Below are 138,417 nucleotides of genomic sequence, written 5' to 3'. Positions count from 1 at the left end.
TCTTGCTCATTATGGATTGCTTCAGCACATGCAGGTCCACAAGCCATTTCCTGCTCGAGACAGGGACCTTTGCCGTTTTCATGCCGATGATTATGTTGCATTCCTTCGAAGCATAACCCCTGAAACACAGCAGGATCATTTGAGGCAACTCAAACGCTTTAATGTTGGTGAAGATTGTCCTGTCTTTGATGGCCTCTACTCTTTCTGTCAAACTTATGCTGGAGGTTCAGTTGGTGGTGCCGTCAAGTTAAATCATGATCAATGTGATATTGCTGTCAACTGGGCTGGTGGCTTGCATCATGCCAAGAAGTGTGAGGCTTCTGGATTTTGCTATGTTAATGATATAGTCCTTGCAATTTTAGAACTTCTTAAGCAGCACGAGGTTTGTGTAACATTTGATTTCCTTTTGGTTTCTTTTTTTTTTGTCCTGCTTGATAAATATATTGTTTTTGTTGAAATTTCTGCATGTTTTACACTCCAATATCTTTAGGATTTCAGGCGAACTAGAAACAGAAAATAATGAGGGGTCAGAGCTCAAATTTGTAGGCTATATATATGGTTTTGATCCTTATTTAAGCCATATTTTTCTGTTAGATCCTCCTGGAGACTGTCACAATTCTAAATTTAGTCTGACACAATCCCCTTAAAGGTTCTCTAAAAAACCTACTGCTCACCTTGTGAAGATTTAGTTGTAAACTCCCAATATCAGGGGCCCTGTGCCTATTATAAGCCAACATACTCACTGTCTTTTACCCCACTAACATAATTCAAAAATTCTTCCACATATTTCACATATTAATCTATTGGAACTGTTGTTAATTGTGGTTACATTCTAGGAGGAAGATTCCTGAAATATACATATAATCTGCCTGTAATGTCACCCTTACTGCATCTAAATTCTAAATACAAGTTTGATCACACCAATTTTAATCCCTAAAAAAGACATCCCCCTCCCTTTATAATTTAAAGACACATATCGGAAAAAAAGAAAAAAAAGTGCATGTTATTAATGTTTTTTTCCCTTCTCAATCTTAAGCCCTAAATATGTGTGTCAACAATTTTGTGGCAAAAAGATTGGCAATAAAATGAAAATTCCCTTTAGTCAGCTAAAACCATAATTGTTGATGTTTCCTTCCTTAGTAATTGAAGAATTGAATATTAAAAATATTTCGTACAAGTCAATCTGGGAGAAACATTATTATGCCAATTAAAAATCCTACCATTTACACCCGTCTAGTTTTAAAATCCTACAATTATGTATTTCTTTCTATTTTGGCCTACATTATATCAAACTTGATAAGATGAATTGGGAATTGTCTTCTAAAATATTCAAGAAGGAAAATTCAGTTATGCGCATAAACTATAGAAAGCAGTACAATTCAATCTCCTGTGAGTTCTGGTACTGGTTATAAACAGTAGAAAACAAAATATTGGGATTTGGCAAATGGAATTATTTCAGGAAGTAGGATTATTTGTGCTCAGAAATTTTCAGGGAAGATAAACTGCACGTTCTGTGCAGAAACTGTAGAGAGAAGTATAATACAAGCTCCTGTAAATTCTGGTTGTAAAAACTTCTCGAATTTTTGTGCATAATCTTTTGTCTGATCTGGTTTTCAAATGCTAATGTTGCATTTATTGCAGCGTGTTCTATATGTGGACATTGATATCCACCATGGAGATGGTGTGGAGGAGGCTTTCTACACTACTGACAGAGTCATGACTGTTTCTTTTCATAAATTTGGTGATTATTTTCCTGGGACTGGGGATGTACGTGATATTGGATATGGAAAAGGAAAATACTACTCTCTTAATGTTCCACTTGATGATGGCATTGATGATGAGAGTTATCATTTCTTGTTCAAACCAATAATTGGCAAAGTAATGGAAGTGTTTCGGCCTGGTGCTGTAGTTCTCCAGTGCGGTGCAGATTCTTTATCGGGAGACCGATTGGGATGTTTCAATCTTTCAATTAGGGGTCATGCAGAGTGTGTCAGATATATGAGATCGTTCAATGTGCCCCTTTTGCTACTAGGTGGTGGTGGCTACACCATTCGAAATGTTGCTCGTTGTTGGTGCTATGAGGTAGAATGCTGTTTTAAATAATAAAACTTTTATTTATTTAATGCAACATCATTAAATATAAGGTTGCATGGTCCAAAGGGTTACACTATCTGAGTAAAGGTGCTGCAACTTACTAGTTTGGTTATTGTCTTGAAATACCAATATTTTGTCCATATTTCATATTTTAATTATAAAAAATGCTAAACATCAAAGTTGTTGAGTTATAGTACTAGTCTTGAGGTATAAAATGTAAATTAAGATATCCTAAAGTGTCTTAGTATTCAACGCAACTTGCCCTGTAGTCATTGTTTCTCATTTCTCAGTTTTTCGTCATGTTTCTTTTGTTATGTATGATTTGAATCATTCTTCTTCTATACAGACTTCCATCCAAATTTGTAAAATAGTATGTGTTATATGTTAAGGCAGACAGGAGTTGCTCTTGGAATAGAAGTTGATGACAAAATGCCACAGCATGAATATTATGAATATTTTGGTCCAGATTATACCCTTCATGTTGCCCCAAGTAACATGGAAAACAAGAATTCCCGTCATTTACTTGAAGAAATTAGATCTAAGCTACTTGAGAATCTTTCTAAGCTGCAGCATGCTCCCAGTGTCCAATTTCAGGAAAGACCTCCAGATTCTGATCTTGGTGAGGTAAACTTCTACTGCCACTTCACTGTACTGTGTTTTCTCTACCTATCATTATTTCAAATGTGCTTGTTTTCAATTAAAACAATAAGAAAATCTTTTAACAGTAATGTTATTAATGGTGGATGGCAGCAAGTCATAAATTCACTGTAAAAATATGGCAGATGGCATTGTAGATAATGGCAAAAGCATGGTGGCTCCAGACAAATATATCTATATACAAAAAAGTACTGAAAAACTGAAAAATATAATAAATAAAGAAAAACTAATAAAATAGTTGAAGAAACATGAACTAGAAGCATATAAAATTTACCAAATGTATCCCAATTCACAAATTTAAGGGATAATGTCATAAGTATCATAGCATAAGTACACTAACAGAATTTTTATGCCTCATTTTTTTTGTTTGTATATAAAAAACAAAACTTATGAAAAATAAAACAAGGGAAGACAGTATGACGTGCATTGAACTTATTTGTCTAAAAAAAAATTGTATATAAAAGACAGATCTTATTTGACAGATTTTTTTTACAAAAAAGTATCTGAATTGTTTTGTTAAAAGAAAGAGTATGATTCGAAAAGAACAAAAAAGGGATAAAGAGGGTGAAAGAGCTGCAAGTGCATAGTTATTGTACCATTAAGTACTGAATTACTGCAACCTAACTATCTAAACACAACAAATTAATAAGACAAAATAAAGAGAAAATAGAAAAGACGAAATAATTTTAAAAATGGATAAATTCATCTTCTAACAAACTCAAAGTGATTAGTTTCACCACAAATTAGAATTGATAAGCTTAAAGAGAATAGACCTTATATTAATTTGTAATTTATCTTTAAGGGAAATTACTCTACGGTAATTATTGTTCATTTTCATAATACAATAACACATTTATTTAAATTAATTTCTACTTTCATGATAATTATATATAATTAAACCTATTAAGTTATCATAGTGATTTGATAATTCCTCAAGAAACTTAAGACTACTTTCTTGTTCTAAAATCTTAGGTTCAAGTTTGGAATTTCTAATGTTAAGGTTCACCTTTCATTTCTTTCCTTAATATCTGAAATAATGTAAATAAGAGGCCCAACAAATTTACAAGCATTAAAAATACTAAGAATTGAATCAAGAAATAAAAATTAACAAAGGAGTATAAAAGGTTCATTATACCATCATCCATCTTAATTTGAGTTACTCTTAAACACTAGAATAAGAAAATTATTTAGTCATTGTTGAATTACAAACCAAGAAAATAATTGTATATATAATAGGAAGAATAAGAACAAGAGAGATGAGAGTAGAGAAGAGAAAGAATTTAAATCTGTCTTTCGAAGTACGTTTCTCTTGTACATCAAGTAGAGGTCCTTTTGGAATTTTCCCTCAAAGTTTCTGCCGTCACTTTAATCTTTTTGGTTTTCTCTATAATGATTTTTCTCTGATGTGTCTCCAAGAGTGTCTGAGTGACTATTTTGTACTCTCACTTTTCTATTTATAGTTAAGATGTTAAAATCCCTTTCAAACCATTTAAAACAGATATAGAACAAGCAGTCAGCGACCAAATTACTTGAACCACGGGTGTGGGAAGTTCCACTGGCTGGCTGTGAACTCTCTGGTACTGAAAACTTGAATCCTCGCCAGTGGAACTCTCTGGTCTTTAATAATGATTTCCTTTTTCATGGGCTTAGTCTTAATCCATGACGAAGGGCAAATCCCCTAGCAAGCACCCAATGGAGTCTTCTCAGAGCCCAGATTCCTCCCTTTTGAGCTGCTATTTGCTTTTTAATTTCTATCTAACCCCTCATCTACTTATAAAACATAAAATAAAATAGCCATCTGAACTAAATAAAGAAAATGCATGATTATGCAACATTTGGATATTGATTTATGCTCAAATAATATGCTAAATACACATACATCGAGAGGTGTGATTGAGAGCGAAGAGGAGCCCTTGTTGTCATGAGAATGGAAGAACCTAAATTGTGGCTCACACATCTTCATCTCTTTTATAACCTTCGTAAAAGTCACATTTTCTGCCATGATGCAGCTGTCATAAGTTACCACAAAATTCACCATGTTATATCTCTCTAATTTAGCCAGAATTTGCAGTACCATTCCTGATTCTTCCACCATGGCTGCCATTTTGATAACACTGGCAAGGAGCAAAAGAATCATAAGACTTAGGATTTTGTTCAAGAGGGACATGAGTTATTGTATTCAAATCCTTTGTCTAGTTTTCAACATTATCCGAAGGATTAACATTGATGTCTTGAAAGAAAGATGACCTTCCACCAGCCATTTTTGTTTTTCCATAATCTTACCTTTGCAGTTGAGTGTCTTAAAGCTTCCAAAATCATGTGCTGGAGGTTCCACTTGATCATTACCTGCTTACTTGGGTATCAACATTTGTTGTAACTTTTCAAGTTTTAAAGGGTTTCCTAGCTTGCATACAGATCCAGAATCCATCTCCTTCTGGCTTCTTTTGAGAATTAGAAGTAGCAGCATTCAAAAGAGTTATCAACAACTTAATGTTAAAAAACACAAACCAACTTCAACATGACTGCATTTTCCCAAATTCAGATTCTCAAAACCATTTGCTCCTTTTACTCCATTCCCCTTCTCGAAAGGCATCTCAATCCTAAGTTGTCTGACACAGCCACCTTACCACGGAAACCAGCCTCTCCTGTGACAGTCCAGGGCTCAAAGCTGCTCTCTTCTTGCACTCGCTCTCCATGAAAATTTCTATTGGCTCATCAAAATTGCTTTCTCCCATGATTCTGGTTTTAGGAAACATGGGTCTGATTGTACCCTTTGCCAATGTTGGAGGCTTTGTAGTTTGTCCAATATGGTCAAAAAATGAGATTATCCTAGTAGGACCCAAAACGGGCTACTTTTGTTTCTTGTTTACTTTCCGTGTTTGATTTGATCAGGATTAGGAATTTAGTACTACAAATAGGGGTTAGTGCATTGTATATCACATTATAATAAAATGTTGGGAAAGTGATCAATATATTGTTCATTATCTCTCCGGAGGATATGTTGCCTCAATTTGTGCATGTCATGGATGTTTTGACCATTGCTCCAGTCAGTCCCAGAACTCTGACAGCATATACAAAAACTAGCAAATTTGTTACTGTTTTCAATAAGGAAAATGCATCAATAGATAAGAAGGGGATAGAGAGGATATTTCCACAAATATCTCAACAACTCTAGAAACTAGGAAGATGAAAGATAAATTGTCAAAGCTAACAAATTTTAACATAATCCTTCACTTCTAGATTTTGACTTTCATCATCTTATTCAAATTCATTCCCAAATACACACAATTTTTCAGGCAGATGAAGATCATGATGATGGAGATGAGCGATGGGATCCAGATTCTGACATGGACATTAATATTGAACGGTATTATGCTTTATACTAAACTTATTTCTTATGATTAAATATTGTATGCTTATTTTCAATTTGTTGCATCATTTATTAGTGAGCTTCCCCCAAGCAAAGTAAAGAAGGAAATTGTTGAACCTCAGATCAATGATTTGGTATGTATTTCTCTTTGTTTTTGAATCATTTATTTTAAATTGAGTGATTTCTTAATAGTGGTAGAACAGATAATGTGTTGTCAGATATTACATATTAATCTACTTGCGTCAGCCATTTAAATGTTGCAACCACTATATTTACATATTAACAAATCAACAGTACCTCTGGATTTCTTAATGCACTTTTCAACAAAGAAATTAACCATTATTCCTGAACAAAATTTGTCTAACCTCACTATTGAAATAGATAATATTAAAACCTTAATTTTACAAAGCAATTTTGTTTATTTTTTAAGTTGTCCAATATGATGTATACAGCCTACTTTCTGTTAGAGAAAGGGAAAGGGGAAAACTTAGCCATTAGGGAGAGGTAAAACTTGAACATATGTACCTAAAATATTAATTATATGAGTATAGTCTAAAGACACAAAGTGCGGATGGTTCTAGCATCTAAGAGTCATACTTGGCTGCCGCTAGACAAATATTCACACTATTGGAAAAACTTGAAGCTTGATTGTGATAAAGTCTGGAGGAGTTGGGAAGATTTACAGTTCTGTTGAGGACTTCCAAAAGTGACCATGGTTTTTTTTATTGAATTTTGATGAAATCAACATGAATGTATTACGTTTACTCATCATACACTACTGTCCTAGAGTTGAGAAACACCTACAGAGAATAATGATCTTTGTCTAAAATTACCAAATACACACATAACTACCTCCTAGCCACTACTTACATCATATACTGGGATACATAACTGTTCTTCACACGGTAGTTAAAATTGGGAGTTGAATTTGGAAGGCTGATTCAAATTGCAGCAATAATCTTTCCTAGGTGAAATCAGAGTGAAATTGGGATTTCACACTGATTTCATGAAATACCAAGTTTGGATTTGGGTCTTGGCCCAGTTTCTTCATAGTCTGATGGGTATGACCCTATTTTGAATGACCCAGCTTATATTTCTATTCGAACCATAAGATGCGACCTCCTAAAACTAATCACACCTCATTTTCCTTGCTCGAACATGACAACATTGGTGACCGATGATGTGCAACCTGGTCTACGGTCACCCGAGACTGTCTTATGCACAATCTTCTGGTTGTTTCGTCTGCTCCCATCTTGCTCTGTTTTTCTTATCTTATCAGAGTCTGAAAATGGCTTCAAACTCGGGTGCCGGTCAAAGCTCAAGTGGTGGTTGCACTGGGTCTGTCCCAACTACAGCTGATAGCTCCACTGCCACTGGCTCTTCAAGTGTGCCTGCTATCCATTTACTAGGATGGTTCCAAATATTCCTAGTCCAGGGCTTGGAGAACAAACACCATTCACAATTACATTCGGCCTAGTTTATCCAGTATTTTCTGAAGGTCATCATCCCTGTTTAAATCATCCTTGTTTGCTTTGATTGAGCCTTGTTTCATTAAGAAATTAAATCATCGTCCTGCAGTTGAAGAGTTGCTAGGTTGTGGACTGAGTCATAGAGGTGCTGAAATTAGTATAGACACTTTTAGCCTTCTTCTATATCTTAAAGCAAGATTTGTAGGAACAGTAGTAGACCAGAAGAGAAGGTTCAATAGATTGCCAGTGCCATAGAATGGACGCCAATTGATAGTCACTCTTTCCTGATAATTTTTCCCGTTGAGTTTCAGAGAGGTGATTGTTGATGCTCTGGCAAAAGATGCCATGGGTATTAGAGAACTGATTAGAAGCACTGCACAAAGGTCAATCGCACAACAAATAGCTTCAAATAGCCTGGGGTTACCCTCCAGTTGGAAAAGCTAAAAACAGTATCAGCTTATTTATATTCCTAGGCGCAGTGTTCTTGTTCCTACTCATTTATAACATAAATTTACACAAATTCATACATGGAACTTGGTAAAATTTGTAATAACGGCTTAACATTCCAGGAGGACCAGAGAAGAACTGGGGAGCATTTGAGGGGCTCGGATACTGCAGTTGCTGAAACTTGCATGAAGGTGAATTTCGCAATTGCAACATAAAGCACAAATGCATAAACTTTTAGTATTACTGCATTTTATTGACAGTGTAATTACTATAAAATTGTCACTCAATTTGGTTCATGCAGGCTCTAGATATTTGTTCTCAGCAAGTTGATGAAGATAATGTGAAAGTTGAACAGAATACTATGAATGATTTGGCCAAAGACGGATCTGAAGTGTTAAACAAATAGGTTGTATAACTGATTGGTGAACAGTTAAATTAATTTTCCATTCTGCTGTCGCATTTCCCAATTGATTGAGATGTGCCTGCTGCTTGGTTCCATTTTACACTTGCAGCAGCATATTAGTAGTCTTAGGGAGCAAGTTTGCAAATTTAAATTGTTTTATCTGGTTTCTTTACCTGATTTACATCACATAGTTAGAGGACAGTAACTAGGTTATTTTGTGCACTTGAGCTGGGTTTATTTTTCCTGTACTGATCTTGTTAGTGTATATAGAGAAAGACCAACGCATCGAGTGTTTAAAATACAATAACTTTTGTTTAGTAAGGATAAAATTATAAGTTCAGAGAAAAAATGAAGGCTGAAATGTGAAAAAATAAGTTCATATGATTCTAATAATAATAATAATAAATTAAGTATTGTCAAACGCGTCACGAGAGTTGTAAGCGGATATGCCGCTTGTAATGAACCAGTTGGCAAATTAGTTATTGAAAATTTTTTATTTTGCTTTTAAAGTAAATTACACATCATCAAAATTTCCTAGATGGGAATACAGTAACGTATATAGAAAATGATTAAATAAAAAAGTTACGTCTATTTATCCTGCTATAAAATGACTGATTCATGACACTTTAAATCTAAACCAAAGTTCAATAATAATAAATGTTTAAATTCAATAAAATCTTTTATAATTTAACCTCATATAAGGGGAAACAATGAGTTAAAAGTCAAATACTTTCGTTATATTCTTTCTATTTTAAAATCTTACCTATTTTTAAAAAGTTTATTTTTAATTGAGGAAAATAATTTTTGGGAAATTGTTCTTCTATTTACGATTAATGTTATCAAAATAAGCATTATGGTTAAGGTATTAAAACCACCTTTTAACTTAAAACTAAAAAAAAAATATTTGAATACTAAAAAGGTGAGTATAATTTTTTTAAAAAATTAAATAATATAAATATAATACTTAAATAGCATCAATAAAACTCATTGGATTAAGAAATCCATTCACTTATAAATTAAGTACTTAAACAATCTGATTAACTATATTAAAGCTCAGAAATTAATTCTTTGATCAAATTTAAGTTAATTCAATACATCGTTCACTTGCATGGTACATATTTAATTCTCCTTTAATAAATTTTTATATTTGAGTTGAAATTTAGTCTCGATTTGTTGTAGATGTTTTTGTTTTAAATAAAATTATTTTTCAGAAAAAACTATTTATTGTATTAACAGAAACCTTAATTAAAACAAAAAACAAATTTTTTTTCATCATTCATTTCAAATATAGACGTGTTTACACATCATAATTATGTGTAAAAAACAATAACAATTGCCACTTTTAAATATTAATGGTTAGAAAATTTTAACTTTAAATTATTTGCTTAATTAACATTTGACACTCAAACATTAGGTTATCTTTAGTTATTTCATTACAACTTTTATAATTCCGTCAAACAAATTAAATAAAAATGCATCTCATATGCATGCACGGGCACTAATATAAATATTATTGAAATGTATAAAAAAATTGATTATATATTTTTTATTAAAACTTTTTCAAATTTTTTAATTAAAACTGAAGATACTAAGATTAAAATTAATAAATTTTGTAAATAAGTAAAATAATGTTTTTTTTTTCTATTTTATACATATACGTACAATTTTATCTATTTCAGATTAATATATATGTTTATAATTTTTGTATTTGCAAAATAGTATTTTTGAATTTATTAAAATTATTGCACTGGTGTTATTTACGTTAAAAATAATCATAAATATTAAATATAAAAAATTGAAAGATTGAAGAATATGGGAAAATTAAGAAAGACATAAATGGGCATAATAAATCATAATACAAATATCATACATTGATTTTTCTTGGTCTCATTTCATTTTATCGATTTTGTTGTCATTAGATCTCTAGTTAAGTTTAAATAAACTTTTTTTTTATTAAAATAAAGTATTGATTTTATAATTTTTATTTTTAATTATTTAAACCTAAATTCCATGCGTTTATGTCCAATCATAGAATGAAAAATAGTATGAAAATGTTCTCTCTCCTTTAAAATTATAGTTCCATAGGATATTATTGCAGCGCCCAGCCCAACACGCAATGGTTATTTACTTTTCATGATCGATCGTTGGATAAAAGCATGGAAAAACAAATGAATTTTTTTGATATATTTTTTACTAATTTTATGAAAACGGCATTGAAACGTAAAGTGAGTCGTCTGAATGATGATTCCTTGACGCCTAACTGATTCCGATCGGGGAGGGGGTGACGTGCAGAGCAGTGAGAGAGCAACAAAGACAGGTGTCCACTAGCGAGTCTCTGTTGCAAAAAAAACAGGGGGCTCAATTTCATTACATTACCTGCTTTACTTTTAGATCCGACGAATAGGATCGCTACCTGTGCTGTTTTCTATACGCCTTTCATTGTCTTAGTACTGCCCTATAGTACTAGTTTTTTATATTTTAAGAAAAAAAAAACAAAAAGGAAAGAAAGAAGGAAGGAGCTCACCTCTACATGTTGCAACGAGTGACCCATGTCCCTTTCTCCATCTGTGATACTTGAAACACACCATCCAAGCCAAGGTCATTTAACTAGGTATGAAAATGGAATTATGGATCTGTGATCCATCCTGTCCTGTCTGACCTGCCTCATCAATTTATTACACTTATGCTTAGGGTTAGGGGTCCTGATTTTGGTATTACAGTGGTTAAGCTGATCTATCTATTAAAATAATAATATGCGGCGACCTTATTTGCTTTTTCAGGCTGATTGATTTCGAGAGTAACTGAACAATGAGTGGAGCTGTTCTTGTGGCTGTTGCTGCTGCCATCGGTAACTTACTGCAAGGATGGGATAATGCGACTATTGCAGGTCTGTTTCCGTTATTTTACTCTTTTTTTTTTTTAGGATTTGATTTATTAATTTGTTTCTTCCATGTAGCGATTAATTAAAATTGGTTGATCTAGCTAATAACCTGATAATTCAACTGCGGTTATCGGTGTGTTTGCATGCAGGATCTATCTTGTACATTAAGAGGGAGTTTCAATTAGAGAGTGAACCCACAATTGAAGGTCTAATTGTGGCTATGTCACTTATTGGAGCCACCGTGGTTACTACTTGCTCCGGGTCCCTATCAGACTTGCTAGGCAGGCGTCCAATGTTGATTATCTCCTCTGTCCTTTATTTTGTTAGTTCTATTGTGATGCTTTGGTCTCCAAATGTTTATATCCTCCTCTTTGCTAGACTTTTAGATGGTTTGGGAATTGGTTTGGCAGTTACCTTGGTACCTCTTTACATATCTGAGACAGCTCCTCCCGAGATTAGGGGATTACTCAACACACTTCCACAGTTTACTGGTTCTGCTGGAATGTTTTTCTCCTACTGTATGGTGTTTGGGATGTCACTAATGAAGGCTCCAAGCTGGAGACTTATGTTGGGTGTTCTGTCAATCCCCTCTGTTATTTATTTTGCACTCGCACTATTTTTCTTGCCCGAGTCTCCAAGATGGCTTGTTAGTAAAGGCCGTATGCTTGAGGCCAAGAAGGTTTTGCAGCGCCTTCGTGGAAGGGAAGATGTTTCTGGTTAGTCACGTGTTTCTTTGTCACAATTTACTTGCTTTTCCTTCATTTTTTTATGCTTCACTACTTTGGATGTTCATATTAGATCTTAGCTGGTCAGGATGTGCTGGATAGTCAGTTATTCACTTATGGGTGATTATATTTGTATTTTATGAGCCTAACCCGTTCCAGTTGGTAAATTTGTTTTACTGTTCAGTTCTGATGGATAACAAAAATGACACTGGACGATAGATTGTTATCACAGTGTGATCTATCAGTGAATGAATTTTTCGTGTAAGAGCATGTTTGCATTAGATTAAAATTTCTTTTATTATAATTTCAACAAAGGAAATCACTTTTTGATTGTGAGCAAAATTTTGAAACTTATGTTTAAAAGCTAACAGTTTTTTTTTTTTAACTAACTTTTGTTTTCACATTTTATCCCTAACAATTTATTATTTTAATATATATAACCAACTGTTTCCAATAACCTCATTGCCTTCTTTGTAATTTTACTTAAAAGAGCAATTTTTTTAAATGATCCAACGGTATTATGCTTTATACAAAAATAACAATGTGATTTCAAATATTTAATGCATTCTTAAAGAGGGAATCATCTTTTTATTTTTTTTATTCTCATACAGATGCATGTAGTTGATTTTGATTTCTTTTGGCTTTTGACATTCCCAGAAACTTTAAATTGGTTGTTTTTAGTCTACTGCAATAATTACTATGTATATGCATAATTTTGATGATGATTGTCCTTGGGAATGGACAGGTGAGATGGCTTTACTGGTTGAGGGTCTTGGAGTTGGGGGTGACACAGCCATAGAAGAGTACATAATTGGTCCAGCCAATGAACTTGCTGATGAAGAGGATCCATCTAAAGAAAGAGATCAGATCAAGTTGTATGGGCCAGAACAAGGTCAGTCTTGGGTTGCTAGACCTGTCGCTGGACAAAGTTCTGTTGGCCTTGTATCACGGAAAGGAAGCTTGGTAAATCCGAGTGGTCTAGTGGACCCTCTAGTGACACTCTTTGGTAGTGTCCATGAGAAGCTCCCAGAAACAGGAAGCATGCGAAGCACCCTTTTTCCACACTTTGGAAGCATGTTTAGTGTTGGGGGAAATCAGCCTAGGAATGAAGATTGGGATGAAGAAAGCCTTGCCAGAGAGGGTGATGATTATGTATCTGATGCTGCTGCTGGTGATTCTGATGACAATTTGCAGAGTCCATTGATCTCACGTCAAACAACAAGTCTGGATAAGGACATACCTCCTGCCCATAGTAGCCTTTCAAGCATGAGACAAGGTAGTCTTTTGCATGGAAATGCGGGAGAACCTGCTGGTAGTACTGGGATTGGTGGTGGTTGGCAGCTAGCATGGAAATGGTCTGAAAGGGAAGGCCTAGATGGAAAGAAGGAAGGTGGTTTCAAGAGAATATATTTACACCAAGAGGGTGGTCCTGGGTCTATGCGTGGGTCGGTGGTTTCACTTCCTGGTGGAGAAATGCCAACAGATGGTGAGGTTGTACAGGCTGCTGCTCTGGTGAGTCAGCCAGCTCTTTATAACAAAGAACTTATGCATGAACAGCCAGTTGGACCAGCTATGATTCATCCATCCGAGACAGCTGCAAAAGGGCCAAGTTGGAGTGATCTTTTTGAACCTGGGGTGAAACATGCATTGGTTGTAGGGGTGGGAATTCAAATCCTGCAGCAGGTAATGATTTTTTAAACATCTGCTTTTTTCTTCCCCTTGTTCCCATCTGTTGCCGTGTTGTGCTTCAGTGCTTTGTTAGAAGTCTAATTGAGCTAGGGATTGTATTAGTTGTACTGTACTATAAAGTAACTGACCTAGATTAGTAGCAAAATTAGGCGATAGTGGTTTGTATCTAGTTCATGCAATTCATCTCAAACAGTCTCTTCTCGATTTTCCATAGCATCCATGCAGTTTATCTGAGTTTCAGCAAATGAGTTTATTTAGGCTTGCTGTGAAATTTTGAAGATAATTACTTTTTCAACTATTGGTTTATAGAGAAGTGAATTTTGAGAAAAAATAAAAATAAATTTGTGATGCATGGTATTTGAAAAGTTAATGGGGTGAAATTGTTTTAGTTGCTGTTAAATATAAAATCATTCATGTGCTTTCACCCAACAGCTTAAACAAGTCTTTTTTCAAATGTAAAATTAGTAGTGTGTGGAAGGGATTCAAGCCAACTTTCGTTGGATTTGAAAAATATCTTGAATCCTTTTTGGTAAGTGAAAAAAATTTACTTGATATTTTTATGAAACAATTATGCACATCAATATCCAGAATGAAATTGTGAATCCCAATTTAGATGAAATTGTTTTTTTGTTCACTACACTAGATTATTCCTACTATTATGTTTAGTTGATAGCATTGTAGGAATGTGACTAAATAGACAGTTCCTTTATAATACAACAAGAACAACTAGGCCTTGTCCCATTAGATGAAGTCAACTACATGGATCATATAGTGTTGTTGAGTTCGATCAAAACCAAATCCTCAGAAATATTATTGATCAATATATCATTTTAATAACTTCCTTCAAAGAGATCAAACATGTATATCTATATGAATTAATGGTATATGATATTAAATCCAACTTTTATGAAATTGTATAAAAAATTATCTGGGCATACTAGATTGTTATTGAATCCTGATTGAATTTCCTGTTTTTGATGGTGTAGAAAAGTAAATACCAATGAGATTGAAGATCTTTGTTCATTACCACAAAAAAGTCTTACTATTATATGTAATCAGTAACATTTCTATTTTATAAGAAGTTAACAAGAATCATTTGCATTGATGTTCTTGAATAACTTCTACTTTGTGGGTTTTGTTATTGGTAATGCAGAAAATATGTGTTAACACCAAGGCTGGGCCAATTTGTAAATTAAACCAAGCCTTGTTTTTTTAAATAATATGTGCTTTTTTTATTTGAAACTTATCTACTAGAAGGTGGAAGCACCATAGAGTGTCACAGGCTTGTGGTGTTCTATTATAAAAGAAAAAATTGCAAAAACAGAATTATTGATAAAAGTGTATCCGGCTTAGGAACAATTAACTCACTCAAGTGGCTGATTAAGTCAATAAATATTCATTAACCAATAATGCATGGCTCTTCTACTGGTGAAAAGTTATGATGGACTCTCATTTAACTCTGCATTGGATGCAGTTCTCTGGTATAAATGGGGTCCTCTACTATACACCTCAAATTCTTGAGCAGGCAGGTGTTGGTTATCTTCTTTCAAACCTGGGCCTTGGTTCTACTTCTTCATCATTTCTTATAAGTGCTGTGACAACCTTGTTGATGCTTCCTTGTATAGCTGTTGCAATGAGACTCATGGATATTTCTGGCAGAAGGTATTCTTCTCCCCCATACCATTTTATATCTACTTCTTACTCAAATAATAAGAAATATGTTTCATGAGGTGGATGTAGTTGGTGGGGGTTTTTCTTATGAAAGTATGATTTCTATTACATTTTTTCCTCTTTATTTGCTTTTCCAGAATCTTTCAGTTTAGGGCGCATATTTATGATAAGGTGGATTTGACCTTTTACTATTTGCTGTATCAAGTCTGTATGAGATGTTCATGGGATTTTTGCTTGTTCTCGTGCTGCTTTCTTTTCAATCCATTTTTTTTTACTTTCTCATGTCATGTATAAGGTACAATTTTTTACTTATTTCACTTTTGTCTAGGAGTTGTTTGATGAAATATCTTTTCTATGGCTATCTTGATCCATAAATAGTTATTCTTGTGTTCGGTTGCTTTAGTTTAGTGATTCTTGCTGTTATCAAAGCGTAATGTGGGGTTTTTATAGACTGACAATCTCATTCATGAGAGATTTTTGACATTGTTTTCTGTATAATTTGAGAGGCATCCGAAGATTCATGACTAGGTAAATGCGTGTGAACCATATGCACTTTATATTTGCTGAACTATTTGTTCTTTGTTTTGTGCTATCCGTACCCAGTAATGTGATTCCTAGTGTATTTCCCGAGTTCTTGTTTGTCTTCTTCCATTTGCAGTACTTCTTAGTGATATGCTCTGTTTTTTCCTTCCTGCAGAACTTTGCTGCTCAGTACAATCCCGGTCTTGATAATATCTCTTCTCATATTAGTCCTGGGGAGTCTTGTAGATTTGGGCAGCACAGCAAACGCATCAATCTCAACCATTAGTGTTATTGTCTATTTCTGTTTCTTTGTCATGGGATTTGGGCCGATTCCGAATATACTTTGTGCAGAGATCTTCCCCACTCGAGTTCGTGGTCTCTGTATCGCCATATGTGCTCTTACCTTTTGGATCTGTGATATCATTGTCACCTACACACTCCCCGTTATGCTTAATTCTGTAGGCCTCGCTGGTGTTTTTGGTATTTATGCAGTCGTGTGCTTCATAGCTTGGGTGTTTGTCTTTTTGAAAGTTCCAGAAACCAAGGGCATGCCACTGGAAGTGATCATTGAGTTCTTCTCTGTCGGAGCAAAACAGGTTGACGCTGCCAGGCATAACTGACTTAAGGATACGATAAATTGAAAGTTTTGACAGTACCTTCTAATTATTTTCAATCTACGGCTTTGTTTGAAAGTTTTTTCTCTTTTAATTTTTCCTTTTCTATTAATCTCTCTTTTCCGTGGGTTGAGATTGAGAAAAAAAGAAACACTGTTTCTGTAAAAAACGTTCACTTTTCTGGTTAATTTGTGGGACTTGATATGCTGCTTAGTTACCCTGCTATTCGAAGTCGAAATTGTTTATTGACCTGCTTTATTGATGGAATACATGACAAAGATGACTAGTGTTTGGTTTCAAGATTTGGGGATAGCTACAACAATCATTGTAGTAACAATTATACATGATAATCGTTGTCACTATCTACTCGAGTAGTATGTTGATGAATAACATAGAATATGAGTTAATATTAGATCATGTATGCACTATCTAAGTTTAGTTTTCGTGGTCTTGTATTCTCACTTGTGGTATGTTCTCTCCCTCTTCCCTTCCCCCCCTCCCCCTCTCTATATATAACTTATGATTTATATAAATTTATACACTAATATCACTTAATAATTTTTTTATAGAATATAAGATTGATCTTGTTAGTTTAATGTTATTTATCAAGTAAATTAACTAAAAAAGTGTAAGTGAATATTTTTAACGCATGATCTCAATATATATATATATATAATATGTTGGAAAGTTTTTTTGATGTGAGAAAAAAAAAGATTGACCATTAAGATAAAAAAAAATGTTATATTTAACAGGAAAAACTTTTTTACAGGAGTGAGAGGAGAAAATTTTACTTAAAAAAATTACACGATTTTTTAAAAATTTATATAATTTACATGTTTTAATTTTAATTATTTATAATAAGATTTCATAATCAATTTTTTTTGTTCACATAAAAAGAATCTTATTTCACCCATTGCCAGGGATTCAACCAGCTTGCTTTCCTGTCTTGGCTAGAATCCTTCCACTCTTTCTCCTACAGGCCACTCATGGAGTCTAGCTCTACCTATTATATATATGGGAAGTAGATGAAGCCATGTCCTTATTCGCCAACTACAGCAAACCTGTCTTAAGCATAGTGCCAGTAGGAAGAAGCCTGTACATGGGATTGGATCCGATGTTATGAACCACTGCCTTGCCTCATTCCATTGCTGTGCAGTGGCAGTACGCACCATTGCCGTTGTCCCCACAAAACAACTTCCCACCCAAAATAACACCAAGACCCTGTTATATTTGAGTTAGGAAGTTCGAATCAAATTATTTTTAAACTGCTAAATTATTAAAAAGAATTAATTTGATGGTTAAAAAATTAATTTAGATTTTTAAACGAATTGATGTTGCATTTTTATTTAATGTTATTTTCTAGCTAATTTTAGTATTATATTAATATTTTTAGTTTATTAATTGTAAAAAAAAGACACATCAAGTTAAATGAAAAATATATTTCATTAAACTAAAATTCAAGTTATGTATTCAAGTATGGACGTTAATGACTATTCTTCTTGAAAATACACCATGGGGACAAATATTATCGTTGTGCCCATTATCATTTTTATAATACAGTTCAATTCTGTATATAAAATAATTATTAATATTTTTTCTTCTAAAATATAAGAAATAAATACTATTTTTAAATACATTAATTTTTAGATTCTTTTTATATCTTTATTTATTGTGAATTTTGTGTTAACAAGTTACTCACTTTTTATTTATATAGATATCAATTAATACTATGAGTATTTTTGGAATAGAGTATAAATTTATGATATTTAACTATTTTTTAATAATCTTGATTAATTAGGTATTTGTCTTCGATAAATAAGATTGGCTATATCTACAACGCTAAATCCCTATATTTGCATTCAAAGCCTAAAACATACTTACCCACAATTTTTTAGATACTAATGTGATGCAAATAAATAAATTAATAATCGTAATTTTAATTTACCTTTCATTTTGTTTATCAATGGGTGCAAGAAAATTTGAGTGGAAAAATAAAAATAAAATTAAAAAATGAAAGGAGAAAAATGTAAAAAATGATTATGAGAAGAGAATAAAGAGGTCATAGAATAACTTTGAACTTTAAAATACTAGCATTTTTTTTTAGTTGTTGATAAAATAGAGTGATGCACTTACAGTTTTCTATTATTAAAGTATCAATATTTGAAAGATTAAAATTCATACGAGTAAAATAATAAAAATTAGTATCTAATAAATAAATTATAAAGAGCACAATCAAATCATAAACACTAATTATTTACTTTACAACAAGCATGCCTTTTAATGTAATAAAGAGAAGGAAAGTGCCTTATTTGCCAGTTTAGCACATGCCAACCATGTCTATGAATTTAAAAGAAATAAATCTTTATTGATTTATAATTTCGTATTTCGTAACGTATATCTTTTTTATGTTTTTTTTTTTTTTAATTATAACCCACTTGAAGTTTAGGTTAAAATGAACTGGTTTTTTTTCTTTACCTAATTCAACTACAATTTTAGATTTATTGATCATCGTTTTAATTGTAATTATGACTTATTCAACTCAAACTTTGGGAGAATAATGATACAAATAAAAAAATGCATGACAAATAAGAAAAATATGAAACGATAAAGTGCAATTTAACTCAAGTGTAGGAAATTGTACAAAATATATTTTATTTAAAGTTGGACTTGATTTTTCTTCACTTTCGTCAGAATTTTATTTTTGTATGCACAAAGAAACAAGGAGTATCCCCAGCCACGAACAGCCTCTCTCCCAAGGGGTTATCTCCGCCTAAAAGCGGGATCTTTTTCTCTTTATGGTGTTTTCTTTTGAGTTTTTTTCTTTCTTCTCCTTTCTCATTTCTTTTTTACTTTTGCTCTTCATTTTCATCTTTTTTTTCCCCATTACCATCCATTTAAACTTCATTATGATTTTCTTCTGTTACCTGAAGTCGGGCAACACTATCATCCTTTACCTCCAACGGCTAAGATTGTCTCTAGTGTTTTTAATGATCTTTTTGGCTACTCAACTGAAAAATAGTTATAATATTGGCACAGCCAGTTACACTATCATAGAGTAAAAGGAAGAAGAGATAGCACAAGATGAAAAAGTAAGAGAAGGAATTTGTCTAGCTAAGACTTTGCTCTTGCCATAACAAATAAGTCGAAAACATTTGGTTTATTTGAATCTATCGAGATTTTTATGTTTCTGTTTCTATGCTTTTTGAGGTTTCACGCCAATCGAATAGAACTAAATTATCTAATCAAATATAAAATGCTATTAATCGAAACGAATTAAATCTTATTTAATGTTGTATTTAAGTTGTTCCAAATCAAATCACTTTCTTTTTTTGTTCAAATCAAACTTTTTTTACATATCCAAATTAAACTTTAAATACTCTTACTTTTATGCATACCAGATTTTTAAAAAAGTTAAATTAAACCTTTAAAAGTGGATAGATAAGATGGGTTGAAGTCTTAAATTTAGAAAAGATGTTAGGCTCACACCGTTTCAAGTCTATCCTAGTTCAACTTATTTTCACCCCCTAAATAGTCACACGCCCATTCTTTCAGAACTAATTCCGCATAGAATTCCGATCAGGAATGATCACAAAGTACACATGAAATAACTTCGAAGTGAAAAACTACAATACCCTTAAAATTAGACCTTTTCCATCACTAGGACATGAATGAAGAATAAGAATATGAGACTCCCATGACCTTTCTAGGGCCCCACTAAGTCTGCACCATAAGACAATTTCAATCTCAACAAGATACATGGGATGATGGCCATAATTTTATCCCTTCTCATTTTCGTATGCATTTGTAACACTTACAGCGCAGACTATAGCCTGTTTTAAGCAGTGGATTTGACAATGGAAGTATCCACATTATCATGTCATTTTAGGCTCAATATCAATAACTCAGCAACTCTTCCATTGATGTCTGAAAACAAGAATATGTTTCTTCCTCATCCAGCATTTTCAATCTGAAGTAACTTCAAAGATTCTGGACCAACAAGGAATATACGCCGTGTATGATATCTGAAAACAACTACTCCTTTATAGGCTGTCCTGGGTACACCATCCTGGAAATGGACGAATGCAGCAAAATAATGTAGGATAAAATTAGATCTATACATGAAGAGAAAGGGTGAAGTTCATGTGATATGAGAAAATAGATGGGGTCTGTTAGGTACGGCTACATATAATCAACATGCATGTGCAGATGTATGTAACCAATAATATTTTCACCTGCAGGCCACACAATTTAAATGTGTTTCTCAATTGTGAGTTCAAGCTTTGATTCAGAACAATGCATTTACTATTTACCATTCTACCAAATTGACAAACCAAGCGAATGGAAAACTTTAAAGGCTTCCTTATATAAATGAACTGATCCATTTGTGATGGTTAACTGCCATAGCATTGCCTGACTTCTGATAAGGATCTCACAGCCGTCTAATACATAAAGACATGAGATTTTAACATAGTTTTTTGTTTCAAATTTCTTCCAGGACTCGGACTAGGATGGTTGCATTCTGAAACTAGTCCAATGTATACTCTTCCACGGTAGATTGATATTAGGCATTGAAACTTGGGACTCTCCATTGTGTATTATAATGCATAGTAAAGAACAAAAATAGTTGAATTACCTTCCACTCTTGAAATATACCAAATTGACGAGCAATGTTTTCAAAGTCTGACTGATCTTTATATTTAATGCGCACATCGCCATCTATGTTATATGCCTTTAGAACCATGTCAGCTCCATAGACAGGTTTAGCTTTCTTTACGATATTTGCAAAGTGCACAGAATATTTATCCTGGAAAAGAGCACACCAAAATTCACATGCTACTACAGCATTCTTGTACATGAATATTTAGCACAAACACAACACAGCATCTCACCTCCAGTAAATAGCTCAAGTCCATTGACTTCCAATCAACCTTCCAACAATCCAAGGTAATATAGCATCATTCTAATATAAGAAACATATTAAGACTATTTTTTCGTAAAACATGTATAGCTACCTGGACTTCATTCAGCTTGATTGGCTCTAGATATTGCTTAAAAAACTGTCCCAAACTAGAACCCTGCAAAAGTTCAAGACTATTTAAAATATGCATGAACAAAACCCATGTACAAGGATTCTAGAGAAAATGAGAAGTGAAACAGCTAAATAGAGAAACAATGATATCTGTTTTATCTTTTTATTTCTCTCTAAATCATTTTAAAGAATGGAAGGATAAGCTACACTAAGGACAATGCAATATTCTCCCAGAAAAATAAAACAGCAGAAAATACAAGAAATGACACTAAGGAGAATGGGCAGAAAAGCCACCAGAAACCTTTGACTAAACACCATTAAGAAGCTAGACAGATAGATATCAGAGCTTGATTCTTGTTAAAAGATCTAGATATACACCATAAAGAAGCAAAGATTCAACAAAATAAAATCTTATCCTGAAGGAAACATCATGAAGTTTAGTTATTGAATATGCAAATTGATAAACAACACTTGGGAAAAAAAACCTTAAAAGAAGGAGAATAAGAACTGAATATGGTTTTCCTCATCCTGAGTACAAGGTGATTATGCTAATATATAGGGAGACTAATCCAAATATTTACTGGCTATAATCTTCTTGCCATTATAACAGTTAAGAAAGGAGATAAAATTACGAGAAAATAAATCTGTTCAAACGAAAAACTAAAAATAATGAAGAAAGGAAAGGATATTATGTCCTCCAATAAAATTGTATTCTACACCGTGGATTACCCACGGAGGTATGCTGTCTGTAAAACAATTAATGCCTATTTTATTTGTATAAGAATAAAACTCAGTTTTTGAGGAAAAGCATGATTTAGTTGATAGCATCAATGGAGTTTTAAACCAAAAAAACATAAAAAAAACTCTGGGCAAATGACATTTGGCAATGGATTTTAATATGATCGATATCATATGACAAGCTCAGTATTCACTCAGCATGTGCAACTTTGCAAGTAAATATGAAGCGTATCATGCAGCACAAAATTATTATATTTTTTACTGGACCAATAAATATTCATTAAATTACAAGGTTCAGAAGATACAAGCTCAAAACTTTCTAAAGAATATAACTATGTAAAGAAGGTCAATCAAAATTACATTTAGCAAACTTACATGCTCGCCAAAATTATATGTTCTGCATACTTCTGGTCGGATAAACTGTCGTCCTTTGTGATTCTCTTTCAATCTCAACCAGTCATCCCAGTAAGTGAAATTTTGTCAAAGAAAAAATTATGTACATACATCATTTTACTGAGATTAAACAAGGGTGAGAAAGCCTATTAGAAAATTCACTGTGAAGGAAAGATTAACACTTGACATGACTCTTTTGTACAATTTATTGGCTTAACCAACTGCTCCAAATGGTTATTAGTACACCTTCATGATAAATATTTTTACCAAGAGTGCCTTATTTGGAAACTGTCCAATAAACGAATATGGCAGACAAACAAGATTAATTACTGAAATATTAAGGATATGCTTTTGGCCATTTTGGTGATAGCTCATCCCATGTAGATTTAGCCAGCATCCATCCTAGTCCAGGAAAGAAATCTGAGCGATAAAGTTCATCTGCAGATTAGATGAAACAAAATTGATCAGAATAGTAACATTGATCTTCCCAAACATCCTAATATTTTCAGGAACCAAAATTTCCTTATGAATGCATTACACCTAGCAATAGAGTGATCTCATGTTTAGAAACTCATTTCTTTGTATGTAAGATTACTGGATGGGTTGATAAAATCAAATAAATATGCATTGAAATTTTTGGAGATCCCAAATTATCTATAAATTTTGCCAGAGTAAAATTTATAAAGTCAAGGCAATCCTTGCCTTATAAGTTTACTTTTACGGTTGATTTACGCCTAAGCTCAAATTTAAGATGGTATCAAAACCTATATAAATCCAATTGTTAAGATTAATGTAAATAAATAGGGTAACTATATAATTACATGATTCTAAAACACTGTAGATCATGAATTTATTATGACTTATTATTATAAATGTTGGGTCAGAGTATCGAGGGAGTCTACATATTCAGGATTAGGTCACCACAAAACTTAAGGCAATAGGTTGTGAGACACCACCTCTTATATACTAGTCACAATCACTAATATTAGACAATATGAGACCTCTTTTACTTGACTCAACAATAAATGGTAGTTCCATTATATATTCTAAACACATGGATTCATTCTATGCTTTTTCGTTTCTCTCTTTCTCAACAAGACAATAAGAGTCTAATGAGACAGTATGCAACCCAACTCTGACTAACCCACCTTCATTGATGCTTTGACACGCCCTCACAGTGACACAACATTGTGCTGTTCCATCAACATTGTCATCTTGCATAGCGGCACATTCAATCGTTTCTCCATCCGCCGTTCATGTCAGCAACGTCACCACCATGTTTTCTCCTCAAATCTACAGTTGCTTTGCTCAATAATTGGTCCTTTGTCCCATGTTTGGCATTTTTTGTACAATTCACGACCTTCTTCTCTTTTCCACACTGCCCATGGCTGCTTTTCACCCCCCCCCCCTCCCCCTCCCAAGGCTAAACTTGTCATCTTTATCATGTCACGACTTCTCTCTTTATAAGCAATTGGATGATAAAAAATATGCTACACAGGCTTCTAATATTTGTCTTTGGCTTCTCAAACATAATTACAATAAGCATCTTACCACAAAGGTTGAAACTATTACTAAAGTTGATCATCCTTGTTAGAAGAAGATTGATGCCCAACTTGAATGCATACTTAAGGCCACACTTCATCCCTCTATTTAGCCTATTTCCCATGGCCACGAGACATTACATGTCTCATGGGCATAAGTTGAGTTCCTATATACCAATAACACTTAATGGCCTTATGGGTTTTGTCACAACCTTGTGACAACTATTGATGATTGCTTTCTTGATGACTCTATGACTATCTACCTAGGTTGTATCTTTGGTCTTTGCCATGATTTTAACGAAATCTTATCTCCTGTTGACAAAATTGGCAAGGAGCTAGAGCAATACTAGCAATTCTAGCCTTATATGATTTGCTTGAGACTTATTCTAATATTTGCAATCAGATCTTAGGATGTCTCACTGTTTCTACTATAGACACTATTTTGGTCCACCCTACTCCGTGTTCTAAATAAGACATCTTTGAGGTTGCTCCTCCTCTTGTGGACTCCTTTGCTTTGGTGTCTCACCAAGGTGAATGTACTCATTCTTGTAAACTAAGAAAATCTCATCTTAAGTGTAACCATGGTCATAAGCCTAGTCACATAATTGATCGTTATTATACACTTCATGGCTGCCCTCCTTGTGTGGCTAATGTTGTTCACATTACTTTGTAGGTCCTTTTTGACTCTGCTAGCTTGTTGCTTGCTCCTTAGACACAGTCTATTTCGTATGATAACTCTCTGAAGTGGTGTAAAACCTATAAGACTTCCAGTTCTACTATATTGATGGTGCAAATTGATAACTTTTCTGCTAACATCTCATTCTCCTCTGACTCCTTGGTTCTTGATTTTGGAGTCACCGATTACATTAGTAATAATAATTTTTTTTCTTTACTAATTCCTTTTATGATTCTTAATCCCCTACCATTATGGCTAATGGTTCACAAACATGACCTTAAAGTATTGAGACTGTATATTATTTTCCTTTCTATCTCTATTGATAATGCCTTTTATGTCCCTAAGTCCCCTTTTAATCTATTCTCTATTCATTGTCTTACCCGTGCATTATTTCATTTATAAAAAATTTTATTACTTCGCAGGACTATAGTCTGAGAAGGATGATTTTTGAATGAGTTCTAAGGTTTGTACCAACTATAACAATTCTCTCATATGGTTTAGTGGTGGACCTTCAACTCACAGTTCAAGCTCAATTAGATCTTTCCAATCTTGCCAACTTGAAGCAATTAGTGATAAGTCTCTTCAAGTTGTCTCTTCTTTATATTATAAGTCGTATTAATTAGATAAACATGTTTGTAGTTCATTTCCTAGTTGTGTCTATAGTTGAACTTCATTTCCCTTTTTTGTAGTTCATTCAAATGTCTAAGGTTCTAGTTGTGTCATTTCTATTTTAGGGTCAAAATACTATCACTTTCATCAATGATTTGTCACAATTTATTTGGCTTTATTTAATGAAAGGCCATTTTGAGTTATTTTCTATCTTTCAACCATTTTATGATAAAATAAAAACTCAACTTTTTGTTTCCATTCGTACTTTACAAGGTGATAATACCAAAGAATAATTGTTTTTCTCCTTTCGTAGTTTCATGGCTTCACACCAAATTCTTCATCAAACATCTTGTCCCCATGCCCCCTAGTGATGTGGGGTAGTTGAACTTTAAAATAAACATCTCTTTAAGATTGCTCGCACCCTCTTGCTTTACGCTTATGTTCTCCATTGTTTCTAGAATGATGCTATTAAGATATTCCACATTGATTAAGAATAGAGTCAGAATACTCCTTATAAGGAATAAAGCAGTCCTTCTCCTATGAGCTAACTTTTGAGAGTGAGTTAGGCTTAAGTTTCTGAACATACTATTAGAGCCTATCCAGTTTGAAGTTGAGCTACCCACAGATGTCCAGTCCTGTTGAGTCACCCGTGCAAATATCAAATCCCGCAAATTTCACATATCAGATATTCAGTCTTGAGCATGAAAGGGGTGTTAAGATTGTCTCCTTAGATCAATGGTTCCACCTATTTTGTTCACCTTAGTTTTGGGCTTAACAAACTCTTTGCTGGTTCCTACAAATATCACCCTATTATAGTTTTGAAATTATGTAAACAGCATCCTTTGTTGATGGCAAGATGGCATGACCCTTTTTTGATGGTATTGCACTGTATTTGCTAACATAGAGAGAGTATGTGGCAGTACTACAAGCCACCAAATCAACCTTTATCTATTTGCTAACATGGAGGGAGTATCTGGCAGTGCCACAAGCCACATAATCAACCTTTATCTTAGCAAAAGATTATGCAGGGTCTAATAATTACATCAATTTGAAATCCATAATGCTAAAGATTACTGAAATTGGAACTCATGAGATCAAAACCTTTTCAAAACTATAAGGATCCAAAATTACAATCTATTCAAAATAAAATAGTGTTAAAGAAAATAGTCAACATAAAATAATTACATCTTAACACACCCTCTCACGCACAGGACTGGACATCAAACAGTTTCAGACGGGTTCGGGCTAAAATTAAAAATCATTGCAACCCAATTATATAAAATTGTATGCCAATTTTGTCTGAATGAATTGTCGAGTTGATCTGGTATCAGGTTATGCAAATTTCGGGTTAAGCGAGTGGGTTGATTCGGGTTATAACAAAAATGTCTAGAAAACCCGTCTTCTTTGTTTTCGCCAGTTCCACTATTGAAAACTAAAACCATAACCATATCCACTGATGACAAACTCCAATAGTGATGTTAGAGCTGTCAAAACAGGCAGCCCAGCTCGATCTGACCCGGCCCGATACTGGTAGCGGGCTCAAATGGGTCGGGCTTAATTAGCCCAAGGTAAAAATGGGCTTATATTTTTACTGCCCAAGCCTTATCCTATGTGGGCTATGACCTTCTGTGGGCTGACCCGACAACTCAAATAATTATTTTATTTTTTTATTTTTGTAACGTCATTTTTTTTACTGTTTTTATAACAACAAATTATTATTTTTATTGCTATTTTTAGTGTTTGTAACATACCATATTAAGTTATTTTTGCAAAAACTTAATAGACCACTCATTTTTTATGTCTAATTTTTGTATTATACTATTTATTTGTTTTCTTTTTAAGTTGTAAAAATTCGCTGGTTTCTTTTTTTTTATTATTTTTGTAGCGGTGCAAAAGTATATAATTTAGACTTGTAATTTTAGAGTTTTGAAACTAAAATATATTCCCTTTCAAATTCTTTAAAACTCTGGGTTTAATCTCAATATATATATATACGGGCTACTTGGACCTGCATGGACCAACTCGGTTAAAGCCCTATCGGGTACCAGGCTTATTTGGACCGGACCAAAATAGCCCAAGGTAATTTTGAGCCTTATTTTTTAGAGCTCAAACCTGCCCATTTAACGGTTTTTTGGGCCCAATCCATCGGGTCATCCCATTTTTTCGACTCTAAGTGATGCCCATTTTGCCAGCATGTATAACACCAGCCCACCACTCAGAAGGAGTTAAAGTCATGAGTCAATGATTATGATTTTCTGAAGGAACTATGACACAATCAAAGAGAAAACACAGGAAGGTGAGACCGTGAAGATTAGGGTTCTAAGGAAGTTGAGTTCAGTTTGAAAAAGTAAATTTTGATGGAAGAAACATTGGAATCAAAGTGGAATAGAGTTAAGACCATAAACCAATCGAATGCAGATAGTGGTGGAAGCTAAGGAAAGTAGGTTCGGTTTACTGGGATTTGCTTGGATCAAAACAAAAAAGAGGAAACTGTTTTTTATGACCCAAATACCCTTGAACATTGATCTTAAGTACCTTAGACTAAACTACGAAGCTGTCCTTTTTTATATGGGAATCAGGGTGGCTTTAAATTATATATATAAGCCCATATGTGAATATTTCTCTCAGTTGAATTCGGGTACCAACAATTTCAAATTTTTACAACTGCAGTCAACCAAATTTTACTGAATAGCCAATAAAATATGTCTATCTAAAACCATCGGTATAAAACTTAATTTTATTACTTCTTCTATGGTTCGGCCTTATCAGTTATATACGAGTGTACTATTTTTGCTCACTCCTAGGACTGGATCTGGTATGTGAAATTTGCAAGACTAGATATTTGCAGGTGGCCCAACAAAATTATACATTTATGAGCAGCCCAACGTGAAACATCTTAACAAGTTTCAATGCTAAAACAATTAATTTCCATTACTGACGGAAGATTTGGAACAACTCTAAAATGATGAATAAAAGGTAATTCTTACTTGTAACTTCTACATACGCTTATGGCTCAATTATAATCGGATGGTGTTGAAAAATGATCCGATAATAATATATTCCATAGTATGGACAATAAATCATGACTAGAAATGTAGATATTCATCTATGTATGAGTGTGAATAAATTTTTTTAGAAAGAAAGATCAAAAGAAGGATGGATTAAGTGTCCTCCTTAAACAAAGCAATGGAAGAAAACAAGACTTCAGCCCAGTTGAGATTAACATATTGATAACTAATTATAGGAGACAGAAATAAGAAAGTAAAATGAATCAAACTTCTCCCATAAGTTAAAATTAACTTATGTTCCTCTATGACTTTAGAAACTCTTTCATTTTAACATCCTGAAAACATAGAGTGCATAAGTAAATTTTACCTTATGAGAAAGTTCTATTCATTTTACCACTTTATTTTCTTTTCTTGTAAGTACTTTCAAAATTTACTCAAATGAGCCTGGACAAACAATGACATAAAGCAAGAGTGATCTCAAGTCCTTCTGCCCATCTAACAAACAGACGTCCTCAAACAGACCATATATCGAAATTCAAATAGAGGTTCAAAAGGGAATTCTGAGCATCAAAAGTTATAATTTTGTGTTTGGAAATTCTTTTACTGGTGCTTTAAGACAATTTTCCGCATCAAAAGTCAAAGTTGTGTTGTTAACTTTTTTTCTACTAGTTCTTAGGGGATGCTTTTTGAAGCCCACAAAACTGGGCTATTGTACAGTTGCCAAACAACTTTACCCTGCTGTCATCAGCCAAACCTTCTAAAACTAATCAAAGGAGATTACACTCTGCAGTATGAAGTAAAAAAAACACCAAAAATCCTATTAAAAAATTATCTGTTGATGGAAAACATGAAATGAATGTGCTGAAGTTTTCAAATATGAATGTCACAAGTACCTGACTTGATAGACAAGTTCTATACAAGTTATCCATGAGAAGCACAAACGAGTACCAATAGATGTAACATGTTTCCAGGAGCACAATGAAACAGGGAATTGGAAAGGGAGAGCCAGAGAAGAAAAGGCATTCAAACAAAAAACTAGTCCCATCGATATTAACAAATTACAATTATTGTAAATGAATGAGTTGTCTCAACTCTACAATGCTATTTAATTCTAGATGATCTATCCATGTGTCCTACAGTGATATGAAAACCACATGGCCAGAATTTTAAAATCCAGTTTTCCACGAGTATTATAAATATAAAAGAAATGAGGCATTCAGACATAGAATTGAACAAACTTACATGGATCATGTACAAACTGCTTTTGTCCATTGTCATTCCATGAGGAAACAGCCATAATGGACCTAGAATAGATGAATTATAAACAGAGATCCTGTAGTCTTAAAACAAGTTTAGAAGATATAAATTGAGCATTCTGCTCTTGTTGAACACATACTTATCCTTGTCAAGGAGAGTCACAGCAGCTTCAAAATAATCAAAAAAATCAGGTGCTATCTCCATGTCATCTGAGATTGAATAAAGATGTTCTAGCAGCTTGCATATGTTTTTACCAATGATATAAGAGAAAGAATACATAATGTTGAAAATATATAGCCCATTTCACCTTCAAGGATGATTACTCGACTGAAGTTATGCTTGTAGAACAGTTGATCTAGAGCCCATTTATAATGACCTAATAAAGGCATCAAATGAATATTCTTTTTATATGGAGAAACAAGACACATGAAAACAATGAAGAAAATTCTTACTTGCAATTTTGTAGTAAGCAATTAATTCTCCTGGCTGTTCAGTTTGAACTGGTTCAAAATTCAAGTGCTGCATCAAACTATTATTATTAGTACAGAGAACCTGAAATCTTGTGTTGAGCAGAGTTTTGGTTCAACACTAACTAATGTGCTGAAACCAAAATGACACCCTTTAAGGCCTTATACGACCAAGATCCTCCAATTCTGTCAAAGGGGACTGGCATTCCTTCTAAAGTGGAGGAAGTAAATAGACTACTTCAGCAGCAGGATTAGTTTTTTATGGAATTGTGGGATAATCCATTGATTGAAGGCCCAAGATCATATGCAGGTGAAATCTAACAAACACAGAATGCCTCCTGAATTTCAGCTGGGTGACCTGGTTTATCTTATATTTTTCTTTACAAGTTCTCATTGGCCAAGAGAGTTAAACAGAAAATAAGTCCGCAGTGTTATGGTCCTTTGGAGGTGCTGGATAGGATTGATTTGGTTGCATACAGGTTGGAATTGCCAAGTGACAGTTGCATTTTCTCTGTTTTTCACACATTCATGCTCAACAATGCCATAGGAGCGTAAAAAACAAGCTAAGGCCCTTCCTCCCATGTTGACAGAAGACTATGAGTTACAGCTCCAACCTGAAGACGTGGAAGCAGTTTGAGTTTCCAGTTCTGGTTTGCAGGAGGTACTGGTGAATTGGCAGAACCTCCCTGACTTTGAGAACAGCTAGGAATTAGTCTCTAGTTTGCAGGAGGCTTTTCGTCGTCTCCAAGGGAAGACCAGGTGGAAGTTACAACAAGGTATTGATAGGAACAGACCTCCTATTAGGAGGGTTTATGAGAGAACATATAGGACAGCTTGTAAGGGGGATCACAGCCCTTAAGGGCCACCTTCATTGTACTATAACTATCAGAAAGTCAGTAAGGAGAGGCAGAGTTTAGCTAGTTGCAAGAAGAATAAATAGAGGATGATAAGGACTGTGGAAGTATATCCAAATTGTCGTTGGAGAACTTGGGAGTGAGCTGGGTCATTCAAATTACTCAGCAACCCATTGTAATCACTCTTGGCAATAAATTTATTTTTCCCTTCGACCTTGATACCATTTCTATCAACTATATCAGAGCTCCATCAAGGAGCTGTGGGTATCACAAGAGGGAGGGTTGATTCACTGGAAAGATTGATGGAGGCCCAGAGCAGTGGTCTATGCAAATCCTGGAATGGCGATTTGAAGCCCAAGACCAGAGATTTCAGCAATTAGAAGTGATGATGGAGATTACACTTCAAAAAGTTACTATAAAACATTACCAAGGGGAGGTTCATCACCACTCAACTTGCACAGGAGTGGAAGGAGGCGAATCTGGTAGGGACAAGTTGAGATGAATCAGCAGACAAATGGAGGAACTGGATGTGCCAATGTTCTCAAGGGAAGGCACTTATAGGTAGATTCAGAAGCTAGAAAGGTATTTTCAAATTAGAGGGCTCGTGCAAAAAGTCAAAAAGATAGGATGCAGGCTATAATGGTTGCACTGGAAGTAGACCTATCAATATGGGTTATAGCCCACAACCCACCTCATTTAGCACATAATATAACCCTGATTTTCTTAAGCCTTATATTTAGTGGGTTGACTTTGGCCATAAGCCCCAATATATACAAACATTGTAGGTTAAGATCAGGGTTTTTTGGAGTAATTAATATATGCTATTTTTTTAGTAAAAGATATGTACAAAAAAAGTTGTGATTTTTAATTTCTTACACATACACATAATAATAATAAATTTATGTATGAATGCAATATATATGATAACCCATGTTGGAAGTGGAACGCTTCTGTTTTTCCATTATCCAATTTGACTGAAGAAACGGAGTACTTGAGAAATTGTGCATCTTGGCTTGCACACAAATATCTAACTATATAGTTACATTACATTCAATCAAAGAGCAAATCAGTAATCATTATCTAATTTACCACAATCTTCAGAATTCTGGCAGACTGTCAATTTACACATGTTCTTAATATGCAAAACAAAAAGGTAATTGGCCTTGGAAAATAAGAGTGTATAAATATATTGCGCTGATTTTCAAAGTATAAAGTATATACCTGCATATATGATAACTGATCATAGCTCAAAGCCTTACTTTTAACATCTGGATTTGATCCATCCTGAATAAACATAAAGCACCACAATTAAATACTTATGTTCTATATGCATTTTCAAGAAACTGTCAACAAAAACTCATTCAATGCAAGCCAGACGCACAGACCGGATGTCAAAACATATAAAATACCTGAGATACAAATAAAGGATATCTTGTAGAAATGTGCCTTTGATATCTGAAAAAATAAATAGATCATGACTCAGTTGGACAAAATAATAGCTGATAACCAAGTATAAGAGATTAGAAAACAAAATATGTTGTAATATAATGCATACTTCAATACAGAATTAATAGTCCTCTCTAGGTAATCAGCACGATTACATGCCATGATCACAACAGCTGCCACTGGAACCTAAAACGTTCAGCACAGAGAATCTCATAATAAACTCTAGAAAGAGTTATAGAAAACTCAGCAGACTGCAAACTTTCATCTCAACCTGCACTTTATTGATCAGCCTCTGCAGGTCTTTTCCTGAAATGTTTATATATAGAATAGAATGGTAAATTCCTGAATATCTAATACACCAAAACTTCATTATTAGATTGTTCATAACAATTCTGACATGATGAACCACCAAATATTTTTGTATTGACAAGAACCTAACAATGTGCAGTGCATATGATGTATAAGATGCATAAGGCAGTCAGCATTCCACAGTTTATTGCAGATATGGAAAGTTTTTCTGATCATGAACATACAAATGAAGAGTTTAATGATGAGACTCTACAACGGCAAATGGCCACATATGTTGTGTAAAGAATGAATAGTCATATTGTTATGCAGCTGATTTATTTGTATACAGTTGCTCACCAAATCAACCCTACTGAAGAAGTCCCAAAAAGCTTATTCCAACCGTAAGTTACCTGCCCCACCAAGGGTTCACTATAAGTCTTATGTTTCAAGCAACAAGACCATGGTGGAATTTCCTTCAGTCATTAAAAGACTTTCCTGTGGTCCTTCACTTTCAGAACAAGGAGTGTTTTTTTTTTTTTTTTTTTTTTTGGGGGGGGGGGGGGGGTGGGGGGGGGTGTGTGGAGTACTGATAGATATAAACCCATGACAAGGTACTTTGGTAGTGTAAGTAGGGAATCTGTCCCTTTCAATGAAATAATGGAAATAATGGGGCAGTTAGTTTAACTTTAGAGGGGGAAGGTTTGAAGGGGTAGATTGCAAGTCCCTCTCACAGTAGATGTTGTATCCACTTCCCTGTTTATAATTTTCATATCAGTTTGTTGGATTTTTGGGGTTAAGTTCCATTTCTGCAATATTACTAGCTAGGGTTCTTACCACAAATGCAAGAAGAATATGATTCTTTTTTATTATTTTGGTCGTTGCATCACCTCCTCAACCCAAGGCTATTAACTAGCTGAAATGCCAAAAACAACTACTTATCAATTTAGGATGTATTTGGGTAAGGACCTTAATTAAATACTTATTAAACAAGAGCTTATCATATGAGAGCTTACTTGCAACTTTGACCCTAGAGCTTTTTGAAATAAACTAAAAGAGTTTATAGGAAGAACATAAGTTACTTCCATAAAAGCTTTTTCAAACACCACTGTAATCACATGCTATGTAGATAGAGAAATGAATACCCCCAACCACCAAAAAAGAGACCTTATTACAGGCTATAGCTTACTTTCAAGATCTTGTACAAGAGATTTCATTTGTCTGCATTCTTCATCTCGACGTTTCCTCTCTTCTAAAAGAATCCAAGACAACAACCCAAGTTAATTTAACAAAAATATTATATGCAATGTAGGAAAAATAAATAAATAAAACAAAATGACAACTGCTAACAAGCCTTGGCTCACCTATCCAACTATTAACATTATTAATGAAGGAAAACTTTTTTGTTTTGTTACATAGAGGGGCCAGAGGCCCAAAACAAGAAATAGAAATTACAATGAAAAACCCAAAGTAATAACTACCACAGCATCCTCAAAAACACTCCCTGAAAATCTCCAGGCATTGATACCAAATCTTAAGATCAGGCTGCTGATCACAATATTCAGATTAGCCATAAAAGGAGGCATTACCTGCTCTATAAAGAATCCAATCACCCTTCCTAGCTTCAAATACTATTATGTGAGATAACTTGTCCATGCAGAGGATAGAAATTATGGGGATCATGGATCATCTCAATAGACTCTTCTATTGGGCATGAAACTTTCATTTTGAGAATCATTCCAAAGAACCAATGTCAACATTGATTATGTATGTGCAAGAAACCTTCATGTTTTAAACATATCTTTTGTATCATAATTATTTATTTAAATAATATGATACATTTCACATTTAGTTATTTATTTAAATATAATAATGTCTTTAAAATAGTAACTATAACTTCGTATGAAATCAAATAAATGATTTGATTGTGAGATCTTACTTAAAGTTATTCATAAAATGCTTTGAGATAATACTTTGAGACTATGTAAGTGAATTGATCATGAAATCTTATGGATCATCATGAATATAAAATACCAAGTCTTTAGACAAGTACCCATAAAGAGTAATGATGTATTGAACTGACCCACTATAAAAATCTTACATAAATTGTCATATAAGTGTCATAAAGAGTTGTCAATATGATGTAATCAAGACCTGAAGCCACTATGATTCTTACATAAAGGGTTCCATATATTGAAACAATAATTTTCACAGATCTATTGAATGATTTATATACTATATTTATTTACAAGTCTAAATCAATCCCTAAAGTTTACGGATTAGGATCAAGTTACTACAGAAACTATACAGCAAAAATAAGTAAACTATACAACAAATCTTCAGTAAATCAGAATAATATCTCAACACTCCCCCTCTAGGTGTAGCACATATATCATATGCATCCAACTTGTTACAAATGTACATTACCAAGGACCTCATAAAGACTTAGTGAATTGTCTACAAGATAATCCTAAGAGCAAACAAAGGAAGTTTTAATGATGCCAGGGAGAATTTTTTCCCTCATGAAGTGACAATCAACCTTAATATGTTCTGTTTTCTCATGAACAATCGTATTAGAGGAGAGATACAAGGCTGATTGGTTATCACACACTAGTTCCATAGGAACAACCTTACAAAATTGCAACTCTTGAAGTAAATGTTTCAGCCATAAGAGCTCACATATGGCATGAGCCACGGTACGATACCTGGCCTTTGTACAAATTGTACTTGATCTAGCAACAATACTTGCCTCCAATAAACCTTCATCTCAAGTGGGCTATCCAGTAAACCTTTAAGGTAGTGTCCAAATTTCTGCAAGGAAGACACAAGAGATGGAGGCCCTTAGACTCCACCCTGAATGTCCTCCCTCGGACTTTGAACAACACTAGTAGAGGTTTAGTTTGATCAACATCAGCTCAGAACCCAGCAAATCGACTTATGGTTTGCTTCACAATATTCTTGCCAATCCGCATTTTACTCCCCACCCTATTCAAAGAAATTTTGGGTAATACTACTGCATCAGCAAGTTTAGGAATCCCAACCAAGCAACTACACTATCCAAGATTTTTTTAAGGAAGAAAAAAAAGGGACTCCCCTCCAGAATTGTCAGATAATGTTCATAGATCAGCCATGGGCCACTCATCAACTAATGAGCACAAATATTCAGGATTGTAGCCAAGATTTTAAAGTAGCCAAGATATTCATGCATTCAGAGATAAATGTAACGATGTAAGATGATATCCCACAATTAAATAAGAAAAAACAAACCTTCTAGGGCCACAATTCGTCCTTGCTGCAAGCTAATCTGATCAATCAGTGATCTCATTTGACTTGTACAATGGTTTTCAGATTCAATCTGTGAACAAGAATTTGCAATCATGTTGATGACCCACCACACACTAGTTATGGAAATATAGAATATAGCAGCGGAATTGAGTTACAGCTGCAGCGAGGCGATCGGCATATTCTGATTGGGTTGCGAAAAGCCTCATCTGAATATAGATGAACACGCCAGCTGCAACCAAGAGAAGGAACCGAAAATCACAGAAAACTTTTGCCATTTGCTTTTGCCCGAATACTGAATTGCTACGATACACTACAGCAGGTTTCTGAGATTCATTATGTAAGAGCAATTTCTATGCCTTGTGCTCAGCTACCTGCAAATCCTTCAGTCAACTCTATTGTCATTCAAGAAACGGCATTCCAGTTTCATATGCGTAAAATTATAGGCATATACGATTGTAGGATCCGGACGGCTCAGAGCTAGCCCCTCACCAACGACGACTCCATTGTTGATTAAGAACATCTTTTTTTATTGAAAAATATAATATAAATAGAAAATATATTTCATTACACTTTCTTAGAATTTTTATTTTATTTTAGTTTCTTAAATATTTACTCCTTAACATTTAAAATAAATAAATAAATTCAACTACAACAATGATTCACTAAATTACTCTTTAAAGTTAGTATTTTAATTAAATTAACTTCAAATTCTCTAAATCATCTAATTTAATAAGTCATTACTGTAAATTTAGACATGAATTTAACAATTATCAATAAATATACTAGAAACGTGATAGTTAATTTAGTTCAAAAATAATTAAAAATTATAATTTAATAATTATAAATAAATATTAAAAATATAATATTAATTAATTAATATTTTTAAAAATTTTACATAATAAAAAAATATAACTAATATTTCATTTAAAAATAATAGATAAATATAAAAAATATAAATTTACTAATAATTAGTAAATATATTGTGCATTGTACAGATTTATATGAATATATTATATATTGTTTATTTATTAATTTAATTTAAATATAATTAAAAATAATCATAATTTAAATATAAAAAAATTATTTATTAAGCATTTATCAAATAATTATTTTAATATAAAAAATTAAAAAAATTTATTTAATTTTTAAAATAAATTATATATATCAGCTAAATTTAATTTATAAATAATTCTAAATATTTTAAATTTTAATAATTATAAATTTAATTATTAATATATGTAGTACTAAGTTGATATAGTTAATTTTAAATATATAGATAGATTATTGAAATTATGAATTAAGTTGATAAATTGATTGAAAACAATGTATTAAAATAAATGTTAACACGTATCTATTTATACTAAAATTATTTAGAAGCCGAGTGTTATAGTTGTCTTTTAGCCATTAAAATTAAAATTTAATTTTTTCAATTTATAAATAAAATTTATTATAATTTGTATAGGTTTTCGTATTTGGCTTTTTTATTTAATTAATATATTTTAAAAATTATTTCTCTTATTAATATATATACCAACATCCTATTCCCTGATTTCATATCTTCTAAAGGTCAATTTAGTAAAAAAAAAAATTACTTGACACGTACGAAATTCAGGGTAACATAATAAAAAAAAAGTTTTAGACAAGAAAATAATTTTTAAAAATATTATTTAATTAATTTGTTCTTAAAAAATATCAAAAACATAAATAAGCTCAGCTATGAACGTGAAAACCCCAACATTAACCTTTATACGTACTCCTTTGAGGGAAAAAAAAAAAAAGACTCTTGCCATACACTTGCTAGTTTCGTTAAAATTTGGTTTTGTGGGAAAGAATAGACGGAAGTGTGGAAAGAAGAGTCGAACAGAAAAAGAAGAATGGAACAGAGGAAGGGCGATGATCCGATCTGATCGTAGAGTCCAAATGGCAAATAAAGGAATTAATGAAATGATGTAATGTAGTAACCAGTGATTATTATCATTTCAAACAAGATTGAAGATTCAATCAATCCCAATTGGCATGGAGACTTATCCTGGAATATCTCCACGCCCACTGCTACTTATGTTCTTCTTTTCGGTATGGATTTTTAGGGTTAACGCATTCCATCTCTGAAAATTTTTAATCCCTAATAATTAACTCTTTCAATTATGTGGCCAGGTTTTGTGTTATGGTGTAAATTCTTCGACAACCAAGTAGCAACTCCATTCTTATCGTCTTTGCTTTTCCTTTCTATTTCTCACCTTCTCCTCCCAAACCTGATTTCTTCTTTTCTACAGAGGATCTTGGCCCCTCCACGATTGCGACCAATGTCATCGTGCCAAGGTAGGTGTGTTCATCTCAGATGTTGATCATACAATATGTTGTTGTTCAACGGTTAACTTGCCCCATTTACTTGTCTTCCCGTATAGTTATTTTTACCGTGTTGCTATTGCTGTGCAAGCAGGAACAGGATATCTCTACAACTAGAAACCGCCATCGTCCCGATGAAAAGGTTTTACCAGGGATCATTATTTATTGGAAGAAAGAAAGTGTTTATTATATTTTTGTATCTACAATGTAATAAAACCAGCAATAATGTTTATATAGTTAGAAATGATTGTATGCAGGATATTGATATAATTGCAACATACAGTGATGCATCTGGCTATGTTCGACTGGCTAGGTTAAAGATGAGGGACTTATCTGATTCCTGGATTTGGGAAAACCCTAATAACGGAAACAATGAATATCAAAAGAGCTCCCAGGTACTTTAGTTTGATTTCATCTTTTTCTTCAGTTCAGGTGGTTGCTGTAATTTGGAAGGACTTAATGTCTAGCAGAAAACATAAACTACAACCACATACTTCGGTAGCATTTCTTGTTTTCATTTCCAGTGTGAGAAATCCTAGCTGAGCTGCCATTTTCACTCTGACCACTCACTGTCTGGTAATTTTCATGATCTGATAGACTGATACGGATACACTTACAGGAACTGATGGAATCATTTCAAATGGATTCAAGATTTTTGGACAATCCCAAGCATTCCTCAGATGAACATTATCCTCACAAAAGCAGAATTGAAACACCCCGTTCCTCATCAATGACTCCAGTGAAGATCAAGCGCAGGGTAGTAATCCAATTTTGCTTTTGAAACTCCACCAAACAAAAATGATAGAAACAGGGAGCCACTTTGTCTTACTAATATAATTTGTGTATGGTTTTTATAGTTTTTTAATCAGATATTATTATTTTACTTGTAATGTATCAAAAATTTTAATCCCATTTCTTCTATATATATTTTTTAATTTTTTTTTTACATCTTTCTGGTGTTTGGTTCCCTCAAAAATTTATCTTTGTGATTGGTCCCTTAGAAAAAAGGGCTAGCACCAACCTGGATAGAGAATAAGAGAGTGTTTGTCCCGTTGATCTGGGTTTTTTTAACAGTTTCCAATCCCTTAGGTAATGCGGCAAGAAAGAAAGCAAGCACGTGGAGCTGAACTTATTCTGCAAGACACAGAAACTGACAATCACTTTGTATCAGCAGCAATGGAACACTCTGAAGGATTTGATACGACTATCAAGGGAAAGTATAGTATATGGAGGAGAGAATATGAAAACCCAAATTCTGATTCAACTCTGAAACTCATGCGAGATCAAATAATAATGGCCAAAGCATATACCAACATTGCAAAATCTATGAACAAAACTATTCTTTACAAAGCTCTTGTCAAACACTCTAGAAATAGTCAACAAGCTATAGGAGAAGCCAGTTCTGATGCTGAGCTTCACCATGGGTATTTTTATTTTTCCTTCGTCTTCTTTCTGAGGCTTATTAGGTTCTTTCAATTTTCATGCAAAGTTTCTATTTACTGCTTTTGCTAGGGCACTTGATCAAGCAAAAGCTATGGGCCATGTTCTTTCTATAGCAAAGGACCAACTTTATGACTGCCTTTTGGTGGCAAGGAAGTTAAGGGTGATGCTTCAATCAACAGAAGATAGAGTGAATATACAGAAGAAAAGAAGTGCATTTTTGATTCAGCTGGCTGCAAAAACTGTGCCTAGACCATTGCACTGCCTTCCTCTGCAACTTGCCGCTGATTATTACCTGCAGAGCTATCATAAGAAAGAAAATCTTGACAAAGAAAAGATTGAAGATCCATCTCTTTACCACTATGCTATATTTTCTGATAATGTACTGGCTACATCTGTGGTCGTTAATTCTACTGTGCAGAATGCAAAGGAACCCAAGAAGCATGTATTCCATATAGTGACGGATAAATTGAATTTTGCAGCAATGAGAATGTGGTTTCTAATCAACCCTCCTTCTAAAGCAACCATTGAAGTTCAGAATATTGATGACTTCAAGTGGCTGAATTCCTCTTATTGTTCTGTTCTACGTCAACTAGAATCAGCAAGAATCAAGGAATATTACTTTAAAGCCAATCATCCTTCCTCCCTCTCTGTTGGTTCTGACAATCTAAAATATAGAAATCCTAAATATTTGTCAATGCTAAATCACTTAAGGTTCTACCTTCCTGAAGTTTATCCAAAATTAAACAGAATTTTGTTCTTGGATGATGACATTGTAGTGCAGAAAGATTTGACACCTCTTTGGTCAATTGATTTGAAAGGTATGGTGAATGGTGCTGTAGAGACATGCAAGGAGAGCTTCCATAGGTTTGATAAATACCTAAACTTTAGTAATCCACTGATTTCCAACAATTTCAGTCCTGAGGCTTGTGGCTGGGCATTTGGCATGAATATTTTTGACTTGAAGGAGTGGAAGAAACGAAACATCACTGGAATATATCATCGGTGGCAAGATATGGTAAATTTCACTAATCTTATTCCTCCTTTTATAGTTGTCCAGAGGTATCTTATTATTTTCAACTTTTCAGCTAAATATCATATTATGAAATTGGTTGCCTGAAGATTCTCCCAAGTGTGTTATAACTTAAGCACATGAAGGGAACTCAACCCAAAAAACTAGTCCATTAGGTAGGAGAACTTCAAGGCTTAAGTACCAGATTCAGCATCTTATTCTACTCAATATGGAAACTTGTAACATTGCAGCACCCTTTTAAGAGGAGCCTGTGTCCATGGTGGCTAGCCCTTTCCCCTTTGCTCCACTCACCTATGAGTATTCAGCACATTGTGCCTTAATCTAGCCTATTAGAACAACAAATGTTATGACTTAAGCATATGAAGGGAGCCCAACTCAAAAGATTAGTCCATTAGGTGGGAGAACTTTAAGGCTTAAGTACCACATTGAGCATCTTATTCTACTCAGTGTGCAACTCATAACAGTGTGCATCATCCCAATGTTTATTTTATTGTTCAGGTCTCAATTTCTAATACCAGAAAACCATGTCTTGCAGTTTTGTGCGTGTGTAGTTTCTTCTTATCAGATGTAGAATTATTTTTTTTTTCTCTGCAGAACGAGGATAGAACCCTCTGGAAGCTTGGAACCTTACCCCCTGGACTAATCACCTTTTATAATCTGACCTATCCGCTGGATCGAGGCTGGCACGTTTTGGGACTTGGCTATGACCCGGCTCTGAACCTAACAGAAATAGAGAGTGCCGCTGTCATTCACTACAACGGAAACTACAAGCCGTGGTTGAATCTTGCTGTTTCGAAATATAAATCATACTGGTCCCGATATGTTATGTTCGATAATCCATATCTTCGAGTTTGCAACCTTAGCGAATAGTGAATTTTGTAGACCTCACTTTTCCTCCGTCTCTGTTACTGTACTTTTTGAGAATGGTACCCCCATAATATAGTTGTCCTTCAAGAGAAACTCTAGTTTGGTGACATTTTGATCGACTAAAACGTCGAAATTGGTTTCTCTGGTCGATTTAATTGTTGACATTACAAAAAGAACTAAAATATTACTTTGGTCATTGGAAATAAAAATATTTTTGTCTTTCAAAAATGAAAACATTGACTACTGTAGTGAATTTTCAGTATTAAATTAATATTAAAAAAAGGATTAAATTGATTGTCCATCTCATATTTGGAAAATGAATATGATAATTTTATCCTAAATTTTTCAAGTACTAATGATATTTTACTCTTTACCAAAAATAAAATAAAATTGGCTTTGACCTTCCTATTTATCAATTTAGTCTCGTGCATTAATAAATAATTTAATTTAGTCTTGGAATTCTATAACTTTTTTTCCTTGATCAATTAAAAGATAAAGTTGACTAGTTAAAATTAATTTTTTTAAACTTTAAGAATTAAAATGATTAATAATAAATAAATATATATATATATATATATATATATATATATATGTTTTGTAATGTTAAAAATTGTATTGTTGAAGTGTTAAAAAGTAGCCTAGCCTGGAGAAGTTATCATGAAAATTCACTGCAGAAGAAATTATAGCAGAAAAAAATAAATAAATTAAGACTTAAATATATTTAACTACTTCTAAATATGATTTATTTTAAATTATTATTTATTAAATTTTTTTATTTTATTGTTTAATTAATTTTTATTTTATATTTGACATTAATTTTTATCAGTTAAATAATAACGTAACTCATAATTTACTTTAACTAATAAAAATTAACAATAAATATAAAATTGAAAAAAAATTAACTAAATATTAAAATAAAAAATTTAATAGATAATTTAAAATAAATCATATTTAGAAGTAATTAAAATATATTTAAACTATAAATTAAAGAACAAATTTTCTGTAAAAAGTTTTAAAAAAATAAATGAATTCTTTCATCTAAAACTTCGATTCCAATCCTTGTTTATAGCTTCTCAAATGAGACTCAAGCGGTTCTGTTCACGTTTTGGACCCATTAGGATCAATTAGCCTAATTTACAATTAATTTTCTCATAACAAAGTTAAATGGTAAGCTCTGTCTTTGTCTCTATTCTTAAATGTTTTAATCTAGATAAATAAGTATTTTTCTCATGTAATGAATTTGATAAAGGCTTTTATTCTAGATAAATATAAATATATTATAATTAAATATTAAATTTAAAAATCATATTTTATATCGTGTTATCGTGTACTTCATTACTCGAGCACAAGCAATCACGCAAGGGCTGAACATGGGTAAGGCTGGCATTCAACCTCTAAGGCTTATAGATCGTTTTCCGTACGCAAGGAAGGATCAAAGGATGTACTGCATCCTGCGGTAAGGACCCAATATTTCCATATATACAGAGAATGCAATTCCTGATGAACTGCAAGGATGGTCAGAAAGAAACAAGGGTAGCCTACAAAAAGCATAGGTGGCAATTAATCCCCGTTTTTTATTTTCATAAACATAGAGGTGTTAGACACTTTCTTAGTCAACCAGAACATTATAAAGCAATCAGCATAAACACTAGCCACAATAAACAATCAGAAAAATTTAACTGCCTGTGGAAATTTACTGCAGACGAAAGGGCAGGAAGATAATGTTGATGTCTTCAACTTGTCTGATTATTCGTCATGGTCTGCTGGCACTTTGAACTTCTTCACTGATTTTCCCAAAACATTTAAAACAGCAACACGCTGCAATTCTTTAGCTGTCATAATGGTGAACAACATGTTAGAGAAAAATCATCAGCTTCAAATTATGTGTAAGCGTTTGCCATTTTTTGCCAAAACTAAAAAACAATCAATTGCTGAGTATTTCTTGGATATGGATGCATGTGCAGATCGGGGCTGTAACCATGACAAAATGTAATTATACCATAAGCATGATATATGCAAATTGTACTGTGGAAGAATCAGATCCTGGTGCTATTTTATCTCCATCTCTCTCCATCCTTAATCACAGCAGTCCATTCCATTAAGATTGTAAAGCTTGTAAAGTCAAAGTGAAAACAAGCGTAGGCTATCTAATGGCTGGGAAATAAAAAAATACAAGTGTGTCTCAAATGCTGTATGACACTCCCGCAAAAAATTTTACACTCGGTATCCCTCCCGTGGATCAAAGCATGGTATAACACAATGAAGGAAGCTCAACTGTCTATCAAATTTTCATGTTTATTGCTTCGTGATGGTGGCTTTGCCACTCTTTCCCCTCCTCACTGCATCCAATAATGCAGACCATCAAAGTTATAGGCAAAGAGCCTTTTTGCAGTGAGGAGCAGAAATGAAGGTTGTACATCGAGCGGAAGGAGGAAGAAATGAGCAAGACACTGTGTCAAGAAGGAACATATATCCGAAAGTGCTATAGATTACAATCATGGCCCAAATTTGAACTCCTTTAGAGAAAGTTCAGTGTTGCGTTGGCTTAACCAGCCACGGCTCATGACATTCCCAACACCAACAGGGGAGCCGCCTACAGGGAATCTGGCATTGTACAAACTGGAAGGCAGAATCTGCATATGATCTCACAATATTCAATCCTAGATAGCGGCACAAGACGGCCAACCCCAAAAAAACCATTGCAGAATAAAAGACAGCAAGATGGCCGCTATTGTGAAGATTTGAAATACACCCAATATAGATTATTCTACACCTAAGTTGAAGGGGTTAATAGATGAAAATCAGAAAAGAACAAAGAAGAAAAACAGAAAACAGAGTGGTCTCTCACTGGAAAAAGGCTCTCTCACCAGAAAGTAGTCAGTTTGCCAGAGATAGAAGACAGCTGGAACTCGGCCAAAAATGATGACTTGCATCAGATTTGGGCCGGAAAATTGTCAGCCGCTGCAAAGTGCGTGGGACATTGTCAGAGATTGAGCACTAGGGTTCAACTTCAAGGCTGTTAAAGCAAGGTACAGAAAACTAGCAGTGTAAAAGAGGGCCGAAATCCCAAGCTTGCCCTCCATAAAAGCCTTCTAACATTTAGAAAGAGAGTGTAAATTTGGAAGTTTAGCCTTGCATAAGTTAGCAGCTGCGGTTTGTGCTGCTATTCCTGCTACGCAAAACCACAACACTATTTGCTTTGTGTCATCGCCAGGAGCTGCTCTGCCATGATAGCGCCACTATTGTGCACTATTAACTACTATGTATGATCCCTACCACAAGGGGTGTAAAACAGTGTTGTGACTAGTGGGTGTCCAGTGAAGGTGGGAGAATAGGTATTTCTCAGGCTGCAGAACACGGGTGGCTCAGTGGAGGGTTGGATGGGTTTGGACCTACGTTCAGACCAACAATGCCACATTTTGTTTTTCTAAGGGTTTATGTTTGTTTTCACTTTGATTTTTATAAGCTTTACAATCTTGATGAAATGGACAATTGTGATTTGAGGAGAGGGAGAGGATCCGATCCCACTGTTGAAGCTTGTCTTTTTTTTTTAATGCTACTAAGAAACAAAAACAAAAAATGAATAAGCAAAAAATTCAGTATATCAGTTCTGATGTTTCTCTAAAGCCTAAGCATAAAATATGGGCAGAAGTAAGATAGGGAGGGGGGAATAAATGACATCAAAATAATTTGAAAACTTAACTCTATTTAATTGAACTACCACAAGCACGATTGATAGTGAATTATCATAAGACTAATGCCTAATTACAAACCCCAAATCCAATATACATTGAGTAGGCATCAACTCTAATACCATGACTATAAAGAAAGAAACATGTGAAACAACAATTCCATTACCTTCCTCCAATGAAAGCTGAATTGATCTCCTCTCTAACTCAACAGCTTGTTTGCTAAGTTCAACCGAGGACAGGGATTGAAGCACTGCCAAAGGACAATATCAGCTGCATAAAAATATCAAGACCTTCATAGAAAAATATTTGAAGGATTATTTAATTGTTTCTGGACATACTTTGGATATAATCTTCTTGATCTGATTGGTCCAATTTCCTCAAAAACATCTGCATTTGTTGGTATCGTTCCTCCCAGTGCAAATTTTTTAATCCCTTTGGATTACCAATGGTAGTAGGGCCAGAAGAAGCTATCACATAACTGGACTCAACTTGTGCTAACTTTGTGGCAGACTTCCCAAGAGAAATAGAAACTGAAGGCTTTCCAGATGAGTTCATTGAAGAAGCTAGAGGAAAAGGTGAAAATGCAGGAAAACTAGAAACCTTTGGTTCCTTTATCTGAGGTGGTTCCCCTATCTGAGATTTTGGTTGAGCAGTCTGCTCTTCACAGCAAAGTTGCCTGGAATGTGGACAATAAGCATTAATACTTGGATTTTCAAAAGCAGTGCTCTTTCCCAATTCTGCTTCTGATTTTCTACGTACATACACAAGATGTCCATTAGCAGCATTACTGCTTGGAGATTGTTGGAGATGGTGATTCACTGGGTAGTCAGATGAGGGTCTCTTGGTGCCAGAAACTTTATTAGAATCAATACCAGGATCCTTATCCTTTAAAAATGAAGAGCTTCCAACAGCAGTTGGCACCACAATTTTATTATCATTCTGCACATCTCTCAATGCTGTCTTCTTCACAGCAACAGTCAGTTGTTTATCACGATTAGGCAAGTCCATTTTAAAATTGCTCAGACTATGCTCACAAAATTTAGAATCTATACCTTGTTGAATCATATCCAGCTGTCATGAAAAGCAAGGTATTAGGTTGCATGTAGTTGACAGAATAGTGGTCAAATTAAAAATTTTATAAAAAAAGTTGAAACCAAAGTTTCCTATAATTTATGCAAAGGAAACATGATGTTTCTGGAACAATTTTTCAAAGTAAACCACATGCTCTATAATTGACAAATGAGGATTCACACACCTTTTTTGGGTATTAATGTTCATGTATCAAGTTTAGAGATCATATAGATGAGTCAAGAATGGCTTAAGGTTTATGAAGTCACTATAACAACAATCAAACCTTATTTCATTAAATGAAGTCACAAAATGTCTAAATTTGATGATCACAAAAAGCAGTATAAATAGGGATGTAAGCATGATAACAAAGAGGCAGACAAAAGGAGGAAACCAATGAATATTGCAAATGGCGAAGGAAAAAATTTTCTAGGGAAAATTGCCAAAAAAGAGGATACATATCAAAGTTCCATATTTTGAAAAATTACAGCAAATGCAATTATGGACATCAGTCATTGTAAAGTACTTATCAAACTGAAAAGAAAGTTTTATCGTACTGCAATAAAATCGGTTATCCTATATATAGTAATGAACGTTAGACCTTAAAAGAATAACACAAAAAAATGGTGAGTGAGAGAAATGAAAATACTAAGATAAATGAGTGGTCATACAAACAAAATACAGGATAAGAAATTATTGTATACACAAGGATTTGGAGTAGCACCTATAGTGAAAAAAAAAAAAAAACCTAAAAATTATCTAAAGTGATTTGGTCATGAACAGAGAAGACCACTAAAGGCACTAGTGAGAAAAGTAGATGACATGACTTTTAATTTAGCAAAACAGGATAAAAGAAAATCCAAAAGAATCTTAAAATAAGTTATTAAAAGAAATCTATTAATAAATAATATTCCTGAGAATTTGGTTTTTGACCAAACTCAATGATGTCATGTGGTCTATTTAATCAATCTACTCTGTAAGATAAGGTTTCATTGATATTGGTCATGGTGAATGGTATGACTCTCATACTAGTTTGAAATTCACGGATTGGATGGAGAAGAGAAAAAGAAAAATAACTCAGCTAGATCTTTGAATAATTGTTATATAAATATTAAATATATATTCCTATTTATTCTAATAATATAGGTCTTACAAGGAATATTTCTTGGTTATTTTTACCTCATAGAGGAAAGGAAGCAGAATTAGCAATCAAACTTCTCCTGTTGTCACACTTTGACAAAATGGAGCAGGTGAATAAAGCATGGACACTTAATCTAGATTGCCAAATCTTATCATTTCATATGAATTAAATATTTCTGGGATAAAGTAGTCACTACATCCACCATATTTCTGTTTTTGTTTCCTACTAGATATATTTTCTGAAACTCCCTTCCCATTCTCAAAAACATGTATGCCTAGCATACCTGATGGGTAATGGTGTTATTCTCCTTATCTAGGTTGGCAGCTTCAGTCATCATATAAGACTGTCTTCACGTCTGCATATAGTAGTTACTTCTGACAATAACGAATTATTTGTTTGTACGATTCCCTTTAATATCTAAGTCTCCTCCTGATTCCTACAGGAGACAATTATTTTAGATTGTCAAAATCGACCTAATTCTACTGCAGAAAAAGTTCCTGTAAAGTAAAATTGTCTCTGAAGTGAGCAAGTATGGGTGTAAAGATTAGTATGCACTTTAATTTGAATGAAGGGTGGATACACCCTAACTTGCTCACTTTAGAGGACCCTTGTCTTTCAACTATATCTCTCTAGCTTGAAGCTTAGAGCAAGTGAGCGTAATTTTTCTGCATTTTAGGGACCATGTTCTTTTATCTTTAAAAGAAAAAGTGAACATATTAGCATATATTATGTATGTTGTCACTAGCAAACAAAAACTAAGAATTGTTGCTGTAAGTGCTGTAACAAAATCAATAGAACAGAACCACAGTAATTCAAAGAATAAGACCTTCATTACTTAGAAGCCTGCGCAACTAGATTTGTTTTGTTAATATTTATAGTTTTTTTTTTTTTTGTGTTGTGTGAAACTGATATTGTTTACACCCACAAATTTCTGTAAGTTTTTTTAATCTTTTTTTGAGTTGACAAATTTCTTTATAGTTGGCACCATGTTTCCTCTATCTGTGCATGTAATATCAATCTGTTTTAATGTAGGAGTTAATATCACTAAAGATCATATAATTGGTAGATTTGCATTTACTCTATTAAAACAATATCAATCATGAAAATTCCAAACACTTTTAAGGAGTATACATTTTAGTTTTAGATAAACAGCCTCCATAATAGAAATCCAGAAGTTCACTAATCATACAGCTTAAACAAGGAAACCAACCATGTGGAATAGGGAGATTGCCTCTGTAAACTATACAACTCCCTAAAGATTTAATGCTGGGTTTCTGTTTGGGACATTGCATATAAGATTACTATTTATGCCAACTGTAGTTTTTACTTAGGGTTCCTGTGCTATATTAAGTTAGTTTTTGGCTGTAACAGGAGGAATAAGATTTAATCATTATTTCTTTCTCTTTTAACTTGATGTTGACTGGTTTGGCTGTGGAAACCCTAGGCCTATATCCCAATAACAGATCCACCCAATCATTAGCAGGTAAGTATTGAGGCCGAACCATGAACCGAAGCTTAATCACGAAATCAAAATGTGTACAAGTTGGAGAGTTTCTCCCATCAGACACGTTTGCTATCAAATAAAGCAAGCGTTTGTAATCGTATCTAATGTAACTACTTGTTTCTATCCTAAGTATTAACTTGTATCTATCTCCATAGATGGAACAACGCGGCTTCTCTCAACGAGAGAAAACTCTTTTCAAATATTATCCTCGCAATCTCTAATCTATCACCAGACAACACAGTTAGCCAAAAGCAAACAGAGTTTTCGAAACAAAAAAAATGTTAACGAGAGCGAACCTGAGAAATAGAAGTCTTCTAGAACATGACGCCAGCGACGGTGGAAGTGACGGCGAGGATAAATGATTGAACAAAAGGAAGAGATTAGAACAAGTTGACCTCCGTCACTTCCTCTCACGCTACTTTTACTTATATTTATAGCCAAATCCTAAATTAACAAGTTTTGGTAGCAAAATTTTAAGTAAATAATAAATAAAAATTAGAATTTTAGTTTTAGCTACTCTTTCGTTAAGTATTAACATTGATCATTTACTATCCTTCTCAATTTGAAATTTTCTTCATTTTTATTTTCAGTTTAGTAGCTTCTATTAATCGAACACAAAGAAAAGAAAAACAAAACTTTTTAAAAAATAATATTCTATGATTAAACCAACAACAATAATAAATGTGACACTATCATACAGAATATCATGAATTAAAAGTCAGTTTTTACACTACAATTAAATAATAATAAACAATTTTTATAATGGCAATGTCATGCAAAATAAGGTAAATTAAAAATAACTTATTTTCATTATAACAATAATTACCTTTTCATAACAAACATTATTATTATAAGACACTTCAAATTAATTTTAAAGTGCTATTTGCTTTTCTGCTCCATAAATTTAATTTTTTATTATTTTATAAAATTTATTAATTATCAATAGCATAATTTTATTTTTAAACTAATTTAGAAGTCTGTATAATGATTAAATATTTTATTTTATCATAAATATAATTTAATTTATTAATTAAAAATAATATTTTTATAAATAATTGTATATATAATAAAACTGTTTTAAATAATATATTTTAAAAAAATTAACTTAATTTTTTTATTACGAATAATATGAAGTAAAATTATAAAAATTCAATAAAATTAAATAATTTAAAAATATTATTTATTTAAAATAATAATTTTATCATACAATGTCAAAAAAATTAAATTAAATATCAATAATTAATAATAATAATAATAATAATAATAATTTTAAAAAATAAGACTCTTAATATAAACTCTAAATTTATTTATAATAATAATAATTTTATTAAATAATTTTACCATATAATTTATTGTAAAATAATAATTTTATCGTGAAGTGTCAACAAAATTTCTTTAATTAAATGTCAATAATCAATACTTATAAAATTGTTTTAAGAGATAAAAATTTTAAAATTAGGTTTGAAATTTTTAAAATAATTAAAATAATATTTTATAAGTGTAAAAATAAATACACACAAAAAACTTAAGAATCTATATAAAATAATAAAAAAATTCAGAAATAATTTTAGTATCTAAAATTTAGAATGAAACTAATAAAAAATAAAATTATTGCAAGGAAAGAAAATACATTTCATATATTATTTTAAGTTAATTTTAATCTTAAAATACACATAACAAACTGTAAAGAAAATTAGTTTTATTAAATATTTTACTTCGCAAATAATAGATTTTTATTTATAATATAGAAATTGACTGAAAAAATAAAAACATAGAATTTGTCATAAATTTAGATAAAGTTTAGTTTAACAAAGAAACACAAAAAAAAAATCATTAAAGATTTATAATTTTAAATAAAATAAAATAAAATAGTAATATTAAAAATTGTTATCATTAGCCAGAATCATTTTCAACTTTTGAAAAAAAAAAAACTAGAATTCAAGATTTAAATAAATTTTATTTTTTCTAAACTTGCAACAAGAAGCTTGTTACTCATTAATAGGATTAAAGTTTATAGTAACTATTTTAAAAAATAGTTGTATCCTATTATCAAGAAAAGGAAAAAAAATTAAATAATATAATTTTGTTTTTAAAGTAGAAAAGTTCAAACTATTTTTTCTTTTTTTTTACTTACTTGACAATTGATAAGGAATGAAAAATGAGTGTAAATAATATATATATATATATATATATATATATATATATATATATATATATATTAATAACTAAGTGTCAAAAAGTTCAAAAACGTTGTGCGCCCAAATAAAATTCATGTATATATATAACTACTGTCAATGCATGCTTTGCCTTAAAACGAACTTTTTGGCATCCATTATAAATTAACCCTTTTTATAAAAAAAAAAAAAGAAAAAAAAAGAAAAGAGAAATTAAGATCATAACTAATAAATGAGTAAAAATGTTACTTATTTTTTTATAAATAAATTGACAATAATTGTTTATCAAAACATTTAAAACTTTTTAGTCTCAACATTATATTTTAAGTTTGTTTTTAATAAAATGTCAATTTAATGAAATAGAACTTTTTCAATTATTAAAGCGTCAAGTATAAAAGAGGGAAAAATTTATCCTTTTACATACCATTTTTTTTTGTAGGATTTCACAAAAATAACAAAATTTTCTCTTTCTTACTAGATCTTTCAATAACTGGATCGCAATGTTATTTTAATACCTAAATTAAGTGTTTGCATATAAATACAATAGTTTGTGTTATTATAAGGTGACAAATAAGTACAAGCACACCATAAGTCCATAATCATATATAAAATTTTCATTATCTTCTTTCTTGTACTCTCTCTCTCGCTTTTACTTTACTCTCACACAATTTCATCCTCTATTTTGAGATTGAAGTTCATTTAGTGTGAGTATTTATGCCTATTATTGCTCTTGTAATCAAAATTAGAATAACAAATTTCGCAATACACGTGGCCATGATTTTTGTAATATTTTTCAAATTGTTGCCTTGGATTAACATTAATAGAAAAAACATGTTAATATTTTTAGACTAATTTTCTACCTTAAAGATGTTAGGGAAGCTTTCATTATTTAAATATGTCAAATACATAGCTTAAAAAGATATAAAGAGATTGAATCTCGCAGTAGTAGAAAGAATAGGAGATTCTGATTAAGAATTTTATGACAGGATTCATAACCAATGTATTTGTTTACCGTTCCCTTCCCCTGCACATTATTTATCTTTTTCTAATTATAATAAAAATAATATATAAGTATGTTTTTATTCTTAAAATAGTTACACTTTTTTAATTTAGTTCTTATAAAAAAATTTGTTAAAATTTAATCTTTAATATTTTAAAACTATTAAAAAATAATCCCTCCTATCAATTAAATTATTTTAAGCAAAAATTTAATTTATTATTATTAAGTCATTATTATTTTTGATATTTTATTATTTAAATATCAATATTTAAAACAAAAAAAAACTACTTGAAAAATCCAAATTCAGTTTTCTTTTAAGATTTCCGTGATATCCAAATTTCTTCCCATCTCCACACCATCTTTTTCTCCGGAGGTCGAATGGGTGTACAAACAAAATAGAACGTAGATTAGTACCCACATGCACAAGAATACCCAGCATTCGCTTGCTAGCGTTGTTGTTCCCTTGGGCCACATTGGACCCAACTCTCACAAAGGCGATGTAGGAGTACTTCATGAACAAGCCTCTCAGCCACTTGCATCCCCCGGTGGGGGATGTTCTTCAACACTAATAAAAAATTATCAAATATACAAAAAGATTGTAAAAAAACTGTATAAAAAGGATTATAATAAACCCTTCAAAATTTAAAAATAAAAATAATATTTTCAAATAGTCGTTTATCAGTACTCCATCAAAGTTAGGGTATTAAGTCATGAAAAAATAATGCTTTAATGTTTCAAACGATCAAAACCTACATCCTCAAAGTAACAATCTTACAAGTACACGTAATTTTAGTTTCGAAGGTCAATCTCCAATAGACATCCAAAGCTCATATAGTAACAAAGCATCATAGTATGCAAGGAAAAAGAGGAAAAAATAGAATAAAGCCGCATCCTTAGCCTGCATATGCAAGAAAATCTGAATGACAAAAGGCTTCACCTACAAATTCATCCTAACCCGATTACTTGCTAGGAGAAAGTGTTTATGAAGAACTCCAAAATAAAACCTAAAAGATCCATAAAACATCCTCCAAGCTCGTACTATATCAACCTCTGCGAAAATTCCATGGCAAACTGCAATTAACTCAATGTCTTGTTTCTTAGAAGCAAGGATACCTGAACTTGCAAAACTCATTAAAATGTAAGGTAATGCTATTCAAAATTCCAACAAGTATAAAATAGAGCTCATTGGAAACTAACCAAAACTTTGATTTCAACTTCAAAAGAAGCGCCCATTCTTTATCCACTTCCATTACTGCTCAATAATTACAACACTTTTCCTGATTTGTCCTTCACTCTTCACCTATTTTTACTCATTCTATTAGCATATTGAACGGTGAAAGGTGTTTGAACATGTGTGTGTGAGAGAAAGAAAAGGGTTACTAAAATGTGTCTCTCAATCAAACGCTTCTTGAAGAGTAAATTGGAGTTCTTCTAAAATTTCACTTAAGACTGCAAACAGGCAAAAACGACGACGTAAGTGGGGGGAGAGAGAGAGAGAGAGAGAGAGAGGATATGGAAGTTAACCATCTTGGCTTTGGAGTGAGACTCTCTCGCTGGGAAGAAGTTAAACGCGTCTGAGAGGTAGTGAATTTGTTTGGCGTAGTGAACGTGACAATTTTTACCTTTCCAATATTAAATTTAAAAAATAATAAAATATTAAAAATAATTTAATAATAATAAATACCTAATCAGTTATTCAACTTATCATTTAACATATTTATGATACAAATAAATTTTTATCACTTTAAAAATGTTTAAGACTAGATTATGATAATTTATTAAAAAACTAATTCTAAATAATGCTATTTTTATTAAGATAAAAAATAAAATTTTAAAATAATAGTGTTAATAACATATACTTGGGTTAAAGAAACTTTTGCTATATAAATAAAAAGAAGACTAATAATAAAAAAAATTTGTTTAAAAAATATATATACATATTTGAAAAGATATTAAAAGATTAAGTTTCTTATATATAATATAAATAAATAAAAGAAAAAGTCACTCAAATGTGTAAATTGGTTGATGACTACACCGTTCCAAGTTATCGCTACTAAGCAGTAGACTTGATATGCACTTATACAATGAATTAATGACACCTGGTCTAACAAACTCTAAGGTTGCTTCAATGAAAGATAATGCTGTCATTAGTCTTTTTCAGATTAATTTTGATTGCCATGAATTCTCTTTTTTCTTGTCATAATGTGTAGGGAGTGAACAATTTCTTTAAAATTTATCATATTATAAAGGTATAAAAAAATAAAGTTATGCTACGTGAAAGTTATTAGTTAGACATGACAATTTCTATTTGATTATATCATTCCCTAAAAAGTCTCATCGTAACTTTTTTTTTACCTACAAGCTTTATCAATGAAAAGTACTTGAGAAACGTAACAAAACTTTTATTGTGTTATTAACTATGTAGAGACCCTTGTGGTAAATCTAATTTCCATTGCAATCTAATAAAAATAAATTTTCTTAAGAATCAAACTTACCAAATCGACCATAATAAATTCTAAAAACATTCAATTGATTTCATATTTTTCAGTATAAAAGGTAAAATAATATATTCTTGGAACTATTCTTAACAAAATGAATAGTGTAAAATTGATCCAAGCACTATAGTAGAAACACGTCAATATGTAATGAAATCACTATTTTTTATTTTATTAACTAATACTGATATAAAAGATGTATTTAGTCTAGTTTATAGCACTAATATTTTTTTAGATGGGATATTAAATATATCATATTTTACTTCTTAGTCAAGTTTTTTGAGTTTTAAGAATGATTTATATGAACTGTTAAAAAAATGAGAACATATTCATGAAAGAGTGAGAAATAATGTATGGAAATTATATTATTTAAAACCACTTTTTGTAATTTAAAAAAAAAATTATTACATGAATTTTTTTGTTTTATATTTTTCATTATTATATAAAAAATATTCAAATATAATTTTGAAGGGAGTCGAATTGGTGAGAAAGGAATATAATATATTACCGTTGGGTTGGGGTTGTGTTTGTGACACCGAAGGGGATCCAACGGCTAGTATTTAGTAGCCGTTAGTTTTAAACAATGAAGTGTGACGAGGCCAACCCGACATCTCCGTCTAAAATTTGCTTTTACATCATTCCTTTTTTATTTTCAGTGTTGGCTGTGCTGTCTGTCACTCATTCAGATTCAATTCTTCTTCTTCCTCCTCCTATTGCTGCCCCTATTCCTGCGTGAGTAAGCGACTGAACCTCTTCTTGATTTTTGTTGCTATTCTTTTTATGGATCTTGTTTTTTTTTTCTTTGTCCAATTTTTCTTATTTATTTATGGTTCAGCAAATGGAGGGCTCAAAGGAAAATCATGTGCTTCCGCTTCAGATTCCGCTCATAGCCTCCTCAAACGTTCAAGGTTAGCTAGTTATTCTTTTCGTTTTATGGAGGTTTTTGATTTGATTAATTTTCATTTTCTCTTTTCTTGAATTACAATACAAAGGCTGTTCAAGAATGGAGGGTGGTGTCACTGTCCATCACCGGCTGCCTCTCAGCAACATCAATCACAATATTATGGATTCTCTCGTCAACAAATTAGATCTTTCCCGGTATATTATGCTTCAATTTTAAATCAATCTCCTTATATTTAAGAATCATAGCAATATATTCATCAAGGTTCATTCAATTTTTATTTCTTTGATTCAGCAAGTGTTCGTCACACACCGTTGGCCACTACCCTCAAGTACTCTCTCATCATTTACCTTACTACAATTATTTTTACTCCCTTTTCTCTTGAAATAAACATCGAATGCTTACCTGTTTGCCCTATTATCCTAGGGAACTAGGAAACAGAATCTGTTAGCTCCTACCTCGAGTTACCCGTTGGATTGTGCTATCGTAAATATTCATGATTACGAGGATTCCAGTGACAATGCAATTCCAGTATTTGTGAAGCATACTGAAGCAATGCTTGACGAAATTGATAGGATAGTAAGTGTTTTAACTTGTCATTTTATCTACTCATGAATTACATATTCGGCATAACATCATTCATGATGTTTGTCAGGACGAAGTTGAAATGGAAGATGTGGAGGAACCTGTTATGGACATTGACGCCTGTGATAGGAATGATCCGCTTGCAGTTGTTGAGTACATAGATGATATCTACTCTTTCTACAAGAAAATTGAGGTAACATTTGAATTTGTAAAAGAAAAAATCAAACCCTGGAACGTCTAGGCTTAAGTGGATGCACCATCAACCAAGACCAAGCCATGATATGCCAATATTTAAAGCCTCTGCTTGTTAGTTCTTGTAACGAACAACCATCTTTTAATTTACACAAATTAGTTAGACTCTATCTTTTTTATTTTTGGACAGTCATAGATCGTAGGTTGCTTCCCCCCTAAATTCCTTTGTAGATCAGAACATTAAACGGGACAGAGCTTTAGGTTATGATTTTGTTAGTTTCCCTTTAGAATGCTCGTGGATCAGATGCGAAAATGTGAAAAGGGAGATATCGTTTGGGCTATGGTTTGATTGGTTAGTTAACTGATTGAAAAATCAGATGGAAGGATTTACAAGATTTTGACCCATCAGTTCTTTTGCAGAATTCTAGCTGCGTCTCTCCAAATTATATGACCTGTCAGTTTGACATTAACGAGAAGATGAGGGCCACTCTTGTTGACTGGCTTATTGAGGTACGTGATTTATCTCTCGGATCCATGTGAATGTGGCAAGTACATTTGAAGTTTGAGCTTCTCTAAACTTGGTCAAAGTGACTGCATCTAACAGGTTCACTACAAATTTGAGCTTTTGGAGGAGACATTGTTCCTTACTGTCAATCTCATAGACAGGTTCTTGGAGCGTCAGGCAGTGATCAGAAAGAAACTTCAGTTAGTTGGTGTAACAGCTATGCTAATAGCTTGCAAGTATGAGGAGGTCTCCGTCCCAACTGTTGAGGACTTCATTCTGATAACAGACAAGGCATATACAAGAAATGAAGTTTTAAATATGGTAAGGCAGTTATAAACATTATCATCCTTTCTTTCCTTCCCTCTAATTCTTTGTGTCAAATCAACGTGTGCCAATAGGAGAAATTAATGGTGAATACCTTACAATTCAAGTTGTCTGTGCCTACTCCATACGTGTTCATGAGAAGATTTCTTAAGGCAGCTCATTCTGACAAAAAGGTGAGTAATGTAGCACTGTTTTGCAAAGATTAACACTGAAGTAACTAACAAGGGTGAAAATGTACCAGCTGGAGCTCTTGTCCTTCTTCTTGATCGAACTATGCTTGGTGGAATGTAAAATGCTCGAGTTTTCACCATCTTTGCTAGCTGCTGCAGCCATATACACAGCTCAATGTAGTCTCTACCAGTTTAAGCAATGGACTAAGACCACTGAGTGGTATACTGATTACTCAGAAGAGCAGCTTATGTAAGTTGTTTTTGCTAGCCTTGTACCCTTGTTGAATTTTCTCTAGTCTGACGACATAAATAGTAATTATTATTCTGTGTGCTGTCAGAGAATGCTCGAGGCTGATGGTTATTTTCCATCGGAAAGCTGGATCCGGGAAACACACTGGCGTGTATAGGAAGTACAGTACTTGGAAGTATGGCTGTGCCGCAAAATTAGAACCAGCCCTGTTTCTACTGGACAGTTAAGGGAATGCACTGGACCTTTTAGTTTCTAATGTTTTTTTCCCAGATCGCTTTGGGTTGTTTTGAGAGTTTGCTTGTACTATAAGTTTGTTTTGAGAGTTTCAGTCTTAGCAACAGAAGTTGCAGCTTCAGGAGTGTGTCTTTCTTTGCACTCCAAGGTTGTATTGTATAGAATGCCTGTCACTCAATGCTAGTTTTTTCAGGATCGTATAAAACATTGTGGAATGAAAATGAGTACATAAATAAGTAAATAGTATTGCAAAGAATTACTTTAATTGATATCACAGAAAGATAAAATACTGGTTGGTACTTGAATTATTGATGTATGGTGTTTAATTGATCAGTAAATAGTCAAAACAGTCAAATTAATCACAGAAAGGTAAAATACTGGTTGGTTCTTGAATTATTGATGTATGGTGTTCAATTTAAATGATATTATGTTCCAAATAACCTAATTATAATATTATTGTGTATGAATATAAAAGCACATTTTTAAGACATTATGTTCAATCTAAATTTTCATAATTCACATTTCATAAATATATATCATTTATATTTACTTTTATAAATGATATTATGTTCCAGTTAGCTCGTGGTATAAGCAAATGGTCTACCTAAGATTTTTTTACCTATTATTTAATATTTGTATTTTTAATATTATTATTTAATCCTACTAAATATCTACAAAATAGGTATTCATTTTTGTATAATAGATCATTTGTGTAAATGTTCAAGGAATGTCCTCAAAATATGTCTCTATCGTACCCCCTGTTGCGCCAGAGTAGTGGGTCGTTGCTGATTTGCCTTCCTATTCAATTTTGGGTGACTCGTCTAGTCACTGTACGCTCGAGTCATGCCTTTTATTCTGATCACCTGAAATCTTGTCTCACAACAACAATCTCTTGATAACCCTCTCTCCTTCACTTCTTGACCAAAACCACCACTACCCTCTATTGTACCCAAAATCTTCTCCAATATGTGATAGGTGTGCAACTGCGTCAACTTAGTACACCCACTCTACTTGAAGCTCCAATTGTTGTTCAGTGACACTTCTGAAGGAGCTTCCATAAACATTTTGGGCCTTCTGTGTGAGTTCGCCAGCATTTGCATCATTTATTTGGCTAGCACTACAAGTCTTTGATGTGTTTCTTTTTGTGATCTGGATACAAATTTTGAGTTCGGTTCACTGTACATTCATTTTAATTGAGATTGTTATTTATAGATGGTAAATTGATATTGTAGACCCACAAGATGTAGAGGATGATGCCTCATTTGGTACGAGGTAGTTTGCTAATGGATTAATAAAGTAATATATACTATAGAACTTTATTACATTTCAGCTCAGCTCTCTAATAAAAATAATATTACGTTAAATAATATAAATTAATGGTGTTTTGATACACTGGTGTTCGTAAATGCCACTCTAATTCACAATTTTTAGCGTTCATAGACCCCCCAAAAAAAAAAAAAGTTCTACCGAGAGAATGAACAATTCTCTTAAGATAAGAAAGTCTAAGAACTTCCTACTTAATTGTTGATAATTACGTACATAACAATAATGACAATAAAAAATAATAATTTTCAAATGCGTGTTTGACATACACATTTCAAAGAAAATATGTACATATAATTTAGTGATTTTAAAGTCACTTTCTTATGACAAATCTGATCATCATTGTTGCATGTGACTAAGTATTTATATGAATACTTCCAATGTAGTCAATTTTTTGTCATTATACTAGTAATCAGCAAGAGAGGGAATACAAATCACATATTCTTAGGTTTGCACATTTGATACTCTTCCATAAAAGAAAAAACCTAATGAATGATTTAATTCTTGAGTTCATTCCATATTAGTCTAACCAAACTAGCTAATAATTATAATCTAATTAAAAATTTTAGTAAATTTATTCTTTGAGTGTGATTTAAAGTTCTTTTAATATTTTGTTTAACATAAAATTTGTTTAATATAAAAAATAATGAACAATATCTAGCAATACATCATTATTTTAAAGTATTAAAAATGTTATTAAACTAACATGATTTTTATACATGTAAGTACAAGATATGAAATGTGTTATTTTATAAAATTCAATATTATTTTTTGATATCTGAGCATACTTTCTTAAAATAAATATTTTCTGTTTGTTTTAACAAGTATAATCATATAATTTATAGTCTAACCCTATAAAAAAAAAGCTTTGTAGATATTACTCATATTATATAATAGAAACTAATTTCATTTATATCACTCACATTTTTTTATATAATTTATTATATGTCTAATTTTTAACTTTATAATCACTTTTGATGAGATAAAATTATAGAATTCATGAAAAAATTGTAGTGACTTCGGGTTAAATGATTTCATATACTACAATTACATTAAAAATTACTTAAGGCACTTATGCAATGATTCATGTTACAATCCCATAGTGGACAATTTAATACAACATTTTTCCTAATGTTTATCAATATAAGAACTTTATATCTCATTTTTTCATGATCAATCCATTCATGTACTAGTCTCAACATAATATTTTTTTTAATATTAATATTTGAGTAAGAATAGTTTAAAAATAACCCTTAGTAAGATTTTATGATCAAATTATTTAGTTGCTAAAGTAAAAAGTTATATTTAAAATTCTAAAGACATTATTATATTTTTAAAAATATATATAAATATGAATTGTCTCAATTTATTAAAAAAATAGTTATGATATATTAACGAATGTTCATAACATAAAGACTCTTAAAATATACACTAACATTAACAACTTTTAAATCTTGGAGAAAAATAAATAAAAGAGCTAGTTAAACAAATTTTATCAAGCCACAAAATACTAGGTGAACAAGAAAGAACAATAAATAACTACACATTAAAAACTAAAAGTATATTTTAGATTTAAAAGATTTAAAAAGAAAGCATATTTTATTCATTTTATCAATAATCGAGTCAGATTTGGTGTATAATAACAAATTTATTTTTTTATTAATTCCTCCATGTTGGATAAAAACCTTAAGAATAATTGAATTGAGAGTATTTATCTCATAGTAATTAACATTTAAGAAAAAAATTTGAAACATTTTTCTTCTCACAAAAATATCTAAAATCGTCATTCATTTACAAAACATAAAAGTCAGCTATAATGAATTATATATGAAGTGCTACAATGATAAATTTAAATTATATAGTCATTATTTATATTGTTATTAAACTTATAAGTAGAGATGGAAACAGGTCAAGTCGCCTGACAGGAGCTGTGGCCTGGCCTAATTTAGGCCTGCCTAACCTGAACTTTTTAATAAACAAATCAAGCTCAGACCTTTTTTAAAGCCTGTTTAAGTAAATAAGTCAGACCTGAGCTGTTTATAAAGTTTTTTAAGCCTGACAGGCCAGCCTGTATAAATAAATAAATAAATATATATATATATATATTATATAATTTAAAAATAGAGCTATCAAAATATATTTAAATAATAAAGTTATTTAATAATATATTTTTATATTCTTAATTCTGTTATTATTAAATTAATATATTATTTTATAATTTTATTTATTTATAATTATAATAAACAGAAATTATATTATATTAAAAATTAAAAATATTTATACATGATTACACTTTTTAAATAATAAATTTATTTAATAATAAATTATTATATTTAAACAATTTAAAAAATAGTTAAGTCTTTGAATAAGAATAAGACATAATCAAAACTAAATGAAATAAAATAATAAAATTATATTAACATATTTTTTATACTCTTAATTTTATTATTATTAATTTAATTATTTAATTATTATATTAATATATTATGTTATAATTCTTTTTATTTATAATAAATAGAGATTGCTTAAATCTGAATTATATTTTATTTGAAAGTAAAAATTTATAAAAAAAATGATAACAAAATAAAATAAAAAACTTATTATAATATATATATTAATATATATATATATATATATATATAATCAGACCATGTAACAAATAATATAAATAATATAATTATAAATAAATTATATAATAATATATATTTTTATAACTTGCACATGTTTTAATTAAATTATTAGTCAATTTATCAATTTATATGTAATTTATAAGTATGTGTTTTAATTTATTGTATCAGTAATATTTTCTATATTACATTAATATTATAGTGTATTTAATTTTACATTTATTTGTTAATTTAAAATAACAAATTAATGAGATAAATAAAATTAAATATTTTGTAATTATTTTTTAATTTAATAGTTGTTATTGTTTTCATTTTATACATATATAGTACATTAAGTTGAAATTTGTATATTAAGTTTTATCACATATTTTTTAATTAAGATAAAAATTTAGAAATATAAATTATTTTAATTTAAATATAAATTTTAATAATTCTTCCTATGCTCATATGTTATTTTTGTGTATCTATGAATTTTATAATATAAGTATTTATCATCTACAATTTTTATAATGACGATATTTATTTACTTTTTAAAATATAATAATTTTTTTAGCTGATTCAATAAATTTTATAAGTGTTATTTTTTGTAATTATTTTTTTAATTTAATAGTTATTATTATTGTCATTATATATATATATATATATATATGTTACAGTAAGTTTAAATTTTTTTTTAAAACATATAATTTTCTTTTAATTGATTCAACAAACTGTGTGAATGTTATTTTTTTTTATCAATTTTATGTATTTACTATAACTTTATTTGTTGAATATAAGATGTCTTTAAATAAATAAAATATGTTTCTAAAATAAAACTAAAATATTTATTATTTATATAATTTTAAAAAATAAATAAAAAAATATAAATATAAATTTTATTAATATAAAATATTTATAATTAATACTTAAATAATATTTTAAAAATTATTTATAAAATTATATAAATATTATTATAATTATTTAATAATTATTAAGAACATAGATAGAAATTAGAAAAATGTATAAACTAATCTAATAATAAAATATTTATATTTTTATTAATATTTTTTTTTTAACAAGCTTCGTTAACATGTTTCAGGACAGGTCAGGTCAGGCCACTTAAATAGGTCAAGTCAGGCCTAAAATAAAGCCTTTAACAGGTAACAGGTCAGGCTTAGGCCTAATAATTATGTTACAGGTCAGGCCTGTTTAGAATAAAGTCTGGCCTTACTTGGCCTGTTTCTATCCCTACTTATAAGTCCTTAATTTTATTCATGAATGTCATAATATAAACTAAAAGTATGTAAACAATTTTTAGAATTTTATTTGAATTATTAATACTTTAGGAATTTTTGGATAATTTTGTAAGTTAAATTGAACCTTGGATTATTCGAAAAGACTGAGAAGTCAATATGAGTAGCAGGAAAATCTAATATTTAACTTTCTCATTATTGTTTAGTAATACCCATTACCATTAACTCTAATTTTGACAATCCTAAACCCAAAGTAGGCAGGAATCAATGTTTAGGAACGTAACTTAAATCTTTTATAGTCAATGGGTGTAAGAGAAACTTGGGAAAAAAATATAAGAAAATAAGAAATGAAGGAAAAGAAGAGTTGTATAAACAACAGAGAAAGAAAAGGGAAATGGCTATGATAAACAACTTAAAATGTCGATGTTTCTTCCTTTTGAACATTTAGCTTTAACTCTTTAAGGTGCGAACAGGTAGCAACCACGATGGTGGTTTAAAATAAAAGATCTGGCAGCTTTAATATTACCGTACGTTTCTTCTGAAACAATGTAGAAGCCCTGCCGCCCCTGCGTGCGCAATTGGTATTGTATTCGTGTTTGCATACAACATCTGATTACACCGAAAACTAGCTGAGTTACATGATTAACTCCAACCTCGACCATAAAAAGTTCTTATCATATAATTGAGTTTTATAACAATTTAAGTTTTATCAATAAAGTTACAATATAAAAAAAAAAGAGATCCATAGTATTTTGCAGACAAATGGAAAATAGTATTCAAACCCAAAATGTTTTTTACATGTTATACATCATCACAATCTAACTGGCTCTAAGATGTATTTAACATATTTTACAAATTGCAGTCTTTGTGAATCCACAGTATTTTGCAGACAAATGGAAAATAGTATCCAAACTCAAAATGTTGTTTTCATCTTATACATCATCACAATCTAACTGGCCCTAAGATGTATTTTACATATTTTACAAATTGCAGTCTTTGTGAATCCTCATCCCAAGCCGTCATATAGTCATATCATATTCTACAATTGGCAGCTGGGCAGGAAGTAAAAGCAGAGAGGAAAAACAATAAATTAGAAAATTAGAATTTACCATGTCGAGTTCATATAAAGGCAATGTGCCAAACCAAATGCAAATCTAAATGGATTAATCCATATATCCATAAGAACAATGGCTGCAACGAAATAAAGCAGGAGCGGTCCAATAGCATGGACAGCTGGGCTAATCTGTTGAGCCAGGAAAAATGCATTACTTTCTACTTCTACCCCTCAAAATCCTAAACCAGCCTGCACAATGTTGAGTAATACAACGTGAAATGGATAGTTGGGTCAATGACCAACTTGATGTTAATTGGAAAGTAAACTAGCACATTGGGATTCTTTCGAAACTATTCACTCCAGAGGAGTTGCTTTTTTGCCACATGGGCATTGCTGCTGGTCCATGACATAAGAGTGCACCATGTCAGATTTATGCAAAACTATGGCAGAACAAACACTTAACGTATTCCAAGAATGGACCTTTCTACCTTTTTAATTGCATTTCAAATGGCAGGTCACTTTGTTTTAATGTATACAACAAAATCACAAAAAGCATCATCAGTGTGATAGAATATGAATTCTGAATGATAGAATGTGTATTGAATAGGCGCAGTCGAACAAAAGCACCCTAAATATTTGAGCTCTCAAGCGGCTCAATTGCGTATTCACAAAATAATACATGCTGTCCTTCCTATCTACCATAACCCTTATTTAAACTACTCCTAATAGAAAGATAAATATCATAACCGAAAGATAATAACAGAAATAAAAATAGAAATTAATAATAGAAAGCTAGTCTATTTTCTAACACCTTTCCTAAACTGTTGCCTTTTATAAACTTTTAAACCCTCTGAAAATTTGTCTCTAACAACACTCCCCTCTTGAGCAACCACCTTGTCCTCAAGGTGAAATGCTGGAAATGCTATCTGAATGTCTTCAGCAACCTCCCACGTGCTCTCATGATCTGGCAAGTTCTTCCACCTAATCAGCAGTTCCGTGTCTCCTTGGCCGTTGGTCCTTACTGCCTAGACTTCTTTGGGTTGTACTAGCAACTCCCAGTTTTCATTAAGACTGGGGGTAGGGGTTGGCTCCTTACTCCGGTTGCCACACATTTTTTTAGCAGAGAAATATGAAAAACAGGATGTATTCTTGTGTCTTCTGGTAGTTCTAGCTTGTAGGAAACCTCGCCAATTTTCTCCATCACCTTGTAGGAGCCGTAGTATCTAGGGCTGAACTTTTGATTGGTTTTGGTGGCTAGAGTCTTCATCCTGTAAGGCTGGATCTTTAAGTAAGCCATTTCTCCTACTTCAAGCTCCATTTCTCTCCTTTTCTTGTGCCCTATTCAGCTGCCACTTTAAATCTCTGAGGATGCGATCTCTTTCCGCTAGAGCCGAGTTAACCTCCTCCACTGCTGATGCACCAACCTCCCCTTGCATGATAGCCGGTGGGTCTCTACCATATAATGCCTTGAAGGGGGTAGTTCTTGTTGAGCTGTGATATGTGGTGTTAAACCACAACTTAGCCCAACTCAACCATCTAGCCCATTGCTTCAACTTAGTGCTGGAAAAACACCTCAAATAAGCCTCCAAGCACCTATTTGTTACTTCCGTTTGGCTATCTATTTGTGGATGGTATGCTGAACTGAACCTTAGTTTGATCCCTGCTGCCTTGAATAACTCCTTCCAAAAGGAGCTCATAAAGACTCTATCTCTATCTGAAATAATTTAGGCTGGGAATCCATGCAACTTCACCACCTCTTTGTTGAACAAATCAGCCACGTCTTTAGTTGTGTAGGGGCAAGCTAAGCAAATGAAGTGACTGTACTTAGTCAGCTGTCTACCACCACTAGGATAGTATCCTAGCCCTATGACTTCGGTAGTCCTCCAATGAAATCTATGGAAATATCGTCCCAAACTTGTTATGGAATCGGCAAGGGCTGCAAGAGTCTAGCCGGGCTTAAAGTCTGGTACTTATTCCGGTTGCAAGTATCATAAGCGGCCACATACTCTTGAATAGTCTTCCTCATTCCTTTCCAGCAAACCAAGCTTGCAATCCTCTTGTAGGTTCTGAAAAATCCTGAGTGGCCCCCTATGGCAAAATCATAAAACTGTTGGAGTAGTAGTGAAATCCGGGGAGAATGCTTAGGGAGTACTAGCTTTCCTTTATGGAAAAGCCTTCCATTTTTTAGCTCATAGTTGCTGGCTGAAGGCTCCCCTTGTATAATCTTTTGTATGATGTCTATTAGCTTCTCATCCCTTCTGATCTCTTCTTCTAACCCTGCCCATTCTTGGGAGGTAATCGTAGAAAGGGCCGCCAGCTAAAGCTTCTGGGAAAGCGCATTTGCAACTCGATTTTCCTTTTCAACTTTGTATTTGATTTCGAACTCAAAGCCCATGAGTTTAAATATCCATCTTTGCTGCCCTTCACCTAATACTTGTTGATCAATTATAAATTTAAGAGATTTTTGGTCCATGTACCCCGTGAATTTCCTTCCAAGCAAGTAGTGCTTCCATCTTTGTACTGCGAGAGCAATTGCCATTAACTCCCTCTCATACACAGATTTCATTTGGTTTCTGCTTGAGAGTGTATGACTCCAGAAAGCAATAGGCTTTCCCTCTTGCATCAAGACAGCCCCTAATCATGTTCCTTAAGCATCGGTTTCCAACACAAATTCCTTTTCAAAGCTGGGGGCTGCTAGCACGGGTAAGGAAGTCATGGACTTCTTCAGTTTCGAAAGCTGTCAAGCTTCCATGCTCCAACAAAATCCATCCTTCTTCAACAACGTTGTGAGAGGCCAAGCTAGCTTCCTGTAATTATTCACAAATCTTCTGTAGTGTCTGGTTAGGCCCAAAAATCCCCTTAATCCTTTCATGTCTCGCGGTGCAGGCCAGTTAATTATGGCTTTAATCTTCCTGGATCAGCCTCTACTCCCTCTTTAGAGATAAGATGCCCTAAGTATTCCAACTTAGCTACCATAAAACAACATTTTTTCTGGTTGATATACAGCTAGTTGTCTCAATAGTTCCAGCACCTCCCTTACTTGCCTTACATGCTTTTCCTTGGTCTTGCTGTAGATTAGTATGTCATCGAAGAAAACTAACGCAAACCTTCTCAAGTGGGCTTGGAGTATTTGATTCATGAGGGATTGAAACGTGGAAGGGGCACTGGTTAACCCGAAGGGCATTAACAAGAATTAATAATGCCCCGCGTGCGTTCGGAAGGCTGTCTTTTCAATGTCATCTTCTTTCATCCTAATCTAGTGGTACCCATATTTTAAGTCCAGCTTAGTAAAGATCTTAGCTTCACCCAACTCGTCTAACAACTCTTCTATGACTGGAATGGGAAACTTGTTTGGCCTTGTGATGGCGTTCAGGGCTCAGTAGTCAACGCAAAACCTCTACCCTCCATCTTTCTTCTTTACCAACAACACGGAGCTTGAGTACGAGCTGATACTAGGCTTGATGATGCCAGTCTCTAACATCTCATCCACAATCTTCTCAATCTCATTTTTCTGGGAAGGAGGGTAACAGCCTGATATTTGTTAAGGAAGCTCCCTCCTTTAGGATTATAACATGATTGCATCTCCTTGTAGGGGGTAAACTCATTGAGCAGCTCACTCATGGGTTCGAGTATCTTTTGTGAGGTTTCTTCTTCGGGTTGAGGCTCCACTGGGGTTACCAAAACAACTTTGCCTTCCTCTTTCAGTGCCTTCAAGGTCGTCTTGAACGTGGCCCCTTTCTTGCTCAGAGATGGGTCTCCCTGTATCATCAGGATTTCTGCGCCCTGGTGCCACCTAATGTAGAGCTGAGAGAAGTTTGTTGTGATTGTCCCCAAACTTTGCAACCAGTCCATACCTAGTACCACATCCACACTTTCCAGTTTGATGAGGAAAAATGTTTGTATTATTGTCACTCCTTGTAACTTGAGCTCAACTCTTTTACACACTCCTATACTCTGGTGCTATGCTCCTGTTCCCAGCTCCATTCTGTATTCTGGAGTCTCTGTCACCTTTAGCCTCAACTGCTTTACCAATGCTGTGTGCAGGAAATTTACCTCAGCGCCACAGTCCACTAGAATAGTGATGTTGCGGCCCTGAAGGCTCCCCCGCACCATGAAAGACTTCTTGTTAGTGAACCCCTTCAAGCTTTGCAGTGAGATCTTCAGTACGCGAAGTCTGGTTTCTAGGGGAGGTGTTTCTTCTTCTTCTACCCGAGTCTCGTCTCCTTCCTCCCCCGACCCTTTGCCTTCACTTCCTTCCACTAGCTCGAGCCGAAAGTGTCTGTACTTGCACACATGCTCCTTGTTCCATGGATCCCCACACTTGTAGCACAGTCTTCGAAGATTTCAATCATGGATTTCGGCTTGAGATAATCGTGGTCGCGGCTGGGTATTATGTGGTGGGTCTCGTTTGGGTTGCGAGTCCCTCATGGTGTTATTGGGCCAAGCTCTAGCTATTGTCTGTCTCGGTTTTGAGTAGGGCGAGCTATTGCGCCTACTGGTGCTGGCCCCTTTAGCCCATTGGGCGACTTGGTTATTTCTCCAAGCTTGGTTTCTCTCTTCCAAAAGGATGGCCTTATACTTCATCACCATCAACGACTCCAGCTCCAAGCTCCTCACCGATCTCCTCTTTGAGTCTGTTGAAGAAGACTTCGATCTGCACCTCCATGTCAAGATGCTTAAGAGGTCGCGAGAGTTTCTCGAACTCCTCTATGTATTCTTGCACAGAGTCGGTCTGTCTTAGGCGGAACAGTGCTCCAAAGGGGTCCCTACTCGCGCTTGGTTGGTAGCAACCTAGCAACGCGCTTTTGAACTGGCGCCACGAAGGGACCGTCGTATGCTCCTCCCAAGCGTAAAACCAGTTCAGAGCCGCTCCTTCCAAAGCGAGAAGCACCATGTCGAGGCGCTCATCACCCGCTATGCATTAGAGGGTGAAGTACCTCTCAATCTTCACCAACCTGCTAACTGGGTTGTCGCCGAAAAAAATCAGAAGTTAGATTTTCCGATCACAGTCAAGAGGGGAGTTGTAGCGTCGGCGGTCTCAAAACGAGGAATGGTTGTGCCGGCATTTAGAAGAATCTTTAGGTTTGCGAGGGAACAGGGATGATTGTCGGTGGTGGGAGTCGGGGGAGGCTGAGACCTCTGATCTGGATGTGGGTCTCCACCTTCCTGCAGATTGGTGGCGGACAGCACTGGGTGGTGTGCGGTCACGATGGCGCGATCGGCCCCACATAGTCATTCGCTGCAGCCATGGTAGTCAAAATCGGGAGTTGAATCGTAAAATCGTAAGATTTTACGATTTGGGTCAGCCAAACGATGCAAATCGGAGCGAAAATCGGGAGAGAGTGGAATCGCAGTGAAATCGCGATTTGAACCGTAAAATCGGTTAAATCCCGATTTGATTTCGATGCAGTAAATTGCGGGTCGGTGCAGATTTTGACCCAAAATTTTTATAACCGAGCCCAACCCAATTTTTTAACCCGAGCCCAACCCAATGTTTTATTTAGGCGCGAAAGAAACCCCCCGACACTAAATCCCTCTTTTTTCTTCAGCGAACCCAATGAACCCAAAGCGACAACTTCTTCTTCCTCGTGGTGCTTCATTTTTTCTCTGCGATCTCTCTGGTTTTGTCTGCCGGTCTGCGCCACTTCTACTTGGTTGCTATTTTCTTCTCATATTTCTTTGTTTTCATCATGGAACCCTAAACTCAAGGGAACAAGCTGACAACGACTTGCTAGTTTCTTCTTCCTCCTCTGTTTTTTTTTTCATCTTGTCTGAGAATGGCATAAAAAATGGCTGGTGGTCAAACCTCAAGTGGTGGCTTTTCTGGGTCACTCCCAACTGCAACCGACAGCTCCACTGCTATGGGCTCTTCAAGCGTGCCTCAACGATTGGTTCCCCAAAATGCCCGTGGAAACAAGGCTGATGTGGGATGGAAGTATGGAATTTCAGTTCAAGGAACTGTGAAGATTCAATGCAAATTCTGCCAAAAGGTATTCAATGGAGGGGTTTATCGCCTAAAACACCACTTGGCTAAAACAAATCAAAATGTTGAAGCTTGCAAATTTGTTCCTGATGATGTGAATAAAGAGATGATGGAGATTATTACTTCCTTGATGAAAAAAACAGCTAACAGAAATGGCTCTTTGGAAATTGGTGAAAAGAGAAAAGCCATTGAATGTGATGAAATTGAGAGTGCTAGGATCGGACAGCTTTGCAAGAAAAGGGGTGTAGGTTCACAGGCCACAATAAACAGCATATTCAAGAAGGGTATAAGAGAGGATGCATGTCAAGCAATTGCAAGATTTTTCTACAACAATGCCATAGCTTTCAATGTGGCAAGAAGTGAAGAATTTCCTGCCATGTGAGTTAATTGCACAACATGGTTCAGGATTTAAGCCACCCTCTTATCATGAGATTAGAGTGAAGTATTTGAAGCAAGAAGTGCAAATGACAATGGAAGTTATTGAAGAACATAAAGCTGTTTGGAAGAGTGCTGGCTGCACAATAATGACAGATGGGTGGACTGATAAAAGGAGAAGAACCATTCTGAATTTCTTAGTGAACAGCCCGAAAGGTACAGTGTTTTTGAAGTCAATTGATGCTTCCTACATTACCAAAACAGCTGATAAAATATTTATGATGCTTGATGAAGTTGTGGAAGAGATTGGTTAGGAAAACGTAGTGCAAATTGTAACTGATAATGCAGCAAATTATAAAGCTGCTGGGGAGATGTTAATGGAGAAAAGGAAGAATTTATACTGGACTCCTTGTGCTGCACATTGCATTGATTTAATGCTTGAAGATTTTGAGAAAAAAATACCCCTCCATGAGGAAACAATTCCAAAGGGCAGAAAAATTACAACTTATATTTATTCAAGGACTTCTCTCATTTCATTATTACAACGCTTTACAAAAGAAAAAGACTTGGTGAGACCAGGTATCACTCGATTTGCCACTTCATATTTAACTTTGGGATGCCTTCATGAGAACAAAGGAGCTCTTTTAAGAATGTTCTCGTGTGAAGAATGGAAGTCCAGTAAGTTTTCTAGGACAAGAGAGGGAAATTTGGTAAAGGAAGTTGTTTTGGACAATGGGTTTTGGAAGAATGTTCTAATTTGTTTAAATGGTGCATATCCTTTAATTAAAGTCCTTCGTTTGGTTAATTCAGATGAGAAGCCAGCCATGGGCTTTGTTTATGAGGCAATGGACCAAGCTAAAGAGGCTATCAATATAGCTTTTAATGGTGTCAAGAAAAGGTAATTGATTATCTATCAAATTTAGATAATCCCTAAAATTTAGTAGTCTTTTATTCATTTTTAAAAGATTAACCTATTTTATTTATTTTTTAGTTACATGCCTCTATGGAATATTATTGATAATAGATGGGACAAACAACTTCATAGGCCTTTACATGCTGCTGGCTATTTTCTCAACCCACAGTTACATTATAGTCCTGGATTTAAAGTTGATCTTGAAGTTAAACGAGGACTGTATGATTGTATGGCAAGGATGGTGCCCGATATTGAGGAACAGGCCAAAATTGATGTTCAAATTGATGATTTCAAGAATCAGCAAATGTTTTTCGGTAGTCCCTTAGCTAGAGCAACACTTCTGAAAAAGAATCCAACTGATTGGTGGGAGTCATATGGAGATGAACATCCAGAGCTTCAAAAATTTGCCATTCGTGTATTAAGTTTAACATGTAGTTCCTCTGGATGTGAACGTAATTGGAGTGCATTTGAGATGGTAACATTTTTAGTAAAGTTGTTTTCAATTATCTACATTCTACAAGCTTACATATTGCTTATACATAATTTAATGTGTTTAGGTCCATACCAAAAGGAGAAATCGTTTGAAGCAAAAGACAATGAATGATGTTGTCTTTGTTATGGCTAATTCAAAATTAGTAAAAAAGAAGCAACTTAGGAGAGCTCGTGAGTTAGATCTTGATGATGTTTCATCTGATGATGAGTGGATTGCAGAAAATGATGTTGGAGATATTGAAGGGTTGGATTTGGATGCACACAATTTGGACTTGGATGGAGATGAGACCTTAGCCCAAAACTAAGATGGAAACAATGTTGTTGAGAATGATGTTGATATGCTAAATTTGGATAATGAAGTTGATGGAGATGAAGATGAATACAATATGGTGGATCTTTATGATTTTAATGTGGCACAATTGTTAAATTAGACATCTTAGAATATTACTAGTTTGTAGTTTTTATGCTATTTTGGTGTTTGTGCTTTATAATTTACCAAAAACATGGTGATTTGGATATTTTGGGTTGTTAATTTGTTACATTATGGATTATGCTTGATAGCTTTCTTATGGAATACGGATTATTTGAGTACTTTTAGTGATTTAATATATATTTTTTAATTTCAGCTATTTTATATGCAGAATATAAACTTATATTCATGTATATATAATTTTTGTAAAATCTTACGATTCGATTTACGATTTTTACTTCCCTTAACGATTTGAAGTAAAATCCCGATTTTAACTACCTTGGCTGCAGCAGCTCTTCCAACGTCTTCTCCACACGCTCCAAACGTTTAGACTCCATTGTTCAACAAAAAGGCATCTTCGCACCCCAGGATAGAGCTTTGATACCAAAATGATAGAATATGAATTCTGAATGATAGAATGTGTATTGAATAGGCTCAGTCGAACAAAAGCACCCTGAATATTTGAGCTCTCAAGCCGCTCAGTTACCCTATTCACAAAATAATACACGCTGTCCTTCCTATCTACCATAACCTTATTTCAACTACTCCTAATAGAAAGATAAAAATCATAACCGAAATATAATAACAGAAATAAAAACAGAAATTAATAATAGAAAGCTAATCTATTTCCTAACACCTTTCCTAAACTGTTGCTTTTTATAAACTTTTAAACCCTCTGGAAATTTGTCTCTAACACAGTGATTCCCTGTTCCTCAAAACAAAGCATCAAGGGCTGGACTGTTCAACCAAGTCCGATTGAATTGTACACAACAGAATTTTATTTAAATATTATGAGAGACTGTAATTAGGTGCACTCTTATGAATTTTGTGAAGATTTTTAAAAAACTAAAGAAAATTGATTGTTTTTGCCAGCATGGCAAAATGCAACCACATCAAGATAAACATTTTTGTTAAACTAACACCAAATTGGTAATTGGTTTGTAGCTAACGTCTGATAGGTCATTTAACTATGGATAATTATATAAGGTAGCTCAGTGTGTACTTACTACAATAGACAAACTGATTCAGATCAAGAGTAACTCTGCCATGTTTCGCTATATCAAATGAATTAAACAGATTCCTGCAAGAAATAATGAGGGGTCCTTATTATGATATTGTAATGAATGATAAAATGAAAGTTCGACACTGGGTTGGAAAAACTGGGGCCCTGTTAGAAACTTGTGGCTTGCCAGGATTTTGTATGAAGTGTGAACATACCGAGCTGATTGTAAGAATATACAGATTGATATGAAGATATCCAGCTGAAACCTCCCATTTTTACTTCGATCAAAGCTCTGAGAAGAAACAAAGAGAAATAATTTGGCATGCTTTTCTGAATTGTAATGTTGAATAGATGAATGGCCACCTGAAGTATACGCTAGGCAGCAAAAAATGGTGAGACAATGAAAAATAAATTATATGCCAAACACTGCATTATTGAATTCTCCAACTCACTACTAATAGTAATATATCTTCAATCTATTATCCAAAGAAATTAGGAAATAGATGCTAGAGTAAACAAGAATCTTGCCAAATTTTTTACTATAACCATTGATTGTGTGCACAACTTCTCCAGCATAAATTTAGTTCATATCTAAATTTATAAAGACGTTTTACCTCACAGACAGAGTAAAAAGCAGGAGAATCCAGCATGAAACCAATTTTTACCAAAGCCTGGAAACATATTTAGAAATTCATCAAGATGAGCTGCATGAGAGAATCTTAACTTGTATAAGCAGAGTTGTGTAGACTCTCAATATTCTTATATCCTGGAATAAAAACAGTAGATAATGCAAGGACACCAGTCTATGCGGAGAACACCCAACAATATACAACAACAAAGGAACTTAACATTTTGTCTATATAGTAAGAACTATAGCTCAACTGGATGGACTAAATTAGTATTTAGTAACAGTAAGTACATGTATAATTTAGAATATTGCTGGAATAATTCTTAAAGTATACCTCAAATACATCATCGGGTACAAGAAAACCACGACCCCTGCATCAATGAACCCAACAACAAGTGTTATGGTTCATCCTCCCTAATGGAAAAACCAACAAAGCAAACATTGCTTGATATCTAAAGTCCAACCAAGAGCTCAAATATAGCTTAGACTACAAGGTAGTGAAGCATTTGAATGAAATGTGTTTTGATATATACAGACCTGTAATCAGAAAATAGAAAAAAAACAAGAAATGGCAAGCAAAAACGCTAGAGCAAAGAACAAGTATGTGTGTTATGAGATTGTAAAGGAAAATTATAGAGGAGAAATGTATTCTTCCACTACCCAGAGCTATAGTTCCTATAGAGAACTCGGTGGCTCTCCATCCTAACAAAAAAGATAATACCCAAAAAGATACCCTCTTCATTCTCTCCCCCCACTATGTAATCACCCACACACTCCTTACCCCAACTAATTCTGTGCCAACTCAGCACCCATCATCTTTTTCTTTCTCTTACGAAAATACACTTTCCATGACTTAGGTCTAGCAACCTCATCTTGGACTAAAGCTTCCCTTGGCCCATCTTCATCTTGGGCCCTATCATATACACACAGAATTATACTTGCACAAAAGACTTGATCATGGAGACAGTTTCCTCTGACACATTTAGGTTCAAGCGGGGCAGGAAAGGATCCATTTTTAAATCCATGACCAAGGAAGAAACTGCCCATCAGGAAATTGTACTCCAGAAGAGGGCACGTCACATGATAAAAGTTTTGTTGGCAGTTCTAGGTAGAAGTCCAGAAGATAGGAGTAGTTATCTATTATTAGATATATGCGTAGTATGGTGTAATAGGCATATATGTGAGTTGTGTCCTAGTAATTTGGACAGAGAATCCATCTCTGTAGAAGTCTATGACTGGGGCAACAAATACTGCTGTATTATGCCTATTTTGTGTTATTAATCCTATTCACCAATCTATCTATTGGTGTTCTATCGCATCTAAAGGTTTTTAGAGACTTCGGAAGTAATAGGCCCCAGTAATATTAAGATTCAAACCCACCTTACTCACATGGTTTATTAACATTCAAATTATTAGTTTCTTTTCCAAAAGGTCATCCATCATTTAGTTAAATCTCACTAGAGGTAAATGCAAAGGAAATTATTTAGGATCTGTTTGGTGTGGCTGCGACTTTTTAGTTTTCAAATGCAAATTTTTAAATAAAATATGTTTGGCTAAAAAAGAGTTGAATTGGTTTTTAAATTTAATTTCAAAATAATTTTACATCAATTTTTAAACTGAAAACGAATTGGTTTTTAGTTAAAAAAGAATACTCAGCTCTCATATCTTATAAAAGACACACAACAGTGCAACTGGTTGTCATTACTAATCAATAACTATTGTTGTCTCTGCCACCACCTTTATCACAAGAATTATAGTTACTATTATCACCATCATTTTCACTTGAAGTATAAATGAGCTGAGCTATTAGGGAATTGTTTAAACCCAGCTCACTAAATACTTGTTTATTTAGCTAAATAAACAAGTTTAAACTTTAAGTTTGACTTAATTATTTAAATGAGTCAAACTCAAGCTTTTCAAATTTCACATTAATAACTCATAAACAACTTGTATATATCTATAGTAAGATAATTATAATTTTTTTTTGTAAGACTTGTATTTTAAGCAAATGATCATAATTTTTTTTAAGAACTCTACTATTTTCATGGTAAAAAATTTCAGTTCTAATATCAAGTTATCCTCTTGTATATAAAATATTTTCTTATTATTTTACTTATTAGTACAAAAGTGTCTATTAAATATTAATTAATACAACAATCAAGCCTTATCTTACTAGGTGAGATCGATTATATGGATCACACGATGTCATTGAGCTCGGTAAAAAACTAAATTTTTAAAAATCTAATTAATCAAAATGTCTCTTTTAATAATTTTGTCTAAAATCCTTGAGTCTCTCTTGACTCCTTTTAAGAGTCATACAATCTACTCTCTTTACTAGTGTCTCTAGATATTAGTTAATAAATAAAGATTTACTTAAAGAGAAACTCATTAAAGAAAAATAAAACTAAATCATAAATAAACTAATGAGTTAAACTCAAGCTTTAAGTTTAGTTTATTTTGATAAATGAGTTAAGCTTAAACGTTCCTTTATTCACAAGTCAAACATGAATTTCAAATACTCAACTTATTTATACTGATATACTCCTAGTTGCCATCACGACTACCACCATTACAATCACCACTACTGTTGCTACATAGTTGTCAATGTCACCATCCTAGTCATTGTCATTATTAGAGGAATGCTAAGAACATATTCTCATTTATTGATCAAATTTTATTAGAAACTACAAAGACATAAATGGAACTTATTAAATTAAGAGTGAAATTCACATATTCTTTGTATTTTTTAATAAATTTTAGTCAATAATAAGTCTCATGCATGCTCCCACCACATTGTTTCTATTACCATAAGTCTACTCTTGCCTCTCTTTCTCTTACTCCTACTCCCACCACCAACAAACAAGCTTAAATTAAGTAAAAAGTGATTTTTGAAGTTTGAATTTAAGATTTGGGGTTAAAATGTAAAAATTGAAAACCAAAAAATTTTAAAATTTAAACCTGGGTTTTAGTTTTAAAATTTTCAAAACTTAAAACTAAAAATCATATCCGAAAGGACCTTTAAAAAGTAGACATGACAAGAAACTGAATAACCATGATGGAGATAAAAATAAAAAGATTACCTCTCTAGATCAGAAAATGCATGTTGAACCTGCAAAGCCATTTACTAAGAATAAGAATACTCGTGGTAACTATCAGAAGTGTAACTACACACTACTGATTGTAACGTGATATACCATGCAGACAAGGGTGCACATACATTATGAGAAAAAGTTAACATGATCATTCACAAGTCTTGGGATTTGAAAGCCAAAAGGCAATAATAAATTACAGATATGCCATGAGGCATACATTCTACACTAATTTACCAAAAGTGAGAGTACTAACCTTAAGAAGGAACTTGTTGAGTGCAACAAATTCTGAGAGAAGCAATTTATAGGTCAGAGAGAGCGATAAGATACAATGGTTTGACTTAAAATATAAAGGCAATTAAGAAGTAGGATGCACAGAATTTCAAATTTGGTGCGGAATTGGTAAAGAAAAAAGCGTGTAAAAATATTGTTTAGCTACAGGAAGAGAGAGTTTGGAAAATGATGACTAAAAGAAAAAAGAAATCCGTCGGGGAGATAAATGGGAATTGCATATGGAATTAGTGGTAGGATAATGAGTAGAAAGCATAGTAGTGGCAATGGCAGGCATACCTTCAAAGCTCATCGTACCATTCCTGTCGAAATCGTACATCCTATAGTGTGGGAAAAGAAAAAGAACAAACGATGAAATTAAAAGAGCAGTGCAATTAATAAATATAGGGAAGAAAAGGGAGCTCACCTGATCATCTGCTCAACAACTGAGAGGGGAAATTCCAGGTTGCCCACAGCTAGAGCTGTCTGATTAAAAAAACAAACAAAACAAAATTATGATCCATCACAATTGGTATTCAAAATTGGAATTCAGAGGACAAATCAACCACCCACCTTGAGTTGGAGCGCTGTTATGCTTCCATTTTTCTCCGAGTCGACTCGGTCAAACCATTCCCGCAGTATTTCCCTGTTCTCCATTCTCCTTCTCTCTCTTTCCTTCTCCCTTTTTGCCTTTTCCTCCCTCAGCTTCGCCCTTCTCTGGTGGACACAATTACTATGATTTGAAACGGCGTCGTTTTAGTATTATGTTAATTTAGATTTAGATACGAAATAAAAAATAATTCTATTTGTTTTTTTAATTATAAAAAATAACAATATGAATATGAAGAAGCGAGTGGAGACTCTCGTCTCGTTTATTATTTTGTAACGTATTTATTATTTATTTATTATCATAGAGAGGTCGGAGAGGAGGGATTGCGAGGAAAAGAGGGGTTTTCTTGGTTGAATTGCTTACGAGACGATCCAGATAAGGTTAAGGTTCTTTTCTTGCTTTGCCTTACCCTATTTATTCTGTTCGATTCGATTATTACTTCTCTCTCCACCACTTTGATCTGAATCAATCAATCCCCTTCCCCTTCTAGTTTTGCCTGTGCCTGTGGATCGTCAATTTAATTTAATTGCCCCATTATTTAGTTAGTATGCATGTGGACATGTGTATCCATTAATCCAGTGTATGTTACGATATGTTGAACAGGTTATGTTTGCATTGAATTGAGCTGTAGTATTACTGTGAGTGAGTGGTCAATGAACATCAACAGCATTATCATCCAATTGGGTTACTCGCCTCCTGCATGGGCAACTATAATTGCAGCTGCCTTTCTCATCTCCACTCTAACTCTCTCCATGTATCTTTTATTTGAGCATCTTTCCGCTTACAAGAATCCCGAGGAGCAAAAGTTCTTGATTGGGGTTATCCTAATGGTTCCCTGCTATTCTATTGAATCTGTAAGTTCATACTCACATCTCATCATATCATACAATACCCATATGTTATCTCAACTCACTTTCTTCTTTCCATCACTGCCAGTTTGTATCATTGGTCAATCCATCAATCAGCGTTGATTGCGAGATTCTAAGGGACTGCTACGAATCCTTTGCCATGTATTGCTTTGGAAGATACCTTGTTGCCTGTCTTGGCGGTGAGGAAAGGACCATTCAATTTATGGAAAGGCAGGCTCGTATCACTGTTAAAACTCCTCTTCTACACCATTCCTCTGACCAGGGCACTATCAGCCATCCTTTTCCCATCAACTATTTCCTTAAACCCTGGAAACTCGGTTCCGGCTTCTATCAAATTGTTAAATTTGGCATTGTTCAATATGTATGCCATCTCCATCTCCCATACACTTTCATCCTCTCTATTTTCTTCGTATTAACTCTCTCCAACCCCCTTACAGATGATAATCAAGGCTTTCACCGCAATTCTGGCCGTAATCCTTGAAGCCTTCGGAGTCTACTGTGAAGGAGAATTTAAACCGGGATGTGGGTAAGAATTTCTCAATTTACCCATGTACAGTTATTGGTTTGTTTAGTCATATTACATAAGCATGTTTATTTTCCCTCTCGCTCCTTTCGTGTTTCAAATAACCCAGTTTCCTTTTAATATTATTCCTTACAGTCCTTTTAAACGATTATTATTGTTTCCATAGAACATTTAACTTCTTTCTTTATCTATTCAAGTACACTAGAATCTTGTGAACTATGCCTTGAATTCACCTTCATCTTTATTGATCATTCACTGCCAATCTATGTTAATAATGTTATATTTATGGTCATCTTCTTCCAAGTACCTTGCATATGCCTTTTGTATTACTTTTGTCCTTTTTTTACCAACATAATAACAAAGCTCCTTCACTCTTCATAATCCACTATCTTCAATTTCTTAGGAGATATGACAGTTATTAAACTACTCCAATTTCACGTGAACAGATAAATGAGAGGGGAAATAGAAATCTTGAAGGAAACATTAAAATTATAATCTTAGAGGGAAACAAGAATGTCAAGCAAGAAAAATAGAGAGGGGAAGAAAAAAAAGCAAGAAAGTGTCCAATCATGGGATTGATCTTTGAGGAGGCGGCTCTAACATTGAGCTGATGTACCTGAGAATGCCAGCATAAAGTATTGCCAATAGCTTAGCCATTCAAAATTGTTCTTTCTGCTCTAGAATATTTTAAAATAGAGAAATCCCAATTATGATAAGAGGAAAGAGAAGACTTTAAGGGAAGTTTTGAAAATCACAAAAATATTAAATGCACATGCTTTTGTTGGCTTTCTTTACTCCTTATGTAATTAGGAGGATTATTTTAATGATGTATTCAGAGGATTTAGCTTGTTTCTCTAACCTATACCTTTTGTATGAGATGCTAATGATTATGTCTGCATCTGATTGTTATTGATACTCTGTTGTGGCGTTGAATTGCTTATGTGATTATTTCTGGATTTGGTAGGTAAAATTTCATGTTTGGTACCTTTGTATTAAAGTTTGTATTATTATGCTCTTCTAGTGTCAAGTAAAGGTTCGGGAGTTATATCTGACTGCATGAGTTATTTGCTACATTTGTAGGTATCCTTATGTGGCAGTGGTTCTGAATTTCAGTCAGTCTTGGGCTTTGTACTGCCTTGTTCAATTTTATACTGTTACAAAGGACGAACTGGCTCATATAAAGCCATTGGCCAAATTTTTGACATTTAAATCAATTGTGTTCCTCACTTGGTGGCAAGGTGTAGCAATTGCTCTCCTATGTACCGTTGGTTTGTTCAAAAGTCCCATAGCACATGGCTTGCAGTTTAAGTCAAGTATCCAGGATTTCATCATTTGCATTGAGGTAAATGACCTTCACATAAGTTTACTTCTTTGCATGGCAATTGCATTAGGAACTGTAACATCATTTTCATAAATTTCATTGAATGTCCTATCTATGTATTATATCATACAGCTGACCATTATTAGGAAACTTTTTGTGCTACCATGAACCATGACCAACACAGACCCTAGTCATCACTGGTCCCGAATGCCTTGAAACATGGTCAAGATGAATTATCTCTTTCTTTTTATAATTCATTTTGGTAGGAAGTGAATTGTGCTATCTGAGCATGTGAATTTTCTCTAGATTATTTACAGCAATTTCTTGCTAATTGATCTGTTGAAAGTTTGTGTTCATGCCACAATTATTTTTATATTACATTAACATAATATGATTTCTTTTCACAGAACTAGATATTTGTAGCTAGTCCCAAGTTGTAAACCCTGGTTTGATGTGATTGATCAGTAGATTGATTGATCATTTAACCAATCTTAATAATCAGGCAACCCAATGCCATGGGTTGATAATATGCTACAAAGCTCAGTAGTTCATATTTTATAATTTTAGCGCTTTGTTACATTTTGCATTTATGATTTTTCAGCACTCAAGCTCTTGGGCCTCTACACACTGTTTCTTGAACTTGTACTTGTACCTTTTTGGACTCATAAGTACATGTTCAGCACTTCTTATCTTCATGTGTTAAATTTTTATGACTGCTTCAGATAAGGGGAAGAATAAAGTTTAACAGCACTTTGTATTCATCAAGCACAGATGGGCATAGCTTCTGTAGTCCACCTTTATGTGTTTCCGGCGAAGCCTTATGAGCTAATGGGAGACTGCCTTCCTGGAAGTGTTTCAGTTCTGGGAGATTACTCTGCTGACTGTCCTCTGGACCCTGATGAGATTAGAGACAGTGAGAGACCCACAAAACTGCGTCTTCCTACACCTGATGTTGATGCCAAGAGTGGGATGACAATCAGAGAGAGTGTTCGTGATGTAGTTATTGGTGGTGGTGGATATGTAAGTTTCCTGAAGTGTGCTAATATTACAATCTAGTTAAGATTTACATTCCTAGCAAAGACAAGAAATTATATCATTCTGTGAAAAATTAAACCATTGAGTATTTATGAACTTGTCATTAGAAGAGTTTATAAGGGAATTAGGTCAAATATTTCTCTTTAGCTGTGGAGGTTCCAGCACCATATAGAAGATCTTACTTTTAATGTTTTCAAATGTTTTGCCGAAGGAAAAGAAAATATAAAAAGGGGTAGGATGATCTGGTAGCGTTATATTTATTTGAAACAGATTGTAGGGTCATTTCCTATTGTGTCTGCTAATTTTCAGTTTGTGATGGAGTCCACAATTCACAGTAAATGTAATGTGTCACCATATTGATGTAGCTGTCCTGTTAATTGAAAACCTGAATGAGACACACACCAAATATGCATGCAAAATGCATTGATATTTCCTAAAGAATATTTATTAAAAATAGAGAAACAGTAGATACTAGGGCAATAAGATCTTGGATAAAATTAAGGAAAATTGAATCATAAAGCAGGCTGCATTTATCTGAAATAACTTCTTTATGTTTTTACTTACATTTTTAATCCCATACCTATCTATTTTATTTTCTAAACATACCAACAAATGACTTATTAGGAATCTTCAGGACAATAAAAGAGTGAAAACTTCCAGTGTTATGTCTTTATTAGTGTTTATACATATAATGTTTTATCTGCTTTGCCCTTTTTTTAACCTTCAGATCGTGAAAGATTTGAAGTTCACAGTCCATCAAGCAGTGGAGCCTGTGGAAAAAGGGATCACTAGATTCAATGAAAAACTACACCGAATCTCCCAAAATATTAAGAAACATGACAAAGATGCAAGAAGAACCAAGGATGATAGTTGCATTGTCTCATCATCACCTGCAAGGAGGGTGATTCGAGGAATTGATGACCCCCTATTGAATGGGAGTTTCAGCGATAGTGGGATATCAAGGGTAAAGAAGCATCGCCGAAAATCTGGATATACAAGTGCAGAGAGTGGAGAGAGCAGTAGTGATCAAAGTTATGGGGGCTACCAGATTAGAGGCCGAAGGTGGGTTACGAAGGAGTAACTGATGGTTTAGGGAACAGCTTATAGCAGTTTCGCAAAAATGCTAGATTTTACTGGTTCATGTGCCCAGCGCTGAGCTGAGATGAATGGGAGGAATAATTTGTTACATGTTTGGCGCATGAGAGATCTGGTTGAAATTTTTAACTGTGTATCATTTCTCGTCAGATGAAGTCATGATTTTTCCTGTGCCATTGCTATGATGGGTCTTCTGTATTTGTATAGAGGTTTCTTCTGGCAGCTTCTAATACTTTTGCTTTGTACCAAACAAGAAATTTACAGCAGTTGCCAGAATAAGCGACGAGTTTGCCGGGGGCAATACTATGTGATACTGGGGATCTATTGGAATGTTAATGTTAGTTTTGTGCGGTTATTAGTGTTTAGAGGTATACGCATGCGAATATTTTTTACCAGTGTAGGGAGAGTTAAGGCAACATTTTGACTTTGTATGATTTAGGAGGAGAAAAGATGACAGAAAATGAGAAGAAACAAATGTACAGATAATATTATTCTCTCGTATTTGATAGTGGGGTAGCGAAGAAATGTGGGAAGGAGAGTAAAAAAGTTGCTAATCCCAAAAAAATTTTACTGGTTAATGAGTGTGCCTTACACAACAATGACCAAATCATTTTTTCACTAAATAGGATTTGATTACACGAATAACAAGTCATTGTGTTTTGACGATGGTTTGGGACTTGGAGACGTTGAGTTTACGAAAAGCTTATTTACTTTTTAAAAACAATTTTTAATTTTTTTAAAAAAACACGTAGTTTGTTTTTAAATATTATATTTTAATAATACTTTAAAAAAATAGCTTAGTAGAATAAATTCTTTTAAATTTATTTTAAAAATTGTACAGTCAAATTGATTATATTAGATTTGCCAATGGTTTTCATGTTGACTTGTTGATATTTTAAGAGTTATATATAAGATTTATGGAATTTTATTTAGGTGATTTTGTTTAAAATATTTTTTTTATAATTAAATTGGTAGTAGTGACAGTTTACATAACAATGATACTTTTTATGTTTTTTTAATAATACTATTTTGTTTTCTTTTTGCTATCTCTTTCTATCATATTAATCATCTTTTCTATGCCGTCAAGGAAGGATTGATACGCATTTTGCTTTTACTAAATAACAAATTTGCACGATAATTTCTTTACTATAAAAGTTCTTGGCAAAGGAACTTGCCAATTCTCCCACGAATCCTAAAAATCATGGAAAGCCATGGCATATGCTTGTATTGTTTCCTTTTGTGTTAATAGGTATATTTCAGTTTCAATTACAAATCGGTTAGAATTTATGAATGCGAGCATGACATTAGATGAATGTTATGTAAAAAGAAAGAAATTTTACGATTACGAAAAGAAAAGGAAACAATATTGTAAAAGACATCTCGTGTGATTGATGTTAAATCTAGCTGTGTATCTGAATTAGCGCAATGAAGGTAGAATGGTTCAATAAATTTATGAAAGAACACTCATAAGTTGTAGATTTTGCAAGTTCACTAATATATAGACTATCCAACTTTATTTAATATACTATTACAAATTATATATAGTAAGAAGTAAAGTGAATATAAATTGAGTAAAATATGTGGTAGTAATTTACATTCAACCAGAAGAAAGGGTTGAACTATATATATTTTTTTAAGAAAAGTCTCTATTATACAACTAATTGTTAACAGTAGTAATTTTTGAATTAATATATAAATAAGAAGGGAGGGGTAGAGAGAGTAGTGATCGGGAGCATCCGACGTGGCGGAATTATGATCAGATAACAGAAAGAGAAGAGAACGAAGGAAGGAAGTTGGTCCGTGATCCTCTCTGCTCTCTCTACTCTCCGCTGACAAGATGAAAATGGCACTGCTGAAGCTATGGAGACCCACACCCACGCCTGGCACTGCACAACTGTCTTGGCGCTGCTCTGGGGCACCCACAACGCTGGCCTTCACTGCTACCAATTGGAATTCGAATTATGGGGGTGGGTGGCTTTCCATATCCAAATGAAATTGAATCGAATGAGTATGAATAATTTGATGTGTGCTGTGAACTGTAGGAAAGGGAAGGGGAAGGGTAAGGGGAGGAGTGAGAGTGAAATGCAGCGGAGGCGTGAATGTTGGGCCAGGAACCCCTGTTAGGCCCACCAGCATACTGGTTGTTGGGGCTACAGGAACCCTTGGAAGGCAGATTGTGAGGCGTGCACTGGACGAAGGCTACGACGTCAGGTGCCTCGTTAGGCCCAGGCCTGCTCCTGCCGACTTCCTTCGCGATTGGGGAGCCACCGTTGTTAATGTAATTCTTGTTGCTGTTAATGTAACTGTTACTGTTTTAGAACTTTCATTCTGCATTCATCTTCTTTCCCTTTCAGGCTGACCTCAGTAAACCAGACACCATTCCCTCCACCTTGGTCGGCATTCATACCGTCATTGACTGCGCCACAGGCCGTCCCGAGGAGCCCATCAAAACCGTAATTACCGCTGCTTCGTTCAACTTTCCATTTCAATTTCATTTCATAATACTATAATTATTCATTATAGGTGGACTGGGAAGGGAAAGTGGCTCTTATACAGTGCGCTAAAGCAATGGGAATTCAGAAATACGTGTTCTATTCCATCCACAACTGCGACAAGCATCCCGAGGTTCCCCTCATGGAGATCAAGCATTGCACTGAGAAGTTCCTCCGAGATTCTGCCCTCAATCACATTGTTATCCGCTTGTGCGGTTTCATGCAAGTAACTACTAATCATTGCCGTTGCCTATGGTTTCATCTTCTCCACTCTTCCCAGAGCCTAACTATCACTACACTTTTTTCTATTGCAGGGTCTTATTGGGCAGTATGCAGTTCCTATCCTGGAAGAAAAATCTGTCTGGGGAACGGACGCCCCCACCAGAATTGCTTACATGGATACTCAGGTAATTCATTCATCCTCCATCCTTTCTTATTTGCTTTCTAATTACTCTACCTTTGTTACCTCAACTTTTAGGATATAGCTCGCTTGACATTTGTAGCCTTACGAAATGAGAAATTAAATGGTAAACTTCTTACATTTGCCGGTCCTCGTGCCTGGACAACCCAAGAGGTAACTTCTTCTTCAATGCTCAATGCTCAATGCTCATCTACCTCACTCGTCTCATTGTATTTTCAGGTGATAACCTTGTGCGAGAGGCTTGCAGGCCAAGACGCCAATGTAACTACAGTTCCAGTCTCTATATTAAGACTCACTCGTCAGTTGACGCGCTTTTTTGAGTGGACAAATGATGTTGCTGACAGATTGGCATTTTCGGAGGTATTTCCTTACCCACTATCAGTCTTTCTTAAACTCATAAATAGTTGCTATCCATTCCTCCGCACCCCATCCTTTTTTTATTTCTTGATAACTCACTGTACCGTACCATTAAGCATTATTGATGAGTGGTCACTTCTTCAAGGAGTTGTGCTTATGTTCTAGTTGCCCCATTACTGACATCTCATAACTATAATTTTTCATAACCTTCTTCATTTTAAAGATGTGAAGAGAGATAAAAAGATGTTGAATCTGTGGTGTTTACAAATAAAAATTGATTTCATTGTTATTGTTTTTGAGTGGCTGCCTCTATGGTATAATAATGGGGCGGTCGCGGGTTCGCTATACTCCTCAACTCCACCTGAGGTAAAACAATCTGATTTTATTTGAGTACTTGGATAATCGAGTGAAAGTGAATGGAATCCTATCTGACCAATCTTTGTTAGTGTCTCCGGTCAAATTAGAATGAGCGGTGTATTTTAGAAAATAAAATACGAAATTACAATTATTGATTCAAAAAATAATGGCGTAGATTCTGCCAGTTTTATAGTTTGCTACATGACAGATTTAAGTTGTTGATTTTCAATTGACTGTGATAGTTTTATGCTATATCCTCTAAAATATATTCTTCATTCTAGATGAGTCAAGTTCTAAACTAAAACCAATATTTTTACTGGTTTAATTTTGAAGATATTGATTTTATCGGTATTGCCCTTTGTCATGCGTTTAACAGTTACTGATTTACATTTTTCTTAGTCGTAGTTAGGATTTACCTGTCCCACTCTTCCCTGATCCATGTGGTCATTGCCTTTACAATTTTTTTTAAAAAAAGCAACCTCCAAAATATGGGACTTCTTTTTGGTGTAATGGGCTTTTATTTTTTATTTAAGTTTCAAGTATGAGTCTTTCAATTTTAAAATTTAATTTTCTTTACTTTTGAAAAATCTCTGAAATTCATTGCGTGAAGATTGTAAAGCAGTGGGAATTTAAAATGTATTCCAGACGTTGACCTAAAATAGAAAAGCATTCCAGATGATCAAATGTGAAAGTGAAATATTAGAATGTCATATGCTCAAATTTATTTTATTTTTTTGTACAATAAGCGCAGAAAAATTAGAAATAAAAAATTGGGCATGTATGATAATCACAATGGAAGGCATAGACATATCATGTTGATGGAATAAGAGCGATAGGATTTAAGGACTTATTGCATGAGTATAAATACTTGTAAAAAAAAATTAAGAAAGCAAAAGAAATAAACTTTTTTTCGTAAAATTAATATATGGACATTACCTTTTTTAAAAACTTTTCTATTTAATTTCTCCTAAACTTAATATGTATAAGAAAAGTTTAATTTATTCTAACTCCTTATTTTATTCTCTTATAAGTATTTTGTTGAAAAGTTTATTCAAATTCAGCCTAACATTATATTTTAGTTGTTGATTTGCTGCCTTTAGTGTATATAAAGCATTTCTATTTCCTTTTAGCGGTAACAAAATATGCCTGATAATGGAAAAATATGCAGGTCCTTACTAGCGATACTGTTTTTTCTGTTCCGATGGCGGAGACATACAATCTTCTTGGGGTGGATTCGAAAGATATAATTACACTAGAGAAATATTTGCAGGATTACTTCACAAACATATTAAAGAAATTGAAGGATCTGAAAGCCCAGTCAAAGCAAACGGATATTTACCTCTGAGAGATTATTTGTAATTGAAAACGAGGTGACAATGTAGATATCTAGAAATTTAATTGAGATGCTCTGGCAACGTATATTTATTTTAATTTTTTTTGTAATTCTGTTATTTAAATCACTAAAAATTAATATTGTATGTGATATTATGTATATATATTTTTTTTTATGTATGCAGTTCAAAAATACATTAAAAATATAAAAGGAGATCAATTGCAATAGCAACTATAAATCTCAATTAATCAAAGTATTAAAAAAAATTGAAAAAGAACTTGACTAAAAAATATAACTTTGTTGAAAAAAACATCTGAAAATTTTACCAAGACTTTTTTTCTATCTTATCAAGATTTACTTATTTAGACATGTTAACATAAGACAAATAAGCAGGACCAAGACTGGTGATCTCGATTTTTTGAAGTTCGAACTTTGACGTGACGGTGTGAATGTTTTCAAAATTGAATAGGTTGTCGGACTGATTAAAGTATTGATTCATAATTCAGTAAGTGATTATATCATTACTTATTTTTAATATTATATAACATATTAGATAATTAAATACATAATTTTTTAATATCGTATATGTTTGTAAGGTAAGAGTAAACCTTGGTAAAATTAGTTAATTATTTTGTTATGTAACATTATTTTAATGATTATAAGCATAAAATTCTAGATAATTTTAATATTAATGAGTATGTTACATTACAGTTAATATTTATTTATATTTTACAGAATATAATATTTAAATTGATTGACAAAGTATTAATTATTTTTAAAATTGTATAAAATTTTATGAGTTTGATCTGTTCAATTATAACATTTAATTTAATAATTAAATTAACAAAATTTAATATTGATAATAAGGTATTGAATAAAATAAGTTTTTCAAGTGGACAAAAATACATCTAGCACAACATATATTAGATTTAGCTATTTTTAAATAGAAGTAAAAAAATATTAAAATAAATATATGTTTATATTCATTTTAAAAAAGTCAATCGCGTTTTTCTTTGTAATGTAAATATATAAACATCGGATTTAGCATTAAAAAAAAAGAACACGAGATTTACAAAGCCGCCTGTATAGGTCCCACATGTTATTATTTATGCCACAGGATCTTATCTTTTGGTTAGTAAGATCATGTTAGGCATTAGCCGCCTTGGTTGAACAAGTCCATGAAGGGAAGATATATATAACTGTCTTTGAAGAAGAAATATAGAGGGAGGTGAGGAAATGGAAAGGAAGATGAGTTGGAGATGGGCAGCGGTGGCAGGGGTGTTGGTGTGGTTTACAGTAGGAAGCAGGGGAGAGCAGTGTGGAAGCCAGGCAGGGGGTGCTCTGTGCCCAGGTGGGTTGTGTTGCAGCAAATTCGGGTGGTGTGGAACAACCCCTGACTACTGCGGCGATGGTTGCCAAAGTCAGTGCAGCGGAAGCAGTGAAGGTGGCGACCTCGCTGCCCTCATCTCCAGAGACACCTTCAACCAGATGCTCATACATAGAGATGATGGTGCATGCCCAGCAAGAGGATTTTACACCTACGATGCTTTCATCGCTGCTGCTAAGGCTTTCCCCAACTTCGCCAACGACGGAGACACTGCCACTCGCAAAAGAGAGATCGCTGCTTTCTTCGGCCAAACATCCCACGAAACTACTGGAGGATGGCCCACTGCTCCCGATGGGCCCTACGCATGGGGTTACTGCTTTGTTAGAGAACAGAACCCCAGCGACTACTGTTCCCCCAGCTCCCAATTCCCCTGTGCTCCTGGCAGGCAATACTACGGTCGGGGTCCCATTCAACTATCATGGTAAGTAGTAAAGCATTTGGATCTGGATTTCGATTTCGATTTCGATTTCGTTGGATTTGGATTTGGATTTGGAAGATTTTATAATATAATTAATCTTATGCAAATGAATACGAATGAACAGGAACTACAACTACGGACAATGTGGAAATGCAATAGGCGTGGACTTGCTGAACAATCCTGACCTGGTCGCCACAGATCCAGTCATCTCGTTCAAGACAGCCATCTGGTTCTGGATGACGCCACAATCGCCAAAGCCATCCTGCCACGACGTCATCACCGGACGATGGAACCCCTCCGATGCTGATCGTGCGGCTGGGAGACTTCCTGGGTACGGTACTGTCACCAACATCATCAATGGTGGCCTTGAATGCGGCCATGGCCAAGATAGCAGGGTGCAAGACCGCATCGGATTTTACCAGAGATACTGTAACTTACTTGGCGTTGACTATGGCAGTAACCTTGACTGTTCTTCACAGAGGCCATTTGCATCTTCTCTGCTGCTTCTCGACTCCATCTGAATTGTGAGGAAAAGGATTGAGGAACTCCTCGCGACAACTCACTCTCACTTCTCATTTAGAGACTAGAGAGACACTGTCACTTCTTTCCAAAATTAAATAATATGTTCCTCATCGCGTTTCATATGCAACTTTAACACAATTCAATTTCATTTTTTTTAAATATTATAAATATTCATAATTTAATCATTTTCACGTACCTAAATATAAATCATTTAGTTACCTTTTCTAATTAAAGTTACTTAATAACATACATAAAATAATATAGATAATTCTAATCTTTAAACATATAAATTATAAATTCATTTAAAATATAATTTTTAATTAATTTTTAAAAATTAATTTAATAAAAAATAATAAATCAAATATATTTATTAATTATTATATAAAAATGTTTATTTATTTATTTTTATAAAATTAATATAAAAATATTACATGTTCAATGAATTTTTTTAAAGTCACAATAGATATATAAAGTTAACAACAAAATAAATAAACTAGTTAAATTTTTTAAGTTATCTATTATGTAAATACTTAAAATTATTTATTTTAAAAAATTAACATATTAAAAATAAAATAAAATTCTTTTACAACAAAAATTATAAACATATGCTACTTAATATTACAAAATTCAGATGTAAAAAAATAATTTGTAAACTTAATAAAAATTAATAAATATTTGTAAATTTAAATTTTAGCTCATTTTAATTTGATAAAATTTTATTTTTAAAAAAATATTTTTTAATTAAAAATAATTTTTTAATAAAATAATTTAATAAAAATAATAAGTAAACATATGTATCTTTAATTATTATAATATAATTTAATTACTCACTAAAAAAATTAGTTAACTCACTTCTAACTCTAATTCTAATCCACTTTTTTTATTATATATTAAAATTTAAGATGAAAATAAGTTTATTATATATAAAACTAAAAAAAATTAGGACTATATAATCAACTATGTAGAATAGGTTGTGAGCTTAGGCCATTCTTACATAGTTTTTCCTTTAATCTCACTTTTTTTTTAAAGGAGAACGTACAAGTTCATGAAGTCATTATTTATCAAGGTAACGGAACTCATTCACTCATTGATTTAGTCAAACAATATGACCCATTCAAATATCAAGTATTTATTTATTTTTTTATCAATATATCTAGTATTTATTATAACTATAAATCAATCGATTGAAATTAAGTTTGGTTTACCTTATCAAGAAACAAGCACTATAGAAATGAAGAAAAAAACAGAAATTCAATAACTTAATGTAATATTTATTAATTTATAAGGTTAAATATAAAAGTAGTCACTGCATATACTTGCATTGCATTTTTTATTTTTTATTTTAGTCTTTCTCCATTTTCTTTCTTTTTTTTTTTTAATGTTTCTAAAACATTTGAAGTAGTCGTTATCGGTCTGTCTCATATCAAACGTGAATGAAACGGCGTAATCCAACCGTAGGTTTCAACTCCGGCGACTTCCAACTCTTAAGGTTTCGACTTCGGCCATGGCTGTTATTGCTTCCTCTACCACTTCCTCGATCTTTTCACTCTTACCCAACCCAAACCCCACTTCCAACCCCACACCCTTCATTCGTCAACCCCTCAAACGTCATTTCTCAGACTCAAATGCACCCCACCACTTCAAATCAAAACCTATTTCCTCCTCTGCACTCACTTCCTTCCCTTCACAAACCCACAAGCTTCTCGTTCCTTCAAAGCTTCACTACTTGGTCCAAGAGTTTCGCTTCATGTTGGAACTGATAGAGCGGGTAAAACAGTTATTGCAATACGCAATGAATGATGGCGTTGATGGATGACTTGCGTCGGGGTGACTTGAACTGCATAAGGGGTTGGTGGCTCTTAATGTGGGGTTGTCAGGAACAGGACGTTCGAGGGTGAAGATGCAGCACAACGTGATGGTTAGCATGGAGCAGGGGACCAAGCAATTGGTGGTTAAAAAATTAAGCCTTACAAGTTTATTATGTAAAAATTATATACACATATAAGTTTAATTTAAACTAAATTAAATCACTTTTTAAAATTTTGAATTTGTAACCCAATTCAATTCAGTGATATAAGTTCAATTTTTCATTGATTTTAGTTTTAAATTTATATTAGATTTAATAAGTTTATAAAGACTCAATATAAATCAAATTAAATTTAAACTTGTTTAAGAAATTTTTTTTATTTAAATAAATTTGATAAAATTCGATAAAAAAAATTAATTTTTTCTTTTAAGTTAAAAAATTTATAGTTAAAATTATTTAAAATTTAATTAATTTATTTATTTATTAAATTATAAGAATTTAATAAATATTTATTTCTTATCAATAACTACCTAATTATTAAAGATTCATATATATTATTTCACTAAATATTTTAAATATATTATTTAATGTACTATTTATACTAAAAATTAATGAAATATAATCATTTAAAATTAAATTAAATTCTTAAAGATAATAATAATGATTATAAAAATTATGACTTTAAAAAATTAATTAAAAAAAGTTATAATATTACATGATCTAAAATTCTTAAATTTTTATTATATGATTACAATATAGTTTAGATAAAAAAAAATTTAAATTTTTCATAATTTTAACTCATACGAATTTTTTTAACTTAAACAAAAATTACTCTTTTTTTTATCAAATTTACTTAATTAAATTATATTAACTTAAATAAAAATTACTTTTTGTCAAATTTACTTAAGAAAAAAATTTGAAAATATTTCATCAAAATATGTCAAATTATTCGTTTGGCGCCTATGACGTAACCAATGTACTATATAAATGTGTCAGTTTAAGCCTACACAAACTGATCTTTCCCATCGCCATCTCAGCCCTTCAGTTCTACGGGGTCCATTTTCCTCGTAGGCAATCAAGAAGGTAATGAGTTCACCTATCCTTCATTCACTCTCAAAACTAGCTTTTCATGTACATATAGAGTATACACTTAACAAAACCCTGCATCCAATCTGAGGTACGCATTTCAAAATTTACAGGTTGGAAGGCGCGAATGCAGGTCAGGTTGTGTCCGAAGGATAAAGACATGAACAACCAACATTTTACGTGCTCTGGCTAGTATTTGGAAACTTCCATCACACGGAACCTGGAATTGTAAGAAAATTGTTTACTTAAGCTTCCACCCCTCTTGCTTGTGATGTCTCTGACAAGAAAGAATCAATATTTCCTGTTGCTTTAGCATTAAAATATTTGCCATGTGTATTGAATTCAGTTCCCTTTTTCACATAGAGTAGCTAAAAGCTCTGACCGAGCCTTGTCGAGGGCACTTGCCAAATTTTCAGCCTTCCTCCCACCAGCCTGAGCAAAATTGGGCCTTCCACCTCCTCCACCACCACATAGTTTTGCTATTTGTCCAATAAACTTACCTGCCTGAATCCCCAGATCAACAACCCCAGGAGTAAAAGCAGCTACTAGACTAACCTTCCCTGCACCTGGACACGAGCCCAGTACAACCGCTGCTGGATCTCCTAGTGTTTCAATTAAATATTCTGCAGCACTTTTAAGTGACTCTGCATCAACATCATCCAAGCACTCAACCAGTACCCTGAAAATTTTCAACAATCAACAAATAAAAATTATAATCTACTCAAGGAATAAAATTTCAAAGATAATTTTTTTAGTCCCACCAAGCTTTAACGAGATACACACACACACACAAAGGGCATCCTCTCAAGATCTAATCAATTCTGTAGCATTCGCAGAAAATATGTTCTAAGGACAATCGATGATGTGATGCAAAACCTCTGCTTCTTCACTGTCAGCTTTCTTTGGTTATGACATGAAAAACTTAAAGTGAGAAAAAGTTAAAAGACTTTTATATCAAAAACATTTTTCACCTTTTTCTCGAGAGTTATACATAATAGGAGGTAACTTGGCAACACTAAATTATTTAACTTCTAACAGGGAAGAAAGCTCTCTCCTCCATATTATCGCAACATATACTTCCCACCCATATGGAAAAATATTACCTGTACTGTTTTGAATTCCCCACCAACAATGCTTTGCTTGCAATGACTGAAGCTTTGTAGACTGCTGCTTTTGCACGAACAGCAGAATTTTCGTTTCTAGCTACCCGTAACTCCTCTAAAAGGTTTTCTATCCTTGTTGTCACTTCTTCAGGTTTAACCTTCATAAGGTGATAGTAATTACAAAACATTAAGACATGCAAAATCAATATTGCTGAACACAACGTATAGATTAGAAGTGCTTGAAGCAAAGAAATGGTTTCATACGCAGAAAATGATCAAGCAAACAATACCCCTAGAAATTTTATTAAATTTTATTAATGATTGTAGATATAAAGGATACACTCTGTATTTCAGCAACATATGCAACAAGGAACCAAAATGTATGAACACCTAAAAAAGTCAGAAAGTTCCCTTCTCTGATATGTTTAATCCATTGAGGAACAATCTACACAGAAATCCTTACAAGGCATAAAGAAAATGAAAAACCCCGAAGTATTTGAATGGCACATGGAGAACCCTTCCAGATTATGATCAATGCCCATCTTGTATAAAATAACATGGTTTGACAGAAAGAAAATGAAAAAGAGCAAGGAAAGCAAAAGGATGGCCACGTCCACAAATTTATGTAATTAAGAACTGATCGCAATAATTGTGTGACACATGGATATTAACAGCACAACAGGATTTTAAGATCATGGCCCACGTAGATGAAAATGAATAGTAACTGGTTCTCCTAAGGACAAATTATAACTGGTCAAAACTTCGACAGTACTGTCAAAAGCCAAGATCACGGAACATACTTTGAGAGTGGAACATAGCTGCCTCAGATAAAAGTCTCGGGCATTGACATATTCAATGAAAGCTTCCCCAGCTACAGCTTCAATACGCCTGATTCCAGACGCAATGCCCTGCTCTGAGATTATTTTAAAACCACGAATTTCAGAAGTGCTACTGACATGAGTCCCACCACAAAGTTCCATCGATACACCAGGAACCTCTACAACACGTACCTGCAGCAAACCAAATTTCAAAACCACAAGAAGCTGCATGATCATCATATCAGCTTGATAAATACTACATAAATATCTTACACATATTCTAAATCTTTTCCCTCAATATTAAGAGGTAGAAATATGCACGTCTAAGATCTGGAATATATAGCAAGCCATTAGGATTAAAACTTTCTTTATACAGTCTCAATGTTTTATGCAGCATGATACCCTATAAGATTTACAGAACCCAATATATTACTATGCCGTACATTATTTACTATGGTGGTCCATGCACATGTCAAATATTGAGGGACAAAAATCGGTATATCAGAAATGACAACCATCCCTGAAGGTCACCCCTTTTGAGTACTCACTTCATGATTCATGAAGTTTACATGCTGTTAACAGAAGCCAAATGAACTTCAAAGGTCAATATCAAAAGTATTCACAGTAAATCCAACCTCTTCTCCATATTTTTCTCCAAACATTGCAATAGCTCCAGCTCTTTTTGCATCAGCAAGAGGCATCACTTTGGTTTGAAGCAGCGTAGAATCCTCAATCCATCCATTGATTATCACCTCAATTTCTGCAAGCTCACTGTCAAGAAGTGGTCGGTGAAAGTTGAAATCAAACCTGAGACGATCAAATGCCACCAATGAACCAGCTTGTGAGGTCTCCTGACCAATAACTTTCTTCAGTGCAGCTTGTAGTAAATGAGTAGCAGTATGATGAACCTGCAAAGCACCAATTAATTTACTATGATCTCAGACAACCTGTAAGCTTGGAATTTGGAAATATGCATGACTAGATGATGAAAGGATTCTTCGTATCAAAAGATTCACCAAACAAGTACATGAATGAAACGAAAAAGCCAACAGTTCTTGTACCTTAGCTCGCTGCCTCAGCTTTACATCCACTGTGGCTTCTACTTCTTTGCCAACCTCTACAACACCCTTTTGAACTGTACCCTTGTGAACAAATACGTTACCCAAAGACTTCTGAACATCTATTATCTCAACAACAGCTTTTGGTTGATTCTCACCCTCTGAAATATATAGAAAACCATGATCTCCAATTTGTCCCCCTGATTCAGCATAAAATGGAGTTTTGTTTAGTAAAACTTCCACATTACTCCCTTCACCAACCCGTACAACTGGATCACCATTTACCATTAGGCTTTCTATCATGGCTTTACAATAAAGACTGTCATATCCAATAAATTCAGTATCAGGTACATCTTCTGCAATATTTTCCCCATTTCCAATGGTAAGTTTGACAGTATTGTGTGCAGCTTGAGATTGACGCCTTTGCTTCTCCATCTCAATATCAAAACCACTCATATCAATATTCACACCACATTCTTCAGCCACTTCTTTTGTTATTTCCATTGGATACCCATAAGTATCATACAAAAGAAACACATCTTCACCAGCCAAGCAAGGCACAGTTCCATTTCTTTCTGCACTTGATAAAGCATCAGCAAGTTTCTCCTCAAGCAACTTTTCACCTCTCTCAAGTGTCTGCACAAACCGAAGCTCTTCTCTCTTCAACTCCTCAAGGATACGTGGTGCTCTGTTCTTCAAATCAGCATCAATTTGCCTACTTAATTCAACTACCTTCTCAGCAATAATTGGCAAGAAAGCTCCTTCAAGGTCTCCCCTGCCATCACCTTTTATACCAAGCAACCTGCCTGTACGAACAACCCTTCTAATAAGACGCCGAACTACATAACCTCTCCCAACATTTGATGGAACAACTCCATCAGAGATGAGAAATACAATTGCACGCATGTGGTCTCCTATAATCTAAGATAAATTGACTATTAAGATATGACAAAAAAAGAAATAGCATACATCAAAAGTAATAGGAAAGGCAAGTATAGGATAAAATGAACTATCTAAGATTGTACTACAGCTTGTATGAAGATATATTTACTTTTAGATTCCTCTTTGTCTGATCATCAGCAGTGCCATATGAAACATTTGTTAATTTAGAGGCCATCTCTATAATGGGGAAGATTAAGTCAGTTTCATAGTTGTTTGGAACCTGCAAAACATCAAATATATATAAAATGGACTTTAGGAGCATATGCAACAATAGTTATAGTGCCCCAGAGATACTTCTGAAAACATAAATGATGACTTTTACAAGAATGCAAATCAACATATACATTTTGAAGAATGCGAGCCATACGCTCCAGTCCAAGGCCAGTATCTATGTTCTTCTGCTTTAGAGGTTCAAGAGAACCATCGTCTTTTTTGTTGTATTGCATAAATACTAGGTTGTAGAACTCTATAAACCTTGTATCATCATTGAGATCCTGCTTTCATCCCATCCCACAATACCAAAAAATTGTCAAATAACATGGTTGAAGTGATTTTGAAAAACACAATAAAAAAAAATTAAGTCATACTTACGGCATCTACATGTCCCCTCTCAGGATGAAAATCATAATAAATTTCTGAGCAAGGACCACAGGGGCCTGTCACTCCACTGGACCAGAAGTTGTCCTCTTCTCCCAACCTCTTTATACGCTCCACTGGAACACCGACCTGCATAGAAACAAAGGGCATAGATTTAAGATAACATTATGCATTGGCACATTAATGCAATAGGGTTTGTTGAGTGTTAACTGGAAACCCATACATGGTAAAAACTTAAAAAGGCGGAGTCATGTATGGAAACAAGATGATGGTTGAGGAAATCCGTTTGTAGCTAACCTCATGAGACCAGAGCTGAAAAGCCTCGTCATCATCTTGATAAACACTAACCCATAATCTGTTTGGGGGCAAACGAAATCTAAAAAAGTAAAGGAAGACATGAGAAATGATATAGACATGAAAGAAGGAAGAGGTGAGGTGAGTTGGAATACAGACTCAACGGTGGAAAGCTCCCAAGCCCATAGAATAGCTTGTTTTTTGAAGTAATCACCAAAGCTGAAGTTTCCAAGCATTTCAAAGAAGGTATGATGTCTGGCAGTGAGGCCAACGTTGTGGATATCATTAGTACGTATGCACCTTTGCGCAGTAGTGGCACAAGGTACTTGTCTTGGAACCTGTCAATAATCAATATATGTAGTTGGTAGAGAAAGAGAAATTGTTGCAAGGCATAAACAATAGGAATACTGACCTTGCCTAGGAAGATAGGCTTGAACTGAAGCATCCCTGCGATAGTGAGTAGAACAGTGGGATCATCGGGGACCAGAGAAGCACTGGGAAGGACCTTGTGACCACGGCAAGCGTAAAAATTGAGAAATCTCTGCCGTATGGAATCCCCGCTCACACAATCAGGATTAGGATTGGGATTATCTAGTTCTTGTTCATGTTCAGAAAGGGGAACAGCCTCAGCCTGTGAGTGTGCATGCGATGATGTGCGAAAAGAAACGCCGCGTCCAAGGTGTTGTTTGAGATTCAGAGAGACAAATCCCGTAACTGCTGCGTACAATTACAAACAGGATTAGCGTTAATTACCGATAATGAGGGAAGCGAATCAGCTAATTACCATTACCATTAGGTGTTGTGGGAATGCCAACTTTAGGAAGCGGTAACAGTTGTGCAACTGGAACCGCCAGGCCTTCCATGCCACTCCAATGGATTGGGTTGCTTTTCTTTCTTCAACTTCAACACTCCAATGCCCCCTCTATAACGGATAACTATCCTATTCGCACCACCACACAATACTAATAACAACCATATTTTCTTCTAGCCATTTTGTAGTACATTATAGAATTCTAATTATAAAATCAACTTCGTCCATCAACGTAGTACGTTATAACTTCCCAATTTTCATGTTTGTGGTTCCCCTCGACTCCCAATATTTTATTTACTTTATCCTTATATTAATATAAATTGAAAATTATTTAGCAAATAAAAATATTTTAAGCATTTTGATAATTAAGTTAAATAAAATTTTTATTTTAATTATTTTTCAGCTTAAAATTTTGTATATTATAAATCAGTAAACCGCAGGGTAAGTAATTATTTTTAAATTAATTTTTATAAAAATAAATAATTTTCACTAGTATACAAACTTATAATTAAATAAAATGAAAAATTAAAATATCAATATATTTTTATTAAAAAAATTGAAGGCTTACAACTAATTAAGAAGCATTCTTTTTTTTTTTTTTACTAAAATAATTATTTAATAAAAATCTTAAACATTTTACTATTCTATCTCAGACATCTTAGGTAAAAAAAAAATAATTCAAAAGGCACTTATTTTGAAAGTGGACAGTGGCATATCCGCCCTTAAGCTTAATTATATACTTTTAGTTCTCCTACTTTATTTGATGTGGAATTTCCATCATTGCAATTTTAATTGCACAGATTTTATCCCCATACTTGTTAAATTGGGTCTCATCCCAATTTTCACGTCAAATTGACGGATTAGCCTGATTTGCAATTTGACTAAGTTGGCACTAGAAAATATTTAAAATTATTTTTTAAATAATAATAAACAAAAACACATACATACTCAAACACAAGATAAATTTTGTTTAGTATTTACTGTGACACCTTGTAAACTTGAATGACTATTTTATATCTTTTTTAAATTAAAATTTGTGATTTTTTTAATATCTTAAAGATAAAAAAAGTATTAATGTTTTTTATAAACTAAATCACTAACTTCCATTATCTATCCATATAAAATTAATGGTCAGGATTATTCCACTAAGAGAGGATACCAAACTCTATCATAGATTTTACCAATTCTTTTCTTTTCTTTTTCCACTCTCATTCTCCTACCACAGAGAGTCGATTGCAGACGGAAGTATTTGGGCCTCCATGGAAGTTAAGCCCAAACTCACACTTTACGAGATTTTTGAAAGAATAACGACCAAAAAAAATGAAAGGAAGAATCCGTTCCCTTCTTGACCAAAAAAAAAAAGCCTGTTCCCTTCATCTTTAAATGAATAACAATGGGATTGAAATGTAACCTGCTTCTGTTTAACAAGTGGAACAAGCTCAAACGCAGGCAAGGGATAAAAGCCGAAATGTTGAGAAATTCTTTTATGATGCTTAAGGTTTCATGGCTGTTCAAATGACTGAAACTGACGTGAAGTTTGCCTTTTACAATAGCTTTCGTGAGAATATACACCATTAAAAGTTGACAAAGTCGATGCATTCTTCTACATGAAGTATACATACGATGCACCAGAAAATGAGTACATAATTTTATGTATCCTTGTTTGTGCATAGTCATAGAAGCTATTTGTTGGGGAAAGGAATTCGGTTCATGAGCATGTGGACGAGCTTCAGGCCAGCAAATCCTGAAGAATATACTGGACTTCAGAGCCCAAGTGAACAAGATCAAGAAATTAATGCAGTAAAGTGTTACTCACTTTGGTAGTGGTAATTTCACAGGTATGTATGGGAGCAGCTGGAGGGGGAGAGGGGGGAAGCAGGCGAGTGCTTCTAGGTGGTGGATTTGGGAGTGGGTGTAGATGGGTTGGGAGATTATAAAGATTGAAAAGGCGAATGAGGCAAAAGTTTTTTTTCCATGGACCCCTACCATCCACTCCGCCACTACCTACCTCCACTAGCTTTGCCACCACCATCCTCTTCTTTTCCTTTATACCCCATGACTTTGCTTCCCTCATCACATCCTACCGAGAAGATTCCTCATTGCGGGGATGAGTAGGAGGTGTATAGGCGATGACCAATTTGATGGAGGGAAGGCATGTCTCCAGCCCGGGATTTGCGGATTAGGAAGCCATGTCAACAGCTTTGTGATGAGCAATTTGTTGGTTACATTGTAGATTAGGAATTTAGGGCTAATGGCATAAAAAAAATGCCTTTTCTTTTTATTTAAACATATTAGTCCTTGTCAGTCATCTCCATCATATTTTCATCCACAATTGGACGAAATTTACATCAACAATTAGAAAATCATGAGGATGAAATTCCCACAATTAGAAGTACATGAACTACAAGCGTACATTGAGAAAAAAGTGAGATTAAACAGGTAATTAAGCCTATGCTTTATTAAAGTGAAGGCAGGTATACCTTTATTTGTTCACTTTAAATACAAATTTACTCTAGAACAGCCTTATCCCTGGCAGTACGAAGAGAGTCCTACTCAAACTTCACGGCAACAATGTCTGTGCATGTACAGAAAGTCAAACTCATCTCCTGCTAGTGCTTACAGAAGGATCACAGTAAAAAAGGAAACAAAGAGTATAATAACATGTGGTGAGTTTAACAGAGCCACAGGGTAAAAGGCAAACTGTCCTAATCACCTAATTACGAAATTCTGTAGGGTAGGAATTATTATGAAGTAGAAATGGCTCCGCCACAGCATGAAAATGCTCAATAGAAGCTGTCATCAAACCTGACTACAACTCTGCTTTCAGTTACAGGCCTGCTGTTGTTGATCACTCACTCAGCAATCTGCCCAAAAGGGAACAGTGTAAGGTACCATAATAAAAGGATCACACATGATGAAAATACAAAAAGATTATGTTACTGACTTGATTAAGAGGATTGTCAGGAGATTTCTTCCAGAGCTTCCATATCAAGTCCTTGTACTGAGTGTGGGTAAGGCCTGGTTTCTCTTCTTTCAGCTTAGGGAGCTCAGCTTCTTCAAATGCCTGCACGTTACGGTTAGTTAATCCGCGATGACAGCGGATCCAAAGCAAACAATAAGGCGTGAAATGCGTCGTTCTACAGAATTGAATGTTACCTTGAAGGAGGCCTTGAGGCGCCTCTCGGGATGCCTATCGGGGGGCAAGTTATCGACGATGGTCATCTGAGCGATGGCATCATCCACAGTTCGTGCTTCGATGATGGAATCATCGCGATTAGTGTTGGAAACGAGCACCATTCTCTCGTACTCCTCCTCCGCAGCAGTGCGACTCTGGCGCTTCTTGGCCTCCTCCGCCTTCCTCTGTGCCTCCGCCTGCTCCTCCTCGCGCTGCCTCCTAAGCTCAGCCTCCGTCACCTTCGGCACCGGGATAGACACTCGGTTCGCCTTCTTATCCACCTTTTTCATGGACTTATCGAGCTCCTTCTCCTCCTGCTCCGCCAACCGACGCGCCTCCGCTCGCCGTGCCACTGCCTCCGCCTTCTTTTCGGCCTCTTCCTCCTTCTTCTTGGCGGCGCGTGACTTCGAACCCTCCGCCTCTCGCCAGTAATGATCCTCTTTCTCTCGACTTTCCCTCTCCTTTCGCTCCACTTCCGCCGCACTCTTGCGAGCCCTCGCCGCCTCCGCCTTGGTGTTGACTCCCATCTTCTTCGGCATCTCTTCCTTTCCTTTTAGGGTTCCGATCTAGATTCCGATTCTGGAAGGAACCCCTCCCTCCTCAGAAAAATAAATTTTCACACAGCTATGATGTATGTTGGAGTTGGATCATACGATATGATATGAGTATCCATATCCTTCGTCCTTATGATACTACCATCCATGGGCCTCGGCCCGCTTCTTACCCATTGCCCACTTCTCTCAAAACCCGACCCATGATTCCTTGCTTTTTTTCTTCTCTTCACCACAAAAAACATTCTAATTATTGTTTTTTTAAAGTCCTAATAATAGGTCAGCACTCTGCGCTTGTTTGTAGGATCTTTCTCTATTTTATTTCCATAACTATTTCACCAAATAAAAAATATCAACAAAAGTTGTTTAATATTTTATATTTTACATATAAGATTGTACTGATATTTATAAAATTATAATTTATCTTTGAAAACAAAACTCTCATTATATGTTTTTTCTAAAATGAGGTCGAAAGGGTTAGGGACTTTATTAATAATTTTTTAATTTTATATCTAATAATTACCCATCTAAAGAAATGCAGTCTAAAATAATATAAAATAAAAAACAATCCATACATATTAATCCTTACATGTGGACACTTTTCTTTTAAATTTATTTGGAATATATAAGAGAAAATAAAATAAAAGGGCGTTCAAGACTTACCAATTGTAAAGATGATCGATCGTAGGACTAGAGGAAAAAAAAAAAAAAAAGGTCTCTACAAGTTTTTTATTTTACTACATTTTTGAATTGTTCGAACTCAAAAATGGTTGGTGGAAATGGTTTATCCGATCCGATTTTCTTATTAATGAAAAAAAGTTTGAAAGTGATTTAAAATTAGTTCCATTACCGTTGGTTGGATATGGTCAGTAGAGAGAGTGAGGAAACTAATAACTATCATCACTACAACTGTAACTATAAATATAGGTCAGTTGACGAATGAGGAACGAAAAGAAAAGAAAAGGGGAGAAACTAGAAATATTGTACAAAGTGGAGGGCTATTTATAAATTGACAAGTTGGGATCAGGAATTGGGGTTTCGTTTTTGGGTTACTGAAAGGGAAACAATCGAAGAATTTGAGAAGCGAAGCGCACAACGCAAGCACAAGGGAGAGAAGAAAGATCCTCTCTTTACACACTCTTACTTCCCTAACTGTAAGCCCTTTTGTCTGCTCATTATTCATTCTCATCCTCATCTCTTCCTCTTTTCTCCGCAATCAAATATTCTTGATGAAAATTGTTTCAATCTTGGACACCTTTTGCCTTTCGAACCAAGTTTCTCGTTGCCAAGAAATTCGCACCTCAGGTGCTTCTCTTCAGCTCAATTATGTATTTTTTATAATATACCAACGCATCCCTTTTTTTAATAGCCAAGTTTCTGTTTTTTGGGAACTCTCCCTCAACACTCTTTTAGAAATACTGTTAATACCGTTATGTTTGAATAATCTCCAAACCAAAAATTGAGATGTAATGAGAATCAGGAGACAATTGCTATCTGAGATGTAATGAGAATCATTTGACATTGGTGGATGAGTAACATCTTTGTCTGATCATAAATTGCAGTTGATAATGATTCAACAACTCATGAAAGATTGACAAATGGATCCTGCAGGCAAAAAATTTGGGGGTAAAAGTTTGTCATCTCAGCTCTTTGCTTTGTGTAGATTATCTTACACATATATCTTCTTTTGAATTTTGTTCTTCTTATGATGTCCTTTAGAGTTAGGAAAATGTCCATAATACTTCCTATAAGGCTTGAGTAAGCTCTCCCTTAAGCTAGTTATTTGAAGTTAAGCTCAGCTTATTTCTGATATGTGGGACTACCCACAAATATTCAATATTGCAAACTCCACACGTTCAATCTCTAGTTTTGGGCATGAGGGAGTGAATTAAAATGATTCACATTGGCTAGGAATATGACCAAAATATTTCTTGTAAGGCTTGGGTAGTGGTGAGGTAGTAGGCCCAGTTTAGTTCAAATAGTTGTTAAATATGCCAATCCTACTTTCCTATCTGCATAACATTGATTATACCCATAATCCTATTGAAATATTTTGTTAAATTTTCAATCTGCCAGTATTTTTTACAAAGGTGTTTTCATCTATTCCTCTAAGGGTCAGAGTAGGTCCATGAATGTTGAAAAGTGAATATTCTGTTTGTGCTAAACATGTAGTTCAGACAATATTTTGGCATGTGTCCATGTATGTATGTATGTATGTCTCTTGTGTCCCTTGTGTGTGTTTTTTGAGGTTGATTTGCAATTTAACATTGTGCAGTAATGCTTGATTTTGCTTCCGCCTGATTGAGTTCATTATGATTCTGTGATTTACCATCCACACGTTACTTTATTATTTATTGATTTTAAGGCTTGGTGTTAAAATTTGAATAGAGTTTTTTTAGTACTTATTTAGGTGTGGTACAATCATTTATCATGATGATATATTCGTTATCACGTTTTCTGGTGCTTTCTGTTGAGAAACTAATATTTGGATCATGTATTCCGTATGAGTGAGTTATATCATGTAATACTTTATGGCTCCTGCTAGTCAAGGTTTTGGATTCTAAAGATTAAGATAAATAATCAAAAGCTCACTTGAATTTTGAAATATAGCATGTTGAGATCCAACATTGACTCGGCCAAAGTAAAGCTTATTAAATGATAAGACAATGCTCATCTTACGAGTTAACTTTTAGGTTGAGTTGGGCTAAATCCAAATTCAAGATAGTATTAGAGTTTATTGTTGATTTGATATTAAGCTACTCTTGACTATATAAAAAAATAACCCAGTCTAGCAGATTTTTCTAATACAATTAATTTGACATTGTTATTTAAAATTGGCTCAAGTTATATTTTCCTTAATATTTAACTCAAGCTTTTAACTTTGTGAGAAATATAATCAAATTAAGTTGACCTTACATAATTTAGAGATATAACTCTCGTATTTAACATACATTTTGCAAAAATTTGTTGCACATGTACATGTCTCAATTTGTATTTATTAATCAGTCTCGTTATTATCGTTTGACAATCACAAAAGACAAATGCTGCTTCTATAAAGAATATCTGTTAAGAAATTTTCTTAATCAACTTCATATGCTACCAAGTAAAATAAAACTTGGTCTCTATAATAAATTTAATCATACAGGTATATTTGGATAATTTAAGCAACATCTCTCCTGAGGATAAATTAAGTGCACTCATTAATTTATTCTCATATGAATAATGTTTAATTCACATCACTAAATCATTTGAATATAAAGAAAATCTTCTGTGTATGATATAGGCTATGCTGTTTTGAAAATATTTCATGAGTTTAACAAGCATAAAATAAATATATTTGCAATAAACTTAAATAATTTAGACATGCTCTTATTGACCTACAAGGTTTGCCTTTTGAGTGTGAACATCATTAGGAAATCTCAATTTAAGACATTCAAACTTTTCTAAGAAACTTTGCAATATAATATTTTGTGATAACATTATTTATCCACTTCATTAAGATTTTAAACACTAAAAATTTACACATGCTTCACCCATGTTTTGCACAAGAATGCCATGAAGAAAACTCATATTGCATACACGAATAATTTTTCATTTTTCAGCACAAGTTAAAAAAAAGATGAAAAAAAAAAACTTGAAATCCTTCCAATAAATGGATATTCAAATCAAATTTTTAAAATAACACGAGTTTAACATTTAGAGATAGTCTATTACAAAATGTTTTAAAAAGAATTCAAACTACTAAATTTGTTTGAAATTGTCTTAACAATAAATCAATTCAATTATAAAAATAATTTTTTATCCAACTCTTTTATTTTAATTCTACTACATATGTGTTCTCAATTAAATGATACACATACTAACGAAGTAGCAAACATAAAAAAAAATGATATAATAATATATCAATAATTTTTTTAGATGATTTGCAAAAGAAAATTGCATTTTTTTAAAAGGAAATATCTAAATGTATGAAGAATAAATATATATAATATTTAGATGACAATAACTAATCTACATCCAGATTAAAGTAAAACTTTAACAAAATTACAAAATAAATTTAGCCTGACTCAATGAGCAGTTGGGCACAAGGTTCTATTTTTCTCGTTATTTGTTATTGAAGAAACATTTTTCATTTTAAATTCATATCGATTAAAAAGGAAAGATATAGTTACCGTAGAATAAAATTCCCCATTAAATGTACGATTGATGATTGAATATTATGGTAAAGGTCATTGTCAAAAATAAGAATAGTTGAGAATAAATTCTTAAGGACAATATTGTTTGATAACTTGATTTATAATGTTTATTACATATTTATGTAATCATTTTTTATAATTTATTTAAATTATGAATTAACTTTATATTCATGAAAGAACATTATTTAAAGGAATGTTTTTACTATATTGTATGGTCTTGGACACTTGTTTTCTTGAATATTTTTTTGGATTCTTTTGTTCGATCTCTTTGTATTCTGTTTATCAAAGACAAATTTTTGGAAGTCTATTAAATATCCTGAGAGATTTTTGTGAAAATTAAATGTGAATAAATCCTTAAGATTGTTAGAAGTATTAAAGAATAATAGCCTGAAGTGTCAAATGACATTGTCTTTAAGGATTTATTTGCCTCAAGATACTGCAAAAATCATCCAGGATAAAATAACAGATTCTTGTGAGAGATCAACTAAAAAATCATCCAGGATATAACATATTCTTGTGAGATAAAATCATTAACGTAGAATGCTTTTGAGAATAAGAAGAGGAAGAAAATAATAAAAATAACTTAAAAATAAATAGTACAGTTAAAAAAACAGAAACAATCTAATACTAATACTTATTAATTGTAATTGCATTTGAAATTTACAACAAGTTGTTTGGTGCTGTGAAAGTGTAATTCAGTTTTAAATGTTAGCTGTGATATAAATATTAATTTTTTTATCTATGTTATGTGTCAGTGTTTGTGTGTTTATATAGGTAGAATCTTATGATTTGTGTTAATGCTCACTTGATTTAAATGTCTTCTCCACTTCCAATCATAAGTAGGATCTCGATGTTGACCACATTGGATGTGGCAACAGCCATATGCTTCTGTCACAGCAGATTATGTTAAGGGTCCATTTGGTAAACTTGGCAATATAAAAAACGATTGGACATGAGAGTTGAATAAAAAAGATAAGATAAAAGTAGGATGTGCTCTCATTCTATCTGATGTTTGATCCACAACAGAATAACAAATTTGATAGTATTATATTATCCTATTGTCTATTTCTAACTTGGACTCAGTTAGATCACTTTTAAAACTTTTTAGCAGCTTGCTTTAGGCCATGATCTAATACTACAAACATTTTGTTGTATTCATATATTTTCCCTTTGCTTTCTAATTGAGGACATGTTATTTGAACTCTCAGGACCAAGAGAATTGACAAGTGCTGTGGATCTATTAAATCACTTCAAATTACTTCCCCATTTTGAGTTTTTCTGCAAGAGGCCACTTCCTGTTTCAATTTCGGACACACACTATTTACACAGCGTGATAGGAGACGTAGAAATTAGAAAAGGAGATGGGATGCAGTTGGATCAACTTATTCAGAGTACATCTTCATCCAGTGGTACAAGTTCTCGTATACAGCTTTTGGACCTAGATGTTCTAAAGGATGCTTTTCAACTCAAGGAAACAGCTCCTATTGATTTGCCTGCTGTAAGAAATCATATTTGGATTTGATAATGCTTCTTCTGTTGCCTCATGCAGTTCACTAGATTAATAGACATGTTTTACTAGTTTTCAAATATCAAAAACAGTATAGTCAATCTATTCCTTTATAGCATTGATTTCATATGTGTTTATTCTTTGTATTTGTCCCTGGTAGGCTGAGAAGGGGATTCCAACGGTTGCAGGAAAATCAAAAAGTGAGTCTAAAGACAAAGACAAGAAGCATAAAAAACACAAAGACAGGGACAAAGATAAGGACAAGGAGCATAAGAAGCACAAGCATCGTCAAAAAGATCGAAGCAAAGACAAAGAAAAGGACAAAAAGAAGGATAAAAGCAGGCATCATGATTCCAGTGCTGATCCCTCAAAGAAACACCATGAGAAGGTTGAGAAACTTTAGACATGCATCTGCATTGTTGATGTGAAAAATCAGTGTTCTAGAAGCCCTCTTATTGTGATTTTAATTCAATAAATTTGCTTCATCATCAAGTCTGTCATGAAGTTTTCATTTGTATTTGGTTGATGGTGCTGTTAACTGTTTATTGCTTGTGACTTAGGTCCCAATAAACAATATCTGTTGCATTTGATGTCAGCATTTTCAAAAGGATTCACTTCACATACCATTTGAAATGACCCAGGAATGTAGTTCTATTTTTAAATCATTTTACTCAATATGATTACAGAAAAGGAAGCATGATGGAGATGGTGATCTAAATGATGTGCACAAACACAAAAAAAGTAAGGTAATAAAGGGAGAAGCTTAGTCTCCAGATAACTTGCCAATGTTTGATTCTTATCTTTTTCTTCCCTATACATTTTCTCTTGTATATCACTTCTCATAGAACCTTGTCAATTCTTTGGTGACGATTTGTTTTTTGTTTTTTAATTTTACTGCAGCATAAGAGCTCAAAAATTGATGAATTGGGGACAATAAAGGTTGCAGGCTAAAATGGTTACCTACTGTAGTTCTCTTCTTTTCCTCAAATGGTTGTTGTCATTTGTTAAAGTTTGTGGAGGGGGTCTTTCACTTGACATTATCAGATTTCTTAAGGTACTTAATTATATTTGCAACAATCTTCAATTTTTATCTGATGTCTAAGTGCTTTATTCTTCTTTTAAGTTGTTTCTTATTTTTCAGAAATAGTTGATGGTGCATCTTTTGTTCTTTATTTCTTCTCTTTTAAGTGCATCTTTAGTACTAATCTTAATGTTTCTCAAATTTATCTGCTGAATTATTTCAGTCATGCATTCAATTCCTGGTTAGAAGAGTTATGTGGCCATCATGTGCTATATAGCAAAAACAATTTCTACTTCAAGAGCAAGTTTTACTCTCTATTGGCAATTTGATATAGACTAGAATAGTTGGGGAAATGGAGAGAGAAAGGTGAAGAAAAAACTGACATTTATTGTTTATGAAAAATTTCATGATTGAATCTAGCTTTGGCTGCTGACAGTGGCTTTCTCCCCCAAGTATTTAGTAAAGATTGATTTTGTCCTGATCTTGAAAGCTACTTTCAGTAGATTGTCTGGACAAAATCTTGGATAGTTCCTCTATCATTCACCAGGTAAGAAAAAGAGTCAGAAAAGCATGCAAAGTTTTTCAGATTTGTGTTTCTTTTAATCTTTGTGTAGAGCTTGTTTTATTATGTCTACGATTAGAAATTAGAAATGTGAAAGACTTTCAATTTTGGTCTATTTTATAGATTTTAATTATGCGTTTTACAAGTTTATTTTTGAAAAGAAAATTTATCAGTCAAAGTGTGTTTTCTTTGCTTACAATTTCTACTCTTTGTCAGAACTCGGAGCTTATGTGTGTTATTCCATTTTTGTCGCTGTACTCCTGGCTGTTGCCTTTAGAATGGTGCATATTATTTGTATATGTCAGCCTTCCTTATGCATTTCATGTCATAAGAAATAATCTGCTCTTCTTCTGATATCCTTAATACCACCTGAGAATGGTCTCTCCACCCATGGTTCTCTGTCTTTTGGCCCTCAACTCCATGTCCCATTTCTTTTTCTTTAAATTATCTTGATGAGTGATTATGCCTGAACTGTTTAGTCATTTCCAATGATCTGGAAGTTCTGTGCAGGAAGTATCAATACATGCGATGTGTCATTGGAGATTGATGTAATTGACATGGATGAGTAGCTGGCAAGAAAGATTTGTTCTCATCTTTTTGGTCCCCTAAATAATAAAAAGTATTTTTATCATGCTTTAGTTTTATATATATTTTGCATATTACACAACCATTTTCACTACAAACTGATAGGGAAATAATGGTGATAATATTGGAATTATTTTGCTTCTAAAATCTTTCCATGAAAAATATTCTGTTATGTGGTAACTAATATTCCTGTTGTGCTGACTGTTTAGTACGGTCTATTATTGCTTTTGCATAGGAATTTTGGATGCTTAGGAAAATGCTCCTGGCAGTTTTTGTGGGACACTTGGTTATTGAAGCTAGAAAAACTAGCTATTCCTAGGCTTTAAGAGCATGGATGTTGACGATACAGAGAAGGAAGCAAAACATTGGAAAGCCATTCTACTTTTAGACAGATGCATAAATGGTTTTTATTTGTAAGAAAGGGAAGAGGAGGGTAGGTTGCATGCTTATGAAAAGTTCCATCATTAATGACATCATTGATCTGTCACATATTTCTAGAGCTTTGGATGCATTTTGTTCCCAAGATTAGGTAGCAAATTATTCCAGAAACAACTTTTTGCTAAAATTCATGGAACCTAAATGAGCACGGAGGGTGGGGGGATCTTTGGCCTCGCTAATTCTTGAGCTATGTTTACTGTGGGTTATTAATATCTTTGATTTCCACCACACCCAAATTTAAAATCTTCAAATTATTGACCTGTGAAGGTATTTGCTTTATATATGCAGTATAGTGTTTTTAAACTTGTCAAATCTGAGGGTTTGTAGATGTTTGGTTATCATATGAGAAACTGTAATTGGTCATAGGTCGATTGGAATTAGGCTTGTTGTTTTCTGATAACTTGCAGGAGGAAATTGAGATAACTAATGGTGCTTATTTTATATTTAATAATAGAGATATGTTTTAGTTGGGGAAGTGGTTTGGTGCAGTGTCATTGAAACAGGGTATATAATTTCTTAAACAAGTGTGATGTAGAATATTGTGTATTTACAAAATTTATCAATTTTTATAATGAATATGTCACTGCATGGTCTTATGAAACCTTACCAGTCTTTCAGACAATTGTGATTAATGATGTTGATGGATGATGTTCTCTCGAGTCTAGAGAAAGTTCATCATGTTTAATCAGACAATTGTGATTAATGGCAACTGCACCAATAATGATTTCTACTGATTTGAATGTTTTATATATACTGGGTCAGTGTGATCAAGTCATCAAACTGAGTTAAGCATAGACACAACTCATACAGGCGATTGGATAATTACATTGTTCAAGTTTAGACCTCATTCTTGGGACCGGCAGTTGCTTTAGCACAATCAGTCCTACATATATTATATATATTAGATTTATTCTAAATTAATGCAAACATGTGCTTATGTTCTTCCCTTACACATACTTAACTTTATAATGACAATTATCAGTAAATTAACATGTTGATATCTTCATTTTTTCATTCTAACATGATTAGTACAAAATTATGGTATGGGTTTCATGTTGGCATCACTCGGCAGATTCTCTCATCTCTGTTAATTACATCATGGACATGGAACTGCAAACATGTAAAAGACAATAGAAGACACTGAAAAGTAACAAAATGTGCCAATGGAAAGCCAAGCTCTCCAGTGCCAATTTATATGTTCCATAACTAGAAATGCTTATATTTTTAATTTGTTTCATGATAACCATTCTTGATGGTTGCAGTATACATGATACCCTCTAATTTTATGCAGAATAGCTAGTGATCTGACTAAATATTATCATGAAGGTGAATTCACCTGATGAAGGAAAAGGATACAAGGTAAAATTTGCTGAAAATGAACCTTTTTTTCAATTAACACTTATCTGTTATAATTGCCAATATTTGCGAAACTTTGGTCCTTTTCCCAGTTTTTTGGCCCACTGATATCACAAAATGTATGCATTACTTTAATCTTCTTTGTAGATTTTCCAGTTCATATATTGATAGTTTGAATTAGCGTTAACAGATTATTTAGGATGACTGAATTAAGTGTGGAGGTTATTACTTTCGCCCCATATCTTGTACTAAGTAGCATGCCTCGCATTAACAATGACTGAATGGTTCAGCACCAAACAAACTCTCGTTGGTTCCAATATTTTTGCATACTAGGGTAAATTGTTCAGAGTTCTTCAATTTTAAATGAATTATTTTAAGGTGCCCCTTTATGGCTATCAAGAGATGGTTATTTTAAACAGACAAGCCTCCTCTAAAATATCTAAAGTGGGAAGTAATAGTGATCGTGATCTTAACTTCCTAAATGATTAAAGGGTGAATATATTTTTTCTTCCTTACTTTAGAAGAACCTTTTCATTTTACGTAAAGGCCAATGTGGATGATGTAATATTTATATTTTAAGCTTAGTTTCTGTAAATATTTTCCACTTGCTGTTTACTTCTATAAAACTCGTAGCTTGTTAGCCATTTTGGTATTGGAAATCACATTTTGCATTTTTTTTTTCTTTTTCCCTACTCACACCACTTTTTTTATTGTGGTTTTTGAAATTTAATTTTCGGAAGTAAATTTAATATATTGTGGATGCGATTTTCAAATGACTTCCAAAATTTTATTTTTAAAAGTGATTCTATTCCTTTCAGAAGCAGAAATTTAAAAGTCATTTAAAGTTACCTTTAGAAATTAATCCAGAAGCGATTTGGTACTTTTGAGAAAGTCATTTACAAATCACATCCAGAAAAGTTTTTTTGGAAATGATTATATATAGCTTCAGAAAATTAAATGAGTTCACCAAAAAATGGGTAATGAGAATAATAAGAAAAGTGGTGCAAATATTTTTACTTAGATTAACGTGCTGCGGGTTTTATGTATAAGGATTAACTTGTAAGCCATTAATGGAGAATACTTTGATGTAGTTAATACATATTTATTCGGTTTTCTTATGCTAATCTTTTGCGGGAATAAACGTAAAGTGGAGGCTACTGCTGTCTCATTTAACTCGGGGCTTAGTATTGTTTAAAAGTTTAGATTATAGTGAACCTCTGAGAATTGAACATCAGAGATTGGTAGTCACTGGTGGAGAGGAAATTTTTCATGTGTACTGTTTAAGCAACCAGACGAGTCTGATCCCCCACATCTATAACACACGCACACAAAAGACGAAAACTTACCTAACATTCTAGCTTGAGTGTGTACATTTAGCATTATTCTGGATAACCTCGTGTATTAGGTGGTTGTCAGATTTCCTTTGGCTCAAAAAGGCTATTAATCCTCAATTTGAACTCATTTTTCATCTTGAATTTGAACTCAGCAAGGACATAAAGTTGAAATTTTTATTTCCAAAATGGCAGCTTGAATAACTGTTATGGCAGTAACTCCATGACGATCAAATCAAATAGATCCTTAATACGACATGGAGATGGACGAACTTACCCAGAGGTTATGATGATCCATTCTACCAAGTAGAAGCTATACGATAACCACACATATTGAAAAAATCTAAAAACCCGATTATGAAATACTATTCCAAATCCATTATCATGCCTTAAAAACAGAATGGAACATCTAAATTTGGGTTTGTATAACAGATTGTACAATATACAAGAACAAAACATAGATCTTTCCCACCCGACTATAGATTCTTCAGTCAGATTTTTTCCGTTTAGCAGCAAGTCGTGGCCGCAGCTGCAAGTAGGTAAATTTCCGTGAGTGTAGGGACGGGGGAAAGATTGAAATGATTAAAACACAAAGCCTGGGTTGGGTCAACTAAATAAGTTTCACTAACTTTTACGATGGTGGACAGGTGGTTACGCACGAAAACACTATGTCAAATCGCTTCCATCGAATGGCGAAAGAGACAAGACTACTAATCAATTTAGAAAAGATTTTACTTAGGTTCATCCTAAAAGCCTTTGTCCTTCTTCCTATCAATCAAAACTAATTCATTAAATTATTTGCTTATTGTCCTATGTTATGCACAATAACTACTATTCGATCCCCAGAGATTCATTTAACATAAATACAATAATCAAAATTATGCGGTTCACACATACCATTTCTATGTACTTCAGTTGCTTCATTACTTGATCCGTTTCCAGCTCCTGCAGCAAATAAATCGAGGAAATGGCACAAGAGATGGGAATTTAAAACAATGATCGCAATACTGGGTTTAGTAAGACTTTGTTGAAAAAGCAATATTAAACTACTTGGAAGCAGAAAAAGACAAATATGTAAAGACCTAGTCCCCTGTATCCACAATTTATACGTAAGGCTAAAATATAATGCAGTTGCGTAATAACTAGTTTTATAAATTAAGACAAGCAATATTTCTCAGAAAAATAAATCTGAAATCTACAGATACAAGTAAAAGTAATTGGAATGGGATGGAAAATGGAAAAAGAGATAGAGGATACAGGTAAATAAATTAACCAAGAAGATACAACAACAATAATACATTATAGTTTTCAACAATATGCTTAGTGCATTTATAGGGATGCTTGTTGCTTGGTCGTGACGTGTTCGTGAACCTCTCTTCTAGATATTTGGGACTGTTCTAATTTATGAGACAGAGAACGTGGCACAATATTGACAATTCAGTACATCACTCCTACATTTTATAGTGAATTTCAGTATCATATAATTTAAATGCATTTTCATATGTTTGAGCATAACTGATAAATCCTGGATGTTTCAACTATGTTTTACACATCATTTCTTACTCATTAAAATGAAATCTAACACCGTTATGATAAGATAATCTACAGAAATGAGAAAGCCAGAGTTAAATATATTTCACCTGAGGTACAGCACAATCAGCGTGAGATGGATCCCAATGGATAGCACAAAAGCACTCCCAGTCATCAGTTTGAACTTCAAAAAGAGGAGCCCTGCCAAACAAAAATATTTGCTAGATTAACGCATTTTGAGCAATCAACAAGAGACTCATTCCCAACCTCCAATAAAAAATAAAAAGAGACTCTTTCTCACACTTCATTCATTTCTCACTTCTCTGTATGAATATTCTTCACAAACAAATAACCAAATTCAACGAAAGCAAATAAGTAGAAAAGGTGTGTTATGATGAGGAAAAGAACGATAAAAGTATTTAAAGTTTATGGGAAAAGAAAAAGTATACATCTGTATCCTTTGTGTCAATCTGTTTTATTTAAAGTGAGTTTTGTTAGTCAGTTTAGGGCAAAGCTCACCAATTTCTCCGCATATCCAAAGAAAAATGAGATTTTTTTAAGGTATTTTGATGAAGTAAGATTTCTCCACTTGATGAATTCATAAATTAATTATTTTTTTAACAAAAATCTAATCAGATCCAAGAGTAATTTAGATTGAATCAGATTGGATTTATATTTAAAATCGAACCAATTGGATAATCTTATAAGAAAACCCATTAGAGTAAATCGGTAGGCTTTTTTCTCTCAACCAATTCAATTCAATCCAACAAGAACGCTCCGATACAGAAGAGGAGATGAATCAGGGAGAAGGGGAACCAGAGCCATGTTCAAGAGCTTTATTAAAATGGAGAAGGAAAGGAATGAAGGAGATCCACTTCCATCATTCCCTTAAAAAGACAATACTGGAGTCCATACGCATTTTAATGGACTAAAAACTAGTGCACCAGGATTCCTTTCCTTCTCATTGTCCACTACCTAATTGATTGCAAAACAATATATTAAATGTATTTTCCTGAAACGAGAGCACTCCAGTTTCCAAGATAATATTGCCCAACATCCTTACTTAGCCTGGTAGAAAAAACCTTATAACATAACAGTACATTTTGGCAACCAAACCAAAGGATTAACTAAGCAGATAGACTTCATGCCTATCACCAATTTTAACTTCACAAAGGACCTCGGTAAACACCTTAAAAGGTTATTCATAAGGATTTGGATCCTCTCCATTTTTGTAAGAATGTGACAGACAACAGTGTCATGTTATAAGAGAAACAAACAAACTAATTCTGTGCAAAAATGGTGGGTCCCTCTCTCAAAACACAATCATCATGTTCTTTTAAAAAAGGACAAAATTCAAATTCCATCCCATCATTAACAAAATCCAAAGTTCTTACGTCCCCAACAATCAGCATTCCGCAGTAATAAATCTATCTGGTCCAGCCACTTTATCCCTAACTGTACTCTAAATGGCTCTTCTATTCTCCCTCTGCAAAAACTAATTAGCTTTACCTAATCCAACCCCTCAATTAAAGGGCTGAGATTATTCATCAGGCAAGAAATACTATTTCTTGGGCTTCGTGTAGGTAATACATCCTTTGCCTACTTGACAATAAATCTTAGGAGTCTTAAATAAGACCATCCTACAAAATTAGCAATTGAAGTTTGAATCACACCCTTCTACAATAAATTTTTTTTTCTTGTTTCATTAATAAAATCTTAAATATTACCATCCCACAAAATACTAACTTATAAAATAATTCAACACTAAGAGCAATGCCATGTGACTTACCTGCGCCATTTTCCACATATAGCTCCGCTAGCTCTATCTATAACCTCCCGACATTGAAGCCAATTACCAATGGAACTAAGTCTAGTTTGATTTCTCGTATTCTCTCCCTGCAAAACAGAAAAATATTTCCATCACTCTGAGACTTCGATGAAAATGAAGATGGTAAAGTAAACCAAAACCTTTACCTGCAGACTAGGAAATTCTGAAGGATTAATTTCCAATGGTTCAGGAAGGACATCTTCATCACTGTAAGAGAAAACAAAATGATGTTGGTAACAGTTAAATTATACCATAATATGGCTAAAATAGACTCCTAAGGAACAATGGCTGGAGACTATTTGAATCACACACCAGAAAATGCACAACGGAAGACATTAGAACCCAAAGAGAGACACATTAGGGGAAAGTGAGACACCACTAAACAGATCTTGATTTAAGTTGTTTAACCATAAATTTCATTCAAGACAGAGCCTAACAGCATCAGTTGATCAAGTAATCAACTCCCACATGATGGGACAAAGACTTGACTGTTATAGTTGTTGGTATTGCACAGATTACAATCTCATGTAAGATAAATGCCAAAACATAACAGAGTATATCATAAATAGTATTATCTTCATCCACAAGTGACAAAAGATAAAACAATTGCTCAAGCAACAAAGCACATTATAATAGCACGGCAAAAATGAAGCAGTTCTAACTGAACAATTGCTCTTGATGACTTTTAGAAATTCCAAAATTGTCTAAAGAACAACATCAATATGCTAGCTAAATGAGATGCTTGAAATACAATATATTCATGTAATTTGTTGCGAAGGTCACATATAACAAATACACCATGTATAAACATCAGCATTAAATATTCCTTCATATGGTATTTTTTGTAGCCTCACATTTCCACTTAATCAATTGCACAAAGTAGCAGCAAAGTGTAGGAATAATGATGATCAAAAGATGTTTAGTACTAATTATGCATTCTCATAATTTTGAATATTTTAAAACAGAAAACAAAATCAAAATTGAGCATCAAACACATCAGTCTTTGCATTTCACGTTCTCTGCCAAATGGCATTATGACACTTATTGATGTTAGACTCCTCAAAGAATAGTTTGTTCACATAAAATGAAGACAGTAAAAGCTTATATTCTAAGCAATGTAAGAAACACCTAGTACAATAGATGGATGCAATAGAAGCATTAGGTTCCAAACTTGTGATTGAAATAGAAGATACCTTCTTATTGGGCCTGACCAGTCAGGAACTTCTGCTTGAAAACCTTTACCAACCCGCACACCACTAGTATGTGGCTCTGTGTCCCGCAACATCAACACTATGGGATTCAATTCAGCCTTAACTGAGGAAGTTCTACTTTTTCCCATTTCATTGTGGATACCTGGTGATCTGATAACTGTCTCCTTGAGAATTTTCTGCCTTTTTTTAAGACACGAATGACAAAACCATTCATCAATTGGTAATTTTTTCAAACGTGGATTGTAGCAAGATGGATGATATGCATCTTCACACTGATCACATAAAAGCATGTTCAATGAACTGTCTAAATGACCACATATTTTGCATGCCCTGGAACAACAGCTATTACCAGTGGTGACAGCATCTTCCCCAGAAGCCACATTATCTGCAGTAGAATTTTCTCTAAGAAGTCCATGGCTTCTTAAAATACTAATGCAGAAATCCTTTTCTGTTCCCTCTTCCCTTGTAGCATCCATGACTATTACACTGGAGGAGGAGCATTCACCAGCTTCATCCATCACCGTTTCATTGGAATCTGAATCAAGTTCTGTAATAGACTTCGAAGAGGAGCAACTATCATTTACACTGTCAATACCTAAGTTTTTATGCGTTCTATCTTTGGATACTCTGTCAAATAAGACAGAAGGCTCAGTAAGATCTTTAACCATTTCAATGTCATGCTTAACTTGAAGACCAGCCGGCTGATCCTCAGCTGATGACAAATGTGCAGAGGAACTTATAACTGAAGGGCTGTTGGCACTTCCCTGCACATTAATTGGCCCTAGCTTAGACATTGGGCCCTTACGCAGCTTCTTTCTCCTGTAGACCATATTAGGTGCAGTATTTTCTGTCATCATACTATTAGTTGATGGCCGACCAGAGCTAATTGGACAACTTGAGCTGTTGGGATCATCAGCGTTCCTTCTATCTTCTTCCATTGGTTCAGCTTTTCTACACCAGTTAACAGGGTACTTACTGCATTTCAGACACACCTGCCAAGTTTCACCACTAGGCATCCGATCACATGGAACATCTTTCCCATCATCAGATACATAACATAGACCAGCTTCAACTGAACTAAGAAAAGAACTTTTTATTAACATTATCACCTGAATCAAATTCAGAAACAAAATATGTAGTATATTGCTAGAGAGCCCCAAAGAGAAAGAGTCCATATAACAGAGTTTCCATTCTTCAAATTATTGAACCGTTGGAAGCGTGTCTATCAATCTCATCCAGTCAACACACTAATGGCCACCTGATTTGAAAATCACATACAAAAGTAGGAAAAAAGGATAAGAAACAAGTATAAACGGGCGAATAGATTTGCAATCACAAATAACTAGCGATATCACTGTATTTATCTAAACAACACATGACTCAAAATTTTAATTAGGTTAATTATGCTGAAGTCCCTAAACTATAGGTGAAAGTGTAAAAAGGTCCCTCATCTATTAAGTGTGTAAAAAGGTCCCTCATCTATTAAGTGTCTGATTGGTTAGGCGTTAGGAACTTCAAAACTCGGTTTCCACAAAGTAAAACTGTAGCGCCAAAGCCTGATTGGAATAACATCAATCTAGGCTTTAAAGTTAACACACAGGAACTTCTGGAGACCCTTGAGGCAAACCCAATCTTCACCAAAAACATCAAATAGATAAGAAGCATTTTCATAATTCACTTTGTAATGACCCAATAATTCGGAGAAAATGCAGTTAGAGATCTTCAAATCTGAACAAATTGTCGATAATAAACTGGTTTAGAACAGCAGTCCCTACAAAAGATTTGACCTTTGAGGAAGCAACTGATTTCCAAATTGCCTAATCTAGAAGGAAAAATTCATTGCTAGGAGATGAAGTGAGAAGCTGCAAGATTTGCAGAAAATAACCCAAGATGAATAAATTGTTGATACTAAATGGATTTGCAGAGATATGGATTGAATTCAGCAAGGCCAAAAAGTGACTAATTCAGAGAATCCTCTGTCATGCAAATTTCCAAAAAGGTGAAGATTCTAGGAAACAAAAGATTTGTATGAAGAATAAATCTAAATAATTAGGGCTTTGTGCAAATTAGATAGAGAGACAAAATCTAAGAAAAGGATGCCAACTCTTTTCCCATCTATCAATTGTCACATTCACACCAAATAATCCACTCAAAATACCTCCTACCAAATCCATATAACTAGAGTACTAACTAAAAATATCTATCATCCAAAATACAACTTATATGCTATGTCTGGTGGAGGGAATGGAATGAAAGGAAAGGAAAGAAGAGGTGGAGGGAAAATTACTTGTCATGGTTAGATATTTAACACAAGGAAAGGTGAAAAATTTCTTTCCTCCTGTTTGGGAGTTTTAATGAGAGTTACATCCCCTATCAAATCTATAACTGTTTCTCCCCACTTACCCCCTAATTTGAGTAGGGTGATTTTAGGGGATTGAAGGGGAATTCCCCCCCTACCCCACACACACATTCCCGCTCCCATCAAAGCATGGATAGAAAATCAAACCAATACCAACATCCATGATACATTGATACCAAAAGTGTATATCAACTATCAAGACAAAGTCTCCCTGTAAAAATTACCAGCACCACACCATATTTCCTATTTTTCTTTTCTCTATAAATTGTCTCCCTTGAATGCAGAATGTCAGGGCATTTGTTTTTGTTGAATTTGAGTTTTAGGTCTAACTCAACCCCAAAAGCTAGCTCGTAAGGTGAAGATTACTCTAACCTTTATAAGCTCTTACTTAACCATATATGTAGTGGATGTGGGACTTCAACACACTCCCTCATGTTCAAGATTAAATATCTAGAGTGTGAAAATTGTAAAACTATTATTTTTTAAAAATATTGCATTGGAAAAGCCGGGGGACCAGGTAAGTTGCACTCAAAAAATTCATGGGACCCCTCTTGTTTTCAGTCAAACCCAATATTGAATCTACAATAAGCTCTAACACCATGTTGAATTTAAGTTTTAAGCCTAACTCAATCTCAAAAGTTCGCTCATAAGATCAGGATTTTTTAAACCTTTAGAAGCTCTTATTTTGCCATATTTGTAGTCAATGCAGGACATCAAAAGTTTTCACAAGAGCTAAACAAATTCTCTCCTCCTTCAATAACAATTGTTCAAGCTCATCCACCTCCTCACAGAAAATAAAAACATAAGACATATAAGAAGTGAGTGTGCGATGCAAAATTACTCAGCAAGATAAGAGCCGATACTTTATAAGGTAACCTTGACCCACTAAAACGTATAAACTTTTATAAAATTTAGCAATTACAACATGAAAATTCTCATGGCTTTTATAAATATCCAGTGCAATTCAATTTCATAATTCCTAATCCGCGGCCATGCAATTTTATTTTCCAAAATGTGTATGCCTTAAAACATTTAACTTTTGTTAATTTATTGGGAACCAACACAGTTGCTAATCATCAATGGTCAAATTCAAGCACCAAACCAACATAAATAGAACCAAAAACATCCCTAATGAAGTTTTGTGCACAAGCATGATTCTAATACACAATATCACTAGTTTATTATAAAATAAATGAATTTGCAATAAGTCATATGTTAGGCCCAAGACTACATGAAACTAATATTGGAAAACTAAACCTGTAAATTAATCATGATCAATACCCATGACGTGCGACACTCTGAAACTTGCACCATTGTGGGAAATAAAATTGAAGTTGCGCTAGATTAGGAATTACAGTAGGTCATTGCCTCAGATAGGTAAAAAACCCAAGTTCTCATCCTTGCTAGAAATAGGCTGCGTGTGAGCATATCTTACATACACAAGAGCATTGAATTCACTGAAGACTAACTTATAGTTTAACAATGCAAAGAAAGAAAGAATCTTATACATCTGCAATCATTTTCAGTAGAAATGCATGAATGACACAAGTGCTTACTGCTATTCTTGCTTCCATCCAAACAAGAAACTACAAACCAGCTTAACAAAACCTGCCCCCCAGGCTTGAGGTAAATTTCTAACCTAATCTCCACTGCAGTCTCAGAAAACAATTCATAAGATCAAATCTTGAATCAGATATTTTCTGATCCGTTATAATCTTCCAAGGTGGAAACAGCTTCTTAAATTATGAGGAAGGAAGCTCAAAAGATTCTTGTTCATGGCTTTCCTCAAGATGTAAGACAAAGCCTATGGATCTCACCAGCATTCCAATTTCAATATTCTTCTTGAGTTAAAAAATAATTTAGAAATGTTCACCAAATAAATTCATTCAATAAAATCAACAAGTGAATTTAGGGCTTGAACGAAGAGTTAATGCCAGCAGATTTCCAAAAGGGTAAAAGTGACAGGCAATTGAAAGCAAAATTAAATTAAAACTTCAAAAACCTCTCTATGGCTATGAAGTAGACAATAATCTGCAACATTTACATAAAGGAAAAAAAGATAAACAGTAAAATAAAGTAGAAGAAGAATAACAAAGAACAGAGAAGAGGAACGAAGCATCACCCAATCGGATCAGAAAGGAGCGGGCGAAGGGGTTGCATTGAGTTGAGAGTTGAGACTTGAGAGCCAAAGAGTGCCGTGTCCGAACACACAAATAGGTTTTAAGAGTGTCCCTTCCCTTCATAACTATATAGGAGGCAAGGCAAGGCAAGGCAAGGCATTGAAATCTTAAATGCCCAAGACCTTCAAGACCTTCAAGACCCAATAACCCTTTCTGTTTCTTGATCGTTCTTGTTCCAAAACCTGCTTCTTCCCAAAACACACAAACCTTGCCACAAAATTATTTTGAATCCAAGGGATGCACCTTTCTCCCCATTCAATTGTATAGGATTGTCCCTTGTGCTCTTCTTTGATTTGAACAACCTTGCACAAATTTATATGTGACTTAGAGCCATGTAGTTCCTCCAATTTGCTCTTTCAATTTAAACTTTGATGGAACCCCTCCTACATTTTGTATTAAAAATAAATCGGTTTTGATAATCTTCTTTAGGCAAAGAATTAATTATTAAAAATCACCACAAAAATACATTCACAACATTAAATGTTATATTAGAATCATCATTAATGAAATTATAAAATTACATTAATATCTTTCTGTAAATTTTTTTATTTCGCCCTATTCATCATAATTAAAGCATTAAATTCTTTTTATATCTTTAAAATATTGTATATATTCATTTTTTATTCAAAATATTATGAGAATACATAAAAAAAAAGTAATATAAAATAATATAGCATTTACACTTATACTATAAATTTAAATACTTATCAGTGAATGACTGAATGCTGAATAGTTTTATTATTTATTTAATTTTACTTCAATTATTGTATTTGTATTCGGTGAAAGATATTTATAATTTAGAATAAAAAACAAATAACAAGTTTTTATTTATTTTTAAAAAAACCATTCATTAAAATATATTATATTTTAACCTTATTAAATATTTACTCACTATTGAATACAATATTTTTTTATTTACTCTCTCTTAATAAATTTATTGACTTTTCTTTCTTAAAATATTTAATATTTTACTCTTATTAAATACTCCTTATTAAATGTCTTTATTCAAATAATACATTTTATAATTTCTTCTACAACTTCAAAAAATTTCATCTCTTTACTTTTATTAATCTAATTTATACATCTTTATTATTAACATTAAATATTTATTTAATAAATAAAAAAAAAAATTTTTTATTTTTAATGTATTGTTAAGTTATATCATTCTGACAGTAGGAAACAAATATGATAAAATAAAATATTTTTATTAAATTTTATTATTTGTCTTGTTTAAAATAAGAAACAATGTAATTGAAGTTGATAAAATACATCTCATATGTTATATTCAATATTTAAAGAATAGAAATACTATTTTTATTCATTTCATCGTAAAAATATTTAAATAATCTATAAGAATAACAAATCTAAGACTAAGATCTTATATTATCTATTGAAAAATAAAAAACAAATAGTTATATATATATACATATCATATTAAGTAAAATATCTAAATAAATACTCTATAATTTGTAGCTTATCTATTAATTGATATGATAATTATGTAAACAAGATAACTATGTGCATAAATGAAAGAAAATCTTGTAGTGGTAAGTTAACTTCGAAATGCTAGGTAATTGAGTAAGGTTATAAAATACATAGTTCTTGATAATGTGTAGAGCATATTGATTAACACAATAGAGATATGTATAAACATGAAATAATAGATATCAAAATTAGAAATAAGTATGTTTTTTATCCATTAAAGTTCATAAGTGATAATGGTTATAAAGTTCATACGTTAATTTTATTTTTTTTAGTTTTAAGGAAATAAAAAAATGACTCAAGGAATCATCAATCTCGTTAAATATCATTTATTAAAAAAAATAACTAATCTAATTACCATCAGATCATTCGTATAATTGGGATTCATATTTATTGTTTTATAAATTTTCTTACCCTACATTGTCTTCAAGACAACATTTTAAGACATATGATAACTACATAGATTAAAAAAAATACATATAATATAACATTTTGACCTTATAAGAAAAAAATTTATTGTCCTTAAGTAAAATTAAGATGATGATTTTATTTTATTGAGTGTGACTATAAACTTTGCTTCAAAAAGGTCTGATCTAATTACAATGTTTCATGCATATTTTCTTTTGACAAAAAATATTCTACAATATATTTTTACAACCTTCACTCTAAGGAAATATTTTAACTTATGAAAGTATTTCATATCAAAACACTTAACCAAATAAGTTTTACACTAAAGGATTGCTTCAAGATTATATTACTCTCAGGATTTAAACAATCAATGTGAACCAAAACAAGTTTCAAGTAACGTGAATAAGAAATAACTTGAGACAATCCATACCTTTTATGAGTAGAAGAGAGCTTGACAATCCAACAATGCAAGGATTGCTTCAAGTTCTACAATGCTTTCCCAAAGTTTATATACAATTTGAGAATGAGAGGCATGAAAACCAAGAGGTAGATTCATGGAAACCTTCCTACAAATCTTCGCGTAGAAAGGCATTGTACACTTTCATTTGATGAAATTTTCATCAATTCGTTTCAGCAAATGCTTGAATGATGTGAATAGAAACCATCGTTGCTTCCAAGGCAAACATTATAGTGCAATTTATCAAATCAAATTGATGATTCTACCATTTTATAGTTTCATCAAAATCCATTTTCATCACAAAGTCTTTTTATCAAGTGGGAACATGCATGCGGCCCATTTGTAACTATCTTCAAGTACTTTTGTTGTACAGTTAAACGTCATCTAGCATCTTTAACTATTTCTAGAAATATGACAAACTCTCTTTTAATTGTAACAATAGTAAGAAACCTACTATATTACTAGAGAAAATTATCGTAACTTAAATCATATACTATATAATGTAGGGCACACCTGAATCATGCTTTGGGTAGGTTTTTTTGTTTGAATTATATTAAATCGTAGCACAACTAATTCTATTTGTTGGCTCTTTAATACAAATTAAGTTTTTAAATAAATTTTGGTACTAAGTCAGACAATTTTGAAAGCACTAATTATATACATCAAGAATTGATATATCAGTACTGCTTTAATTTTTAATATTTTGATTTAATAAGAAAAAAGTTTATTATTTTGACTGCAGAATCCGAAGAAGAGAGTAGAAAAGGTATAGATGGAGATGTATTTGAAGAAAATAAAAAGGAGAGGATGTTGTGAATCCATTTTAATTTGTGGAGGGAAATGGACGTGGGTGTGTGGATGTCTCCGCAGGGAGGGAAATGGTGGAAGGCATCCAACAGTAATAATGATAATATCTATAAGGGTCGGCCCGCCGTTATTCTGCCGGGCTTAGGGAACAACTCCGGTGACTACGACAAGTTGAAGCAAACGCTGAATGACAAGTACGGCGTGCGCACAGTGGTGGCCAAGGTTTCGAGGCTCGATTGGCTCCGCAATGCTGCTGGTTTGGTGGACCCCAATTACTGGCGCGGCACTCTCAGACCGAGGCCTGTCCTGGATTGGTATTTCGGAAGGGTTCAACATGCTGTTCAAGAGGCTAAGGACTTGGCACAAGCACCAGGTTAGGTTCCACTCTTCACTTAGTCACGCACCATAACCAATTAACTATCCAATCCAATAATATGATATGATTATAGGTGCAACAAATGTATCATTGATTGGGCACTCGGCAGGAGGATGGCTTGCGCGTGTCTATATGCGTGAATTTGGGCTCTCCCATATATCCCTGTTATTGACTCTTGGAACCCCTCACCTGTAATTTCCTTCCTCATTTACCTATTGCCTGTTGGATTTGGATCCCTGTAAGTAGACTAGGAATACATACAGAGGATTGCTAACCATACCAGTACCAAATGCCACTACACATACTTTCATACCCATTCCGCCACACTTTATTGGGGGGAAGGGAAATTATTGCTCTCTCAGTTTCAATCATTTCATCATTTTCAATTGTTGATTACCAATATGATTGTAATCTTGTAATCTTTTCAGCCCACCTCCTAAAGGCGTGCCGGGGGTTATTGATCAAACGCGGGGTCTCCTTGATTATGTTGAAAAATATTGCCCTAAAGCTGTCTACACCCCTCAACTCAAGTATGTATGTATAGCAGGAAGGTAAGCATAGTTTTACTGTTACTCTCTCATAATAACTGCTTAGGTAATCCGAGTCAATTATTCTTTCCAATATTGTTGAAATATGGATTTTAATTTCATGCTACAAAATGAAGGTATATTGAAGGTGCTCGGCTTTTTGACAACTCAAATCCAAATATTGAGGCTCTAGTTCCTGCTAATGCTTCTCAGCTAGCTCCTGACGCTGCTATTACGAACACTGCCACCGCTTCTCCCCCTAACACAACATTACGTGCTCGCTTTGTAGGCCAAGGATACAAGCAGGTGAATGCAGTTGTTTTAACTGTTCATTCATAGTCAAAACTATAGTGTGAAAAACTGCTATCATCTGACAGATAATCAATTATGCTGACCAAAGCTGTGAGAGTTTGTCAGGTTTGTGGGCAAGCAGATGTATGGGGCGATGGTGTTGTGCCAGAAGTATCAGCCCATCTTGAGGGTGCACTTAACATTTGCTTGGATGGAGTTTATCACTCCCCAGTTGGTTCCGATGATGCAACGAGACCATGGTATGGTTCACCAGATGTGTTGGAGCAATGGGTACAACACCTCCTTAATTAACTTGGAAGTTTTTACAACACTTCATCCAAGTAATGTCATTTTATTAGTATGCCACTGATAAAATGATCTTTATTTTTTCTTTCTATATGTATTTGTGGCATTGGATTTGATGATCTATACTTCAGACTCGTACAATATCCAAATCATTTTTCCTTTCCAGTTTCCCCCTCCTTCCTTTTAACCTTGGAGCTCTTTTTTTTTTTTTGTCAACAACCTTAAAACTCTTAATTCTCATGTTTTTCGTGTATGGAACAATAAAGGAAAAATTTTAATACTGCCTTGGTATTGGCAAATTTATTCTCAAGAGAGTAAAAGCAATTTAAGAGACAAGTGCATTTTTAAATAGTTTTTAAATTTTTTTAAACTTTGAATATTTTCAGGGTAAAACTATTTTCTCAAATCAAGATTTAACAACCAATTATAATATTTTATTTTTAAATATGAATATTTTGATATCCGAGTTCACCAAAATAAAGTTTAAAAAATTGTTAACTAACCATTGTCAAGTAATTCAATATCGCTTAAGTAAAATTTTAAGTTTAAATTATTGTATATGTAAAAAATCTCTATTCATAAATTTATCCACCATATTCAAATACGCGACACGAATATGAATTAAATCGAATGAGAAAAAAAATGTTAATTATATTAGTTTTTATTATTTTTTTAAAAAATTTTACTTTAGGAATAAATTTATTTTATTTTTATATATATTTAATCATTTATAACTTAGATTTTAAGTTTTAAAAGTGTAGATGTATGAACTTTTTAAAATGTGTAAATAAACTTTTCTTTTATTTTGTCTAATTTTTTTCGTTTTTTATACCAAAAATATCTTCAAATCTTTAACGTGACAAATACTTTTTAGAGTATTTTTATAAAAATAAATAAAAAGTTAATAATCGTACGAGTAATTAATTTTTTTATATACTTTTAAAAAGTACATTGTATCACATTACACAATTTAAAAAATTATAGTCTAAATTATACATGACAAAATAGATAAAGAGTAAAATATTTTTTTATTTTGTGAAATTATTATTACTTTTTTGTAAAATTATTTTAACTATGTTAAAGTAAAATGTTTTAGCCATTTTTAAAAGTGATTTTACTTCATCATGCGATTAATATTTTTTTTCCTTTACCTAATACTGTATTTTAGTTTAATTTTTCTATTTCATTAATTTTTGTTAAAAACTTATCCAATTGTTATTTAAATTTCATGTTTATTATTTTTATTTAAATTTAAATTTAACTATTATTTTTATCATATTCTTTTAAAAAAATATGTATTTAATTGTACTATTAAATGCTTCTCAAAACATTCTATTATAATTAAAAATTAGTTTCATTTTCTAATTTTAATTTTTCTTCCATATTTTTCATGTCAAAATCGTTATTAACTCTTTTTTTTTTATGGGTATTAATGGCATTATAAATAAATATGATATGGCAATAATGTCGATAACAATGTTACTCTAATAAAATAGTGCCATTAAAATTGGGTTATGAATGAGGAAAATGTTGTATGAAAATAATTTTAACGATAAATTTAAAATAAAAAATATAAAATTAAGTTGGAAGAAATTCAATAATATATGCTAATGACGAATTCTGTAAAATTTTATTATAATTTTTAATATTCAAATTTGTTTTTATCTATATACCATTTAAAAGTTTAAGAAAATATTAATTATATTTTTAATTAAGTTATTATTTATATTTAAATATTTTATATGCTTGTATTAAATGGGAAATTTGAATATAAAGAGAAAATATATTTGAGATATAGAATTAATGGGTAGAAGTGAATTTGAATCTTTAAAGGAGTAATTTATGATAAAAGGAAGAGGGATGTGGCAGTAAGAAGGTGAAAGCGGGGTTGGGTTTGTTATTGTGTCGTTGGCAGTGTGGAGAGCCTCACCTCAGTCTCACCCCCTTATCCGCAAAGAAGACACAAACACCAATTCCCATTGCCCAACGCAAAGCTGAACTGAACCAACTTCAAAACTTGACATGTTGAGACCCTTTCATAGCAGTCTCAATCTCCTTCCTAACATTGCCCTTCAAACACTACAATAGATTAGATTAGAATGTCGTGTTTGTTGCCGCACTTCAATTGCCACCCCGACACTTTCAGAACTCATCCCTATGCTCTTCCATGTAATTTTTCTCTATCCCTATCCCTATCCCTATCCCTTTCGCATTCGCATTCGCAGTTGGATTCTATTCTCACTCGTGCTTTCCCCTCCTTTTTTGCAGCAAAAACAAGACCAATTTTGTGTTTCCAGCCGCAATGTGTTTTGTCTCCCGCATCTCCGTCAACGCTGCTTCATTTGGAAAATAAGTTGGCATTAGATGCTCCTTCTGATCCAAACCCGCCCTGGCCCTATATCGCTCCTGTTCCTCCCTCCACACAGGTTACACTTTCACCATCATCTTTTCATTTCATAACACGATACCAAAGCAATTTAACAATTATTGCCTTCCGTTTTTATCTTGGGTTACCGTTCCAGTTATATTTATGCATGGATGGTAATAATAATGCTCTGGTCTAGGTTATGATACAGTGCTCAACTTGTCTTCTTTTGGTTTTCATTAGGTCTACAGTCTAACAAGGTTTAGCCACATTAATCATCATTCCATTACTACTCTTGAACATTCACGGCCAATGAAGGTTCATTGCTTTAAAGCCTCAAAAAGGGTTTTTTATTCTTTTAAAGGATTCTATTTATTGTGTGATATGATTTGTTATTTTTTGTTAATTCCGTTTGTAAGATTATGCAATATAGGTGTAGCTGTCTATGTATGTCGCTTAAGAGGTCCTATTACTTATTTAAAAGATTCTAGAGAAAAATTGATTTTGCATCTGTTTTGGACTGTACTCCAAAGAGGTCTATTGAAATGGATATGGGGCTTAAATTTCAGAAACGACGTATGATCCATAGCAAATAGTATTTTGATGAAAGTATTGGCAATCAGACTATGCATTCAACTAAAGATTCTTTTTGTAAAGCCCATTTGAACAATTTTATTATCCAATAAATTAATTGGTCTAACCATATTATTTATTGGAATTGAGTGAAATATCATAATTATTTGATTATAAAACTTAGATTAACAATTTGTAGCTCAAAAGGTTAGATATATAACATCAGGATTGATGAGTCTTATTAAAATAGGCCTTGAACTTCAATTTTACGAAGGGTCAAGAATTTCTATTTTCTTGACCCAGCTCTCTGAGGGTTGGCAGGTAAGATTGAACTTCCTTGCCCTCAACGGAGAGGTCTTGGGGCTGGTGGCCTTCATTAATGCTCTGAATTTGGAATAGGAGAACTTCATCCCTCCTCCCAAACTATCTTCCTTCCAACACAATAAACAAAATTCCAATATTTTCTTGGTTTCTCAATGATGAAATTTCCTTACATGCTATACTTGTAAGGTTTTTATTGTCAACCAAGTCACAAATAAGAACTATCATTGATTCCTATTTGGCAGCGTTTAAACTTTCTTCTCTACTTTATTCATATGCAAATTTCAATTGTGAATACACATTTTATTTGTGTATCATAGTTTTTTTGGCAATGCTGAGAGATTTAGATATATCAAGCTTAACCAGAATCTAATTATATTTTTGCCTTTAATCAGGCAAACTTTAAAGCAACCTTATCTACGGAATCACTTCTTACTAGTGAAGAGGCTGTAGTAGCTGCTGCTGCATCTGAAGCTCTTGCTCTTGCTAAAGCAGCTGTGAAGGTTGCAAAGGATGCAGCTTTGCTAGTGAGAAAGAAGCCCCCAGCAGAAGCAGAGTATAGATCACATGTTTCTTTCAAATCTGATGATTTACTTCTCAAATGGGTTCAACATCTGGAAGCAGAAGATGCTGTGGAAGGAGGATCCATGGGTACTGGAGCAGAAATCATGGAAGATGTTGACATAAGCCCCAGCCAAGAGGAATCTGATGATGTAGAGCCTTCTCATGAGGAACTTGAGCATCTGCAGGAACTGCTTTCCAACAGTATAGCTGTAAGATCTAGGCGCCAAACAGAAAGAAAAGCTAGAAGAGTCAGAGCAGCGGAGAAGGCTACCACAAATATTGTGTCTTTTAAGCCTGGTTCCACCAGCAGGAGAAAGCGTGCTTCTAAGCAAGAAGTAGATCATTCAGATCCACTTCGTTACTTAAGAACAACAACTGGCTCTACTAGGCTTCTTACTTCAAGTGAAGAAATTGAGTTGTCTGAAGGAATACAGGTGCGATTTGCATGTTAGTGATATTGCATTTGTATTTTAGAATTTAGAGCAATTGGTGGAAAATCAGTCATGCTCTTAATGCCCTTGATAACTGAGACACTCCTAAATCACCTAATCATCAGCATAAAAGCTTCATAAAGTGCATGCCGATCGTACAATTTTGTAAATCAATATTTATGTCCTTCTTAATATGACCCAAGCCTCATTTATCTTGCTTCCAGCACTGCTTACAGCATCACCTAGTCAGTTGCTTTAAAAGATTCCATTTAAATATGCTTTTTATGGGTGCCTAAATTATTCCTTTCATTTTATCCTACTATATGCATAAAACCAAAATTTCTGAATTGAAATTTGAATTCACCTCATATGTTGAGATGACTCTATATTTTCCTAGAATTGTATAAATGAATAATTTCTCACATTAACATTAAGTTATCTTGTACTTTTTTCTTAATTTTGGGTGGATAAGAGTTTACATTTTCCTTTTTGTCCTTTTCTTTTTTTTTTGAGGATAGGAAGTGTCTGGTTTTTTGGTTGGGATGATGCTCTTTAAGATTCTTCCTACTGGTTGGTTGGACATTGTTCTAGTTGAGAACCACCCAGAAAGGAAAAGAATGCTACAAGGAAGTTAGCAAACAGTTCATTTAATCATAGTGAATCAGAAGATTTTAATACTTCAATTTATAAAGATTTGTCAGCATAGTTTCTTTCCGATAATGGAGTAAAATTTTATTATTTTGCTTTTATTGTCTAATTCATTGCCTATTTTTCTGCAATATAATTCAGGACCTTTTAAAGCTTGAAAAGCTTCACAAGGATCTTGCTGAAAGATGTGGTGGTCAGCCTACATTTGCACAATGGGCTGCTGTGGCAGGGGTAGATCAGAAGACCCTGAGGAGACGACTAAATTATGGTATATTTTGCAAAGACAAGATGATTAAAAGCAATATACGGCTTGTCATATCAATTGCTAAGAATTATCAAGGATCCGGAATGAATCTGCAAGATCTTGTCCAGGTATATTCTCACCTATACAGTATTTTTCTTAAATAAATAATAATCATGGAAGACATGGCAACTTTAACTGTTCCAGTGATAAACTATTTTACTGTTTCTCATTGGTTTACAGGAAGGATGCCGAGGCCTCGTAAAAGGTGCAGAGAAGTTTGACGGTACTAAGGGTTTTAAATTCTCCACCTATGCTCATTGGTGGATTAAACAGGCAGTTCGGAAATCACTTTCTGATCAGTCAAGAACTATTCGCTTGCCAGTGAGTATTATGTGAAAAATCGCAAGCAAATTTTGGTTGTATCAGTTGAAATTGCTCTAATATTTATAAGAAGCTACATCATTACAACGTTTTTTGTTTCACAGTTCCACATGGTGGAGGCAACATACAGAGTGAAGGAGGCCAGAAAACAATTGTATAGTGAAAATGGAAGACACCCTGATGATGAAGAAGTTGCTGAAGCAACTGGATTGTCAATGAAGAGGCTTAATGCTGTACTTTTGACCCCAAAAGCTCCCAGATCTCTGGAACAGAAGATTGGGATCAACCAGAATCTTAAACCTTCAGTCTGTCCTAAATCCTGTTCAAATTTATATTTCAGAAATAAAAACTCCCATCATATGATGTTCATTTTGCTAATACTCGTGTTTTTGACCAGGAAGTAATTGCTGATCCTGAGGCCGAAACAGTTGAAGAACAGTTGATTAAGGAATTTATGAAGAAGGACCTGGAAGAGGCACTGGACAGTCTCAATCCAAGAGAGAAGCAGGTGGTAAGATGGAGATTTGGTATGGATGATGGAAGAATGAAGACCCTGCAAGAGATAGGGGAGATGATGGGAGTGAGTAGGGAGAGAGTGAGGCAAATTGAATCTTGTGCTTTTAAGAAGCTTAAGAACAAGAAGAGAACCAAGCATTTTCAGCAATATTTGGTTTCATAACCCTACCAAATATTGATATTAAACCGCTGGATGAGTTATTTGATGCTTTTAAGGTCCTGAACCCTTTGGATCTTTGTCTCTATGTTACCCCCCCATTTTTTTCCCATTCTACGAAAGAGAAGACAAGACGTCATAATTTTAGTATACTAGGAAATGAATGTACACAAAGGAACAACTTTTGATCAAGAGTCCACCATTTTTTAATGTTCGTGAAGTGCTAAAAATGTTTCAGGGACGTAATCCACTGGTTCTTTTCATGCTGATAACCAGGCAAAAATAAGTTTTTAAAGTAGTTAATCTTTTAAAGCTAGTTTAGGAAACTGGATAAAGAAATGATTTTTCCCCTAAAATAATAAGTAAACTAACTGGGTTTTTCTTCTGTGGTAGAAATTAGACATATAGTTTAATTTCGTTTAAGTGAAAATAGACTCGCTTAAAAAAAATTAAAAAAATAATAAATTTTTTGTATGTAAAATTAGTTTAAATGAATTGTTTTTGTTTAGCGAATTTTGTGTATTTAAAGAGATGAAAATTGTATATAAGAGAAAGAGATGACTGAGGATAGTAAATAGTGGCTCAAGAGTTTTTAGGGTTTAAATTAAATTTAAAAATGAGGCTTTTTTATTAATAGAATAATTTGTTATTATTAGTTGAGAATTACGGGTCATTAAATATTATTTGTAATACTAATAAAAATTTTAGGAGCTTAAAGCTCTTGCCTTATCTGTCTGTACCTGAGGCCGCCTTTGAGAATAGATGAAGATAAGAAGAGCAGTGGAAAGTTGGGTATGGAAGAAAAAAAAAATATAAGTATTAGGTTGGGTGAGAGTAGAAAGAAGAAAAGATGAATTAGACATTGAATGAAGGGAAAAAATAGTTGGGAGAGAAAGAAAGGAGTTGGATATGAGAGAAGGGAAAAAGTTAAATATGAATGTTAAAAAATATTGGATATGAAAATTGAGAAGACAATTTTAAATATGGGAAGAAAAAAAAAATTGAAAGAGAAGACACAAAATTTACTTAAGTTAAAATAATTTGCTTAAACTAATATATTTCCTTCAGTCAAAAAATTTTACTTAAATAATTTTGTATAAAAAAATTATTATTTTCTATATTTTTATTTAAATGAGTTTATTTTTTTGCCTTTAATTGAAAATAAAGTTGGATGTCATTTCCTGGGCTTTTTTATTTAAATATTGTAAATTTAAAAACAATTTCTTAAATTATAAGTTTTTTAAAACTATTTTCCTATCTGGTGTGATTTAGTTGACGTGGCATACTATTTCGCCAAAACGATTAGCAAAAATATTAATTTTTAAAAATAAAAAATAACTAATTTTGCCACTAAAAGTGTGAAATAACTAGATCATGACACGTGTAAGCATCTAGAAAGTTTCACAGTATTAATGACAAAATTAATAAGCAGTTTCGTCATGAAAAGTGAAAAACTCAGAGATGGTGACATGTGTCACGATTTTAACCAGTTTCGCCATAGAAAGTAAGAAACTCTTAGATGGTGACACGTGTCATGATCTTAGTTACTTTCACTATAAAAATTACACAACTTACAGAAAGTTAATAAGTGTCACAATTTTAACTAATTACGTGAATTAAATATAAAATTTTTAAATTTACTCAATAGATATTAATTAAAATTATATTGAAATTAAAAAAATAAATTATGAACATAATAACAGCAAATATTTTTTATATTTACATACAAATTACTAATGTAATGACAATACATAATTTACTTTCGTTAATTTTAATAATATAATAAAAAAAGATTTAATTTATTAATCAAACAAATTAAATTTAAAAATAAAATTACAAACATAATACTATAAAATAATTTTTATTTATATACAAATTTAAATTATATTTTAATTAAAAAAATAAAATTACTGATATAATTCAGCATAATAGTTTTTATTAGTAGATATTAATTATAATTACATTAAAATTATAAAATAAATTACTAACATAATACCAAAAAATATTTCTTACATTTATATACAAATGACTAACATAATCACAATACATAATTTATTTTCATTAATTTTAATAATATAATGAAACAAAATCTAATTTAAATTTACATGCAAATCAGATCATATTTAAAATAAAAATAAATAACTAACATAATATTATAAAAAAAATTTACTTTCATTAATTTTAAAAACATCTTAATTTACTTTCATTAATTTTAAAAACATAATTAAACAAAATCTAATTTTTTTACATATAAATCATGACCACATTTAAAATAAAAATTAAATTACTAAAATAATAATAATTTGTATGTAAATATTAAAAATATTTTCTTGTGTGTTAGTATTTTTTTTAATTTCATTGTAATCATAATTGATATCTAATGATAAAAATTATTATGCTTGATTATGTTAGTGATTTTAATTTTTTTTAATTAAGATGTAATTTAAAGTTGTATGTAAATAAAAAAATTATTTTTAGGTATAATATTAGTTACTTTTGTTAGAATTATATTTAATTATAATGTGATTATAATTTTATAGTAAATTTAAAAATTTTATATTTAATTTACGTAATGGGTCAAAATTGTGACACTTGTCAACTTTCTGTAAATTATGTAATTTTTATGGCAAAATTTACTAAAATTATGACATGTGTCACCATATAAGAGTTTCTCACTTTCCACGACGAAACTGATTAAGATCGTGACACATGTCACCATTTCTGAGTTTTTCACTTTTCATGGCGAAATTGCTTATTAATTTTGCCATCAATACTGCAAAACTTTCCAGATACTTACACGTGTCATGATCTGGTTATTTTGCACTTTTTGTGTCGAAATTGGTTATTTTTTAAAAAAAATTAATATTTTCACAAGCCATTTTGGCAAAACAGTATGCTACATCAACCAAATCACGGCTTTTTTGCCCTTTAGGTTAAATTTAAAAAAAATTACTAAAATAGGGCTTCATGTAAACATATTCCTGGTCTGGGGTTGGGGGGTGACGTGGCAAGAGAATCGTCCAGACCAGGGACGACACATATGATGACGTGACGAACTGTGAGAGTGTCATCCCACCAGTAGTCGACACTCATGACAGTGTCGTCCCATTATTAGACGACACTCATGAGATGTTGACATGTGTCGCTCAATGATGTCACGTTCTATCTTAATCATTTTTTTCTCTCCTTCAAAAATTATACCCTCATTTCCTTCATATATTCTACTATTTGAATATAATATAACAACAATTTCATTCATCTTGCATTACAAATAAGCCAAATTTATAATATAATAAAATTATATTTAAAAATTTATTTGTAATTACAAATATTTAAATTTTTTTTAATACTTAAAAAATTTATATTACAACATTAACACTTAAAATATTATCAAAATATAAAATAAATATTATTATTCGAAATATAAATTCTTAATAGCCAATAAATAAAATTATATATTTATAATGCTTAAAAAAATTTAACCTTATTATTGCTCTTCTTGCAATTTCTTCTCCAGCCTATATAGTTACAATTTCTTCTCCAGCAGCCTATTCGTTCTTCAGCTTCACGGTTAAAATGTGAAAGTTTCATATTTATACACATTTGAAGTTGGATAAAAGAATATATCAAAATTTTTATCCACTGGTCACATTAAAATCGGGTATCGTGGGCCAGCACTGGAGTCGTCTTTGTTATAGACGCTACTAAAATTGTCCAAAAATAGACTATACAACTTCATTAAGCGACACGTGTTAACATCTCATGAGTGTCGTCTAATAATGGGACGACACTGTCATGAGTGTCGACTATTGATGGGACGACACTCTCACAGTTTGCCACATCATCATATGTGTCGTCCCTGTTATTAACGACTCTCTTGCCACGTCACTCGTCCACCCCAGATCAAGAATATGTTTACATGAAGTCCTATTTTGATATTTTGTTTTAAAATTAACTCTAAAAAGGCAAAAAAACCCCAAATCACCCTAGACAAAGAAATAATTTTAAAAAACTTATAATTTAAGAAATTATTTTTAAATTTATAATATTTAAATAAAAAAGCCCATTTCCTGCTATAATTAAAGGGGATCCGGATCCAATTAAACAGCGGAAGTGCAGAAACTATTTGAACGATTGTTACAAGTTAAACAGTGGTTAGTTATGGTACGTTTCTTTTCATTGCCACTGCTTGTTTCTCATCCAGGAGCAAACGCATACTAAGAGAGAGAAATAAAGCCATCCGTTGGCCTCGGTCTTTGTAAAATGTACAGAAGCACAAGCATAGTTCTATTAATTGTTATTTGTTATTGTCCATAATGATTTTTTTGTTGGTCGACTATCAGATGTTCTCCTTTTTTTCGATCAACTATCAGTTGTTAATTTTGTTTTTTGTCCATCAATTATTAGTTGTTCAAAAACTATTTAATGGGCTGGACATTCTGGTTGGATCGGCCCCGACCTTCAGATAATTAAGGGGGTCTATTCTTTAGATCAGACACCTGACAGAGACTTGTGTCTTGGCCTGACATCATTTTTTAATAAATTAATTAGACTTAAATTTTTTTAAGTTTTGTTTAAATAAATAAGTTATATTTAAGCTGTTTATAAAGTCTGATAAGCCGGCCTGTATAAATAAATAAATATATATATATATATATATATAATTTAAAAATAGAGCTGTCAAAATATATTTAAATAATAGTTATTTAATAATATATTTTTTATCTTCTTAATTCTGTTATTATTAAATTAATATATTATGTTATAATTTTATTTATTTATAATTATAATAAATAAAAATTATATTCTATTAAAAATTAAAAAAATTTATACATTAATATATTTTTTAAATAATAAATTTATTTAATAATAAATTATTATATTTATTATATTTAAACAATTTAAAGAACAGTTAAGTCTTTGAACAGAAATAAAATGTAATCAATTATTTGTATTATTATTAATTTA

At 33.0% G+C, this 138,417-nt stretch overlaps 17 protein-coding genes across 50 annotated transcripts in view; 11 read left to right on the top strand and 6 right to left on the bottom strand.

Annotated features, from left to right (window-relative positions):
- LOC113866008 (histone deacetylase 19-like) overlaps positions 1-8,779 on the top strand; it is a 9,422-nt gene extending 643 nt beyond the window's left edge. The window contains exons 2-8 of one of the 2 annotated variants that reach the window (XM_027500875.1): positions 1-382; positions 1,642-2,082; positions 2,488-2,718; positions 6,048-6,118; positions 6,198-6,255; positions 8,160-8,228; positions 8,339-8,779. The exon at positions 1-382 is cut by the window's left edge and continues 193 nt beyond it. In XM_027500875.1, coding sequence (XP_027356676.1) covers positions 1-382; positions 1,642-2,082; positions 2,488-2,718; positions 6,048-6,118; positions 6,198-6,255; positions 8,160-8,228; positions 8,339-8,443 — 1,357 coding nt within the window. In that variant the 3' untranslated portion in view covers positions 8,444-8,779. The remainder of the gene's footprint in view (positions 383-1,641; positions 2,083-2,487; positions 2,719-6,047; positions 6,119-6,197; positions 6,256-8,159; positions 8,229-8,338) is intronic. The other variant, XM_027500876.1, reaches the window with a different exon arrangement.
- A 1,693-nt stretch (positions 8,780-10,472) lies between these two features.
- Positions 10,473-17,070, top strand: LOC113866005 (monosaccharide-sensing protein 2). 4 transcript variants are annotated; one of them, XM_027500866.1, is made up of 6 exons: positions 10,473-11,051; positions 11,221-11,327; positions 11,471-12,037; positions 12,792-13,729; positions 15,210-15,397; positions 16,104-17,070. In XM_027500866.1, the coding sequence occupies exons 2-6, from the start codon at positions 11,249-11,251 to the stop codon at positions 16,546-16,548; spliced, it is 2,217 nt and encodes a 738-aa protein (XP_027356667.1). In that variant the 5' UTR covers positions 10,473-11,051; positions 11,221-11,248; the 3' UTR covers positions 16,549-17,070. The 4 variants fall into 4 exon arrangements, with proteins under 4 accessions (XP_027356667.1, XP_027356668.1, XP_027356669.1 ...); XM_027500867.1 differs by having other exon boundaries at positions 10,718-10,757; XM_027500868.1 differs by lacking the exon at positions 10,473-11,051 and adding an exon at positions 11,075-11,132.
- A 3,022-nt stretch (positions 17,071-20,092) lies between these two features.
- On the bottom strand, positions 20,093-36,647 carry LOC113866010 (alpha-1,3-mannosyl-glycoprotein 2-beta-N-acetylglucosaminyltransferase). Of its 4 annotated transcripts, none has more exons than XM_027500884.1 (18): positions 36,286-36,641; positions 36,113-36,200; positions 35,595-35,830; positions 34,035-34,097; positions 32,832-32,866; positions 32,670-32,746; positions 32,524-32,569; positions 32,336-32,398; positions 30,246-30,312; positions 30,101-30,169; positions 29,933-30,002; positions 29,779-29,840; positions 23,050-23,140; positions 22,685-22,778; positions 21,555-21,617; positions 21,432-21,470; positions 21,176-21,346; positions 20,151-20,608 (listed from the first exon to the last, which is right to left on the bottom strand). In XM_027500884.1, the coding sequence occupies exons 4-18, from the start codon at positions 34,060-34,062 to the stop codon at positions 20,492-20,494; spliced, it is 1,092 nt and encodes a 363-aa protein (XP_027356685.1). In that variant the 5' UTR covers positions 34,063-34,097; positions 35,595-35,830; positions 36,113-36,200; positions 36,286-36,641; the 3' UTR covers positions 20,151-20,491. The 4 variants fall into 4 exon arrangements, with proteins under 4 accessions (XP_027356681.1, XP_027356685.1, XP_027356682.1 ...); XM_027500881.1 differs by lacking the exon at positions 35,595-35,830 and having other exon boundaries at positions 20,173-20,608; positions 36,286-36,359; positions 36,502-36,634; XM_027500880.1 differs by lacking the exon at positions 35,595-35,830 and having other exon boundaries at positions 20,093-20,608; positions 36,286-36,647.
- A 1,260-nt stretch (positions 36,648-37,907) lies between these two features.
- LOC113866007 (probable galacturonosyltransferase 3) lies at positions 37,908-42,037 on the top strand. 4 transcript variants are annotated; one of them, XM_027500870.1, is made up of 9 exons: positions 37,947-38,203; positions 38,285-38,319; positions 38,404-38,449; positions 38,571-38,618; positions 38,734-38,871; positions 39,096-39,233; positions 39,566-39,900; positions 39,989-40,934; positions 41,544-42,037. In XM_027500870.1, the coding sequence occupies exons 1-9, from the start codon at positions 38,147-38,149 to the stop codon at positions 41,817-41,819; spliced, it is 2,019 nt and encodes a 672-aa protein (XP_027356671.1). In that variant the 5' UTR covers positions 37,947-38,146; the 3' UTR covers positions 41,820-42,037. The 4 variants fall into 4 exon arrangements, with proteins under 4 accessions (XP_027356673.1, XP_027356671.1, XP_027356672.1 ...); XM_027500871.1 differs by having other exon boundaries at positions 38,536-38,618; XM_027500872.1 differs by having other exon boundaries at positions 37,908-38,203; positions 38,285-38,618; positions 38,734-39,001.
- A 1,222-nt stretch (positions 42,038-43,259) lies between these two features.
- On the bottom strand, positions 43,260-49,675 carry LOC113866013. The gene is made up of 4 exons (XM_027500889.1): positions 49,518-49,675; positions 45,847-46,579; positions 45,675-45,758; positions 43,260-43,648 (listed from the first exon to the last, which is right to left on the bottom strand). The coding sequence occupies exons 2-4, from the start codon at positions 46,571-46,573 to the stop codon at positions 43,563-43,565; spliced, it is 897 nt and encodes a 298-aa protein (XP_027356690.1). The 5' UTR covers positions 46,574-46,579; positions 49,518-49,675; the 3' UTR covers positions 43,260-43,562.
- A 5,823-nt stretch (positions 49,676-55,498) lies between these two features.
- Positions 55,499-58,044, top strand: LOC113866017 (G2/mitotic-specific cyclin-2-like). The gene is made up of 11 exons (XM_027500894.1): positions 55,499-55,626; positions 55,726-55,798; positions 55,883-55,988; positions 56,086-56,122; positions 56,218-56,370; positions 56,447-56,569; positions 56,989-57,078; positions 57,173-57,394; positions 57,472-57,570; positions 57,639-57,817; positions 57,906-58,044. Exons 2-11 carry the CDS (start codon positions 55,729-55,731, stop codon positions 58,042-58,044), a joined length of 1,218 nt encoding a protein of 405 aa, XP_027356695.1. The 5' UTR covers positions 55,499-55,626; positions 55,726-55,728.
- Positions 58,045-63,396: 5,352 nt separating this feature from the next.
- Positions 63,397-78,292, bottom strand: LOC113866014 (sorcin-like). Of its 3 annotated transcripts, none has more exons than XM_027500890.1 (10): positions 78,083-78,292; positions 77,937-77,995; positions 77,810-77,850; positions 77,496-77,527; positions 77,231-77,259; positions 74,485-74,521; positions 74,137-74,193; positions 73,738-73,814; positions 73,527-73,600; positions 63,397-63,842 (listed from the first exon to the last, which is right to left on the bottom strand). In XM_027500890.1, exons 1-10 carry the CDS (start codon positions 78,164-78,166, stop codon positions 63,727-63,729), a joined length of 606 nt encoding a protein of 201 aa, XP_027356691.1. In that variant the 5' UTR covers positions 78,167-78,292; the 3' UTR covers positions 63,397-63,726. The 3 variants fall into 3 exon arrangements, with proteins under 3 accessions (XP_027356691.1, XP_027356692.1, XP_027356693.1); XM_027500891.1 differs by lacking the exon at positions 63,397-63,842 and adding an exon at positions 63,961-64,285 and having other exon boundaries at positions 78,083-78,240; XM_027500892.1 differs by lacking the exons at positions 63,397-63,842; positions 74,137-74,193 and adding an exon at positions 64,124-64,285.
- On the top strand, positions 70,060-71,409 carry LOC113866016. Its single transcript, XM_027500893.1, has one exon. The coding sequence runs from the start codon at positions 70,077-70,079 to the stop codon at positions 70,650-70,652; it is 576 nt and encodes a 191-aa protein (XP_027356694.1). The 5' UTR covers positions 70,060-70,076; the 3' UTR covers positions 70,653-71,409.
- A 73-nt stretch (positions 78,293-78,365) lies between the features above and the next one.
- Positions 78,366-83,537, top strand: LOC113866009 (protein LAZ1). Of its 5 annotated transcripts, none has more exons than XM_027500877.1 (7): positions 78,366-78,499; positions 78,723-78,973; positions 79,056-79,349; positions 79,426-79,514; positions 80,592-80,853; positions 81,604-81,852; positions 82,595-83,536. In XM_027500877.1, exons 2-7 carry the CDS (start codon positions 78,773-78,775, stop codon positions 82,946-82,948), a joined length of 1,449 nt encoding a protein of 482 aa, XP_027356678.1. In that variant the 5' UTR covers positions 78,366-78,499; positions 78,723-78,772; the 3' UTR covers positions 82,949-83,536. The 5 variants fall into 5 exon arrangements, 3 of the variants coding, with proteins under 3 accessions (XP_027356678.1, XP_027356680.1, XP_027356679.1); XR_003505034.1 differs by having other exon boundaries at positions 78,369-78,499; positions 81,555-81,852; positions 82,595-83,402; XM_027500879.1 differs by having other exon boundaries at positions 78,370-78,499; positions 80,625-80,853; positions 82,595-83,402.
- A 1,146-nt stretch (positions 83,538-84,683) lies between these two features.
- On the top strand, positions 84,684-88,150 carry LOC113866011 (uncharacterized protein ycf39). Of its 2 annotated transcripts, XM_027500885.1 has the most exons (8): positions 84,684-84,929; positions 85,005-85,240; positions 85,317-85,415; positions 85,486-85,680; positions 85,769-85,861; positions 85,933-86,028; positions 86,095-86,235; positions 87,758-88,150. In XM_027500885.1, exons 1-8 carry the CDS (start codon positions 84,800-84,802, stop codon positions 87,932-87,934), a joined length of 1,167 nt encoding a protein of 388 aa, XP_027356686.1. In that variant the 5' UTR covers positions 84,684-84,799; the 3' UTR covers positions 87,935-88,150. The 2 variants fall into 2 exon arrangements, with proteins under 2 accessions (XP_027356686.1, XP_027356687.1); XM_027500886.1 differs by lacking the exon at positions 85,933-86,028 and having other exon boundaries at positions 84,764-84,929; positions 87,758-88,068.
- LOC113866012 (endochitinase A2) lies at positions 84,734-90,439 on the top strand. 2 transcript variants are annotated; one of them, XM_027500887.1, is made up of 3 exons: positions 84,734-84,754; positions 89,151-89,730; positions 89,852-90,367. In XM_027500887.1, the coding sequence occupies exons 2-3, from the start codon at positions 89,159-89,161 to the stop codon at positions 90,246-90,248; spliced, it is 969 nt and encodes a 322-aa protein (XP_027356688.1). In that variant the 5' UTR covers positions 84,734-84,754; positions 89,151-89,158; the 3' UTR covers positions 90,249-90,367. The 2 variants fall into 2 exon arrangements, with proteins under 2 accessions (XP_027356688.1, XP_027356689.1); XM_027500888.1 differs by lacking the exon at positions 84,734-84,754 and having other exon boundaries at positions 89,060-89,730; positions 89,852-90,439.
- A 2,493-nt stretch (positions 90,440-92,932) lies between these two features.
- On the bottom strand, positions 92,933-98,994 carry LOC113864530 (alanine--tRNA ligase, chloroplastic/mitochondrial). Of its 5 annotated transcripts, none has more exons than XM_027498356.1 (12): positions 98,745-98,935; positions 98,367-98,671; positions 98,114-98,292; positions 97,958-98,036; positions 97,655-97,789; positions 97,408-97,557; positions 97,173-97,283; positions 96,125-97,042; positions 95,699-95,971; positions 95,046-95,255; positions 94,246-94,403; positions 92,933-93,821 (listed from the first exon to the last, which is right to left on the bottom strand). In XM_027498356.1, exons 1-12 carry the CDS (start codon positions 98,815-98,817, stop codon positions 93,485-93,487), a joined length of 2,928 nt encoding a protein of 975 aa, XP_027354157.1. In that variant the 5' UTR covers positions 98,818-98,935; the 3' UTR covers positions 92,933-93,484. The 5 variants fall into 5 exon arrangements, with proteins under 5 accessions (XP_027354157.1, XP_027354158.1, XP_027354159.1 ...); XM_027498357.1 differs by having other exon boundaries at positions 92,965-93,821; positions 98,367-98,668; positions 98,745-98,994; XM_027498358.1 differs by having other exon boundaries at positions 92,965-93,821; positions 97,408-97,560.
- Positions 98,995-99,369: 375 nt separating this feature from the next.
- Positions 99,370-102,598, bottom strand: LOC113864534 (coiled-coil domain-containing protein 124). 2 transcript variants are annotated; one of them, XM_027498367.1, is made up of 4 exons: positions 101,922-102,585; positions 101,710-101,829; positions 101,571-101,629; positions 101,012-101,340 (listed from the first exon to the last, which is right to left on the bottom strand). In XM_027498367.1, exons 1-3 carry the CDS (start codon positions 102,477-102,479, stop codon positions 101,618-101,620), a joined length of 690 nt encoding a protein of 229 aa, XP_027354168.1. In that variant the 5' UTR covers positions 102,480-102,585; the 3' UTR covers positions 101,012-101,340; positions 101,571-101,617. The 2 variants fall into 2 exon arrangements, with proteins under 2 accessions (XP_027354167.1, XP_027354168.1); XM_027498366.1 differs by having other exon boundaries at positions 99,370-101,629; positions 101,922-102,598.
- Positions 102,599-103,438: 840 nt separating this feature from the next.
- LOC113864535 (mediator of RNA polymerase II transcription subunit 19a-like) lies at positions 103,439-112,700 on the top strand. Of its 7 annotated transcripts, XR_003504870.1 has the most exons (9): positions 103,440-103,645; positions 104,054-104,117; positions 107,896-108,185; positions 108,355-108,582; positions 108,881-108,940; positions 109,095-109,248; positions 109,636-109,762; positions 110,288-110,396; positions 112,092-112,700. XR_003504870.1 is itself a non-coding variant. In XM_027498368.1 (6 exons), exons 2-6 carry the CDS (start codon positions 104,090-104,092, stop codon positions 109,143-109,145), a joined length of 657 nt encoding a protein of 218 aa, XP_027354169.1. In that variant the 5' UTR covers positions 103,440-103,645; positions 104,054-104,089; the 3' UTR covers positions 109,146-109,641. The 7 variants fall into 7 exon arrangements, 1 of the variants encoding a protein (XP_027354169.1); XR_003504868.1 differs by lacking the exon at positions 109,636-109,762 and adding an exon at positions 103,767-103,796 and having other exon boundaries at positions 103,439-103,645; positions 110,288-112,700; XR_003504872.1 differs by lacking the exon at positions 109,636-109,762 and having other exon boundaries at positions 103,439-103,645; positions 108,881-108,935; positions 110,288-112,700.
- Positions 112,701-112,898: 198 nt separating this feature from the next.
- LOC113864532 lies at positions 112,899-122,931 on the bottom strand. 3 transcript variants are annotated; one of them, XM_027498361.1, is made up of 7 exons: positions 122,538-122,931; positions 118,039-119,314; positions 116,992-117,052; positions 116,807-116,913; positions 115,128-115,218; positions 114,385-114,432; positions 112,899-114,016 (listed from the first exon to the last, which is right to left on the bottom strand). In XM_027498361.1, the coding sequence occupies exons 2-7, from the start codon at positions 119,229-119,231 to the stop codon at positions 113,975-113,977; spliced, it is 1,542 nt and encodes a 513-aa protein (XP_027354162.1). In that variant the 5' UTR covers positions 119,232-119,314; positions 122,538-122,931; the 3' UTR covers positions 112,899-113,974. The 3 variants fall into 3 exon arrangements, with proteins under 3 accessions (XP_027354162.1, XP_027354164.1, XP_027354163.1); XM_027498363.1 differs by lacking the exons at positions 112,899-114,016; positions 114,385-114,432 and adding an exon at positions 114,623-114,938 and having other exon boundaries at positions 122,538-122,922; XM_027498362.1 differs by lacking the exons at positions 112,899-114,016; positions 114,385-114,432; positions 115,128-115,218 and adding an exon at positions 115,306-115,353 and having other exon boundaries at positions 122,538-122,922.
- Positions 122,932-125,732: 2,801 nt separating this feature from the next.
- On the top strand, positions 125,733-127,411 carry LOC113864533. Its single transcript, XM_027498365.1, has 5 exons — positions 125,733-126,122; positions 126,199-126,316; positions 126,554-126,676; positions 126,790-126,958; positions 127,070-127,411. The coding sequence occupies exons 1-5, from the start codon at positions 125,783-125,785 to the stop codon at positions 127,253-127,255; spliced, it is 936 nt and encodes a 311-aa protein (XP_027354166.1). The 5' UTR covers positions 125,733-125,782; the 3' UTR covers positions 127,256-127,411.
- Positions 127,412-129,123: 1,712 nt separating this feature from the next.
- LOC113864822 (RNA polymerase sigma factor sigB) lies at positions 129,124-133,740 on the top strand. 3 transcript variants are annotated; one of them, XM_027498966.1, is made up of 8 exons: positions 129,124-129,418; positions 129,518-129,675; positions 129,858-129,932; positions 130,904-131,506; positions 132,293-132,523; positions 132,636-132,776; positions 132,881-133,081; positions 133,174-133,739. In XM_027498966.1, exons 1-8 carry the CDS (start codon positions 129,349-129,351, stop codon positions 133,453-133,455), a joined length of 1,761 nt encoding a protein of 586 aa, XP_027354767.1. In that variant the 5' UTR covers positions 129,124-129,348; the 3' UTR covers positions 133,456-133,739. The 3 variants fall into 3 exon arrangements, with proteins under 3 accessions (XP_027354767.1, XP_027354768.1, XP_027354766.1); XM_027498967.1 differs by lacking the exon at positions 129,858-129,932 and having other exon boundaries at positions 133,174-133,740; XM_027498965.1 differs by lacking the exon at positions 129,858-129,932 and having other exon boundaries at positions 129,235-129,675.
- The last annotated feature ends 4,677 nt before the right edge of the window (positions 133,741-138,417 follow it).

The sequence above is a fragment of the Abrus precatorius genome, unplaced genomic scaffold, assembly GCF_003935025.1.
Source record: "Abrus precatorius isolate BTA unplaced genomic scaffold, Abrus_2018 Scaffold4, whole genome shotgun sequence".
Classification (NCBI taxonomy): Eukaryota; Viridiplantae; Streptophyta; class Magnoliopsida; order Fabales; family Fabaceae; genus Abrus; species Abrus precatorius.
The sequence above is the reverse complement of the archived record's forward strand: the minus strand, read 5'-3'. Positions and strand labels throughout refer to the sequence as shown.

Coding starts and splice junctions, on each gene's coding strand:
- LOC113866005 (XM_027500866.1), top strand. CDS start 11,249: ATGAGTGGAGCTGTTCTTGTGGCTGTTGCTGCTGCCATCGGTAACTTA. Junction 13,730..15,209: donor GAATTCAAATCCTGCAGCAG/GTAATGATTTTT, acceptor CATTGGATGCAG/TTCTCTGGTATAAATGGGGT. Junction 15,398..16,103: donor ATGGATATTTCTGGCAGAAG/GTATTCTTCTCC, acceptor TCCTTCCTGCAG/AACTTTGCTGCTCAGTACAA.
- LOC113866010 (XM_027500880.1), bottom strand. CDS start 36,405: ATGGCAAAAGTTTTCTGTGATTTTCGGTTCCTTCTCTTGGTTGCAGCT. Junction 32,747..32,831: donor GGCTGATCAATAAAGTGCAG/GTTGAGATGAAA, acceptor TGAACGTTTTAG/GTTCCAGTGGCAGCTGTTGT. Junction 21,618..22,684: donor CATATAATTTTGGCGAGCAT/GTAAGTTTGCTA, acceptor GAACTTTTGCAG/GGTTCTAGTTTGGGACAGTT.
- LOC113866007 (XM_027500870.1), top strand. CDS start 38,147: ATGGAGACTTATCCTGGAATATCTCCACGCCCACTGCTACTTATGTTC. Junction 38,619..38,733: donor GCCATCGTCCCGATGAAAAG/GTTTTACCAGGG, acceptor GATTGTATGCAG/GATATTGATATAATTGCAAC. Junction 38,872..39,095: donor AATATCAAAAGAGCTCCCAG/GTACTTTAGTTT, acceptor ATACACTTACAG/GAACTGATGGAATCATTTCA.
- LOC113866013 (XM_027500889.1), bottom strand. CDS start 46,573: ATGATTCAACAAGGTATAGATTCTAAATTTTGTGAGCATAGTCTGAGC. Junction 45,759..45,846: donor TCAAGAAGATTATATCCAAA/GTATGTCCAGAA, acceptor GTCCTTTGGCAG/TGCTTCAATCCCTGTCCTCG. Junction 43,649..45,674: donor TCAGCTTTCATTGGAGGAAG/GTAATGGAATTG, acceptor CCATTATGACAG/CTAAAGAATTGCAGCGTGTT.
- LOC113866017 (XM_027500894.1), top strand. CDS start 55,729: ATGGAGGGCTCAAAGGAAAATCATGTGCTTCCGCTTCAGATTCCGCTC. Junction 56,371..56,446: donor TTGACGAAATTGATAGGATA/GTAAGTGTTTTA, acceptor GATGTTTGTCAG/GACGAAGTTGAAATGGAAGA. Junction 57,079..57,172: donor TTGTTGACTGGCTTATTGAG/GTACGTGATTTA, acceptor TGCATCTAACAG/GTTCACTACAAATTTGAGCT.
- LOC113866016 (XM_027500893.1), top strand. CDS start 70,077: ATGGCTGGTGGTCAAACCTCAAGTGGTGGCTTTTCTGGGTCACTCCCA.
- LOC113866014 (XM_027500890.1), bottom strand. CDS start 78,166: ATGGAGAACAGGGAAATACTGCGGGAATGGTTTGACCGAGTCGACTCG. Junction 77,996..78,082: donor TAACAGCGCTCCAACTCAAG/GTGGGTGGTTGA, acceptor TTTTTTAATCAG/ACAGCTCTAGCTGTGGGCAA. Junction 74,194..74,484: donor TACCCGATGATGTATTTGAG/GTATACTTTAAG, acceptor ATATGTTTCCAG/GCTTTGGTAAAAATTGGTTT.
- LOC113866009 (XM_027500877.1), top strand. CDS start 78,773: ATGAACATCAACAGCATTATCATCCAATTGGGTTACTCGCCTCCTGCA. Junction 79,515..80,591: donor GAATTTAAACCGGGATGTGG/GTAAGAATTTCT, acceptor CTACATTTGTAG/GTATCCTTATGTGGCAGTGG. Junction 81,853..82,594: donor TTATTGGTGGTGGTGGATAT/GTAAGTTTCCTG, acceptor TTTAACCTTCAG/ATCGTGAAAGATTTGAAGTT.
- LOC113866011 (XM_027500885.1), top strand. CDS start 84,800: ATGAAAATGGCACTGCTGAAGCTATGGAGACCCACACCCACGCCTGGC. Junction 85,416..85,485: donor CCGAGGAGCCCATCAAAACC/GTAATTACCGCT, acceptor TATTCATTATAG/GTGGACTGGGAAGGGAAAGT. Junction 86,029..86,094: donor GTGCCTGGACAACCCAAGAG/GTAACTTCTTCT, acceptor TTGTATTTTCAG/GTGATAACCTTGTGCGAGAG.
- LOC113866012 (XM_027500888.1), top strand. CDS start 89,159: ATGGAAAGGAAGATGAGTTGGAGATGGGCAGCGGTGGCAGGGGTGTTG. Junction 89,731..89,851: donor GGTCCCATTCAACTATCATG/GTAAGTAGTAAA, acceptor ACGAATGAACAG/GAACTACAACTACGGACAAT.
- LOC113864530 (XM_027498358.1), bottom strand. CDS start 98,817: ATGGAAGGCCTGGCGGTTCCAGTTGCACAACTGTTACCGCTTCCTAAA. Junction 98,293..98,366: donor AGCCTATCTTCCTAGGCAAG/GTCAGTATTCCT, acceptor GATTATTGACAG/GTTCCAAGACAAGTACCTTG. Junction 98,037..98,113: donor TGGGAGCTTTCCACCGTTGA/GTCTGTATTCCA, acceptor TTACTTTTTTAG/ATTTCGTTTGCCCCCAAACA.
- LOC113864534 (XM_027498366.1), bottom strand. CDS start 102,479: ATGCCGAAGAAGATGGGAGTCAACACCAAGGCGGAGGCGGCGAGGGCT. Junction 101,830..101,921: donor GCCTCAAGGCCTCCTTCAAG/GTAACATTCAAT, acceptor CGTAACGTGCAG/GCATTTGAAGAAGCTGAGCT.
- LOC113864535 (XM_027498368.1), top strand. CDS start 104,090: ATGGATCCTGCAGGCAAAAAATTTGGGG. Junction 104,118..107,895: donor TGCAGGCAAAAAATTTGGGG/GTAAAAGTTTGT, acceptor TTGAACTCTCAG/GACCAAGAGAATTGACAAGT. Junction 108,186..108,354: donor CTCCTATTGATTTGCCTGCT/GTAAGAAATCAT, acceptor TGTCCCTGGTAG/GCTGAGAAGGGGATTCCAAC.
- LOC113864532 (XM_027498361.1), bottom strand. CDS start 119,231: ATGGACTCTTTCTCTTTGGGGCTCTCTAGCAATATACTACATATTTTG. Junction 117,053..118,038: donor TGGTCAGGCCCAATAAGAAG/GTATCTTCTATT, acceptor TTTCTCTTACAG/TGATGAAGATGTCCTTCCTG. Junction 116,914..116,991: donor CAGAATTTCCTAGTCTGCAG/GTAAAGGTTTTG, acceptor TCTGTTTTGCAG/GGAGAGAATACGAGAAATCA.
- LOC113864533 (XM_027498365.1), top strand. CDS start 125,783: ATGGACGTGGGTGTGTGGATGTCTCCGCAGGGAGGGAAATGGTGGAAG. Junction 126,677..126,789: donor TATGTATGTATAGCAGGAAG/GTAAGCATAGTT, acceptor TACAAAATGAAG/GTATATTGAAGGTGCTCGGC. Junction 126,959..127,069: donor TAGGCCAAGGATACAAGCAG/GTGAATGCAGTT, acceptor AGAGTTTGTCAG/GTTTGTGGGCAAGCAGATGT.
- LOC113864822 (XM_027498965.1), top strand. CDS start 129,349: ATGTCGTGTTTGTTGCCGCACTTCAATTGCCACCCCGACACTTTCAGA. Junction 129,676..130,903: donor CTGTTCCTCCCTCCACACAG/GTTACACTTTCA, acceptor GCCTTTAATCAG/GCAAACTTTAAAGCAACCTT. Junction 133,082..133,173: donor ACCAGAATCTTAAACCTTCA/GTCTGTCCTAAA, acceptor GTTTTTGACCAG/GAAGTAATTGCTGATCCTGA.